Genomic DNA, 103,177 nt, shown 5'->3' with positions numbered 1-103,177 from the left:
GCGTTCCTGGCATGGAGAGCTGGACATGGTTTCTGCAAGCAGAGTGCAATAGGAAGCCATCAGCAATTGCATGTACAAATTGGTTGACTGTGTGAGAAAGTTGGGATGAGTGGGAACGGGGGTGGGTGGGTGGATGGAGGAGAGATACGAGATGGTCCCCACACATCCCATTGTAGGCTTGAGTAAACTTGCGGATAGCTTGATTTGAGCACAAGGTTAAACTGTAAACAAGGGTGTGAGAGGCTGTGTGCTGGAGACGGTGTTTTCCAGCTACTTGCGATAACTGGGACCAGCCGGAACAGATATGCTTAAAATATACATAAGAACGGCCACAGTGGGTCAGACCAAAGGTCCATCTAGCCCAATATCCTGTCTTCCAACAGTGGCCAGTGCCAGGTGCCCCAGAGGGAATGAACAGAACAGGTAATCATCAAGTGATCCATCCCCTGTCGCCCATTCCTGGTAAACAGAGGCCATTGATGGACCTATCATCCATTAACTTATCTAGCTCTCTTTAGAATACAATTATAGTTTTGGCCTTCACAACATCCTCTGGCAAAGAATTCCACAGGTTTACTGTGCGTTGTGTGAAGAAATACTTCCTTTGGTTTGTTTTAAATCTGCTGCCTATTCATTTCATTTGGTGGCCCCTAGTTCTTGTGTTATGAAAAGGAGTAAGTAACACTTCCTTCTTTACTTTCTCCATACCAGTCATGATTTTGTAGACCTCTATCATATCCCCCCTTTAGTCGTCTCTTTTCCAAACTGAAAAGTCCCAGTCTTATTAATCTGTCCTCATATGGCAGCTGTGATAAATGAGGGGGGATGGGGGTAGCTCCCTTTTATGGACACCCAGCCAGCCAGTTAGCTATAAAATTCCTCTTGGTAGCTGTTCTCTACTTGCTTTACCTGTAGAGGGTTAACAAGCCCTGATCAAAATAGTGGGCACCTGACCAAAAGAGCCAATGGGAGGGCTAGAACTTTTTAAAATGGGGGAAAAAAAACCTTCCCTTTGCCTGTGTGTTGTGGTTCTCCAGGAAAGAGGGAAACAGGGAGCAGTTATGCTTTGAGAAGCTTTAAGCCAGCTATGAAAAAGCATCAGATCCTACCTAAACTGAACCCCAGAAATGTAAGTAAATTCAGGGAATGCCTAGGAAGATGTGATTAGGAATTATTTCTTTTAGTTTTCATTGTGGACTCCTCTGTATTAACTCCAGATGCTTTTGTTTTGCTTGTAACCTTTAAGCTGAGCCTCAAGAGAGCGATCTTGATGCTTAATTTTTGTAACTTTCTTTTAAGATCTAGCAAAAAGCCTAAGTTCCAGATGTGTTTTCTTTTTAATAAAATTTACCTTTGTTAAAAACAGAATTGGATTTTTGGTTTCTGAAGAGGTTTGTGTATATCTTGTTTCATTAGCTGATGGCAACAGCGGATTTCCTTTGTTCTTCTTTCTCAGCTCTTCCCCGGAGCAGGGGTGAAAGGGCTTGAGGGTACCCCACAGGAAGGAATTCCCAAGTGCGCCTTTCTGGTTTCAAGGGGGTTTTTTGCATTTGGGTGGTGGCAGCATCTACCCATCCAAGGTCAGAGAGAAACTGTAACCTTGGGAGTTTAATACAAGCCTGGAGTGGCCAGTATTAATTTTTAGAATCCTTGCGGGCCCTCACCTTCTGCACTCGGAGTGCCAGAGTGGGGAATCAGCCTTGACAGCAGCCGTTCCATACCCCTAATAATTTTTGTTGCCCTTTTCCGAACCTTTTCCAAGTCTAATATATCTTTTTTGAGATGGGGCAACCAAACCTGCACATAATATCAAGATGTGGGCGTACCATGGATTTTATGAGGCAATATGATATTTTCTGTCTTAGGTGTCACAAGGTGAGGACACAAGCAGTTGGTCCTTCCACCATCTGCAGAGTGACTGGTCCTTACATGAGCAATATGATGTCCAAACCAACTAGATTCAAGAAGTAGTAACTAGCAAAAACGTCAATAAATTGTGGAGTGTGAGACATGATTTGGAACTATGTTATCACCCTGTACCTAACCCCCGCTGCCTAATAAAGTAGGCTCAGTGACAAGCTGGAGTCGAACTGAGTTTTTGGACCCCAGAGAACTGGACGGAGCATTCTCCTGGAACTGGACGAGGTGTTCTAGATAACCCGAGTAGAAAAAGATCTCAGAGGGAATCCTAGCACCCCCAGCCACTTCTAATTCCAAACATCAAGTCCAGACTCTCACAACATATCCTACACTTAACCAGGGCAGAGGTGTCAAAAATAAATGTGTGTTAACATTGCCGGAGACAGAGTTCAGACTTTGCATTAGAATGCGAGCTAGCAGAATGCAATGTGTGCATTGTCTTCTTTTCCTCTGTTGATCGTTCATGGGAGTTTGTTCTGGCAGCGCACCCAGGCGGCACTAGCTTAACGTGACGTGTGGGTGGTATGGTAAGTTAAGTTAAGTATGTGTCCTTTAACTAGACATTTCCTTTTTTAATCCCTGGAATTGCATGGGGGGGTTTTGCACTTAAGTGACCTTAGCTCCAAACAAGGGTTTCCATGGTAGGATCCCTGATTCAAATAGGAAATAAAATCAGCAGAGAGGATCCTTCCCAAATCCAGTTCCAGGAACAACCCTTAAAAGGAAAGGTAGAAAGGGTGAGCAAGGCTATCTATAGCAGAAGAGGAGAAATAAGTGAGAGAGGACAGCTAAGATATGAGGATACAGGAAAAGACTGGCCAGGTTAACATCAGACAGGAGATGAGGAACCAGGTTCTCCTTTCCATGACCCCAGGTGTAAATCCAGAGTGACTCCACCCATGCCAGTGGAGCAGGGCCAGATTTTGATCTCAGGAACTCCAGTGCAAATCTGGAGTTACCCCATGGAGGTCAATGGGAATAGGAAAGGGAGTGAAGAGAGGACAGAGAACATCCAGTCTGCAGCATACAGGACAGTTAGCTGGCCCAGATGCTGGAGAAATATGCATGGGGAAATGGAGGGAGGAATTTACCCATAAGGCCATAAGTTTGGATGGTGCAGAGGACAAAATACATTAGACATGGAAGGAGACTTTAGTAGACATTCCAATTCACTTTGGTTGGAGGGTGAGTGTTGGGACATAAACAACTGAGGCAGGGGAGGAACATCTAAGTATGGTACCGTCGCCTGACGTCAGTCACCACTGCGGGTACCCTGATGCTTTTACACAGCCAATAAGAGGGGCTAAAATCGGGAGTAGCAGGCTCCATTTTTGAACAGATCATGATTTAGAACAAAGAAAAGCGAATTTCTACTTTGCCGTTCCCCTCTTCGCTCACTGACAGGAGGAAGTTAAACACACAGCTGAAGACGCCTGGCCAGGGTGACTCATAGCTGCAGCCAAACAGGACAAGAAGTATTGGAAGAAATCAACTCTGGCCATGAAAACAAAGAGCCCTTCTGAAAGGACAGTTCAGCTGGGGACCAGAGCAGCTGGGGACAGCACACGGGCATTTCCTGGTGCCGTTGTAAAACGGCTGCAAACGCAGTCAGGAAGGAGCAAAAAGCTTCCCTTTTGGTAGCTGATACAGCAAAGTTCAGTGGCCCCTAAGGAACAAAGTTCATCTATGGGGCAAACCACAGAGCAGACACTCCCTCTCCTTCCCCTTTTCACACACCACTCTAATTGTTTTCTGCTCAGGAACTCAGTTCCTGCTGCTGCTCTGTCAGAGAGACCAGGGACATCCTGTCAAACCAGTTTGAAAGACACATGTTGAATATCACAGAAAAGGATCATAGAACATCAGGGTTGGAAGGGACCTCAGGAGGTCATCTAGTCCAACCCCCTGCTCAAAGCAGGACCAACCCCCAACTAAATCAACGCTCAGCTGCTGATGCTGACCCAGAGTTTGGAGGCCTCTCCTGTGCCCCCACGACCCTGAAGAGGGATTCTCAAACTAGGCATTCCCCTACCTACCTGACTGGCGTGGCCCCGCAGGAGTTCTCTGCACACAGGTAGGACAAAGGACAGCAGGTTGGAACATGGTGTGAATGTCCAAGAGGTTAAGGCACTCCCCTGTGGTATGAGTAGGCTTGGAAGGACAAGACTTCTGTCAGTAAACAGCGATTTCACCATACGCACACAAGCCGACAAAAATATATTTCCATCGATGGTCATTGAAATTTACAGACAAACGTTGCATGAAAGCTTATTAGGGCTTGATTTGAGGCTGGTTACTTTGTACGTTTTGACATGAGATGTTGATAATTTTGTTTGAAGAGTTATAAAGTTTTAACTTTTTGAACCTTAACCTCAACTGTCATTAAATAATTATTGTTCGACCCTCTCCTACCGTCCAACCCCGCCATGAATAAATCATCCCCGGAGCCCTGCCATTGCTTGCCCAGGGCTCCGGCAGCAGAGCTCCAGGGACGGGGCTCCGGCCACCACTACTGCCCCGGGCCCTTTAAATGTCCCCGGAGCCTGCTGGGAGCTGCAGGTCCTTTAAATTGCACCTGCGGAAGCCGATCCACCCCGGTATGGTGCACTGGCTCTTGCCGGTACACCGTACCGGGGCGTACCAGCTTACTTTCACCTCTGGGACTAGACGACCTTCTGAGGTCCCTTCCAACCCTGATATTCAATGAGGCTGTGAAATATTCACTGGGGCTGAGAAGGAGCAAGACTCCGTGGCCCTGCGATTAGCACATTCACCTGGGATATGACAGAACCAGGTTCCCGTCCCTCGGATGTTTAATGATTTGTACAAAGCAGAGCAGCTCCAACAGGAGGGATTGAGCCAGGGCCAATGCGGAGTTGCCAGCAGCGTACTGGTGAGAGCACAGACCAGCAGTGTCGGAGCCCCCCAGTCAAGTCACTGCTCCTATGACTAGTAAATTACCTGTCACTGCAGGAGAGACTGGCTGCGACCCGCCCTGCTCCCATGAACGAGCTGCCCTCATCCTCCTGGGGGACGCCCACAGCACCAGGGCAAACATTCAGATTAAAACTCACTTCAATTTTGTCGGTCCGGGGGGGGGATTAAACATGGTTCCCCTCGCAGTGTGACCGAAGAGCAACAGGCCCAGCCTCAAGAAGCCCAGAGGGCGGGGTTCAGGGCAACCGAACCCTCAGCCGCGTACCTCAGTGGAGCGGTCTGTCTGCAGGAGGGAAGGGGCAAGTCGTTGGCGGGCTGGAGTCTGAGCCGGGGGCCTGTTTCCGGCTGGATCCCCTCCAGAGGGGCAAGGGTAGAGCTGAAATCCTGCAGCTGGTGTTTGGGGGCACAGGCCTGGGAGAGCTGGGGTCTGCGGGGCGCTCTGACGGTTGAGACCACCCGGGACGGAGAGGGATTTAGTTGTTTATTTCCCCAGTGGGGGGAGGGGATGTTAATTTTAAAAGGATCCCCTAGAAAACTGGATGGTTGAACATGGGCCTGTTGCTGCCCCGTGGGGGAGTCTGATCCCTCTGCATGGGGGGAGGGGAGGGGCGATGGAGAGCTGTGAGGCAAGGAACTGCGGACATGCAGGTGGTGGCTGGGGGGCTGCATGGCGGGGGGTCTTGCACAAGGGAGGCAGGCTGCAGCGGTGCTGACTGACACGGGGAGCTGTGGCCAGTGGGGAGCGCAGGGTTGCCCAGGAGGTCGGCCCCGGAGTTCGGTGCTGTCAGGGGCACAGATGTAGGCGTGGCGGGGTGGGGGTGGGAACAATTGCTGTGGGCTAACAGGGGTCCCAGCGATCACAGATAGGATCAGGACTGTTCAATATTTAATTAATGGCCTAGGATTACAGGGTGAAGAGTGAGAGGGGAAATTTACTGACACTACCAAATTATTTTGGTGTGGGAGGATTGTGAAGGGCTCCAGGCTAAAAGATGCAGATAACTGGGTAACGGGGCGGCTGGTGAAATGCAGTGCAGAAAGGGTGAGATTGCACAGGGGAAGGAACCGTTTCAACGGCGCGATAGGACAATATCAGAAAGCCAAACTAACCAAAATCCTGGCTAGAGCACTGAGGAGAGACTCCATCTACGGGACACAAGAGGGAGCCATTGCCCCATCCAGCCATCCCTTCCCTAACCCAAAGCAGAGACAGGCTATAAATAGGTTTGAAAGTACTAGATTATTATCAGTAAATGTGGGTAAACGTCGATTTCACCCTACCCGCACAAACCGGTGGAAACATATTTCCATCCATAATCATCGACATTTACAAAGAGGCAAAGTAAGAAAATTCCTGCCCTAGCATTTACCAGAGTTTGATTTAAGGCTATTGACTTTGCACACTGTGACATGTTTTAATGGTTTATAAAGCTTTAACTTTTTGGTTTCTGTTTTAATGGTTATAAAGCTTTAACTTTTTGCATCTCAACATCTACTGTCTTTATATAATCACTGTCTGACCCCTGCTGTTGTCTGATCCTCTCCCAAAATACCCTCGCAATAGTGAAACCTCAAATTGATAAAAATCACCAAAAATCCATCAAAATTATTTTAAAAAACTCCAATTCTGCCAAGCCTACTTAAAGTTGACTTCCCTTTTCCCCATATAACTTCATTTAATCACAGTAGTTTATTCCATCTAGTTCCCTATTTTTCCCTCTACTCTATCGGGCAAAATAGTATAATATTTTAATATTTGACATCTATACTTCAATTCACTCATTCACAGACAGGGAAAAAGGGAAGTCTCTTCAATTTATACCAGTGGTACATTCTGGTGCAAGGCTGCAAATATTGACTTTCCTCGGCTATTTAGAAAGTCTTAAGAAACCCCGCAATTAGACGTCTGAGGGTTTTTTTGATTCTTTCAGGCCTCTGTCCTGCCTTTTCTAGAAGATCTTGATGGCTGAGCAATTCTTAAACAGTTTGAATTTAAATAACAACAATAACTAAGAAAGATGTCAAATAATTGGCTCAATTGGGATTATTTAATCAGAGATTATTAGTCAAAAATTAACAGCAGAATACACAAAGGAAAAGTATACATAAGAGTGGCCATACTGGGTCAGACCCATGGTCCAGCTAGCCTAGTATCCTGTCTTCTGACTGTGGCCGGTGCCAGACGCTTCAGAGGGAACGAACAGAACAGGGCAATTTCAAGCAATTCATCCCCTGTTGTCCAGTCCCAGTTGCTGGCAGTTGGAGGCTTAGGGACACCCAGAGCACGGGGTTGCATCCCTGACCATCTTGGCTAATAGCCATTGATGGACCTATCCTTCGTGAACTTATCTAATTTGTTTTAACCCAGTTATACTTTGGCCTTCACAACATCCTCTGGCAAGGAGCTCCACCGGTTGACTGTGCGTTGTGTGAAGAAGTACTTCCTTTTGTTTGTTTTAAACCTGCTGCCTATTGATTTGATCGGGTGACCCCTAATACTTGTGTTATGTGAAGGGATAAATAACACTTTGCTATTCACTTTCTCCACACCAGTCATGATTTTATAGACCTCTACCATATTCCCCTAGTCTTCTTTTTTCTAAGATTCTCATCTTTTTAATCTCTCCTCAAATGGAAGCTGTTCCATACCCATAATCATTCTTGTTTTTCTTCTCTGGACCTTTTCCCATTCTAATATATGTTTTGGGATGGGGTGACTAGCACTGCATGAAGTATTCAAGGTGTGGGCGTACCATGGATTTATATAGAGGCAGTACGATCTTTTCAGTTTTATTATCTATCCTTTCCCTAATGGTTCCTAACATTCTGTTAAGCTTTTTTGACTGCCGCTGCACTCTGGATAGATGTTCTCAGAGAACTATACTAAACCAGTCTGGACAACAGTTTAGCAGCATTGGATTCTTCCAGCTAGCTCCTAAAATTATGTCCCCTTATATACTGGTGTAGAACAAAGACAATCCTTTCTCATGATTTGATTTGATTTTGAATCAATAAGCCAATGACAGCTGTAATTACTTAATTACCACTGGGAAAATTTGCAATCACAATTAGCTTTTAAGGCTTAGACATTAATCAGTAGATTACAGGTTAGCTGTTACATTGATTTCAGAACACATCTGCTACACCAGATGTTCCTTGTCCATTTTGTCCATTATGAATCTTACCAATTACACTACATTTATGTATATTCCTTATCAATTACACTATTTTGTCTATTACAATGCACTTCTATAGAAACAGGCATCCCTTTATAGACTATGCGGCTTTCCAGAAAAGAGACAAAGGAAATGACCTATGGATTGTGAACCTCTTTTCATGGTATCTGATTTACATAATGGATTCATACATTTCAAGGCCAGAAGGTACCATTGTGATCATCTAGTCTGATTTCCTGTGTAACACAGGCCGGAGAACTGGCCCCAAATAATTCCTAGAGCAGATCTTTAGAAGAAACATCCAGTCTTGATTTAGAAATTATCAGTGAGGGCGAATCCACCACGACCCTGGGGAAATTGTTCCAATGGTTAATTACTCTCACTGTTAAAAATCTACTCCTGACTTCCGGTCCAAATGTTTCTAGCTTCAACTTCCAGCCATTTGATTGTGTTAGACCTTTCTCTGCTAGATTGAAGAGCCCATTATTAAATATTTTTCCCCTTCAGATAGGTATAGACTGTGATCAGGTCACCCCTTATCCTTCTCTTTGTGAAGCAAAATAAATTGAGCTCTTTGAGTTGCTCACTATAAGGCAGGTTTTCTAATCCTTTGATGATATAATGTATATAAACTGGCCAGCAGGAAGTTTAGACTTGAAATTAGACCATCAGAGGAGTGAAGTTTTGGAATAGCCTTCCAAGGGAAGCAGTGGGGGCAAAAGATCTATCTGGCTTTAAGATTAAACTCGATAAGTTTATGGAGGAGATGGTATGATGGGATAACATGGTTTTGGTAATTAAATATTCATGGTAAATAGGCCCAATGGCCTGTGATGGGATGTTAGATGGGGTGGGATCTGAGTTACCCAGGAAAGAATTTTCTGTAGTATCTGGCTGGTGAATTTTGTCCATATGCTCCAGGTTTAGCTAATCACCATATTTGGGGTCGGGAAAGAATTTTCCTCCAGGGCAGATTGGAAGAGGTCCTGGAGGTTTTTCGCCGTCCTCTGTAGCATGGGGCATGGGTCACTTGCTGGAGGATTCTCTGCTCCTTGAAGTCTTTAAACCATGATTTGAGCACTTCAATAGCTCAGACATAGGTGAGAGGTTTTTCGCAGGAGTGGGTGGGTGAGATTCTGTGGCCTGCGTTATGCAGGAGGTCAGACTAGAGGATCATAATGGTCCCTTCTGACCTTAGTATCTATGAATCTATGATTCTCATGGCTCTTTTCTGACCTGTCTCCAACTTACCAACTGAGAAGCTAACAGCATCTGTTCACCGATCCATTATTTTATCAGCTGCAAAAGATCTCTGTAACCAAGTCATTATGACAGGAAACATTGGTTAGAGCAATTCCTGATCAGCAAAACGCATCTTACAGTAGATGATTTTAATTAACCGCAGGAAACGCCTGCCACATACCAATTACAAGTGACCCTTTTCTTGGTATCTGGACTAGGTCAGCTAAAGTTCAGCTTAGGTTCATCTGAAATACAACAAATTATAAACGCAAGGCATGCTGGGACTTTGGTTCACCTCCGAAGAACAAAAAGGTGGACGGGACTCTGGTTTATTTACTAAGAAGAGTGATCATTCATAATTTGGGGGCTTCGGTCATTACACTAAGAATAAAAGTTGTGTTACATTGCAACCGTCCACCAAGAGTGTTTAATGTTTTTTATCTCACTTCTCCATCTGTCTGCCGGGAACTTGTTACTTAGGACCAGATGCTAAAGATGCCTAAAGTTGCCAAGAGGCTCCTCGAGCAAGATCCTGAAAGCGAACTGTGTTGAAGTGCAAGTGAGGTATACAGGTGCCTAGTTAAGCGTGGCAGCACCCAAATGAGCCAATCTAAAACAGCCCATGTGTGGTGGAGGGAGCAGAAACCAACTGCCCTCTCCCCTCCATCTCATGCAGCTTGTCTTGTCCTGCCAGCCATGCTGTGTGATGAAGGGCAAGCCGGCACTGCAGTGAACGCCATGACCTAAGATCACACCACCTCCATTTCATCTTGGCTCATCCCCAGCCAGACACAAATAGCATCAGGGACTGTGCCAAGCATCACGTGAGAGGAGGAGGATGCAAAGTGTCTCTGGCTTGTGACTTCTCTTGTGCTGATTTCCCACATGCCCAGAGAGAAGCCAGCCATGCCCTTGTCCCCATATCCTGCTCACAACACCTGCTTGACTCAGCTGTTCTGCTACCGAAAGTAGAGCAGATGCCTCCCTGGAAGACAAGATCTAGAGAGCAACTCTGCTTTTCTGCTGTGTGAAACAGAGCCAAGACCACGCTGCAAGACAGGATCTCTGTCCCAGAGTGACTCTGCATTTCTGCCATATAACGCACAGCGGACACCCCGCTGGGAGGTGGGATCTCTCTCGACTCTCGCAGACCCTGGGAGGTAGGTACTGCTTTTCAATAAACCCTCCAGCCTCCTTCCCGGTAAACATTTCTTCGGCCAGATCCTGAGTGCCCGCTGCACTTGTCCTCACGTCTTCCGCAGACTGAGTCTGGCCGAGCAGAAGCAGAGCTAGGATGTGGAGACCGGCTTCTATGATGATCTATTTTTTTGGAGATTCATAGAGTTTAAGGCAGGGGTGGGCAAACTTTTTGGCCTGAGGGCCACATCGGGGTTCCAAAACGGTATGGAGGGCCGGGTAGGGAAGGCTGGGCCTCCCCAGACAGCCTGGCCCCCGTCCCTTATCCGCCCCCTCCCACTTCCCGCCCCCTGACTGCCCCCCTCAGAATCCCTGACCCATCCAACCCCCGCTGCTCCTGGTCCCCTGGCCGCCCCCCTTCCCGGACCCCCCGCCCCCGGGACCCCACCCCCTATCCAACCCCCCGCTCCTTGTCCCCTGACTGCCCCACCCCCTATCCACACCCCTGCCCCCAACAGCCCCCCCAGGACTCCCACCCCCTATCCAACCCCCCTGCTCCTTGTCCCCTGACCACCACGCCCTTCCAGGATCCCACCCTGTATCCAACCCCGGGACTCCCACATCTATCCACACACACCCCCAACTCCTTGTCCCCTGACCACCTCCTCCTGGGACCCCACCCCCCATCCAACCCCCCCGTCCCCTGACTGCCCCCATCCCTATCCACACCCCCACCCCCTAACAGCCCCCCCAGGACCCCACCCCCATCCAACCCCCCCGCTCACGGTCCCCTGACTGCCCCGACCCCTATCCACATCTCCTCCCCCTGACAGGCCCCCCGGGACCCCACCCCCATCCAACTCCCCCGCTCACGGTCCCCTGACTGCCCCGACCCCTATCCACATCCCCTCCCCCTGACAGGCCCCCCGGGACTCCCACACCTATCCAACCCCCCTGCTCCTTGTCCCCTGACCACACCACCCCTGGGATCCCACCCTGTATCCAACCCTGGGACTCCCACACCTATCCACCCCACCCCCGCTCCTTGTCCCCTGACCGCCCCCACCTGGGACACTGCCCCCTATCCAACCCCCCCGTCCCCTGACTGCCCCCATCCCTATCCACACCCCCACCCCCTAACAGCCCCCACAGGACCCCACCCTCTATCCAACCCCCCTGCTCGTTGGCCCCTGACTGCCCTGACTCCTATCCACATCCCCTCCCCCTGACAGGCCCCCTGGGATTCCCATGCCTATCCAACCACTGCCTGTCACCTGACCGCCCCCCCCCGGGACCCCTCACCCCTAACCTCCCCCCCCCGCTCCCCTCCCCCTTACCAGGACTGGCAGGACCCCCCTGGACTTACCAGGACCCCCCTATCAACCCCACCCCCCGCTCCCTGTCTCCTGACTGCCCCCGGGACCCCCTGCCCCTTATCCAACCCCCCCCCCCGCTCCCCGCCCCTTACCAGGACTGGCAGCCATGCTGCCCAGAGCACTGACGGCACGGCGAGCTGAGGCTGCGGGCAACGGGGGACAGTAGGCGGGGAGCCGGGGACTAGCCTCCCAGGCCGGGAGCTCAAGGGCTGGGCAGGATGGTCCCGCGGGCCAGATGTGGCCTGCGGGCCGCAGTTTGCCCACCTCTGGTTTAAGGTCAGAAGGGGTCGTTATGATCATCCAGACTGACATCCTGTCGAGCGCAGGCCGGGGAATTTAACGCAGGCTGTGCCGAGCGATTGTCATGGAAATGCCAAGGTGAAACACGCAAGGATATTTCACTCTGCTCTGAAATGGGACTACGGCTATTCCAGCTCTTGCCCCTAAATCTTACCTCCCCGCTGTCAGAAATAGGAGAGAAGCACCCAGGGACTGACTTAGCTAGCCAAGCTGGTAGCCATCTGGCGAAAGCAAGTAACTTCTCCGTTTCTCCTCTGAGATGACGGCTAGAGAAAGGAGCAGTTCTGAAGGTGTTTTCGGGGGGGTGGCGGGGGAGGGACAATTTTCTCAGCGCCTAACTTGGAAAGATAAAAGGCCCCAGAGCTGCAGTTACATTTTGGCAGCATTATCTGAACTGGCCCTGACCCCTTCCTTGCATGGGCTAAGATGGGGTCGTCCACAGGCAGCCCGTGTGGTCCAAACCCGGACCGCCAGAGACTTTCCAGCGGACCGCGGGGTGTGCCAGGACTCGGGGCTTTAGCCCTTCCTGGAATCGTGCCAGGACTCGGGGCTACAGAGGGAGGTGGGACATGCTTTGTTCCAGCCCTGCCGGTCCCAGTGTAGACTTGGGATTGCAAAGAATTGAGAGGAGCTCTCTCTGCACCAGATAATCTTACAGACATGAGAGTTGCTGGCTGCCTCCCTCCTTATTTTCCCCATCCCTCAGTCAGAAGTTTCAGGGGCAGCACATAGCCTGTAGCTGGCCCTGACAGGAATGGAAAATTACTCTGACTAGCGAGAAGCCCCTCAACCACTGAGGTACACTCATCGTGATCAACAAAGCCCAGCACAGCCGGCAAAGGCTGCCTATGACCCAGCATCCATGAAGACATTGGATCATAGGCTACAAAGGGTTAAGCAAAGCAACAGCTAGGACACAGAGGCCAACAGGTAGGTGAGATTCCTCCCAGTGCAGGATGGAAAGATGAGAGGGGGTGAAGCATTCTTCTCTTGTGGAACCAGAGGCCACCGGACAGGAGGGGCACCTGCCATCACTGCTTGGGGAGGATCTGAGGGGGAAGCACCTGCAGCCATGGGTCCCTAAGGCTATCAAGTGCTGGGGAGCATCCCCCTAGGGTCATCCAGGCCACTGGGTGGGTGGAGCACCCACCAACACTGGGTGGGGCATGGAACTGCAGGGTGGACATGTTAGCATCTGGGTGAGAATCCACTGCAAGTTGGGTGGCCTCCAGGAGGGTGGTGGGTTTGCAAACACAGGTCAGAGAAATCACCAAGCAAGAGAAGGTTTCCAGGTGCTTCTGACTCTGTGGGGAAAGGATGAAGAGTTCATGGGTACAAAGTGTTATTTTCTTTCTGACTCAGATACTTAGGTTAAAGAAACCACAAAAGGCCAAAAAGTTTTTAATATGTTATCTATATACAGCTATGCCTCTAATAACTGTATTTGACAATACTCATTCAAAACTTAAAACCGTTGACTGAAAGTGTTTTAATGCTGATATTTGCATCTATTCGACATTTTATCTAAGTACTTTCTCAAAGTCTCAGCTGCGATTTATTACATCTTTCTTGGAGATTTTTTTTAGGTTATATAGTGGTTTGATTTTATTTTTCATTTAATGCACTAAAAATATAAGCAATAGGCCCTGGGTATATTTCACAGCATTGTACACGTTCCTTGAACATGGGCACTTGCAGTGTGAAAAATGTTTCTCTGGAGTCCAGAGCTTGAGTATATCTCGACCAAGAAATTTGGACCATGACAAAAAATTATTGACTAAGAGCTGAAGTCTTGGCCCAGATACCTGTGAACTGACAAAACTGTGAACCGTTATACCCCCTGTAGGTACTCCAGAGGGCGCTAGGCAGAATTTGTCATATGAAACTTACTCGGGCACAAAACGCAAATTCGGCAACAACAAAACAGTTTATAAATTTTTGTTGATTTCACTGAATTGTTTTGGTCTGGGAAAAAATTAAGGCTAAAAACAAATTCCAAAAATAAATAAAAATAAAAACATTTAAATTTTGACATTTCTGATACCAAATGCTTCAATTTACCAGTTTGAAATGATTTTTTCCAAAAGTCCTTTAATTTTGCGTTTGTTTTTTTTAAAAAAAACAAACAATCAAAAGCATTTAAAAATGCTCAAAATAGAACCAGTGCTTGCTTTTTGCAGGTCAAACAAAACATTTCATTGGATCCAATTTTTTAATTTCTATGTTTTGCATTGCCAATGAACCAAAACAGCTGTTATTTGCCCAGTTCTGATAGCAGAACCATTCTGCTTCCAAGAAGAAATGGAGGAATCTGATTAATTTTACAGATTGTTTAACCTGGGTGAGGCCTCAGCTGGAGTACTGTGTCCAATTTTAGGCACTGCACTTTAAGAAAGGTGTGGCCAAACTGGAGAGAGTCCAAAGGAGAGCAACAAACATGACAAGAGAACATAACCTATGAGGAAAGGTCGGAAGACCTGGGCATGTTTAGTTTAGAGAAGAGAAAGCAGAGGAGGGACCTGATAACAGTCTTCAAATATTTACACGGCTGTTCCAAAGAGCACTGTGATCAGGTTTTCTCCATGTCCGCTGAAGATAGGACAACAAGTAATGGGCTTAATCTGCAGCAAGGGAGATTTAGGTTAAATATTAGGCAACACTTTCTAACTGTAAGAGTAGTGAAGCTCTGGAACAGGCTTCCAAGGGAGGTTGTAGAATTCCCATCGCTGGAAGTTTCTAAGAACAGGCCAGACAAAAACCTGTCACTTATGACCTAGGTTTACTTGGTCCTGCCTCAGCACAAGGGGCTGGACTAGATGACCTCTCAAAGTCCCCTCCAGCCTGACCTTTCTGTGATTCTAACCCTCGCACCTTCTCTAACTCTAGTTCTTGCATCTCATGTCATTTTTTATTAAATCATTCCAGATCCTGTGATTCGGTAGCAATGGCCACTGGCGACAAATACACGGCTATACGCACCAAACGCAAAGAGCTGATAGGAATCATTCAGAGAGACCCCGAGAGCGTCTTGGATGAGTTACTAGCCCAGTCCGTCATCACTGAGGAGGAGTATGACAGCTTGAACCAGCTACAAGACAAAGCGGCCAGAATTAGGAAGTTGCTGATTTACATACAGAAAAGGGGGGAGTCGACCTGCCGAGACTTTCTGGAGTGTTTAGAAATCTTATTCCCAGGCACAAATCAGCTTTTGCAACCTTCAGAATATGGTGAGTTGCGTCTCTTTCCGATTTGGTTTCCTGCCGGAAGAGCCATTACACCAGTGCCCGTATGGCATGTTGCATTCCCTCGGTACATCAGTGCCAACTCTGTGGCTGAGCGATGGAGTACACTAAAGCAGCTGTTCCACACACATGCGCCACCCAGAACGTGCTGGTTGTCCGGAGGCAGATGACTCTGGTTCGTCCTTCTTTCCTACTTTTTTCTACAGGTGTCTAGGCCCATCTTGGCAAAGGAGAGCTTGGAAGTCTGTCAAAGCAGCTGGAAACAAAGGGGTTGGCCCAGCCTTGCTGGATCTACTTGGGGGGGCTGCTACAAGTTGAGGTTGGCCTCAGAGATTGGGGTCACCAATGGGGGTGAAGCCGCCAGCCTCCAGCTGGAGAGGAATGCCCAGAAGCAGGGAACAAGGCCGTTAGGCCATGGAGAAGAGGAGAAGTGGAAAGAAGAATTTGCAGGGAAGTAGGTGAGGAGAGAGAGGAGCAGAGCAGATAAAGAAGGAGATAAAATGAAAGCAAAAGGAAATTAATAAGACACTCTCTATTAAGTCAACACAATGAAAAAATCCTTGCTTCAAAGGACATTCAGACTTATAGTTCCCACGGGATTCATAACCTGGCTTCTTTGCTGTAGAGAAACTTTTGGATACATCTTTACTGTTGCATTGAAAGCAGAGTGATACTCAGATTTTCCATCCTGCAGTAAATTCTGATATTTCCACATTTGTCGGCAACCCAAATCAGGATGAAACATTGAGACTTTTATAGAAATTTTTTTTTTTTCAGTTTTACTGAAATGCTTTGTTTGGAGTCAGTTCAATATTTAACTGTTTTCCCATAGTGGCACATTGCCTGGTGGGAGTTGTAATTCAGAAGCCTGGCAGCCTCACGCTTCCTTATGCACTAGGCTTCCTCACTGTACTACATCTCTCATAATGCACTCAGCCATGTGCCCTTGTGCAGCTTTGTCAGAGGAAATAGCCCCATTGCAATATGGGAGATGTAGTCCTCCAAGGAGCCTAGTACACAGGTGAGACAAACTACAACTCCTATAAGGCAATGTGCTCCCATTACCAGCTTCTGGAAAACAGAGGCTAGGGACACCATCCCAGCCCTTCCTGGCTAATCCTCCATGAATTTATCTAGTTCTTTTTTGAACCCTGTTATAGTCTTGGCCTTCACAACATCCTCTGGCAAGGAGTTCCACAGGTTGACTATGTGTTGTGTGATGCCTTGTGGAGACAGATTAACTCTTAATCATAGAAATGAAGGGTTGGGCCTGGAAAGGACCTCAAGAGGTCACCATGTCCAACTCCTTGCACTGAGGCAGGACCAACTAAACAGTTGCTTGTCCAATGATGGGGATTCCACAACCTTCCTCAGAACCCTATTCCAGAGCATAACTCCCTGTATAGTTCTAAAGTTTTTCCTAATATCCAGCATCCATCAGAGATCCAACTGTTGACTTGCAAACACTGAGCTGATTAGCCACAGATCTGTGATAATCCAGTCTATCCAGCTTCCAGTGGGCAATAGCAACCTGTTTGTGCACTGCTATGGCTTGTGTCCTGGTGCTGAAGGGCTGGAGCAAATTCCTCACACAGCTCCAGGAAGGCGGCCTGTGATGGGGACACACTCTCCTCTTGTGAGTGCCTCCTGTCAGACGGCTGTGATGCTGCAATCTCTTTTGCCCCACCCCTTGCGCCCCCTGTAGGTTGTTGACCTCACTCAGCGGGTTGTCAGTGGCTCAGCCCTCCAGCCAAGGAGGAGGAAATGGAGGAACAAACCCCTTCTGGAGGATTCAAATCCAAAGCAAACACCAAACAAAGTCTTCCAATCCCTGGCTCAGACTGGATTCAGCCCCACTGTGCTGAGGGGGCCTTCTCTCTTCAGCCCCTCTTGGGCTTCCTTAAATCCAGACCCCTGTCTGGGCTTCTAACGGAAACATACCCCCTTCTTGGTGCTTAGTCAAGAGCCCCACCAGGCCGGTCGATCTGCCCCCCCACCTTCAGCCCTGTCTCTGGGCCTCTTTTATATCTAGCCCCTTTTCTTGGGCTTTTAAACTAGCCGTGCCCCCTTTCTGGGGCTTAGGCCCCTCCAGAGCTGGCGGGTGGGCGGACCCGGGCCTCCAGGCTACTCTGGGTCCCAAGCCAGGGACCCTACACACCACAGCCACGTGCCGCTTCCTTTACTTGGCTGCTGCTTCGCTCCGTGGGCCTCTTCCCACTCTGGAAGAGCGAAGCGCAACCCTGTCACGTGGCCTCTCTCCTGCAGAAGTTCTGGGCCCGTTGCTGGTGGTCTCAGGTCTGCCCGATGACGTGGTCCCAGCACTCTGCGCTTGTGAGCCTGGTCTAGGACAGCGCTCAGCATAAGGGAATCATCTAGCAATGGAAACAACATCAGCTGCCTCCCCCCTTTGCCATCTGCACGCAACTTGAGCGCTCTACTAAAGAAATGACGCCCGCCGCTTTCCCCTGGTGCCATGCCACTGCTAAAATGCCCTGTCTCTTCCTCTTCTTGCCACTCTGACGGCTGAATCGGTGCCAACATTCGGTACAGAAGGGCCTCGGTCCGAGATGCGGGCATGCTGTGGAACTGGGCCTTTAAGGGCTGAGCTTCTGGGATACAGAGCGCAAGCAGGGCAACGTGGAGATCTAGTTGTTGTTCGGCTCTGCCACCTGGAGCCGGAGCCAGAGCAAAGCAGATCATCTGCCAGCATCTTCAGCACGGAGTGATCACTGGACACCACACAGGCCTTGCACCGGGCTGGAATGAGGGACAGAATCCTGGAGTATGGCAGAATCTGTTTAATTTACCGACTTGCCAGGTTCATACCATTTCCACTCACTAGGAATTATATTGGGGGAGTTTGCTGGCCTACGGATTATTTTGGGGCAGTTCTCTGGCCCGTGTTGTGTAGGAGGTCAGCCTACGTGATCACGGTGGTCCCTTCTGGCCTACGAGTCTATGACATTCTCTTGCAGTGCATTGTGGGAGCACAGTCTGCCAACGCGCTCCCCACTGTGGCCTGTGCCTCCCGAGACGTTTTTGTGGCGTCCACACGAGAGGAGCACCCCAAAACGGACCGACAGCAACCCCTGCAGAACTCGTCTGCTAGTTGGGCACCTGGCAAACTTTCATAGGCTGTAAGGCCCGACAGGAGGGTTAGAACCTCCAATCTGACTTCCTGCGTAACACAAAGAGAATTTCCCCTAGTTCCTCTTGTATTGAGCCTTATAACTTGTGTTCGGGTACGGCGATTTCCAGAAAGGCGTCCAGTCTTGATCGGAAGACGACAGGAGATGGAGAATCCACCACTTCCCTGGGGAGTTTGTTCCCACGGTTAACGGCCCACGCTGTTTAAAAAAAATGGGTTCTTTATTTCTCCTTGGAGTTTGCCTGGCTTTAACTTCCAACGGCCAACCAGGAATTTCTTTATTGACTCGATTCACTTTTTGCCCTTGTGGCTTTATCATTTACAAATCTATGAAACTGAAACCAAAAGCAGGTAAGCTTTTCTGCACCACGGAAACTGAAAGCACTGACGTGACTTGGAGAAAAGTAAATACCAGCATTGACTCCACTGTAAAGCATAAAAATGATACAGCGGCATACTTGAAGGAGAACGGTCGTATTGTGCCAGATTTATAGAGCCTGAACCAGGAGTGGCGGAAGTGCCCGAAAGATGTGGGTGCCTGAACTGTGGCCCTGCCCCCCCCGAAGCCCCGCCCCAGCCCCGCCCCTTCTTCCTGAGCTCCCGCCCTGACGCCATGCATTCCCAGCAAGGCCCCGCCCTCACACCGCCCCTGCTCCATGAGCCTCCGCCCTTGTGCCATCCCTTCTTGCACCACCTCTTCCCCCCCAAAAACCCTGCCCGCCGCTCGCTCCTCTCCACCCCCTGCCTCCCGTCGCTCGCCCTTCCAGCTGGTAAAAAGTAGAAGGGCATAGTCCTCCCCCTTTTAACAGTGCGGGCGGGCATGGCTCCCTGGCCTCCCCTGTTCTGGTGCCCCTGGCCTGACCTCAAAAAGCAGTTAAAGATGCTGTTTTTTCTCCTTAGGAGGGGGGGGGGGCGGCTGATTAAACAAATCTGATATGCTCAATCAAATGAGTTTAACAGAAAATATTAATTTTAGGTCACAACATAGGTTGACAACTTCAAATTTAGGTTTAAACAAATTTATTTTAACAAAGAAAACCATTGACTTTTTTTTTAAAAAAATGATTTCAATTAAAATAATCTGATTTTTAATTAAAAATATTATCCACCCTGACAGGAAAAAATCCTGCCCAACAAAACCCATGCTGAAGGCCATCTTTCCCCTCTTCTGTGCAATCTTTGTTTTTATTAATGCACGACCACCTCACATAATGCTGCGGTTACATGGATCTACACACGACAGCCCTTACGCAAAAGCAAGGGAGTGAAAAATGAAAACACCAAATGCCACAGACAATGCACGGCAACCGACCCTTTCCAGAATCTTCTTCCCTCTATTCTATAGCTGACCAAACATTTTGCAATGGAATATTTTTCTGGCAGAAAATGCCATTTCATCAAAATCAGACTTTCTGCAAGAATGTGTCAATGTTGACAACATTTTGTTCTGAAAAAGGAAAACTTGAAAGGAAGCGTGTTCTGTTTTTACCTTAGCCGAAGGGAACGTTTTGATTTTTCATTTTGAAATGAATTTTCGTTTCATTTTTTATATTATGGAATCATTGAAATGTGGGGCAGGAAGGGACCTTGAGAGGTCCTCTATTCCAGTCCCCTGTGCTGTGGCAGGACCAAGTAACCTAGACCCTCCCTGACTGGTGTTTGTCCCACCTGTTCTTAAAAATCTCTAGTGATGAGGATTCCACAACCTTGCTTAGAAGCTGTTCCAGAGCTTAACTACCCTTACAGTTCGATCGTTTTTCCTAATATTTATCCGAAATCTCCCTGGCTGCCGATTACTCCATTGCTTCTTGTCCTACCACTGTTATATAATATTAATTATATTATATTTACATTATTTGAAATGAAAAGTTGTGTCAAAACATACAATATACATTTTTAAATAGTCAACGTCAGAATGAAATATTTTGCTATTATCAAAACGCAGCTTTTTGACTGGACTTGGGGTTTTTTTTCAAAAATTTCATTTCATGGGAAATTTGGAAATTTCGGGATCTCATTCTGATTCGGAACCAAAACAAATTTTGAGAGGTGGCATTTCCCGCCGTATGGAAACCCTGAGTTCCATCCAGCCCTGCTAAATTCATCACCGCCACAAGCAGACCAGACTTTCTGACCTATCCCCCAGATCCTTCTCCCCTTCCTGTATGGTCCTGGAAAACCACACCCACGTGTGAACGTGTCTGAGCTAACAGACCCAACTCTCACAAATGCATCAACCTCGGTGTGGCCACATCACCAGAGGGAGCCAAAGCGCCATATCCTGTAGTGTGCGTTGCACACGCCCCCTAGTGGAGGGAGCTCGTCCTAAACTCCAGTCCAAGTTCTTTCGTGCTGCCAACAACCCAGCCAGAGACATCTCATGACAATCACATTTGGGTGTTGTAAATGAAGCCTGAACACTGGGCGGCCTCAGTTTATAACGCGGGTTTGAGGATAATTACATCCTTGTAATGTATTTTATTATTTATTTATATTTAATAGAATCATTATTAGTATTTATTTGTACTTTTGGAGGGCCTAGGCGTTCCAGGCATGGGCCAGCACCCCAGTGCGCCAGGCACTGTACATTCTTACTGTTTATTATTTGTAGTGTGCTCATCTACGAGGATGGCGACCTTGCGTTTCTGTGCCGTGAATGAAGCCCGAGCGTCACCACCTGGCAGGTGGAGAAAAGCGCCAAAGAGGCTGATCAAAGGAATCCCTCCGCCAAACGGTTCTCGGAGTGGGGAACCATACGGGGCTTAACAACATAGAGGACAGACACATGTGGCAGATATCATAGGCCAGGGCAGGCTAAGCCCCCCATGACCCAGGCTGGGGCCCCGCCCGTGTTGCGCCCCGAAGGCCCTCCGTCCCTCTCTACCTGAAGCCAGTGATGCTCCAGCTGGAGAGGCCCCCCGACTTGCTCTGGCCCAGGGCCCTATGAAACCTTAATCCGTCTGTGGCCTTCACAACGTATATCAAGATTATGCATACATCTCTATATACAACCCGCACATCCTGACTCTCACTGGAGTCTCACCAGTTTTTATACGATACTTTACAAGACTCTGGTTGGCTAAATATTTTGACAATATCGGGTTGGATGCACCCTTCGCCAGTTGGCAGAATGGGGCTGTTAGAATCACATCTATGTAAATACTCTCAAACTTAACATAACTTTAGTCTGGGAATTTCCTAGAGCTGTGTACTGCACCATTCATTAAGCAGGTTATATGAGTGTATGGAGATACATGAAGCAAAAGAAGACAATTTGCAATTGAATACCATTCACCTATTCCTCCTCTGTTTTTCTTGGTAGATTTTTTCAATCCGGAGCGAGATTCACGCACTGTGCGAGACCCAGAACCACAGGAGAGAGATTTTTTCAATCCAGAACACCATACAGAGCTGGAGGAAGAAGATGGTTTCAGTCCAAAGCAGGAACTGGAGACTCAGCGAGACCCTGAGCCAGAGAAGAAAGATGGTTTCAATCCAGAGCCCGATCCACAGCTGGAGGAGGAAGACGGTTCAAATCCAGAGAAGGAATCAGACATTGAGCCAGACCTGGAGACAGGTGGTTCAGATTTGGAGCAGGAATCAGAGACTCAGCAAGATCAAGAGCCCGAGGAGGAAGATGGTTCAAATCCAGAGCAAGAATTAGAGACGGAACCAGACCCTGAGCCAGAAGGTTCAAATTCAGAGCAGGAATCGGATACTCAGTGAGACCTAGACCCTGATGGAAAAAAACCATCACTCAAAAGATGTGTCCTCATAGATGATTCATTCTATATCCGTAGAGTCCACTTTTGACTGCCATGGGCTGCCCTTAGAGTTTCAACTGCTTAAAACCATTAATTCGCTCCATGAGCCCACTGATGGAGAAGAGCAATTCCCTTGCTCTTGCCAGGACTGCATTGTGAACTAGAAGGGGGATCACTTTGTAGCGCTGTGTGTGATCAGAGCAGCACCACAATTTCGTCATCCATCGGGACATGGTGCCTGAGAACGTCCCTCGGGAAACTGCAGATGGGCTGGTCGAGATTTCCTGGTATTTCCCTGCTGGGAGGGAGAATTCAAATGCACCCACGTGAACCACGAATCCCACCCAGTGCGAATGGTCAGGAATTTCAGGGCACCGGCAGGACCGGTGGGAGGCCACAACCATTTCTCTAGCTGTGGCTCTTGCAACTGGCATCCAAGCCTTTGTCACCTCGCTATCAGACCCGGTCGGACATGGCACAGAATTCTGCAGCTAAGCAGGATGTCATTTCATGAGCCAAACCTGTGCTCTCTGACCCATAATGGCTGCCAGTTGGTTCCCAGATTGACTTCAAGATCTTGGTTAAACTAAGACCTACCAATTAATAGCTGTTTCTCTCCCTGTGATATCTGCTGCCATATCCACCCTCTGCCTAGGTCCCTTCTCACCCAGAGCTCGGAAGCTCAGATGCATTCTGCAGTGGTTCCCTCACTTGTCCAACGGTGGTGAATCTTTCCTCTCCAGGGCCTCATTCTTATCTCTTCTTCTGGCTTCTTCCTTATATTTTACCATCACTCCCTAGATGCAGCCCCCTTGCACGCTCTTCACTGGATGTCACCAACTGTCATGTGGCCCAAATACCCATTTTATTAGCCCCATCTGAAGCCCTTCACCATCCGACCCACCCAAAAGAATTGGGTGACACTGGCTAATTTCCCCATCTCCCTCTTCCTCCCATTATTCTCAGCCTGTAATAAATATAGTGAATAACTCCAGCCCTATTGACCCCACCCCTCGCACACACTCTGATGGAGGTGAGGTTGCATCTTCAAACCAGTTCAATAATTTGCACTCACTGCTCCTATGAAGGGGTCGAGGACGAGTTCCAGAACTGCTCAATGCACAGTGGCAGTCAAAAAGGTTAACTATGTGTCAGGGACTATTAGGAAAGAGATAGAAAAATAAGACAGAAAAATATTGTCATGCCACTACACGAATCCATGGGTTCAGAAAAGAGCAACCAAGATGATCAAGGGCATGGAACAGCTTCCATACGAGAAGAGACTAAAAAGATCAGAGCTGTTCAGCTTACAAAAAGAGACAACGAAAGGGGGATATGATGGAGGTCGATAAAATAAGGAACAGTGTGAGAAAAGGGAACGGAGAAGTGTTATTTACCCTTTCCCACAACACAAGAACCTGGGGTCACCCGAGGAAATTAACAGGAAGCAGGTTTAATACAAACAAGAGCTAGTACTTTTCCCATGCAACACACAATAAACCAGTGGAACTCATTGCCACAGGATGTTGTGATCGCCAAAAGCATAACTTGAGTTATTTCAAAAAACAACTGGATAAGTTCATGGAGGATAGGTCCATCAATGGCTATTAGCCAAAATGGTCAGGGACACAACCCCATGCTTGGAGCCACCCTAAACCTGTGACTGCAAGAAGCCAGGAGTGGAAGGCAGAGGTGGATCACTCCATAATTGCCTTGTTCTGTACTCTCCATGAAGCTCTGTTACTGGCCATTGTCAGAGACAGGATACTGGGCTAGATGGACCTTTGGTCTGACCCACTAAGACAGCTCTTATGTTTCGTATGTAACCTCCCTCCTCTGATGGGTACAAACCTTCTTCTGATCTCCTGCCTCAGTTTATTCCTGGCCAGTTTATCCCCATTTGTTCTTGGGCCGACATTGTCCTTTAGTTTCATTAGCTCTTTTCCCTCCTTGGTGTTTGGCCCCCTACATATGGGATTTCCAGGGCAGTATGTTGGGAGAAGACAATTTCATCACATATCTCCATTGTCAGAAGAGCTGGGTTGGAAAGCAAATAAGACTGAATGGATCTAACTGAAACAATGGCACAGCCATCAGAGGGGCATTATCTTAGGGCTTGTGTACATGGGGGAAATAATTCAGATTAAGGTAGGGTGTGAATTTAAAAGCAGAATAGCTATTCCTTATAAACTCCATGTGTGGACACACTTAATCTGGAATAAGGTACCCTTGTTCCAGAATAAGCGTACTCCCACATGGAGTGAATCCGGAACAGTTAATCAGGAATAACTCCATGTGTAGACAAGCCGTAAATCTACATGGGGAGCAACTGAGGAATAGCTATTGAGGTTAATGTTCCCATATAGACAAGCACTGAGATGCTTTCCTTATCTGGAGTTAACTGGGAGCAGGCTTCTGGGCTTGCTAAAACAATGTAACTGGGTCTGCTCCTGTAACTGAAAAGTGAAGCTTACCTAACTTAGCTTGTACTGAAGCAGAAGGTGGTTTGCCAGGAGTAGATTTTTATTGGCAGATGTCGATAAACGTTGGTTTCACCGTACACACACGAACCAATGCAAAAATATTTCCATCAGTAATAATCGAAATTTACAGAAAACTAAGAAAGATGCTACCTGAGAATGTGTGAGGGTTCGATTTAAGGCTATTAACTGTGTGCACTTTGACTTATGCAGTGTTGGTGTAGCCATATCGGTCCCAGGATATTTGAGAGACAAGGTGAGTGAGGGAATATCTTTTATTGGACCAACTTCCATTGGGAGTGGGAGAGAAGCTTTTGAGCTACAAAGAGCTCTTCTTCAGGTCTGGGAAAGGTACTCCGAGTGTAACAGCTAAATACAAGATCAAACAGATAACTTAGCATAAGTAGTTAGCACATATTCTAAGGGACCATTCAAGGTGAATTAATACCCAATGATACACCTGAGATATAGTGATGATATTTTCATCTTCTTAACGGACAACTTCAATTCCCTCATCGATTTCCACCACAACTTCAACAACCACCGCCCGTCCATTAAACTCATTCTAGAACAGTCCCACATTAGCATCAACTTCCTGGATGCCACAATCAGCTTCAACAATGGAACCTGACAGACAACCATATATAAGAAACCCACGGATCACCACACCTGCCTTCATAGATCTAGTAACCACCCCAAATGCACCAAGACATCTGTTATCAACAGCCAGGCACTCAGATGCTCTGAGGAGAAAGTCCGTTATGTACACCTTAACACACTCAAAACCGCCTTCACCAAACAAGGATGCTCCACCAGAGAAGTAGATCGCATCATGGAACGGGCCACCCAAATACCCCGAGAGAACCAGCTTCAATGCAGAAATAAAACCCTCTCCGACCACACGCCTCTAGTTGTCACCTACCAACCACGCTGGAATCCATACAGGGTAACCAACAACTATAACCCATTCTCAATGGGGACCCCATCCTGAAATAAATCTTTCCTGAACCCCCTCTTCTTGCCCTCAAACAACCTCTCCAAGCTCATCATCAGAAGCAAGCTCCCCACATATGAGGACACACCAACTCAAAGTGGCACCAGACCCTGCCAGAACAAGAGATGCAACACCTGCAGACATTTCTCCACTGCTAAAATGATCAACACCCTCCACAAGACACCTTTCAAGATCCAGGGGTCCTACCCAGGCCTATCACAACATGTGGTGTACCTCATCCATTTGCACTAAATGCTCCAATGACAACAGTTGGGTGAAACCAGACAGACAATCACTATACTCTCAGAGGAACTCACAAGGGAAAATGGTAAAACACAAGAACACCCTGTCACCTGTGGGTGAACACATGTCACAAAGCGATCGCTCTCTGTCTGACCTATCAGTCCCCATCCTCAAAGGAAACCTGCACCACACTTTCAAAAGAGGAGCCTGGGAGCTTAAATTCATAACTTTGCTCGATACAAAATCATGGACTGAACAGAGACACTGGATTTGTGGCTTATTCCAACAATCTGTAACCTGCTAACCCTGTTGTTCTGTCCTTTGACTAAAGGAGTGTGAACAGGCTGTTCCACCTTGAATGGTCCCTGAGGCTGAGAGTATGAGCTAACTATTGACACTGTACTATCTGTTTGATCTTCTATTTAGCAGTGACTCAGAGTACCTTTCCCACACCTGCAGAAGAGCTCTGTGTAGCCGGAGAGCTTGGCTCCCTCACCACCAGAAATTGGTCCAATAAATACCTCATCCGCCTTGTCTTGCTCCCGTGCTTTGGCTCGGGATGTTGCCAGTTTGTGTTTGAACGGTTGTACAGCTTAAACTTTTGGAATCTCAACCTCCACTGCCATTCAATTATTGTCTGACTCTCCACAATGTTGCACAACTGTGAAAATTTAAATTGATAAAAAAAATTAAAAATGCTTAAAAACAAATATCGGGATGAGCTGTTGAAATTATTAAAAAAATTCATCCAAGCCTCATCATAAGACTGGATGACACCAGACACACCTGTTGGTTGGTTGGTTATTTCGAAACCATTTTTTCCTCAACTGTTTTGTTCCATTGGCTAATAAACCTATTTGTTTCCAGAAGGCTGTTTGATCCCTGGATGGCATTGGCCACAGGCTCCCAAAGGGAAGAGATGCAGGGTCCAGGTGGCTCTGCCCAGTAATAAACAGCTGGCATAGACGGGATGTTGTTCCCATATCATCGATATAAGAGAAGGGAAATGCAAAACTACACCCAGAGCTGCGTGGGGGCAGGAGACCTGACCCGTGACGGTGTGAACTCAGAGAGAGTAGAAAGGGGACGGAAGTATACGCACATAACTGGGTTGGATGGACACACACAAACAGTGTACTTCCAGCTGCTACAAGAAGAGTGGGAGGGAGGCAGAAAAAAACACTCCTGGGGGACCCTCCCCAATAGAATATCTGACGGGCGGGATAGGAACAGCTCCCCCCCTGCACCCCCCGCTGTTTGGATAGTCCAGCAGGAGAGAATAGGCCCCGGCCCCAAAAGATGTCATGTGAACAGAGGAGAACCTCAACTTTCGTTTCTTGTTTAATAGAGAAAGTTTCTTGCCTTCACTGGTGGCAGAGAAAGGGCAAATTTCTCACCGGATCATTTCCTTTCCGTTACACCCTCAAGCAACCAGAAGAGCTCCTTCCCACAGAGAGGCCGAGAGCAGAGCTGCACGGCAGGGTCACTGTGTGTCATCCTGCACTTTTTTCCCCATGCCCCCCCCATCAGCATCCACACTCATATGTTGAACTCCACTGCCATTCCCGCAACGCCCTGTATCCGTGTCCTCCGGCTTTTCACACGTCATGGATTCCAAGGCCAGGAAGGATCTTTGGGATCTCGTCTGATCCCCTCACTCCCCTCCCATAACACAGGCTAGAGAACTGCCCCAAAATAATTCCTAGAGCAGAGCTTTTAGCAAAACATCCAACCTTATCCCGCCCATTTCCCGGAACCCAATATGAGAGACAGACGCAAGGAGCTCCATCTATTTAGCTTAACAAAGAGAAGGGTAAAGGGGGGGGTGACTTGATCCCAGTCTATAAGTACCTACATGGGGAACAAATATTTGATCACGGGCTTTTCAAGCTATCAGACAAACCTAACAATGTCCAATGGCTGGAGGTTGAAGCTAGACAAATTCAGACTGGAAACCCGGGGCAAATTTTTAACATTGAGAGGAATTAACCACTGGAATGACTTCCCAAGGGTCATGGTGGATTCTCCATTACTGGCGATTTTAAAATCAAGCTGGGATGTCTTCCTGAAAGATCTGCTCTACTTCAAACAGGAGTTAATTCGTGGAAGGTGCACAGCTTGTGTCTGACTAGATGATCACAACGATGCAAGGAACCGCAGCTCTGCCCTGCTCCCTCCGGCACAGAGTCACACGGCCTCGCCGCCTTTCAGAATCGGCGCTTTTAATCAGTATCACAGCGAGATACAGGTCCAGGGTCTGGTTCCCCCGGGCCACCCCCGAGGAGGGGAGTCAAACCCACATCCTGCCCCACCCCCACCCCCCTGAAATAAACAAGAAAGCAGGAAAACAAAAACCAGGGCTAGAATTGGCATCCGCCATGTGCCGTGGGTGGGTGGGGAATCCAGCATCCAGGCGCAACCATAAAATTCTTCCCCTGTCCAAAGTGTGAAGGGGTGGGGCTCTTGAGACAGGTGGGGGAGCGATTCTGGGGCCATGCGCAGCAATAAAAGTCTTCCCCCCCACTCCAACGCCGTCCTTCGATTTGGTTTCTTGAGAAGAAGGGAATGAAACAAGGGTGAGAAAACGAGTGTGCAAGGTGCTGGCAGTGTGGAGCTACCAAGGGAGGTACATGCGCCGGGAAGCGTCCGTTGCCTTCAAAACCTGTTTGGGGTTGGTCGACCCAGGCCCCGCCCCACCGAATAAAGAATCCATTAGGGTGCTTCCAGGGGCGGGACTGGAATAACCAGCAGGAGGCGACGTCCCGTCCATAAGCTCAAAGTCGCCCCCCCCCTCGTGGAGATGCAGGGAACCCAGGAGTCCGGGGCCGTGGGATCAGGGCCGTGGGTATCCAAGCACAGAGTGACGGGAAGCAAAGCCAATGTCCATGCGGAGGGGGCCACGGCCCAGGGAGAGGGGGGCGTCTCTAGATGCGGAAACTCTCCTCCTTGCCATCAATGTGTTTCAGACGGAGGTACACGTCGGTGCCGATGCCCTGCAGGGACTGGATGCACAGCGATCCCCCCAGGTACTCGGCATAGGCACGGGAGGTCGGCAGCCCGAAGCCGAACCTGTGGCAGAGACAGACAGATGGGGGGAGGGGGGCAGGGTAATCACATGGGAGTTATAGACTGAGACGGTCAGCTCTTTGGTCTACCATAATACACCTAATAAATAACGTACAGCACCTAGCACAACAGAGTTCTGGGCCATGACTGGGCTCTGAGGTGCTACGATAATATGCCTAATAATGTACAGCACCTAGCACAACGGGGTTCTGGGCTATGTCTGGGTTCCTAGGAGCGACTGTAATACACCTAATAACGTACAGCACCTAGCACAACGGGGTTCTGGGCCATGTCTGGGCTCTTGGGCACTACCATAATATACCTAATAATATACAGCACCTAGGACAACGGGGTTCTGGGCCATGTCTGAGCGGCTAGGTGCGACCGTAATACGCCTAAGAACGTACAGCACCGAGCACAACGGGGTTCTGGGCTATGACTGAGCGCCTAGGCGCTACTGTAAAACACCTAATAACGTACAGCACCGACCACAATGGGGTTCTGGGCCATGTCTGAGCTCCTCGGTGCTACCGTAAAACACCTAATAACGTACAGCACCGAGCACAACGGGGTTCTGGGCTATGACCGAGCTCCTCGGCGCGACCATAACCACAGCTAATAAATAAGAATACACACCACCACAGGTGCCGACCCTGAGTGTGCTCGGGGGCTCAAGAACTCACAGGGAAAAAAACAGGGGGGGTGCTCAGCACCCACCACTCGCAGCTGTTTGGCCGGGGTGCCGCTCAGCTGTTTGGTAGCTGGCTGGAGGCACTTGGGGGAGGGCAGAGAGCAGCGGACGGTCAGGGAACCTCGGGGAAGGGGTGGAGCGGGGGGAAGAAAGGGGTGGAGGGAGGGCGGGGCCTGGGGGCTGAGCACCCACCAGGAAGAATAAAAGTCAGCACCCGTGCATGCGACATATTGTAAATGGCCAACACGGAGATGCTGTGGTGTGGTCCTGGCCTGGGAAGCAGGACGCCTGGGTTGTGAAGGAGCGGAGCGCGGTCTAGTGGGTTAAAATACGGGGGGGCTGGGTCTCAGGACTCCTGGGTTCTAGCCATCCGCTCCAAATCTCCGTCAGACTCTCCGGGGCAGAGTCGCCGGGGAATCGTTCGACGACTCGTCTTTTCATCGAAACACACGGGATGAACAAATTGGAACCGGACAAAACGTTTCATCGTTTTCCCAAACGACAACGTTCCAATTTTCCCGATTGAAACCCCTTCGACCTTTGAGCTCATCAGACCGATCAGCTGGCGAAAACGGGTTGAAATCACAGAACGGTCGGACAGGAAAGGACCTCGAGAGGCCATCAAGTCCGGCCACTGTGCTGAGGCCAGGACTGAGTAAACCTAGACCCGCCCTGACAGGCGTTTGTCCCACCTGTTCTTAAAAACCTCCAATGAACATCCCCAGTGCTCCCAACCGGGGGTGAACTAGCCTTAACGTTAGAAAGTTTTTCCTAAGATCTAAACGAAACGTTCCAATGGACCCAAATCGGGGGTGAGGGGAATCGGCTTTTCAATCCGCGGACGTTGTCAAGATTTTGGTTCGCGGACGGTGAATCTCTTCAAACTCTCGGCAATACTGGCAGGCTGGGGAAAGCCTGTTCCGGCCCAGCTGGGCGGATCCCGGCTGAGGACCCGTCCAGGACGCCCCGTGGGCGGAGGATGCCGGGAATGCTACCATGCAGCTGGCAACGCGGCGGCTCGAAGCGCCGGACTCACCCATGCATCGGGCCCGACTGGCCGCTGTTGACCATGTCCACCATGTTCCCGAAGAGGGTGTTCATGCGGGGGTCTTGGGCGCTGGACTCCGCCGTCGTGAAGTGATAATCCGTCACCTTCTCCAGGTGCTCGTGGGGGATCCCGCCACCCCGGTCCGAAATCCTATCGGGGACGGGGTGCACTCAGTACCAGGCAGCTGACACACCACGGCTCACCCCACTTCCACCCATCTCGCTGGTCCCCGCCCGGGGCAGGATCGTCTATTCCCCAACGGAGACGCCCCATCCGGGCCCACCCGATTCTCAGCCAACATTTCCCCTTTCTTAATTTCAGCCCCTGCCTCAGCCACCCCGGAGGGACCCCCGCTGACGTCACCGGGGGCCGGGGTCGCAGCCGGCACGCGGTACCTGATGATCAGGTCGATGTCGTTGTTGGCGATGGTGATGACAATGTCCGGTACATTGTACGGCGTGTCCAGGTGAGACTCCATGGTGGCCCTGGGGAAGGGGGAGAGTGAAAAATGTTGCCTAAAATCAGGCCCCGCCCTGCCTATCCGCCCAGTGTCCCCTAGCGGAGAAAGGCCCCGTGTCCATTCCCCACCTCCCGAGCCAGCCAGTCCCCTGCCCTGGGGCTAGATCAGAGCTGGCGCCCCCTAAAGAGGAAAGGCCTCATGTCCCATTACCCGCCCCCCTGAGCCAGCCCCTTTGCCATGCACTGGGTGGACGGCGGAGCTCACCTCATGGCGTTCTTGAGCAGCTCCGGCAGGATGTAGTCGAGGGGCATGGGGATGAAGGGGAAGCGAGCAGCCACATGCCCATTGATCCGCACCCGCGGGGCGTTCCCGTACTTGTGCTCACACAGACGCCTACACCCAGGGAAAGGGGGGAGGAACAAACCATTAGCCAGGCTGGGTCGGTCACTCAACCTCCCCACCGCACTGGATCAAACCTGATTCCGACTCCCCCCGATCTAATCCACCATATCCCACGCCCCTGCCAAAACTGGAGAGAGAACCCAGGAGTCCTGGCTCCCAGCCCCCGCTACTCTAACCACTAGACCCCACTCTTGTTTATATGGACAGATGTCCCCTTCCATTCAGGATGAATGAACATCCCCAGTGCCCCAGCCATATCTCAGGGAGTTCCCTAGATACACGCAGCAGCCGATCATCTACCCTTAAAAGATCTATTCATAAAACCGGGGTGATTTTTCCAGACACATCTCAGCCGGTTAGTGGTTGAACAAGAACAGCAGGATCTCTGCAAGCCACCAGCTGAACGGGAGAAGGGAACCACCCCGTACGAATCCACCTGCAGATCCAGCGGAGCAATACTTGGAGGAAGAAGACATTTCCTCCGCTCTCCCGCCACGCTACCCGTAAATCGGAGCAGGGCGAAATGTAAACGGTGTAACTCCAGGCTGCCTCCACCATTTGGTGCCACAGACCATCATTATTCCATACCTTGCAAAATCCACCCACTTCTCAATGATTTTCTTCGGGGAGAGACGGGTGCAGATGATACCCACGAAGTCCGGCTGCCAATCAGACAGAGACCACCAATCAGGCAGGGCTTTAACCCGTGCCCCATGCCCTGCCCCCCGCCCCGAGCCAGCCAGTCCCCCGCCCTGGGACCGGAGAGAAGCCAGCGCCCCCTAGAGGTGAAAGGCTCCATGTCCATTACCTGCCCCCCGAACCAGCCAGTCCCACACCCTGGGACCAGATGAGAGCCAGCGTCTCCCAAAGGGGAAAGGCCCCATGTCCATTTCCCGCCGCTCTGAGCCAGCCAGTCCCACGCCCTGGGACCAGAGCCGTGCCAGCACCCCCTAAGAGGGAAGGCTCCAGACCCAAGCAGGGTGGTTCCATAATATATTATGAATTTCCAGGTGGCCGACTCTAATCCGTTGGGGGCAGCCAGCTATTTCGCGTGTGTTGCCCGTTCTAGGGCGGCAGGGAGCCGAGGGGAATGGGTGAGCAGAGGCCGGGCCGTACCTTTTCCTCGTGCAGCGCCAGGTGATGGATCGCCAGCATCCGGATCCCCAGCCGGGAGGTGAGCATCTTGTCTAGGAAATAGCGGATGACCTTCTCGTCCTGATACGGGAGGAGAACGGCAGCGAAGGGGTTAACAGACAACAGCTCAACAAAGACGCAGAGAGGACTCAGGGGACCTGGCCTGCTGTGTGATGTTGGACAAGTCATGTCCCCGCTTCGTGCCTCAGTGTCCCTATCTATAAAATGGGTATAAAGATACCGGCCTCCTTTGTAAAACGCTTTGAGATCTACGGATGGAGAAAGCGGGTTAAGTACAAGGAATCAGGACTGTGCTGAGACCAAGGCAACACACAGAACCAAAGCCAAATACTTCCGTATGGCTCAGACAGACAGGGTTATTTATGAGTAATAACCAGAGACAATAAATGGATAAAAATTTTAAAAAGCTTCAAAATAAACATCGATATTCTCCATGGAAGCCGCAAACAAACAAAAATGGAATTCCGCCAAGCCTAGACATTGACAAGTGACTTAAAATATTGAATGATTATTCAAAAATAATCATAAATGCAATCAGCATAATGGGATTTAAGGAGCTAATACAATGCAAGAGAAAATCAACAAGAATCAGTAAAAGATTAGTAAAAGATGAATACTGATGATTGGAAATGAGTGTAATGGGGGGGAGGAATACTGAAATAAGGATAATTAATCCAAAATAACAATAAATACAACAAGCATAAGGGGAATTAATAATTGATAATAAAATCTGTATTTACCAGTTAGTAAAATATTAAATTACCAACACAGAACATGATGATTTAGACATAAGTAGGTGGAATATTGACAAAAATCCGGAAACGATGATAATTAGTCATCAATAATAATAACAGACGTAAAAGGTACTAGCAAAAATGATCATTCTAAATAATAATTAATAAGCATTAACTCAGCAGTGACAGTGCGGGTTATAATCATTCCAAGTGCTCACGTAGTACTTTTCATCAGCAAACGTCATTTTACAAAGGATGGTATCTGTCTCATTCACAGATGGGGAAAACGACACACCAATAGGGGACGTGACTTAACCAGGCTCACCCAGCAGAGCGCATAGCAGAGCTGGGAATGGAACCCAGGAGTCCTGGCTCTCCACCCCCGTACCCTAACCTACTAGACCCCACTCCCCCCCCAGAGCCAAGGAGAGAACCCAGGAGTCCTGGCTCCCAGCCTCCCCTGCTCTAACCCACTAGATCCCACTCCCCTCTCAGAGTTTGGGATAGAACCCAGGAGTCCTGGCTCCCAGCCCCCCCCGCTTGAACCCTTCTCACAATCCCAGCCCCCCAATACCTGGATGTGTTTACGACACTCCCGCACCCCCTCGGCCAGCAGCGTCACCACGTCCTTATGATCATCCAGCAGCTGCCGGACCAGCTTGCAGTACTGGGCTTCTGCCTCTTGGTCCTTGATCTGGGAGGGGGACAGGACGGAAGGGACATGAACCTGTGTGGAAGTCAGCGCCCCCTGGAGGGGAAAGGCCCCATGCCCCGGATCGGAGCCGGTGCCCCAGAGAGGGGTAAGGGCCATGTCCCATTTCCACCAAACCATCAGCATATGGTCAATTTATTGTGTCACCTTAGCCATATAGATCAAAGTACAGAACAGAAAGAAAGAAAGAAAGAAAGAAAGAAAGAAAGAAAGAAAGAAAGAAAGAAAGAAAGAAAGAAAGAAAGAAAGAAAGAAAGAAAGAAAGAAAGAAAGAAAGAAAGAAAGAAAGAAAGAAAGAAAGAAAACTTAGATAGATCGATCATTCAGTTGAGATACTGGATGGTGCATTCAGAGATGGATGGAGGGATGGATCCAGTCGAGATAGATGGCTGGTGTGTACTGATGGATGGATGGATCCAGTCAAGACAGACAGATAGCAGGTATGGGGTGGATGGATTCAGCCAAGATACATGGCTCACATCTACAGAGATGGATGGATGGATGGATCCAGTTGAGACCACCGGATGACATGTACAGGGAGGGATGGATGAAGGGTTGACAGATGGATGGATCCAGTTGAGATACATGTACAGGGATGGATGGCGTCTGCAAGGGCGGATGGAGCAGTGTGAGGTTGGGTGGATGGAGATGTGATAACCTAGGTTATCCTGACCCTCCCTGCAGATATTCTACCCTTCGCTCGATTGGCCCAGGCACAGGATCAGTCGGCAATGGGGGAAGGGAACGTATAACCTGTTCCCGTAATTTAACTAGCGCTTTGGGTGCTGGGGGCCACCCGATAATCGACTACTCACCGTGGGGAATTCGCTCAGCATCTGGAAGGCTCGGATGTACAGCTCATGCTGAAGGACGGAGAAACGAATAAGCGTCAAGCGAGGCAGGGAAACACTGACTGGCAGCAGGGTTCACCTGATAGCGCACAGGACTCCTGGGTTCTCTCCCCAGCCCTGGGAGGGGAGTGGGGGCTAGTGGGTTAGAGCAGGGGGCACTGGGAGCCAGGACTCCTGGGTTCTAACCTCAGCCCTGGGAGGGGAGGGGAGGCTAATGGGTTAGAGCAGGGAGGGCTGGGAGCCAGGACTCCTAGGTTCTATCCCCACCCACACTACAACCGCCAGATCCCCCCTGTGTCCCCTTCCCCCTCACGGTGTTCCTCAGCCGTGCCCCCGCTCGGGTACGTACCACGTGGAGGATGGTGGGGTTGCATCCGATGATGAAGGGGAGGCTGCGGAAGCCCTTGATGCGATGGGCGATGCGGACGGGCAGCTCGCGGTGAAGGTAATGGGCACTTTTCTACAGGAGGAAGAACTCAGAGTGTTATTGACCGGGGTCAGGGGACAGTGGCCAGAGCAAAGGGACTGGGAGCCAGGACTCCTGGGTTCTCTCCCCTGCTCTGGGAGGGAAGTGGGGTCTAGTGGTTAAAGCAGAAGGGGCTGGGAGCCAGGACTCCTGGTTTAATCGAACTAAAGAGGTAAGGTGCTGATCCTATGTCTGTACCTAATTCTGTTCTTCCTCCCTTAATCCCGACCCCTGCAATCAACCAGTCCGAATTCTCCTTCACTTTCTGTCTTAAACTGTTTTGAAGAAAAATTTCACGGCTGTTCCTCAGCTGCCCCCACCCCAGAGGTGGCTGCATCTCAGCGCTGGGTGAGCCATTCCTGTGCAGAGACTGGGATGAAGGTTGTTACAATCCCATCAGTTCATTTAATGGGGTAGGACGTAACACGCCGGGCGATCTTCCTGGAAACAGCCAGCACACCCTCAGGCCTGGGCAGACTGGAGAACTGTGCTGAGCAACGAGGCAACGAGTGTGTCAGTTCTCAGCTGCACACACAGTGGGAGAGAACCCAGGAGTCCTGGCTCCCAGCCTCCCTGCTCTAACCCACTAGACCCCACTCCCCTCCCAGAGCTGAGGAGAGAACCCAGGAGTCCTCGCTCCCAGCCCCCCTGCTCTAACCTACTAGACCCCACTCCCCTCCCAGAGCTGAGGAGAGAACCCAGGAGTCCTGGCTCCCAGCCCCCTCTGCTCTAACCCACTAGACCGCACTCCCCTCCCAGAGCTGAGGAGAGAACCCAGGAGTCCTGGCTCCCATCCCCCCCTGCTCTAACCCACTAGACTCCACTCCCCTCCCAGAGCTGGGGAGAGAACCCAGGAGTCCTAAGAGATCCCAGCCCACAGGCTGAATGAGGCACTGGCTGGGTGTGCCCTGGCATCTGTCCTGCTCAGGAGATGCTGGCACCCATCTGTTGGCATCTTTAGGGCTGCTTCCATCCCTCCCTCACAGGACCCAACCTGCAGCCTGCAGCTCCTCCCCACCAATTCTAGCAGAACTAGAGTCAGAGTGGCTGGGAGCCAGGACTCCTGGGTTCTCTCCCTGGCTCTGGGAGGGGAGTAGGGTCTAATAGTTAGAGCAGGGGGCTGGGAGCTGGGACTCCTGGGTTCTATTATTAATTCCCTGCGTGAATGTGTGATCCTTCCCCCCGACCCTTACTCTGTGCCTCAGTTTCCCCTGCATGTATAACAGGGATAGCACTTTTTTCCCCTCTGGTAAAGTGGGGTTCAGTTGGAGCTCTCAGATGGGCCAGGTGGGGGCATGCTGGGGGGCTGTGCCGGTCCACAGCTTACCAGGAGGTGGCTGCCATCCTGCGACCGTCCCGAATACAGCATGGTGGTGGGCGTCAATCTCACAGACGGCTGGGAGAGAACATGAAGGAGGCAGATTAGTGAGGGGTCCAGAGCGCTCCCTGAGGGCAGAGGGGGGATCAGCAGGTGGAGCATGGCAATACATCTGTAAGGCACGGCCACGCCCACGTGGGGCATGGGGGGTGGGTCTGTGAGGTGCCCACAGGAACAGAAGAGAGAGAGGGAGGGAGTGTGAGATGGGGAAAGAATGGGACAGGAACGCCGAGAGAATGAAGGAGGAAGAAACAAAAAAGGAATGAGAGGGAAAGTGGATGAGGAAGAAAGGAAGGAGAAAGAGGAAGAGAAAAGAGTGAATGAGAAAAAAAAGAAAAACAAGAATGCATGAGGAAGAAATAAAAGGAGCACGAGTGAGGGAAAGAATGAATGAGACAGAAAAAAAGGAGAGAAATAGGATTGAATGGGGGAGAAATGACAGGAAACAGAAAGGAGTGAATGAAGGAAAGAAAAAAGAGAAATGGAGAAAGAAGGCTGAATGAGGAAGAAACAAAAAGGAGGGAAAAGATGGTGAAAGAAGCAGAGCAGAGGGAGAGAAAAGAACCAGACAGCAAGAACGGAGGAGGAAGGGGCTTGATTCCATTCCTCAGGAGACGCCCACACGGGGCTGGACCCCCCGCCTCCCGAGGGGACCCCCACACGGGGCTGGACACCCCCCAAGCCAGGGGACCCCCACATAGGGCTGGACACCCCCCAAGCCAGGACATTACACACACACAGAACAGCCAAGTGTCAGGGTTGGGGTTCGGGGAAGGAGGAATTGGAAACCCCGACGCAGGCTCTGACACAGTGGGGGGACAGCAGGCTAGATGGGCCCGTGGGTCTGTTCCGGGGCAGCAGGGAGGGGGCAAGATCCCAGGCTAGATGGGCCCGGGGGTCTGATCCAGGTGGCAGGGAGGGGGCGGGATACCAGGCTAGATGGGCCCTTGGGCGAACCCCGGACTTGGTCGTGCCAAACACCTGCGCTGGCAGTCCTCGCGGCTTTCGCTGCCAGGAGGCACATGGGAGCCCAGACCTGCTGCTGGGACCAACGCCCCAGATTCCCCGGTGATGAGCCAGCACCCGCCGCGGGGGGCAGAGCAGCTACAGCCGTCCGGACGCCTTCAATCTGCAGCGCCTGGAAGGGCCGGGTGGGTAACGGCTCCCGTCCCCCAGTCTGTTCCCTTGTGCGGCTGTTCCCCAGCTGCCCCACCCCAGAGGTGGCTGCATCTCAGCACCAAGCGCGCCGACCTCGTTCCTCAGGAACTGGGTCTCACAATTCAGCCCCGGCTTTCAACGGGCCGGGGCCCAGGATCCGGGCCTCCCCTGGCTGAGGTGTGGGCTCTTGAGAGAGGAAGAGCAGGAGTTGCCATGGATACCTAGGCAACCGAGAGGGTTGCCACGGCAATACTGCTACCTGCCCAGCAACGGGGAAGGGGTTTTCAAAGGATGCTAAATGGAAAAAGCAAACAGGAAATCAAAAGTAGCGAATGCAAGGCGGGGGGGGGGGGGGGGGGGGGGCTTCTGATCGGCCTCTTCAAGTCCGGGTCAGAGCCGGCGCCCCCTAGAGGGAACAGGCCCCGGGCCCCATTCCCCACGCCCCTGAGCCAGCCAGTCCCTGTGTCTGCGGCCAGATTGGAGCTGGTGCCTCCTAGAGGGGAAAGGCCCCTTAATTTCTGTCTCCGGCCTATTTCACTAAACCCAGATTAATACCGCCTGGACTGGCAAAGCATCCCTTCTTCTGTGGCACATGTGTGCGTGTTTTATTTGCCAGTAGCTTCGTACCTGGCGAGCGGCTGAAATTAATATTATTAAACTCCCCTCTAGTACAGGGGACGGGCGGTAATTCTTCAGCACGTGGCCTGGTTTCTCTTGAGTAAATATTTGGCTGCTTAACGCTGGCTCACGCTGCCAAGCTCCCTGCCCGCTCTCCCCTTCCTATTTAACACAATGGGACCGACTTACCCCGCTGCACATCCATTGTAGCAGGGAATGAATCTGGGTGACTAGCTGCTGTGCAGCGTGGGGGAAAGGAGCCAAGAGAGGAACAGATGACTCTCACACAAGAGATGGGTCGCCCAGTGCGGAGATGCAGCCACCTCTGGGGTGGGGCAGTTGGGGCCCAGCCGTGCAGCAAGGCCATAGGGGGTCGGCTCAGCTGGCGCTGAGATGCGGCTGACTCTGGGGCGGGGCATGGCAGCCAGCTAAGACGTGCAGGGCTTTGGGACAGGAAGTGAAAAGGAATCCTGTGTCCAATTGAAAGAGCAGAAGGGAATTTGGGAGAGTAGAGTGGAGTCCCCAGAGCTGGAATTTGGCCAGGATCCCAGGATGAATGAGCCCCACCCGGCTCTCTGCAGCACAGCGCCCCCTAACGCCACACTGAGGCATTGAAGCCAGAGGAGAACACCCTCTCCCACACCCCCTGCAGCACAGCACCCCCTAGTGCCACCCCCTGGGCTTGCCTCAGTTTCCCTCCTGACTGAGCCAACGCCCCTCACCTTCTCCGCTGCGATGTCAATGGCCGACTGGTTGTAGAAGGAGGTGACTGTCTTGGATCGCTCTCGGGCCAGCTCCACATGGTGGTTATCCATGACAGAAGTGGACCGGTACCGGAGGGCCGGGGACAGGAGCCAGTTCATGGAGGGGGCCCGGTTGCCCGTTCCCCCCAGCTCCACCCTCAGGAGAGCTTTCCACAGCATTTTCCTGCCTTCACAGACACCTGGAGATGACAGACAGGAAGGTTCAGAGCAAATCTGGCACTGGGATGCGACTGCCTCTGGGGTGGGGCAATGGACGAACAACCAGAGATAATACCACACAGGGATGGCTCGCCTGGGGCTGAGATGCACCACCTTTGGGGTGAGGCAACTGGGGGGAATTGCTGCGCTCAATGGGGCGGTCTGGGCAGCAACCGTGGGCCCGATCGTGGTTAGGAACTCTTAGCTGCTCTCATAATAGACGGCCTCCGGAAGTCACTTACCTCAGGTGAACTTGGTTATTTTGTGGAGGTTTCCTTCCTTGCCAACAGCGGGGAGCGCCGTTTCCATCTAAAAGAAAAGAGACACACAGTGGGGATTTCACATCGTCATGAAGAGATAATAATTCGCCCCCAGGACTCCTGGGTTCTATTCCCCTGCTCTGCTCCAGCTTCCTGGAGGCACCCCGGGCCAGTCGCTGCACCTCACTTTCCCCATCGGCACAACTTGGAGATTGATCCTGCCTTTGTCGGTCTGAATGGTAAATGCTGCGAGGTCGGGACTGCCTCTCCCAGGGATCTGCGCTGTGCCAGGCATGATGGGGCCCCCATCTCAGGCAGGCGAAGGGTCTATGCAGCATCCGGTGTGACGGGGACCTTGATCTCGGTTGGGGTGGGTTCGGGGGAAGGGGGGGGTCTGTGCAGTGCCCAGCACGACAGGGACCTTGCTCAGGGTAATAACCTCTGGGTGTACTGAGAAATTCCAAAAGAGAGAATGTGTGGATTAAACAGGGTGAGTGACAGACAGAAGGGTGTTTACGGGATGGATGAGAGGGGTGTATGGGGATAGATAGATAGATAGATAGATAGATAGATAGATAGATAGATAGATAGATAGATATTAAAAACTAGAGAGAAAGTGCGCTGTTTGGAGATGGACGGCTAGCTACAGACAGACAGAGGAGAGAACAGATGCAGAGGGAGGACACCGACAGAGAGATCAGAAAGTGACCGAGACACCTGTTGAAGAGCTGGAGGGGGCGGGGGGGAGCTGGACAGATCACTGAGGGCCTGGCTAGAGAGAGAGCAGATTAAAGAGAAACCAGGGTGACGTGTTTTGTCCTTGGCTTGCTGGATCTGCTCCCAGGGAACAGCCTAGGTGGACAGAGCGGGAAGGGGCGGGCACAGGGGGGGAAGAGTAGAAATGCAGACAGAGAGAGAGAGAGAGAGGGAGAAAGAGAGAACGAATCATTCACCGGACAGAAGAAGGCCAAGCACCGACCTGCGCCCGAGTGGAAGGAACCCCGGGAGCCCCGGTGTCCACGGAGTGGGTGTCTCTGCCCGGCCGCTGAGTGGGCAAATCAAACACCCAGCGTGGGGTTACACGCGCCCCACCACCACCAGGTGCATGGCCCATTGGTCCCATCCATCCCCACCCCCCTTAGCCAACACCGGCTGCCACAGCCAACCAAGGAGCACCCTGCCTATCCGCCCAGAGCGGGGCCCGCTGCACGAGCACCTGGACCGTGCCGCCAAGGGGGTGGGGAGGGCGTCAGAGAGCAGATGGATGAGTCAGACAGCCCAAGGACCTAGAGATGGCCAGACATCCTAGGCATGGACAGACACCCTAAGGGCAGGCAGACAGACATCCTACGGACAGGCAGACAGAAGGCCAGACATCCTAGAGATGGACAGACACCATAAGTTCAAGCAGACAGACGGACTGACACCCTAAGAGCAGGCAGACAGACATCCTAGAGACAGGCAGACAGAAGGCCAGACATCCTGGAGTTGGACAGACAGATACCCTATAGACAGACAGATGGATAGGCACCCGATGCATAGGCAGACAGACAGCATCCTAGGGACCTAGGGACAGACAGACAGACATTAAGATGGACGTGCCAGGGAAGGATGACAGACAGACTGACATTCCAGGGATCTAGGGATGGACAGACACATGGACAGAACCAGGATCCCCCAATGCTTCGCGCGAGGTCTTCGTTCCCAGTTCCCCCTCTCTCCAGCAGCCCCCCAACATCAACCCCAGCCGCGCTACCCCCTCTCCCCCACTCTAGGTCAACTCAAGCTGTTGCTGTGATACACACCCACTCCCCACCCAGTCAATCCCAGATCATGAGCAGCTGGGGGTGTCATACGGGGAACCTTTCCTTCCGGGGCCCTGGTTCAAATCCCAGGAGCGGCCAGTGGGGCCCCCGCCAAGCAGACGCTTGGCAAGATGAATACGGTGGGTCCAGGCGTCACCCCAAGGAGGGCCAGGGCTGGAGACCCCACATGTACCAAAGTGAGGAGAGCCTCATTGACACGGGGTTATTGGTGTGGGGACAGAACCCAGGAGCCCTGGCTCTCAGCCCCAACCCCACTCGACCCCACTCCCCTCTCAGAGCCAGGGATAGAACCCAGGAGTCCTGCCTCTCTGCCCCACCCCCCCAAACCTAGAAGACCCCACTCCCCTCTCAGAGCCGGGGAGAGAACGCAGGAGGCCTGGCGCCCCGCCCTCTGCAACAGACTTGGATGGTTGGATTTATCTCAGGCCACTGGCATTTAGCCTGGCGTGAACCTCGCACAGAGGAGAGGAACCAGAGAGAATAAAAACCAGGCCCCACCCCAATCGCTCTGTGCCACCCCGCCACCCACAGAAAAGCCATCTGCCACCAGACATCGAAGAGGAGAGAAAAAATATCCGGACTCCTGGGTTCTCTCCCCAGCTCTGGGAGGGGAATGGGGTCTAGTGGGTTAGAGCAGGGGGGACTGGGAGCCAGGACTCCTGGGTTCTCTCCCCAGCTCTCGGAGGGGAGTGGGGTCTAGTGGTTAGAGCAGGGGGAGCTGGGAGCCAGGACTGCTGGGTTCTCTCCCCAGCTCTGGGAGGGGAGTGGGGTCTAGTGGTTAGAGCAGGGGGAGCTGGGAGCCAGGACTCCTGGGTTCTATCCCAGCTCTGGGAGGGGAGTGGGGTCTAGTGGGTTAGAGCAGGGGGGGCTGGGAGCCAGGACTCCTGGGTTCTCTCCCCAGCTCTGGGAGGGGAGTGGGGTCTAGTGGTTAGAGCAGGGGGAGCTGGGAGCCAGGACTCCTGGGTTCTATCCCAGCTCTGGGAGGGGAGTGGGGTCTAGTGGTTAGAGCAGGGGGGCTGGGAGCCAGGACTCCTGGGTTCTATCCCAGCTCTGGGAGGGGAGTGGGGTCTAGTGGTTAGAGCAGGGGGGCTGGGAGCCAGGACTCCTGGGTTCTATCCCAGCTCTGGGAGGAGAGTGGGGTCTAGTGGTTAGAGCAGGGGGGCTGGGAGCCAGGACTCCTGGGTTCTATCTCAGCTCTGGGAGGAGAGTGGGATCTAGAAGCCAGGACCCCTGGGTCCTGAGGCTATTCACCCACCTTGTTCTGGAGCTGGGGCAGCTGTTACCCTCTGGGAAAGCAGTGACCACGCTAACAGCCGAACAAGGCTCTGTTTGCCTGGCTGGCGCGGTCGGATTGCGAGCGCTCTGCGAATGTGCATAGCAGCCTTGCCTGCCCTCCCCCAGCCCTGTCCTCAATTCACCCCCAGCAGCTGTGCCCGGTGGGGATGGTCTCCAGGACATGGAGGGGAGGGGCCTTGTTCCCACAACGCAGCCCGTTCGGGGAGAATGACTTTAGCCTCCCCCTGCCCCCTAATATGCAGTCCCATGTTGATGGAAGGGGGCACTGTGTCTTGGGACCCCACATGCCTCTACAGCTTGCTGCACTGGGACAGGGCTGATATGGGAATAGTGATCAGGGCCATACGCTGGGTATACTGCCTTGTCCGCGGCTGCTATGGGGCCAGACAGGCTTCCCCAAGCTCCAGGTGAGCTTGGAGGGGATACCAACCTAGACAGACTGCCCAAGCCATGTGGCACTGGGCCAACGAGCCATGGTCCATCTAGGCACTATGCTGCATATAAGGCCCAGTTGGCATACAAATTACCCCCTTGTGTTCACAAGCTGCCGAAAACTCTCCATCCCCAAGATCCAACCCAGCCAGATCTCGGGGCCCTGGGGTCTAGTGGGTTACAGCCGGTGGGGCTGGGAGCCAGGACTCCTGGGTTCTCTTCCCAGCTCTGGGAGGGGAGTGGGGGCTAGTGGGTTAGAGCAGGGGGGGCTGGGAGCCAGGACTCCTGGGTTCTCTTCCCAGCTCTGGGAGGGGAGTGGGGGCTAGTGGGTTAGAGCAGGGGGGGCTGGGAGCCAGGACTCCTGGGTTCTCTTCCCAGCTCTGGGAGGGGAGTGGGGTCCAGTGGTTGGGGGGCGGGGCTGGGAGCCAGAACTCCTGGGTTCTCTCCCCAGCTCTGGGAGGGCAGGGAGTAAAAAACTCTTATCTGAGGTCCAGCGTGGTGCATTTCAGGTCTCGTCCCAAGGTGCCCGATATCAGGGGCAGGTGCATGCCAGGCCCCCAGCGCAGTCCATCGCCCCCTAGCCCGGGCTCTTTGCACCCCAGAAGGCAGGGCTGGGGGCGGCGGAGCCGGGACAGGACAGCAGGAGCCCAGCCCTGGCATCGGGGACGTACAGCCCCGGCGCCTGCCCCCCACCACGGCCAACTCACCGGCATCAAAGCATTGCAGGAGCATCCCTGGCACCCAGCTCCACCCCTCCAGACCCCACTCTGGGGATGGAACCCGGGCGTCCGGGCGCCCAGCCGGCCCCCCTCTCTATGCACTAGACCCTGCTCCCCTCCCAGAGCTGGGGATGGAACCCAGGAGTCCTGATCCCCCAGGTCCCCCCCCGCTCCAGCCAGCCCCCGCTTCTCTAACCACTAGACCCCACTCCTCCCCCTCCCCGGGCCGGGGATGGAACCCAAGTGCCCGAGGCCGGACTCGAACCGGCGGCTCAGAAACCCTAGGGCCCGTTTCCCATCCCCTTGCGCCACATGGGGAAAGCAGGGAATGGTACAGCCCCAACCCCCCCCCCCCCATTCCCACCGCCACGGTGGTACGTTCTAAAGGGGGCCCTTACCGCCAGGTGCGGGGCCTGCAAGGTTCCACTCTGGGGGACCGGAGCGAGCCAGCAGCCTCCGCCGCTGAAAGGGGGGGGGGGGGGGGAGCCTCAGCCACCACGCAGCCCGGGAGCAGGGTGTCTTGGGAAACGTAGTTCCGACCAGCAGCTGTCCTCAGGCAAGTCAACAGTAAAGCGTCTCCTGGAGAACTACAAATCCCAGAAGGCAATGCGATGAGAGAGGGCTCCATGAGCGGCTGGGGGCGCAAAGCCTCATGGGCAACGTAGTCCCATAGGGCATCTCCCTGCTTGTCAATGGGAAAAGCCGGCCGGCCTGCCTGCAGTTCCCAGCATGCTCTACAAAGGGAACAGGATTCCACCCCCCTGCATAAAACACAGCACAGTGCCTCATGGGAGGTGTAGTGTTGGAAAGTTCTGTGCAGAAGTCACTAGGAGCCAGGACTCCTGGGTTCTATCCAGGGCTCTAGGAGGGAAGTGGGCTCGATCTGGGAGCCAGGACTCCTGGGGTCTTTTGTTCATTTTTTCTACTCCAGAAAAACCTAGAGGCCCCAGGCTCAGAGCAGGGCAATATTGTGCAAGGTGCTGTACCAACACCTAGGAAGGCCATCCATTCGGCAAGGAGGAGAGGGGACAAGTAACTGTTGAGGGTGGGGGCAGGAGGGGGCACAATTTAAAAGTTCTGGTGATTTGCAGCAGGGTTCAGGGCAGGTACTCAAGAGACAAGGGAGTTTCCATTTCTAGAGCTGCTTCTGAGGTCATGCTGTACAATACTACGTAATAGCAGATGGAGACTGTTCCAAAATTAAGCTACCCAGGGAAAAAACTGGTTATAGGATTCATACGTGCATTAAAAATCTTAACAAGAAAGTTGTCTTAATATACGGTTAAGAGTTAAGGCCAGTTTGTACAGGGGTAGCTCGGACACTTGAAATTCTTTTTAAAAAACACTCCGAAATCATTATACAGTCTGTCATTTGGCTTCTTTGATGGGCTACCTGGAAATAAAGTGCCGGAACGAATCTAGTGAATGAATATAATCCCCCCACAACTACATACAGCTTTATTATTACAACCAAACCACGCGAGGTTTTGATCAGAAAAAAAAACCCTCTCTTTATTTCAGTGAAGATGTTGTTTGGAGCAAAGTAACAGCGTTTGCAGAATTGCGTTTCTTTCCCAACTAAAAGACAAACAAACGTGTAGAGGTTAGCGTCGATTCCCCTTGGGTTTTAATTACCCAAATCTCTCGGGTATAAATTATTTGATAAACTACTTCAGATAAAATATAGCAGCAATTCTGTTGGTGACACATATTGCTGGCAAGCGTAATTTAGCCATTGTTGAAACAGTTTAAAATTAATATTGGGGCTTATTAATCACAGGGAAACGTAGCCCTTCTTAGTGTAGGAAAAAGTCCAAACTTAATTGTCTTTTCACCATTGCACAAAGCTAACAACAGGTACCCTATTAAATTGGCTTAGTTTAAACGCAGACTGTCCTTGAACCGCTTTTCAGAAAAAGAAGTAAAAAAGCCAAATACAATTCCAAGGCCTAAGGAACACACTTGTGAATGCCACGCTGCCTGAAAAAGTGAAAGTCATGGGAGACTATTCAGTCAACTATTCAGGCGAAGGGTCAAAGGCACCCCCTTGGTTACGTTATTAAGGTTTGAAAGTCTGGAAAGAAACGACTGCCCATCACATATTGTGAACCCACTCCGTGCAAAAAATATAAAAATATAAATCCTGGCAGAAATATGGGGGGGCACATGACCCCTCTCCCCACACGTTGCCTCGGCCAAAGAGCTTAAGAGCCAGCTGCATCCACCTCTTCCGCTGACCTGCTGTGTGACCACGGGCACATCCCTGCCCCTCGCTGTATCTCAGTTTCCCCCCTGTGTGAAACAGCATCTCACCGGGGGCACTGAAGATTAACAAACTTGAATTTGCAAATTGCTTTGAGATGGTAGGTGGAAAGACTCTAGGGAAGGGGAGATAAGACCTTCAAAGAGTCCCTCCTAGTGACACATGCAATTTAGGATTACGGCAAGCAACAGAAGATTTAAGGTCACACTGGCCCAATTGCCCCTTCAGTGAAATTAATGCGCAGGGAAATTTGAACCCTATGCATCTCTGCAGCAAGCAGAGCTGACCTGTGGAACTCACTGCTGCAGAAAAGCAGAGATCAGAGACTGCATCTAGGTGAAACACACATTGAACATGAATGCTACAATCGGTCTGCAGTGAAAGAAGCCCAGTGGGAACTCATGGCTCACCGCAGCAAGGCATCGAAGAGGGGTTGCATCTTCCTATGAACCATCCATTGTCGAGCAGAGATGGAAGCAGGACACCAGATTTACCGAGTCCACGGATCTGAGTTGGGGCACCAGGGCGAGGGCACGACCCCAGGCTAGATCCAACCCTTGTCCTATCGCCATATCCTAATGCTCTGTACCTTTTTAGCCTGACACCACTATCTACGCATTGCCTGGCTCCCAAGTTTCCAAAGGGTTAAATAACGAGACACCAAACACACCCAGCGGCCTATTGCTGAGGGCGCCTTTATTTCAGCCACAAACAGGGAGCTCCAGCTGGTCTCGTCATGGTCATATTGATTTGGTGCACAGTGCCCCCTGCTGGTCAGTTAACAAAAGTACCGCTGTCATTGCAGCAGGGGACTTACAAGCCGGGGCTACATAGGGCTAGATCAGGATCTCAAACTTGAATCACCATGAGGGCCACATGAGGACTAGTCCATTGGCCTGAGGGTCACATCCCTGACCCCCAGCCCCCACGCTGCCCCCAGCCCCAGCCCTGTCCCCACTCCACCCCTTCTATGAGGCCCTGCCCCTGCCCCACCCCCATTCCAACCCCTTCCCCATATCCCCGTCTCGCCTCTTCTCCCTCTCCTCCCCTGAGCGCCTGGCTCCCTGCTCCTCCCCCTCCCTCCTGGAAAGCACTAAGCGCCGCCAAACAGCTGTTTGGCAGCAGGAAGCGCCTACAGGTAGGCAGAGGAGCGGGGACACGGAGCGCTGGGGGAAGGGGAGCCTGGCTGACCCCAGGAAATAATCCCTTGGGCCGCCGCGTGTTTGAGACCCCTGGGCTAGACTGCGTTCTTGTTTAGTCCATTCACACTGAGTTTGTCAAGATCAGAATCCAGCCCTGCCTCCACTGATGTCAGTAGGGTCATATCTCTCTCACTCTCCCTCACACACACACACGCTGGTCCCTGCTGGAAAGAATCGGCATACGTGAGAGCTGCTCTGCCCCCTGCTGGAGGTGATGAAACCTGATCTCCCGTGTGTGTGTCTGTCTCTCTCTCTCACACTCAGTCCCTTGCTGGGTATGTGTGCGTCACGTAACCATTTTAACCCACATGATACCAGCATTTTGGTTAAGCCAGAAATGGCCTCAGTTTGTGTTTAAAGGGTGAAGGACCCAGGGTCTGATCTGGTTTGGCACAGAGGGGGCAGGATACCGTGCTAGATGGGCCCCTGGCTCCTATACAAAGAGGCTTCGCGGTCGCAACTGCAGCTCCAGGAGGGGGCTGGGCCGGGGCTCCCTCAGCCATGCTCACTGCCCCTTGGGCTTGGTGCGGCGTGGCCCGCTCCCACTCAGGCCGACCAGACGCTGGTAGTTGAGGAGGAGCAGGGCGCCGTTGAGCAGGTAGGTGGTGACGCACACCAGGCAGAAGTCGTGGAGCACGAAGAAGAGGATGTAGGCCAGGTAGAGCGAGCCGGCGATGGAGACCAGGGAGGTGCCCAGCAGGGTGACGGCCGCCAGGGTGCTGGGAGTGAAGCCTGGAGACGGTTCGAGAGAGGGCTCGTTAGATCAGGCACCAGCCTGCCCGTGTGGGACGGGGTAGATGCCCCTCCCCACTTACCCAGCAGTGTCTGTAGGATGTAGAAGACGATGCCAAATAAGCTGTTGGGCTGATTAAAGACGCTGTGTTTCCCCAGGAGATCTTCCACCAAGCCAAAGCCACGGCCCCACCTGCAGAGAGAACGGGGACATAGGACCAGGGGCTGCAAGGAGGCTGGCAGTGTACAGACAGCGATCCTCGCCTTCCACAAGGTGGACTCTGCTCTAACCACTAGACCCCACTCCCTTCCCAAGGCCAGGGATAGAACCCAGGAGTCCTGACTCCCAGGCCCCTAACTCCTGCTCCAGCTGGGGCGGGGAGCTCTGATTCCTGCAGCCCCTAGCGCAGGGAGCTCTGCCCCCTTCCTGTTTGCTGCCCCTCCCCCTTGCAATTTTGATGCCAGTAACAAATTCTGATGATAGCTCATTTCACACCCCCTGGCACTGAAGGACCCCAGTGAGCTGAGGCTGGGGGGCCGCAGGGGTGGGCCGGTTCAGCTGACTGGAACAGCCCCCGGGGCCCCAATAGGGTCCAGAACCGGGTTACATTGCAGCTCCCCTGGGCCCTGCAATTGCCAACCGCTAGGTAGGCATGAGCCTCTACACACGTGGCAGAAACAGAACACCCTGGCAATGATTGACAACGGCCCCCACCCATCACAGCCCTGGCGGCAGGCGGGACTGGTGGCCTAGGAAACGCTTTCATTGATAAAAGCTCCCCTCTTCCCCACCCCCTGGCAGGAGATAAGCCAGCTGTTTATCCCGCAGCCAGATGTTTCAGGGTGTTGCCCACTGCGAGGGGAGGGGGGAGCCCAGGCCCGTGCAGTCAGGCCCGCGGATGCTAACACACGCATACAGCCAAACCCGAGTCCTGACGGAATCCGAATCGGTGTTTCGCCCGCGCCCCAGATCCCTGCGGGGGTGTTTCTCACCGAGATCACGGCCCCCGTCACGCTGGGCGGACACCCCCTCCCTCGCCCGCCAAGTGCAATCAGTGCCCGGTACTGCATGGACCCGACTTGCCCTTCCCTGACTGAGATTGGGACCCCTGTCGTGTCAGGCACTGCATGGACCCCCCCCCCCCCAGCCAAAACCAGATCCCCCACTGCTCCAGGTGCTGCACAGGACCCCCCCCCCCCACTCCCCGACCAAGATTCGGGCCCGCCGTTGTTCCAGACGCTGGGCAGACACACGGCGAGAGACGGTCCCTGCCCCGCAGAGCTGACAGTCTAAACAGACAAAGGATCATTGTCCCCGTTTTACAGATGGGGAAACTGAGGCCCAGATGCAGCATCGGAGGTGGAGCTGGGAACAAAATCAAGATCTCCTGGGTCCCAATCCTCACTCCATGGCCCAGTCCTCCCTGGCTCTGTTGACAGGCCAGGGTCATTCCCCTTCCACCTCTCTCTGCCAGTGATAAAGCGTCCATCACCTCTGCCCCGTCCCTGCGTTCGATCTGGCTGTTTGCAGAAGACTAAGTAAACTTAACTCCGGTTCTTTCCCTCCACCCCTCTCCGCCCCCAGGAACATTTTCCCCCTCCACTAAAAAGGACAGCAAATTCACTCCAGACCCTTCAAAAACATTTGTAAAAGAAGTTTCAAGGGCCTCCCAATGAGACGAAAAATAGTTCCAAGTGCCCCCCACCTTCCAATTCACTTGCCAAAAGTTTCTCGTTTTATAACCATGTTTCCCTATATTTTTTAAAAGTGTTTCTCGCCCACCCCCCTCCCCAGTCTTGGTATCCTTACAGTCGCTCCTAGAAGCGCCAAAGAAGGATCACCAGGCACTGTACAAACCCGGGCCCAGATGACAAACCCTGCCTCCGAGAGCTGAGCAAGAGCTCCGAGCTACAGCCAAGCCACTGCTCTAGCCACCTGGCTGGTGGGTCCGGCTCACTGAGGGCCGCCAGATTTGGGAAGAGGAATTCCCCCAGCTCAGACCGGCAGGGACCCTGGGGCAGACTTCACCTCCCTCTGCAGCGTGGCTCCCCTGGGCCCATCTCAGATTATCCACTCCCTGGTATTGCAAGGGCCTCGGGCATTGGGGGTCCTCTGCCTGATCGCGCTCAACACAGAGGTAACTGGGATGATCTCAGGGTCTCTCTGGAGCTAACAAACAAACTGGGGGGGAGCCGGCAACACAGAGCACAAAGGGGCCAGGCTGGAAACAGAGATGCCAGGTCATCAGCAGGGCTGAGGCTGCAGGAAAGGACTAAGCAGAGGGTGCAGAACCACAGGGCTCTCCCATGGAGTGGGAAAGCACATAGGGCCTAGGAGGCTGGGGTATGCCCCGTAGGCTAGGCATGTAGGGCTGCAGCACAGCACGGCATCAGGGTCATCGCACAGGGGTGTGGGCACAGCACAGGGGGCAGCAGGGTGGAACATAGTCCATGGGATTGGAGCAGCAGAGCGATTCCACTGGGGGGGCTGGGGCAGCTGGGGGGGGGCTATTGCACAGGGCGGCTGAGAAAAGGAGGCTATAGCACAGGGGTGTAGCAGTAGGGAGCAGGGGAGTTTCATGCAATGGGGCTGGGACTGCAATGGGAAGCAAGGGGGGGTTGCAATGGGGAAGGGGGAGTCGTGCAATGGGGCCGGGGGGGTGCAGTGGGGGGAGGGGGAGTCGTGCAATGGGGCCGGGGGGTTGCAGTGGGGGGAGGGGGACTCGTGCAATGGGGCCGGGGGGTTGCAGTGGGGGGAGGGGGACTCGTGCAATGGGGCCGGGGGGTTGCAGTGGGGGGAGGGGGACTCGTGCAGTGGGGCCGGGGGGGTGCAGTGGGGGGAGGGGGACTCGTGCAGTGGGGCCGGGGGGTGCAGTGGGGGGAAGGGGACTCGTGCAATGGGGCCGGGGGGTGCAGTGGGGGGAGGGGGACTCGTGCAATGGGGCCGGGGGGGTGCAGTGGGGGGAGGGGGACTCGTGCAATGGGGCCGGGGGGTGCAGTGGGGGGAGGGGGACTCGTGCAATGGGGCCGGGGGTTGCAGTGGGGGGAAGGGGAGTCGTGCAATGGGGCCGGGGGGTTGCAGTGGGGGGAGGGGGACTCGTGCAATGGGGCCGGGGGGTTGCAGTGGGGGGAGGGGGACTCGTGCAATGGGGCCGGGGGGTTGCAGTGGGGGGAGGGGGACTCGTGCAGTGGGGCCGGGGGGGTGCAGTGGGGGGAGGGGGACTCGTGCAGTGGGGCCGGGGGGTGCAGTGGGGGGAAGGGGACTCGTGCAGTGGGGCCGGGGGGTGCAGTGGGGGGAGGGGGACTCGTGCAATGGGGCCGGGGGGTGCAGTGGGGGGAGGGGGACTCGTGCAATGGGGCCGGGGGGGTGCAGTGGGGGGAGGGGGACTCGTGCAATGGGGCCGGGGGGTGCAGTGGGGGGAGGGGGACTCGTGCAATGGGGCCGGGGGTTGCAGTGGGGGGAAGGGGAGTCGTGCAATGGGGCCGGGGGGTTGCAGTGGGGGGAGGGGGACTCGTGCAATGGGGCCGGGGGGTTGCAGTGGGGGGAGGGGGACTCGTGCAATGGGGCCGGGGGGTTGCAGTGGGGGGAGGGGGACTCGTGCAGTGGGGCCGGGGGGGTGCAGTGGGGGGAGGGGGACTCGTGCAGTGGGGCCGGGGGGTGCAGTGGGGGGAAGGGGACTCGTGCAGTGGGGCCGGGGGGTGCAGTGGGGGGAGGGGGACTCGTGCAATGGGGCCGGGGGGGTGCAGTGGGGGGAGGGGGACTCGTGCAATGGGGCCGGGGGGTGCAGTGGGGGGAGGGGGACTCGTGCAATGGGGCCGGGGGGTGCAGTGGGGGGAAGGGGAGTCGTGCAATGGGGCCGGGGGGTGCAGTGGGGGGAGGGGGACTCGTGCAATGGGGCCGGGGGGTTGCAGTGGGGGGAGGGGGACTCGTGCAGTGGGGCCGGGGGGTGCAGTGGGGGGAGGGGGAGTCGTGCAATGGGGCCGGGGGGTGCAGTGGGGGGAGGGGGACTCGTGCAGTGGGGCCGGGGGGTGCAGTGGGGGGAGGGGGAGTCGTGCAGTGGGGCCGGGGGGTGCAGCGGGGGGAGGGGGACTCGTGCAATGGGGCCGGGGGGTGCAGTGGGGGGAGGGGGACTCGTGCACCCCCCCGCGCACCTGGAGGTGAAGACCTTGGAGCAGCTGACAGAGGGGCTCAGGTCGCACATGGCCCGGTAGCCGGGGTCCCGCTCCCGCGAGCTCTCCACGTGCAGCGCGTACACGGAGAGCGCCAACCCCAGCGCGCAGAGCCCGAGCCGCAGCGCCCGCTCCCAGCCCGGCGCCGCCATCGCCCGCCGCCACCGCGCGCTGGGCACGAGCTCGCCCCCCCCCGGCCCGCGCGCCTGCCAATCAGCAACCGGCGCGGGCCCACTGGCTGCCCCTTCAGGAGGCGGGGCTGGGGAAGCAAAGGGTTCTGGGACTTGTAGTTTTCTGGAACCAGTGGGGGAGAAGGCGGAACTATGGGGCTGATGGCAGGGGGGGTGGGGTCTAGGGGTTGGAGGAGGGGCGGGGCCTGAGAGCCAGGACTCCTGGGTTCCATCCCCAGCTCCGGGAGGGGAGTGGGGTCTAGTGGTTAGAGCAGGGGGGGCTGGGAGCCAGGACTCCTGGGTTCCATCCCCAACTCTGGGAGGGGAGTGGGGTCTAGTGGTTAGAGCAGGGGGGGCTGGGAGCCAGGACTCCTGGGTTCCATCCCCAACTCTGGGAGGGGAGTGGGGTCTAGTGGTTAGAGCAGGGGGGCTGGGAGCCAGGACTCCTGGGTTTCATCCCAAACTCTGGGAGGGGAGTGGGGTCTAGTGGTTAGAGCCGGGGGGCTGGGAGCCAGGACTCCTGGGTTTCATCCCCAACTCTGGGAGGGGAGTGGGGTCTAGTAGTGGCTGGGGGGAGGGAGGAGGGCTGGAAGCCAGGACTCCTGGGTTCCTCTCCTTAGCCGTGCCGGGGGACCTAGTCGTGGCAGTTGCACCCCCAGGTTGGGCACACACCCCAGCACATGGTAATACTCCACCCCACTGCCTCGCCTGAGGTTGTGGCAGGTCTCCCAGATGCTGCCTCTGGCCACGAGCTCCAGGCGGCAGGCCCCCAAACAGTCATCGCTCTACACGCCCTGGTGGTCCCACACCTGCTCCTCTAGGACACTGTGCCCCGTCAGCCTCCCCTGCCCCAAATCCAGACCCTAGGCCACCAGGGCGGAGTTGTTACAGTCCTTGATGGAGCGCATCCGCAGTTCCCGGCCTTAGAAGGAGACCTTGATGTGGGGGTCGGTGGCGGACGTGGGGTCCCCTTACAGGCCACTGCCCCACAGCACCCTGCCTGCGTGGGCCGCACATGGAGTTGGTGGGGGGGGGTCCCCTAGCACTAGCATTTGCAGACGTCCCAGGAGATGGCATAGCCCCCCTCCAGGCAGCCACGGGGGCAACTCCTCCTCTTCCTCCGCTCAGCCACATACTCCTTCACCACCCACCTCAGTGCCTCCCACCTGGGGTCTTCCGGCCCCACCAAGGTATAGATGGGCAGTAGGGAGTAGGAGCCCCAGCCGGGCTGGCTTTGAGGCTCTCCATCCAGGCCGAGAAGACCCCGACATCCTACTTCGCTGTCAATGGCCATGAGCCCTCCAGTGCTGCCTGGCTCTCGTAGGGGGTGCCGTATGTGGCGAAGCAGGGCCCTGTACATGTCCAGGCTGCAGGTGGGTGGGAGGCGGCGCAGGGCCCGGGAGAAGTGGAGTATCAGCAGGGAGCTTGGGGGAGTCTCAACTTCCCTAGAGGGGAAAGAGAGAGGAGTTAGGAGCCATCCAGAGACCTCCGGCACCTTCCCACCCACACACAAACTGGGCCCCACCTTCCCCAGTGCCCACTCTGTGGCTTCCCTGGGGTCAGAGGGCTCCGTAGGGGGTGTTCAGCCCTCACAATCCGTGCTGAACCCACTGCCGCAGTGCAGTGCTAGGGGGCGCTGTGATCCAGAGAGAAGGGTAGGGGTCCAGGGGGGGTGCCATGCTGCAGGGAGCAGGGCAGGGGCCCAGCAAGGGATGCTGTGCTCTAGGGAGCAGGCCGGGGATAATGAAGGGGATTCTCACCTGATTGCTCCTGGGGGAATTCTGCACTACTGCGTGTGTGCATAATTAATGAGCCGTGCATATTTTTCATTTTTGCGCAGAAAAAAGCTTCTGCCAATGTGTTCCTGCAGTTCCGCCATTTGCCAGAGGGTGCTGTGGCGCAAGAACAGCAGCAGCTCCCAGCAAAAAATAACATCTGCAGTTCTGCCTTTTGCCCACCAGAGGGCACTATGGTGCTAGAACACAGCAGCAGCTCCTGGCCAGCTAGGAAAGAGAAAGATCCTGCCTTCTTCACAGCGCCTGTCAGGCCAGGTCAGGAGGCAGGGGCTATGGGGAAACAGACAGCGCAGGGTGCTGGGGGGTCAGACAGGGGTTCACAAGGGCTAGTGGGGGAGGACACACTGGGGCAGGGGCTGAATGGGAGTGGAGGCATAGGGCCACAGAAGGGAGGGAGGTGCAGGGCCACAGCGTGATGCGGGAGGGGGTGTAGAGCTACATAGGGACAGAGAGTGGCTGAGTGGGGGCACAGAGACACATGGGGAAGGGGGAGGGGGTACAGAGTCAATTAGGGATGGGGGAATGGGTGTCTGAGCGGGGGTGGAGGGACACATGTGGACAGGGGTAGATGTGTCTGACTGAATAGGAGAGGTTAGGGGTCAGCCAGGGTCTGTATGGGGGAAGCTCCCTAAGAATCCCTCCTCGCCCCTCAGCAAAACCTGTTCCATAGTTTTCCCACCCATATCCAACAACCCTCTAAGCTCACACCCAGGTTCCTTCCCAGCGATTGACTTCCCTCTCCCTCAGCTCCTCCGTTACCCCGACTCCCCCCAGCCTTTGCCCTGCTTCTGAGCGGTGCAGGAAATAGGGTTCTGTATTGTAGTTTAAATGAATTATCACTCAGAGTTCTGTATTAATGTGCCTAGTAAGGAATCTGTTTGTCAAAAAAACATTTCCTGACTCTTTTTTGTTGTCTGTATTGTTACAGACATACTTGCTGACAGGTATTTTGAAATAAATGGCCAAAACTAATTGCAACTAGTGTGATTATATTGTGTTATTTTGACAAATAAAATATGCAGAATTTGAAAACATGGTGTGCAGAATTTTAAATTTTTTGTTGCAGAATTTTAATTTTTTTAGTGCAGAATTCCCCCAAGAGTATCACCTGTAATACACGTAGGACACCTCATGCTGCTCGAACATGTATTTGTCCTGCTTCTCCTTCAGGTGCGCATAGCTAGGATTGGGACCACCCAGGGCTAAGCCATGGGGCTCACCTGGCACCTCCAGCTCCAATTTCCACTCATTTTTCATGTCTGACGCCATTACCCGGACCACAGCCGTGTCTGACTTTTCCACTGAGCTGCTGAGGTCCTGGTTGCCCCAGCTGTGGACCCTCCAATCCGCCACCGCCAGCGGCAATCTCTGCCATTACCTTCCCTGCAGTGGGTTCTGGCATAGGCTGCAGGTGCCGTTTGGGACGCACCCCAGACTGGTGTCCATCAGGTAGGCCCGCGTCCAGCCCAGCATGGTGGTCACATCAATGCTCTCCCCAACCTGGTTGTGCGCGGGCAAGGAGGCCACATGCTGTTCACACACCTCAGCCATGCCCATGTTGAAGTTGTGGGAGACTCCAGGGAGAAAGAAGAGGAGACGGATGAAGGCACTGGATCTGGATGTGGCTGGGAGGGGCCATCAGTCTCTGAGCCTCCCTAGAGAGAGAGAAACAGAGAGAGCCTTCATTAAAGACAATCCAGTGGCAGGCAGTTCCCCAGACACAACACATCCTAGCAGCATCCCAGCAGCCTCCATGCTGCTATGACCCTCCCTGGATCTGAGAGGAAGATGGGATCATAGAATCGTAGGACTGGAAGGGAACTTGAGAGGTCATCTAGTCCAGACCCCTGCACTCACGGCAGTTCTAAGTATTATCTAGTCCAGGCTGGGGAACCTTTTTTCTATAAGGGTCCATTGACCCACAGAAAAAAAATCAATCATGGGCCACACACAACCCCATGGAGGAACAGGGGGCGGGGGCATGGAGGCTCAGGGCTTTCCCTAGGGTTGCCTACTTTCTGATTGCACAAAACCAAACACCCCTGCCCCGCCCCTTCCCTGAGGCCACGCCTCCCACTCACTCCAGCCCCCCTCCCTCAGTGGCTCACTCTCCCCCACCCTCACTCACTTTCACTGGTCCGGGGCAGGGGGGTTGAAGTGTGGGAGGGGGTGAGGGCTCCAGCTGGGTTATGGGCTTTGGGGTGGGGCTGGGGATGAGGGGTTTGGGGTACAGGAGGGGGCTCAGGGCGGGTCAGGGTGTTGGGGTGTGGGAGAAGGTTCGGGGTGCAAGCTCCAGGGGGCAGTTAGTGTGCGGGAGGGGGTCTCAACCTGGGGCAGGGGGTTTGGGGTGTGGGCTCCGGCCCGGCAGCGCTTACCTCAGGCAGCTCCCAGTCGGCGGCTCAGTGGGGCTAAGGCAGGCTCCGTGCCGGCCCTGGCTCTGTGCTGCTCCTGAAAGCATCCGCCACGTCTGGCCCCTCGGGGGAGGTGCGCTGTCCCCGCAGCTCCCATTGGCCACCGTTCCCGGCAAATGGGAGCTGCGGAGCTGGCACTGGGAGCAGGGACAGCACGCAAAGCTTCCCTGATCGCCCCTGCGCCTAGGGCCCACAGGGACATGACCGTCACTTCCGGGAGCTGCGTGGAGCCGACCGGACTTTTAACAGCCTGCAACCCTAGCTTCCCCTGCAGCGGGGCGAGACGGCACTTGTGGCTACAGCCCCGCGGGAGGGCACCAAGGCTCGGAGCTTGCGGCCCGTGGCACGGAGACTTGCTGCAGGCCGGATGAAATGAAGCAGTGGACTGGATCTGGCCTGTGGGCCATAGGTTCCCCATCACTGATCTAGACCATCCCTGACAGGTGTTTGTCCAACCTACTCTTAAAAATCTCCAATGATGGAGATTCCACAGCCTCCCTGGGCAATTTATTCCTGTGGTTGACCACCCTGACAGTTAGGAAATTTTTCCTAATGTCCAAACTAAACCTTCCTTGCTGCAATTTAAGCCCATTGCTTCTTGTCCTATCCTCAGAGGTTGAGAAGAACAATTTTTCTCCCTCCTTCTTGTAACAACCTTTTATGTACTTGAAAACTGTTAACCTGTCCCCTCTCGGTCTTCGCTTTACCTGACGAAACAAACCTAATTTTCTTAATCTTCCTTCATAGGTCATGTTTTTTAGACCTTTAATCATATTTGTTGCTCTTCTCTGGACTTTCTGCCATTTGTCCACGTCCTTCCTGAAATGTGGTGCCCAGAACTGGACACAACACTCCAGTTGAGGCCATATCAGCGCAGAGTGGAGTAAAAGAATTACTTCTTTTGTCCTGCTGACAACACTCCTGCTAATACATCTCAGAGTGCTGTTCGCTTTTTTTTGCCACAGTGTCACACTGTTGATCCCCCAGATCCCTTCCTGCAGGGGAAACAGGGACCCTCAGAGCTGAGCTGAAAGACCCTGACTGTGAAACGAGACAAAGCTGGGGGCTGTATAAGAGAAGGAAAAGGGACACAAGATGAGATCCATCATGGAGGTGATGTTCTGCCCACAGGAGGGTCTCTTGAGAGGTGGGTACCAGCCCTCTGCACTGGTCAGGCACTGCATGGACTGGCCACTGCGGGCGGGATCCCTTATTAGACAGGAAAGGAGCTGGGTAATAAGGGCAGGCTCAGGACTGCAGTTTATGTTTGTCAGTAACCTGGTGTTTCCGACCCTTCTCCTGGCCTCTATTTTGAATCTCTGTCTCCAGCTCTGTAAAATAAACCTCCGTTTGGTTTTACTGTCCCCATGTCTACGTGCCGGATGTGAAGGAGAGTGGAACTGAGGTGATGCCCATAAACTGGGGGGTGCTGCGGGAGGCAGAGGCTTGGTGCACATTGCAGCTGTCCCGATAACAAGAGATGGGGCACCTGAGCACAGCAGAGAGGGGGGTGTAAACTGCTCTCCAGCAGGAGAAAATGCAGGGCTTGAGGATCCCAGAGCAGAGCATCAGTGCTACCAGCATTTGGCAGTTAAGGGCAGATTTCCCCCTTCTGGCCATGGGCACGGCTCTCCCACGCTGTGAGCAGTGATAGTAGTTCACCCCGGACACCTTAGGTAACCCCAAAATGTCACAGGAAGTTCACACCTCTCTGAGCGATGGGCTCAGTCTTTCTGCAGCTCAGGCAGCTCCGCTGTTAGTTACATTAGAGGCTGTTCACACCTCTTTGAGCTACAGATTCAGGCTCTCTGCAGACTCAGGCAGACATCACTGCTTTGATTACTCTAGAAGGAGAAGAAATAGGGGGACACTGGTCCAGCGACTAGCGAATGGGGGTGGGGGTGACAGGATCCCCAGGGTACAACCTGGAACTGTGGGACCACTGTGCCTCCTTAATTCTCCATCCTCGGCTGCATCTCACAAACCTAAGCCAGTGACAAGCAGCAAAACCCTCCAGGTGCTGGGATCACTCAGCCAACAAAACGTGGAGTCACACACCCAGCTAAGTTGCACGAATGCTCCCTGAGCCTCACAGACAGACACACCAGCAAATCACCTCAGGCTGCAGCCTTGCACCCCAGAAATACACCTTCTAACACTGCTCAAGACTCCCTTGGACAGCGCAAGTAATTAATAAGTTTGCCTCTCTGATAAAGGGTAGTGGACGTCCAACAGCCCTTGTGAACCTGAGCTGAGATTCTCTGAGCACTTCAACCAGAAACACACACTGTTTTAGGTAAAACGTAAAACAGATTTGTTAACTACAGAAAGGCAGATTTTAAGTGATTATACATAGCAGGCATAGAAATCAAAGTTGGTTACTGTAGCCAGACAGCCAGCCCCCCCCCCCCCACACACACCTCAGACCAGCATTGCTGGAAACACAGGAGGAAGCCGGAACAGGGCACTTAACATATATTCCAGCACAGCCTTTGAAGCTGTGAAAGCTCAGGTGTGCTGCTACAATGTGCCTCTGGGAACAGATACAAGGATTAAGCTCACAGCAGGCAGAGGCCCTGTGACAGACATGGCTCTTAGCCCCTACTAAACAGCGTGATGCACACACACCAATATCCTAGGTGGGAAAATATTTACCCTGATAAAAGAAATGTCCAGTAGTCGACACTTATTGTTTCTCTCCCTTGCAAGTGTAAACTACTCTTGCGAAAGCTGGCGTCACCCGGACAGACCAGCCTCAATTTGGCATAAGAAAGGAGAAAGAGAATAAAGGAGTACAGAGGTATAAGTAGGGGACCTACAGCACCATGATTTTTGAGTGCTTTTCACTATCTATCTGCGGGTCAGATAAGTGACAGCCTCCCAAGGCTTCTGCAGCTAAGAGGGTCCCTACGCCTTGTCCCTTATTCGTCTTTCCGCGGAATTGAGTGACCGATCCTGGCTTGGCACCGCTGGAATCGAGAGATGCAAGGAGGGTAAGAAGCACCCACACCTGATCTCCTATCTTTAGTGTACACATATTTTGAAATAGAGCTATATACTTCGTTTTCTTTCTTTGGGGTTGTGGCTTCAGTTTTGTAACTTGTTTGTGTGTGTAACATCTCTACATTTAAATAAGTAGGCACTAGCAATTTCGTAACCGCATGATTAGAATCTAGCTTAATAAATTTTGGTAACCATTTGTGCATAAGCCTGACTTGTTTTCTCTGGTTTACTGTAAAGCAGCCAACACAATTAAAGAACCTCAGCCGTTTTGGCTCTAAAGCCTGGCCATTAGGTGAGAGTACTAAGAGCCTAGCGTTGAGTTGTGCCGCCTCCACGGGGCAAACTCTTGGGGCACCTGTCAGTCAATCCTGGCTGCCCGCTGCGAAGGAGCTCTGAGCTCTAGCAGTTAAAGTCACGGGTGTGGAGAGGCTCTTAGTGCTGCCATTGGGGCACCTGTCAGTCAGTATTGACTGCCCGCTGCGAAGGAGCTCTGAGCTCTAGCAGTTAAAGTCACGGGTGGTTAGGACCTTGGGGCATCCGTCAGCCTAGCCCGGGCTGCCCGCCGCGAAGGGACAGTGTGTCCTAGCGGTTAAAGTCACGGATGGTATAAACGGGCATAGCTGGCACCTCACCAAACATCCTTGGCCATCGGCTAACAGTTACTTAAGAAATAAAAATGGAAATGCAGTCTAAATTCTAACTTTAATAGACTAAGCAAGATCTGAATCAAGCAGTGTCTCACCCTAACAGATGTTACAGGCACCTCATAGTTCCTCAATACGCAGACTGGACTCCCTTCCAGCCCGGGACCAATCTCCCTAGCTCAAAGTCTTTGCCTTCCAGACGATCTTCTGGGCGTTGAGATCATAGAATCATGGGACTGAAAGGGACCTCGAGAGGTCATCAAGTCCAGTCCCCTGCACTCATGGCAGGACCAAGCACCATCTAGACCATCCCTGACAGGACAATTTATTCCAGTGTTTAACCACCCTGACAGTTAGGAAGTTTTTCCTAATGTCCAACCTAAACCTCCCTTGCTGCAATTTAAGCCCATTGCGTCTTGCCCTATCATCAGAGGTTAAGGAGAATAATTTTTCTCCCTCCTCCTTGTAACAACCTTTTAGGTACTTGAAAACTGTTATTGTGTCCCCTCTCAGTCTTCTCTTCTCCAGACTAAACAAACCCAGTTCTTTCAATCTTCCCTCATAGCTCATGTTTTCTAGACCTTTAATCATTTTTGTTGCTCTTCTCTGGACTCTCTCCAATTTGTCCACATCTTTCCTGAAATGTGGCGCCCCGAACTGGACACAATACTCCACTTGAGGCCTAATCACAGCGGAGTAGAGTGGAAGAATTACTTCTCGTGTCTTGCTTACAACACTTCTGCTAATACAGCCCAGAAGGCTGTTTGCTTTTTTTGCAACAGTGTTACACTGTTGACTCATATTTAGCTTGTGGTCCACTATGACCCCCAGATCCCTTTCCGCAGTACTCCTTCCTAGGCAGTCATTTCCCATTTTGTATGTGTGCAGCTGATTGTTCCTTCCTAAGTGGAGTACTTCACATTTGTTCTTATTGAATTCCATCCTATTGACTTCAGACCATTTCTCCAGTTTGTCCAGATCATTGGGAATTCTCATCCTATCCGCCAGAGCACTTGCAACCCCTCCCAGCTTGGTATCATCCGCAAACTTTATATGTGAACTCTCTATGCCATGATCTAAATTGTTGATGAAGATATTGGAAAAAACCAGACCCAGAACTGATCCCTGCAGGACCCCACTCGTTATGTCCTTCCAGCTTGACCGTAAACCTCTGATAACTACTCTCTGGGAACAATTTTCCAACCAGTTCTGCACCCACCTTATAGTAGCTCCATCTAGGTTGCATTTCCCTCGTTTGTTAATGAGAAGGTCATGTGACACTGTATCAAAAGTCCTACTAAAGATGTGGGAGTGGGGGAGTGATGATGTCACTGTCCCTCTTCCAGTTGCTAGAAAGATCCTTGCTCTGTCATGGGGGTCAGGCAGTCCCATTGGTCAGGCAGTTCCCCATTGACTACGTGCCCTCTCCAAGGAGTCTCTCAGAGAGTGGATTCTTCCTGATGGGCCATCAATGCCTTTCTGGTCCTCCTATGTTGCAACTGTAAGGTCGACTGTGGATATCTCCCAACCTCACAATATAGTTCAGAAACAAACAGAGCAAAACTTCATAACTCCCTGTCATAAATATAAAGGGAAGGGTAAACATCTTTAAAATCCCTCCAGGACAGAGGAAAAACCCTTTCACCTGTAAAGGGTTAAGAAGCTAGGATAACCTGGCTGGCACCTGACCAAAATGACCAATGAGGAGACAAGATACTTTCAAAGCTGGAGGGGGGGAAAACAAAGGGTCTGGGTCTGTCTGTGTGATGCTTTTGCCGGGGACAGAACAGGAATGGAGTCTTAGAATTTAGTAAGTAATCTAGCTAGATATGCGTTAGATTATGATTTCTTTAAATGGCTGAGAAAATAAGCTGTGCTGAATGGAATGGATATTCCTGTTTTTATGTCTTTTTGTAACTTAAGGTTTTGCCTAGATTCTCTATGTTTTGAATATAATTACCCTGTAAGGTATTTACCATCCTGATTTTACAGGGGTGATTCTTGTTACTTTTTTTTCTTTTAAAATTCTTCTTGTAAGAAACTGAATGCTTTTTTCATTGTTCTTAAGATTCAAGGGTTTGGGTCTGTGGTCACCTATGCAAATTGGTGAGGATTTTTACCAAACCTTCCCCAGGAAGGGGCGTGCAAGGTTTTGGTGAGGATTTTGGAGGGAAAGACGTTTCCAAACGGGCTCTTTCCTAATAATAAACCCAGTTAGACGTTTGGTGGTGGCAGCGAAAGTCCAAGGGCAAAAGGTAAAATAATTGTACGTTGGGGAAGTTTTAACCTAAACTGGTGAAAGTAAGCTTAGGAGGTTTTCATGCAGGTCCCCACATCTGTACCCTAGAGTTCAGAGTGGGGAAGGAACCTTGACACTCCCCATGCAATGAGAGTACATCCAACCCAACAGGATGTTAGCATTCAACAGATCAAGACTTTTTAAATGATGCCTCACAAGGAATGCATAATACAAAACATCTCATAATCCTATCACAGTGGTGAATATGGGGGTTCAAGGGTGCTACTGTGAGGTCCAGTGTCACAGGCTGTCCTACCCAAAGGCAGTAAAGGCCCGAAGAAAGAGATGCTCACAGAGCCCTCTACAGATGTGAGGTTCAGAACAGTCCTTGGTGACAGCAAGGTCCCCACTGAGAAAACATCAGTGTCACTCTGCAGTTTACCCACCTGTCCCATCCCAGCCTCAGCTGCAACTCAGTGCCTTCTGGGTGGCTGTGTCTGCTCTCCAGGCATGCAGCCAGCATGAAATCTGCTAAATCACTTGTTTCCCAGAAAGAGCCGTTCCCTTGTTTCTTTCAGTTTCCACCTGAGTCAGAGAGGAACCGAACCCAGTGCAAAGTGCTGCTTTGTCTGCGGGTCGGTAACACACCTTTTTCCCTAGCAGAGATGAGGCCAGAGGTTAAAGGAGAAGAAACAGGAATCTCCTGGCTATGGTCTGTTGTTAATATTTCCTGGTAGGGACTCCAAGATGCAAAGGCTGCTCATGTCCACAGTCAATCTCTGGGGTTGTTATTCCTACACAAAGGAATTTCTTAACTGAATTAAGTGTCAAATGTCACAGCCAGGAATGGGCAGGTCCTGATCTCTGATTAGCCCAAAGGTGTGAACTGCAAATGGCAACAATTCATAAACAGCTGAGATCCTGTTGGAGCTGTCACATCCTGGAGGGGAAAGGCCTCATGTCCCATTCCCTAGGCCCATCCCCGCAACCTGCCAGTCATTATTCAGGTGACAATCCCAAACTCTCAAGAGTTAAGGATAGAACCCAGGAGTCCTGGCTCCCAGCCCCCCACTGCTCCAAAAGGCATGATCTAGGATGTGGGGGGTGGGGGGTGTATTTTCCCAAGGACAGAAAGTTTCTGAGGTTCAAGAGTAGGTTTGTGGGAACAATGGGAGAAGCAATGGTGAAAAGCAGGAAGACTTGAACAGATCTTGTCATCCAGATGCAGGGCTGGGAGCCAGGACTCCTGGTTCTATCTCTGGTTCTGCCACTGATGCCTCATGTGATTGAACAAGTCACTGCCTCTCTCTGGGCCTCAGTTTCCCCATGTACAAAATGGGGATGATAAAACTTTGGCACAGGGATTGTCTCTCAGGATAGAATCATAGAACCATAGGCCTGGAAGGGACCTCGAGAGGTCATCAAGTCCAGTCCCCTGCACTCACGGCAGGACCAGCACCATGTAGACCATCCCTGATGGCACAATTGTGGTGCTTATCTCCCCTACCACTGAGCCCCCTGCCCCACCCCAGCCCCACTCCCAGTCAACGGCCCTGAAGCAGAGCCCAGCCCAGTGCTGAAGACAGGGGGAGCCCTGGCAATATGTGGGGTGGTCTCTTCACCCCATGGGCTCCCCTCTTGAGTTTCCCAGGCTGACTGACGCACCCCCCCCTTTGCAGAGTCCCTCCAGAGTTGGTCTCTGTTCCCACTTTTTCTCACCCTCTTAACACACTCCGACTCTCCCTCCCAGTCCCCTCTTTCTGCACCCTCCAGCCTGGGCCCACCCTCTGTGGCTCTCTGCGTCCCCCCCAGCCCCACTGCCCTTCCACATCCTGGCAGTGCCAATGCGAGAGCAGGGCTGCCCCGCCCCCCGCCATCCTCACACCCCCTTCCAGCAGCTGAGCTCATGAGAGACACGGGAGTTTCACTTTTGTTTCTCAGATAACATTTTGCCTGCACGGAGAGAAGCGAAGATTTGGCCAGGTAAGAACGGGGGCCAGGAGAGCAGGGTGCAGGTTTAAGGAGTTTGTCCCAATCTAATCCATCAAGGGCTTCATTTGTGCCAGGACTGAGCCAAAGCATCTCCCGACCTGGCAGTTCAGAGCCCAGCACCTCTGGGCCGGGCAGTTCAGAGCCCCGGCTCCTGTGGGTTTGCCATGTCACTTATTAATGTAAAAAAACTGCGTAAGCCCTGGCACCTCTTTTGTTACATATTAATCGCTCCATCTGGTATCAGCTACCCCTGATCTACACCCTCTGGGATGTCTTGAGTGCCCCCGATGTAACGCAGCTGTCCGGGGGGGGAGCCTCAATGCCAGAGCAGACTGGGCAGCTTCTTGCACCAGAAACGCTGTCCCAAAGCAAGTCTAGGGCCTAGACCTGCTTCCCAGTGATTTCAGCTCTGCTGGGCTGCAGCCAAACTCTCAGCCAGCTCTGTTGTTACACAGTGGAAACAAGAAAAGTCAAATAGGACCTAGGGCATAAGCCCCTGCAACAACTGCAAACACACGCTTTCTCTCCCCTTTAGGCTTTGACGCCCATGTCCCCTGCCTAGCGAGTGCAGGTCAGTTGCGGGGGAGTCCCTCATCAGGGCAGGGCAAGCCCAGTTCTGCTGCCCTGGATTCACACAACAAGGATACCAGCCCTTGTACCCCTGCCCCGATAACAAAGTGACTGGTGACCCAACACCAGCCGAAAGGGATCCTTTGGGCAAAGCAGCCCCATTGTGCTGAGCATCTGGGCAGGGTAGCTGTGTCCACGCAAACAAGGTCGGCTGCTAAAGTCCTTTTCCTCCACTCGTCCACCTCTTCCTCCTCCTTTCCCCTAGTTGTCAGGGGGGAGCTCAAGAAATGCCTGGTTTCCGAGAAGAGGCAGCTCTGCTGGGGTGTTATTTCTGTAGGGAGAGGAAGTGGTAACTTCCTGAAACTCGCAAGGTGGCTTTGTCTCCTATGGGGCAAAATGTCTGACCCCATGACAGTCACCACTCCTGGCATTTCCAGTGCCCCTTAAAGCCCTGGAGTACTTGTGGCACCTTAGAGACTAACCAATTTATTTGAGCATAAGCTTTCGTGAGCTACAGCTCACTTCATCGGATGCATTTAGTGGAAAACACAGTGTGGACATATATATACACACAGAACATGAGAAAAAAAACAAAACCAAAAAACCAAACCTGTAAGGAGAATGATCAATTAAGATATTAAGATGAGCTATTACCAGCAGGAGAGCGGGGTGGGGGGAGGGGGGGGCTTTTTGTAGTGATAATCAAGGTGGGCTATTTCCAGCAGTTAACAAGAACGACTGAGGAACAGTGGGGGGAGGGGGGTGAAAAAAAATAAACATGATTTCAACAATTTCCATCCCACCATCAACCTCAGCCTGGACCAGTCCACACAAGAGATCCACTTCCTGGACACTACAGTTCTAATAAGCAATAGTCACATAAACACCACCCTATACCGGAAACCTACTGACCGCTATTCCTACCTACATGCCTCCAGCTTTCACCAAGACCACACCACATGATCCGTTGTCTACAGCCAAGCTCTGCGATACAACCGCATTTGCTCCAACCCCTCAGACAGAGACAAACACCTACAAGATCTCTATCAAGTGTTCTTACAACTACAATACCCACCTGCGGAAGTGAAGAAACAGGATTGACAGAGCCAGAAGAGTACCCAGAAGTCACCTACTACAGGACAGGCCCAACAAAGAAAATAACAGAACGCCACTAGCCGTCACCTTCAGCCCCCAACTAAAACCTCTCCAGCGCATCATCAAGGATCTACAACCTATCCTGAAGGACGACCCATCACTCTCACAGATCTTGGGAGACAGGCCAGTCCTTGCCTACAGACAGCCCCCCAACCTGAAGCAAATACTCACCAGCAACCACATACCACACCACAGAACCACTAACCCAGGAACCTATCCTCGCAACAAAGCCCGTTGCCAACTGTGCCCACATATCTATTCAGGGGACACCATCACAGGGCCTAATCACATCAGCCACACTATCAGAGGCTCGTTCACCTGCACATCCACCAATGTGATATATGCCATCATGTGCCAGCAATGCCCCTCTGCCATGTACATTGGTCAAACTCGACAGTCTCTACGTAAAAGAATAAATGGACACAAATCAGATGTCAAGAATTATAACATTCATAAACCAATCGGAGAACACTTCAGTCTCTCTGGTCACGCAATTACAGAAATGAAAGTTGCGATATTACAACAAAAAGACTTCAAAAACAGTCTCCAGCGAGAGACTGCTGAATTGGAATTAATTTGCAAACTGGATACAATTAACTTAGGCTTGAATAGAGGCTTGGAATGGATGGGTCATTACACAAAGTAAAACTATTTCCCCATGTTTATTTCTTTCCCTCCCCCACCCCCACGCCCACTCTTCCTCAGTCCTTCTTGTTAACTGCTGGAAATGGCTCACCTTGATTATCACTACAAAAAGTCCCCCCCACCCCCCCCCGGCTCTCCTGCTGGTAATAGCTCATCTTAATTGATCACTCTCCTTACAGGTTTGGTTTTTTGGTTTTGGTTTTTTCTCATGTTCTGTGTGTATATATATGTCCTCACTGTGTTTTCCACTAAATGCATCCGATGAAGTGAGCTGTAGCTCACGAAAGCTCATGCTCAAATAAATTGGTTAGTCTCTAAGGTGCCACAAGTCCTCCTTTTCTTTTTGCGAATACAGACTAACACAGCTGCTACTCTGAAACCTTAAAGCCCTGGTGGCCTCAGTTTCCCCATTTTCAAAATGGGGATGATAAAACTTTTCTGTTTACACCTGAGCTCTTTCAACAGAGACTGTCTCATGAGGTGTCTGTGGAGTGCCTGGCACAGTGGGGCCCTGATCTCAGTCAGGGTCTGTGCCATGCCTGACAGAATTGGAGCTCCCAGCTCCCCTACCACTGAGCCACCCGGTCCCTGCAGTCAAATGGTCCTTAGGCAGAGCCCAGCCCACTGCTGAAGATAGGAGGAGCCCTGGCCATCTGTGTAGGGGGTGGTCTCGTCACCTCATGGGGACCTCTCTGAGTTCCCCAGGCTACCTGATGAGCCCCCCTTTGCAGAGCTCCACCACCCCATGGTAGTCTCTCTATTCCATCTTTTTCTAAGCCTCCTTCCACATTCTGACTTTCTCCCCATCTCTCTCTTTCTGCACTCTCTGGTCTCTGTCACTTGCTTTTCCAGCTTGGCCTCACCCCCTGTGCCTCTCTGTGTCCCCACCACCCTCACTGCCCTCCCTCCCCCTAGCAGCACCTGTGAGAGCAGGACCGCCCCACCCACCCTCACACTCTCACCAGAGGAGGAGCACATAAAAGACATGGGGAGTTTTGCTTTTGTTTTTCAGACGAAGTTTTTCTGCAGAGAAGTAAAGATTTGGCCGGGAAAGAGCCGGTGTGTGTGGGGGGTGTGTGTGTGTGGAGGGTGTCTGCCCCAATCTAGCCCATCCCCCCTCTACCCAGGGGGGCAGGATCATCCCCCCCAATTTATTTCCCCCCACAGGGCCAGATCGACCCCCACAATCTATTTCCCCCCGGGGGCAGGATAATTCCCTCCCATTTGTTTCCTGTGTTTCACCGACCCTCCCCAAGCTGGGCTGGGGCATTGCCCAGTCACATGAGAGTGCTCGGCTCTCTGTGGGGTGCAAATTAATGTGGGGTTCCTGCCAGGCAGGGGCAGTTCCGACCTTGCTGTCTGTCCAGCAGAGAGACAGGCAGAGACAGCAGCTAATCTACCCCCAACGCTGGGCCTGGCTCATGGCATGATTTGAAACAGTCAAACTCTGACTCAGTTCAACCAGCTAAAACTTTGGGTCTGTGGAATTCAACAGAACGTGACTTGTCTTTTGTTAGCCACGATCAGGACATTTACAGGGACAAGCTAAGCCAAGCAAGGAGAGCCAGCCCCCCAGATGTTCACACCCTCCCCCCGCAAAAATAGAGGGGTTCTATATATTTTCTTGCCAGTCTTTAGAGCCCCTTTTCCAGTTTCACCTCTGCCTCCCAGGTGCAGGAGCAGGAAACATGAGGGCTGGGTGCGAACTGCTTTGGTTTAACCTACACGGGGAACAAATATTTAATAATGGTCTCCACAGTCTAGCAGAGGAAGGTCCAACGTGATCCCATGGCTGGAAGCTGAACCTAGACACATTCAAGGTGGAAACCAGATGTCCATGTTTACCAGGGAGGGGAATTAACCATGGGAGCAATGTACCAAGCAGCGTGGTGGATTCTCTGTTGAGATGGGATGTGTTTCTAGGAAATCTGCTCTCGTTCAAACAGGAATTAATTGGGGGGAGTTCTCTGGCCTGTGTTATCCAGGAGCTCAGCCTTGGTCCCTCCTGGCCTTGGAATCTACCAATCTCCGCCATGACTTCTTGCAATCTGTCTTCTTGCTCTGGTTCCACCCAGGGGACAGGAATACAAACTGGGCAGGTAAACTGAGTCACACAGCTTATTGACAGAAATATTCCCGTGTTCTCTCTCTCTCCCACCCCCAGCCTCCTGCTGTCAGGAAGGGGCACACCTGGGCTAGAGATCAGCCGTTCTCCATCAGAGCCCATCTGCTCCTGCGTGCCAGGTTCTCACCCAGTAGGTCCCCCTCTCAACGAGTTCCAGAGAGATGGAGCAACTCTGGGATGATGTCACCTGCTCCATCTGCCTGGATGTCTCGAACAAACCCATCTCCTTCTGCTGGGGCTGCCTCGGGGCTCACTGGCGTGTGGTCTTGGCCCAGGGGTCCCAGTGCCCTACGTGCCGGGCTCCCTGCTCCAGGGACAGGATAACCCCAGACACGTGGTTGAGAGCCCTGGTGGAGAAAATCACAGAGTCCTCATGGGAAGAGATGGAGGTGGTGAGACCAGACAGACCAGATCAGAGAAAGGGGCCTTTCCCCTCTAGGGGCACTGGGTCCCAAAGGCCCCAGGGCAGGGGACTGACTGGCTCAGGGGTGGAGTCCCAGGTCTGACCCTGCTCTCTCCCTGCAGCAGGGGCCGGGGGCTCAGCCAGAGCCGGGCCGCCCGGTGCAGCTGGTGCGTCTGGACGAGGAAGGGAACCTGACCCTGGACAAGGAGGCCCTGAGCCGCTGCCTGGAGCAGGGTGGGGTGGGGGACGCCCCCGTCTGCCTGGTGTCCATCATCGGGGAGCAGCGCCGGGGCAAATCCTTCCTGCTGAACTGCCTGCTGCGCCAACTCCAGAGCCCGGTGAGAGAGGACGGGATCCCCAGTTAAGGCCCCGCCCCCTGAACCGCAGACCCCGCCCACCCCAGACAGGGCCCCGCCCCCTCCACCCCAGGCCTTGCCCCCTACAGCAAAGGTCCCCTCTCCCTAGCCAGGGCTCTCCCCCTGTACCAGGCCCAGGGCAGAGCAACTGAGGCCCCACCCTCCAACCATGCCCCCCCACCAAGCAACATAGGCCCCACCCTCCAGCCATGGCCCCTCCCCCTGCAGCACAGGCCCCATGCCCTCCCCATGTATCACCGGACCCACTCTCCAGCCGTACCTTCACTCCCAGACTGCTAGGACTCCACCCCCTCCCCTGCTCCCTCAGGACCCCAGACCCAAACCCCGTTCCCTCCTGACCTTGCCCTGGTCTCCCCCTACAGGAGGCTGTGGATGCGTCATGGATGGACCGAGAAGACGAGATCCTGGGGGGGTTTGAGTGTTGTAATGGGATAGAGACCGTGACGAAGGGGGTATGGATGTGGGACCAGCCCCTCTGGGTCCAGGACCAAGGGAGGAGGGTGAGTGGGGCAGGGAGCAGGCAGGGGGATGGGGAATGGGGCAGTAGGGGCGGGGAATGAGGGTGGTGTGGGGGGAAGATTCTAAGGGAGCAGGGGGGCTGGAATAGTGGGGGAGGGGAGAGGGGAATGGGGATGTCTGGGGTGCAAAGTCCTGTGTGGAGGTAGGGGGACTGGAGGGCTGGAGGAGGCGGGATGGAGCAGTGGGTGGGGGGAGAGAAATGGGCAGATGGGGGCAAGGTCCCAGCCCTGGGATTTCCTACAGACACGCTGGGCTGGAGTTGGGGGTGGGGGATGTTCACAGCTTGAAGCTCCTCCCCCAGGGCCCGCCTCCAGCCAGCGTGCCCAGGCCAGGCCCCAGGGAGCCGGGCAGCGGAGGTGCCGGGGCTGGGCAGGGGCGAGGGTGGTGTTAGCACAGGACGCCCGTCGCTGTGGCCAGTGGATCTGTCTGTGTGTCTGTCCCTGCAGGTGGCCGTGTTCCTGGTGGACACTGAGGGCTGCCTGGACCTGCAGCGCCCCATGGAGACCAGCATCAAGCTCTCCGTGTTCAGCATATTGCTCAGCTCCTACTGGGTGGGGGCACCATGCTGCAGGGGACGGGACTGGGGGCTCCGCAGGTGGTGCCATGCTGCGGGGAGTGGGCGGGGGGGGGGGGGTCGGCAGGGGGGCTGTTCTGCTGTGAGGTGAGCTGAGGTGTGGGGTTGGCGGGAGGGCTCACCTTTTCTTATTATTATTTTCTAGATCTTCAATATTTCCAGCACGTTTACGCGGACGGAGGCAGATTATTTGGAGGTGGGTGGGGCAGGGGATACACACAACTCTACTGACATGGACCTGCCAGCCAGGTCGCTGCCGTGAGGACCCAAGTCCCTGGGCGGTGTGGGGATTGGAGTGGGGCAGTCTAGAGGCTGTTATTGATGTTTAGAAAGACCTAGCGATCTCGCCCCAGGCTGGGGTTTCAGGTGTGGTGAGTCTGAACAGTAATACATGATCAGTCATTAATAAAATATTAGTGACTGTCATATTTCTGGTTATTTATCATTACCTGGCAGCTATTATTCATTAACCAATAGGCTCTGGGCAGTTGGTTCTCACAGCCGAGTGCTGGACCTCCTGAAGGTCCGGTGGAGAAGAAACTTTTGTGTCCCGGTTCACTCCACTAAGTGATCTGAAATGTGTCTGCGGACTCAGATTGCCGGGATGGTGAGGGAGCCTTGTGGCAGCTCACGGTGGGTTTGGTGACCTAGAGCTGGGGTGGGTGGAGCAAGGGGTTAGCCCAGATACAGCTTCCCCCAGAAATCAGCGTTTCTCACAGCGCGGGCCCATCCAGAATGTCACACTTAGCCAAGCCAGGGCCAACAGAGTTAAGGGAAACACCCTCACAACCGTACCTCGGCCTTCTTGGGCTGGCACCTTAGTACGCCCGTGGCACCCAGCCCCACTCTCTGCCTGTGCCCCTGTCAGGGTTCCCTCCCCACTCTGAACTGTGGGACACAGATGTGGGGAACCGCATGAAAGACCCCTAAACTTATTTCTACCAGCTTAAATTAAAAACTTCCCCAAGGCACAAATTCTTGCTTGCCCTTGGACGGTGTGCTGCCACCACCAAGTGAGTTAGACAAAGACTCAAGGAAAAGAACCACTTGGAGTTCCTGTTCCCCAAAATATTCCCCCCAAGCCCCTTCACCCCTTTTCCTGGGGAGGCTTGAGAATAATATCCTCACCAATTGGTACAGGTGAGCACAGACCAAATCCCTGGGTTTTAGGACACTAAAACCAATCAGATTATTTAAAAAACCAGGACTTTATTATAAAGAAAAAAGTAAAAGAAGCACCTCTTTAAAATCAGGATGGAAGGTAATGTTTCAGGGTAATCAGATTCAAAATATAGAGGATTCCCCTCTAGGCAAAACTTCAAAGTTACAAAAACAGGGATAAGCCCCCCTCTTAGCACAGGGAAAATTCACAAGCTAAAACAAAAGATAAACTAACTCATTTCCTTCCTCTTACAATTTTTGTAATCTTAGATGCTTAGTTCAGGTATGGCTTTGGGAGATGTATTTTCCCTGCCCTGGTTCCTTGCTGACCCGGGGAGAACAAAGGAACACCAAACAAAAACCTTCCCCCACAGATTTGAAAGTATCTTCTCCCCTTATTGGTCCTTTTGGTCACATGCCAACCAGGTTATCTGAGCTTCTTAACCCTTTACAGGTAAAGGAGGGATTTTATGCTACCCTTAGCTGTATGTTCATGACAGCCCCATATGGGGCAGGAGCAACTTGCCCTTGCGCGACACCCAGACACTGAGCCTGGATGGGCAGGAGCCAGCCCTGGGCAACCCGCGTCGCTCTGCATTAGTGAAGGGTTTGTGATGGGAAAAATGTTCCATTGGAGTATTTCCAACCAGCCCTAACCCTGACCCTATGTCCCATCCCCCAGTCCTACCTCTGTGTGCCCCACTCCCTTTCCCCCCATGCCAGGGGCTTTGTGTGCCCCATTCCCCCTGCCCCCATGCCAGGGGCTCTGTGTGCCCCCCATTCTCCCTGCTCAGCACCCAGAAGTTCCTGCTACCCCTCTTCCCCAGAGTGGTTTTCCCATTGGCTGCTGATGCTACTCACCAGATCTAAATGGAAATTGGGCTTATGGGGTTTTCCAATTTACCCCTCTCCCCCCACCCCAAATCAGTGGGGTTCTTCCCACTGATGCCTAGGATATCCCCTGAAATATGGGAATTGATCAGATGTGGTCTCAAAAAGTTATCACGATACAGAAAGACAAAGAGAAATGCCATCCGGTTCTGTGTTAGGCCTTTTACTTCGTTTAGCCAATTAACTAACTTGTATAATTAGTTATTTTATATTCATTAAGAGCTGCCAGTTATTGATTATTTGTGAGTCACTACTGGCTGTCAGCTGTTCGTTGTTTTGTACCCACCATTAGTTGGGTCAGTTGATTTCAGAACGATCATTTCGGGAGATGGAAAATAAAAGTCTTGTTGAAAAATGGAAAGCTGATTGTCATAAATATAAAGGGAAGGGTAACCACCTTTCTGTATACAGTGCTATAAAATCCCTCCTGGCCAGAGGCAAAACCCTTTCACCTGTAAAGGGTTAAGAAGCTAAGATAACCTTGCTGGCACCTGACCAAAATGACCAATGAGGGGACTCTTCGGTCCACTGAACGGCATTTGGCTGTTTCTTTTTGGTTAGGTCTGTCAGTGGGGCGGCGATTTGGCACTGACAAAATCAGAATGTTTTCATGCAAACTTCCACTTTCAAAGAACAGCCAAATGTTAGCGTTTGTTGGGTTTCTCTCTCCACATTTTTGGGTTCCACTGTTTCTCAGGTTTCGATCTTTGATTTTCAGTCTTCGGTTTTCAGTTCTTGTTCATTGTGTTTTGGTCCATGGTTGTCAGTTTTGCGGCTTTAGTTATCACTTGGCACATTTCATTTATTGGTTTTTGTTCTTTGATCGTCAGATTTTGATTCTTCTCATTGATTGGGGGGGGGGGTTTGTTATCAATTTTCTGCTTTTTGTTTATTGATTGCAAGATTTCAATGTTTGTTTACTGGGCTTCATTTATCAGTGTCTTTCTACTGATTATTGGCTTTTAATTTTTCGTTATATATTTGGGGTGTTTAAACATTTTTTTCATTTCTGCTGTTCACTTATTGCTTCTTTTCACTGTTGGTTTTCTGTCTTTGACTATTCATTTTCTAACTCTGACTTGGTTTTGTGACCTTGATAACTGGTCTTCGTACTTCAGTTACTGGTTTTCTGTTTTGGCTATTGGTTTTCTGGCTTCAATTACTACTTTTGTGGCTTTGATTACTGGACTTCTGCTTTCATTTATTGGTTTTCTGATATTGATTACTGGTTTTCTGTCTTTCACTTTGGGGTATTTTGACTTTGATATCTGTTTTTCTGACTTGCACTGCTGGTTTTGACTCTCTGACTATTGGTTTTCTTATTTCAAATACTTATTTTTTATTGTTGGCTTTCAGACGTTAATACCCGATAACTTGCTTCGATTACTGGTTTTCTGACTTTGATGAATACTGGTTTTCTATTTTTGACCATTGGTTTTCTGGCATTAATTATTAGCTTGTTGATTTTGCTAAGTGATTGTGTGATTTCTTTCACTGCTTTTCGGGTTTCAGTAACTGGTTTTCTGATTCCAGTGACTAGTTTTCTTCTTTTCATTATTTCTTTTTGGTCTCCAATTATTGGCTCAATGAGTTTGATTTTTGGCTTTCTGTGTCTTCTGTGACTGCTTTTCTAGAACCAGCTATTGGGTTTTCTGAATTCAGTTATTGCTTTTAGATGTGTGATTACTGGTGTTGAGTTATTGTTGTTTGAAATTATGTTTTCTCTCTTCATTTTGTCAATTTTTCTCTCTTCAGTTATCAGTTTCCACTTAATGTTGTCTGGGATCCCTTTAGTTTCAGTGGCATTTATTTCACTCGTTTATTTTGCGTCGCCAATCTTGCTTGGTCACCTTTGGGGGGATGGTTTCTTCAAGATGGAAAAAATTGCCTTGTCTCTCTCTCTGCATCTCAGATGTTCATTCAGGTTGCGAAGGAGGTTGGAGAGACCTGCAATCTGGCCCCAATCCAGGTGGGTCCTTGTTTCCCATCACCCCCCGACATGGGGGTACAATGCTAGTTCCACCCCACCCCCCTGCTCCAGTCACCCCACCTGATTCTTACTATTCCTATCTATCATCTCTATTATCAGAGCACCTCAGAGCCCCCATCCTAGGCTCGGACCCCGTCATGCCAGGCGCTGGACAAACCCAGAACAGCCAGTCCCTGCCCCCATTGTTCTTCCACCCCCACGTCATGCCCAGGGTCTCAGTGTCGGTGGCTGGGTTGGACAGCAGCCTCCAGCTCTGGTCTCCTCTCTGTGCCCCCCCCAGCCCCAGAGTGACCCTTCCCCTGTGCTCTCCGTTGCAGCACCTGGACCTGTTGGTGCGAGATTGGCAGCACTCCAGAGCCTACGGCGCAGGCGGGGGGCAGGAGTATCTCACAGACATCACACAGGTAATGATCAGAGCCGGGCGCCACGTGTGTTCATGGAAACAGCAAACTCTGACTTTGGGGTGGAGTTGAAGGGTTCCACAGCGGGTCTGATGGCCGCAAATGTTACTTTGATTCCTGTAGAAACTGGAGGCCTCTGCTCAGCAGCCCCTGGTGGTTGGAGCCCTGAGGGAAAGCGGCTCCCGGTGCTACCTACTGCCCCACCCTGGCACAGAGTTCATCAGGAGCGAGGCAGGGATGCCAGGCAGTAAGAGACCCCATCTTCTCCCCTCTTACCCCCTGCACTGCTCCCCCAGCCCCCACCCCCTCCTGCACTGACCTCACTCCTGTCCCTGCACCCATTCCCATCCCCTCTTGCACTTCCCCCATCCTCATCCATGCCCCCATCCCCACCCTCTCTCCTCTGCTGCCCCTTTCTTGCCCCTTTCTCTCCCTTCTGTGCTGCCCCCACCCCAAAATCCCAGTGCCCAGCTCACCCCCCCCCTTGACTTAGAATGTACTGTCCTGCCCATGGCACAGGTGAACTCACTAGGTCACAGCATCTATGCAGGAGGGGAGGGGGACATGCAGGGTCACTGCTGGGGTCCTGGGATCCTAGGGGGACAAAGCAGGTTTCCCCCTTTTAGGTCTTCATGGGTCCCCTGGCACCACGCAGTGGAGACTGCTGACCCCTCCACTGCAGCCTCTCCCTGCTCCCGCTGCTCCTCCCCCATTTCCCCCCGGGCAGTGGGGTGTGTGTGGGGAGGTGCTAAGCAGCCATTGCCCAGAGATGGAATCTCATTTCCTGTGGCACAAACTAGCCCCCCACATACCCCATTTAACTTGTGTCCTACCCCAGACACCTGGGTCCCTCCTGGATGCCTATGTCCTTTTTCCCCCCCCTGCAGACATGGACAAATATTTCCGACAGTATCTGCGGGACTATGTCAGCACCGTAGAGAGCTCAGCAGGGATACACGCCCGGACGGACCAAGCCAGGAAGGGGCTGACTGGGGCTCAGCTGGCTGCCAGGATCAAGGTGGGAGAGTGGGGTCTGCTAAAGGGGAGGGGGGCCTGGATGGGAGACAGCAAAAGGGCTGCAAAGCAGGGACAGGGGTTCAATATGGGCTGCCATGCTGCAGGGAGCAGGTGGGGGTCAGCAGGGGGCACCGTGCTGCAGGGAGCAGGTGGGGGCTCAGCAGGGGGCGCCGTGCTGCAGGGAACGGGTGGGGGTCAGCAGGGGGCGCTGTGCTGCAGGGAACAGGTGGCGGTCAGCAGGGGGCTCTGTGCTGCAGGGAACGGGTGGGGGTCAGCAGGGGGCGCTGTGCTGCAGGGAATGGGTGGCGGTCAGCAGGGGGCGCTGTGCTGCGGGGAATGGGTGGGGTTCAGCAGGGGGCGCTGTGCTGCGGGGAACGGGTGGGGGTCAGCAGGGGGCGCTGTGCTGCGGGGAATGGGTGGGGGTCAGCAGGGGGCGCTGTGCTGCGGGGAATGGGTGGGGGTCAGCAGGGGGAGCTGTGCAGCAGGGAGCGGGCAGGAGGCTCAGCGGGGGGCAGGGGGCTGAGCTGTCCCTGATCCCAGTTCCCCCGGGTGTTACTCCCCACAGGACGTCTCCCAGTACTTGAAGACCAAACGCTACAACTTTTCCTCCCCTGTGAAGGTACCGGGTCACCCCTCTCCCCGCCTCTCTCTTTCCAGCCTGGATATGGGAGGTGGGTGGGGGCTGGTTCTCTTGACCCTGACCCCAGGTTCTCCTGCCATTGGCCAGTCACACTAGGCCAGGAGGGGGCACCATAACAGATCCCCCAAATGTGCTTATCGGGGACTCCCAGCACGCAAGAGATAAGGGCACGTGCAGGAAGCCCTGCCAGAGAACCAGTCCCCTCCACTGCGGTGGCAGCAATGTGGCTATTACCATGGGGTCAAGGGGCTGCCCCCTGGCTCTGGGGGAATGTGGGGAGTCGGGGGCCAGTGTGGAGGTGATAGCAAGGAGCAGGGTCCTGTAGGAATGGGGGGAAGGTGGTGACTGGGGGGGGGGCTCCCAGTTCAGAGATGGGCCTATCCCATCCCCACCCCCACCCTTTCCCCTCTCCCTTCACAGATGGCCGAGGTGTTTGCAGCCATGAGAGAGGAGATAAACGGCAGAGCAGTAGAAGCCGCCAGGCAGGAATATGAACAATTTGTGCAGCAGCTGGTGAGCTCGGAGGGGCTGTGGGTCGGGGATCAGGGGCACCGGCAGAGCTGGGGGGAGCAGGACTGGGCTAGCAGGGGGCTGTGGGTCGGGGTTGAGGGGGCTGCGGGTGTGTGAGGCGGCGGCGCCCCCTGTGGCTGGGTAACGCTCGTGTCCGTCCCGAATGGCCAATCTCTCCCGGCAGGACCGTGACCACCAGAGCACGAGCAGCTGCCTGAGTGTGAAGCCTGCAGAAATGCAGCATCGCCTGGAGGAGAAACGCCAGGAGCTGCTGGAGCGCTGCCGGGGGAAGCTGCGGGGCAAAGACCCCGAGAAACAGGCGGCCCTGGAGGAGCTGAAGCAGGGGCTGGACAGGCTGATGGCCCAGTTCCTGCCAGGATATGAACAGCGCTTTAAAGTGAAGAAGGCCATGGGGTTGGGCCTGTACACTGGGGGGGAGGAGGTCCTGGAAGTGGTGGGTGTGGGTATCGGAGTAGGCATCGGGGCGGGTGTAGCTATGACTGTGGTGGGGCTGGAGGAAGCAGTGTCTCTTGGGGTCAGGGCGGGGGGCTTTGGCCTGATTGGGGGCGGGTGCAGCTGGGTGGACAGAAGGTGGTCTGGATCCAGACAGACACCACCACCCAAGGGCAGGAGGACAAGGAGGAGGGTGGGGCAGAGTATTTGGGTCAGGAGCCCCGACTGCGGGGTGACAGATAGTGGGGAGGAACATCACCCCCCAACCTGGGCAAGTCTCTGTCCCAGCCCTGAGTAATGAGAACCTCTGTATGCAAGGGGATAGATAGATAGATAGATAGATAGATAAGAACAACTTACAACGGGTAGCTTGATTGCAAAAGGACACAAAGGTTGATTGATTTACAGCGGGGTCCCAATCCGACAGTTTTCAGTTCATTCTCAGCCCAGGTCCACGTGCCATTAGCCAGTCGCACTAGGGAGGGACACCACAACAGCTTCCCCAAATGCCCTGATTGGGGCTCCCTGACCCCAGCCCCCAAGAGATAAGGGGACCCCCAGGGACCCAACTGGAGAACCAACCCCCTGCACTGGGGTGGTGCTCATGTGACCATGGCTGTGGGGTCATTGTGGGGCTGCCCCTGGCTTTGCAGGAATGGGGGGTTTGGGGGGTGAGTGGGGAGGTGGGAGCAGTGCGCAGGGCCCTGGAGGAATGGAGGGAGAATGTGGTGAGTGGGGGTCTCCCAGTTCATCGATCGTCCCACCCCCATCCCCTCCCTGTCCCCTCTCCCCCCACAGATGGCTGAGATGGCAGAGATGAGAGAGAAGGCAAACAGAAAAGCAGTAGAAGGCATCAGGAGGGAATATGAACAATTTCGAGAGAAGCAGGTGAGTGCAGCGGGGCTGTGGGTCGGGGATAAGGGGCACCGGCAGAGCTGGGGGGAGCAGGGCTGGGATAGCAGGGGGCTGTGGGTCGGGGTTGAGGGGTCTGCAGGCGTGTGAGGTGGCGGCGCCCCCTGTGGCTGGGTAACGCTAGTGCCCGTCCCGAATGGCCGATCTCTCCCCGCTCCCGGTAGGACCGTGACCACCAGAGCACGAGCAGCTGCCTGAGTGTGGAGCCTGCAGAGATGCAGCATCGCCTGGAGGAGAAACGCCAGGAGCTGCTGGAGCGCTGCCGGGGGAAGCTGCAGGGCGAGGATCCCCAGAAACAGGCGGCCCTGGAGGAGCTGAAGCAGGGGCTGGACAGGCTGATGGCCCAGTTCCTGTCGGACTACAAACTGCGCTTTAAAGTAAAGAAGGCCATGGGGTTCAGCCTGTACACTGGGGGGAGGGAACCAGGCCTTGGTGGGTGTGGGTTTCAGGGCAGGCATCGGGGCGGGTATAGCTGTGGCTGTGGTGGGGCTGGAGAAAGAGTGGCCATTGGGGTTGAGGCTGGGGACTTTGGCTTGATTGCGGGGGGAGTTGGGGGGAGAGCGTTGGGCAACTGGGTGGGCCCCGGTTTGGGTGGAAGTTGGTCCGGAACAAGACAGGCACCAACACCCCAGGACAGGGGAGACAAGCGGGAGGGCAAGGCAGGGTGTTCAGATCAGGATACCTGCTGTGGGGTGGCAGATAGTGGGAAGGAAACATCATGTCTCACCATGGGCAAGGGTCTGTCCCAGCCCTCAGCACTGGGAACCTCTGTATGCAAGGGAATCAATACAGGGGGAAATGGGGATAGATAGATAGATAGATAGATAGATAGATAGATAGATAGATAGATAGATAGATAGGATTATGGGGATAGACAGATAGATAGATAGATTAGATAAGAACAACTTATAACAGGTAGCTAGATTGCAAAAGGACACAGAGGTTGACTGATTTACAGTGGGGTCACCGAGATCAGGATCCAGCCCTGACCCCATTGACATCAGTCGATAAATAACTCGGCCCCAGATCCTGTGCTCCAAGCCGGCCCCTGCATCCCTCAGTCTCAAGTTTCGTTAGTTTTCATTCCCAACCAGTGGGAGGAAAACCTATTTTCACATTTTGTGTTTGTTTTAAAGATTTTCTCCTCCCCTGATACAGTGCATGTGTCGCGGGGACAATTTTGGGGCGTTTCCCCTCATTTCCCCACTGATGTGAAAACAATCCAAAGGGTTTTGGGAGGTTAGAAACCCCCAAATCCCAATCCGACAGTTTTCAGTTCATTCTCAGCCCAGGTCCACCTGCCAGTAGCCAGTTACACTAGGGAGGGGCACCACAACAGCTCCCCCAGATGTCCTGATTGGGGCTCCCTGACCCCAGCCCCCAAGAGATAAGGGGACCCCCAGGGACACAACCAGAGACAGGTGGACATGGCCGTGGGGTCCTTGGGGGACTGCTCCAGGCTCTGGGGGAATGTGGGGGTATGGGGTTGAGTTGGAAGGTGACAGCAGCGAGAAGGGTCCTGGAGGCTTGGGGTGAAGTGGTGAGTGGGGGGAGAGGGAGGCTCCCAGTTCAGAGATTGTCCTGTCCCAAACCCACTCTGTCCCCTTTTCCCCACAGATGGCCGAAATGTCAGCGATAATAGAGGAGGTAAACAAGAGAGCAGTAGAAGCCACCAGGACGGAATTTCAACAATTTGTGAAGCAGCTGGTGAGCACGGAGGGGCTGTGGCCGGGAGTGAGGGGCACCGGCAGAGCTGGGGGGAGCCGAGGGCTGGGCTACCAGCGGGCTGTGGCTCAGAGTTGAGGGGGCTGCGGGTATGCGCGGCGGCAGCGCCCCCTGTGGCTGGGTAATGCTCGTGCCCGTCCCGAATGGCCGATCTCTCCCCGCTCCCGGCAGGACCGTGACCACCAGAGCATGCGCAGCTGCCTGAGGGTGAAGCCCCTGGAGATGCGGCATCGCCTGGAGGGGAAACGCCAGAAGCTGCTGGAGCGCTGCCGGGGGGAGCTGCTGGGCGAGGATCCCCAGAAACAGGCTGCCCTGGAGGAGCTGAAGCAGGGGCTGGACGAGCAGACGACCCCGTTTCTGTCAAACTACGGGGAGCGCTTTAAAGTGAAGAAGGCCGAGTGGTTGGGCCTGGCCGTGGGGTGGGGCAGGGGACGTCCTGGCCGTGGGGAGCGCGGGGATCAGGGCGGGCGAGGGTGCGGGTGTAGCTGTGGCTGTGATGGCGATGGAGGAAGCAGTGGCCATTGGGGTTGGGGTGGGGGCTTTGGCTGGATCGGGGGGGCTGTGGGCAGGTGGCTGGGGGCTGGGTTTGGACAGAAGACAGCCCAGAATATGACAGGCACCAGCCTCCCAGGGCAGGGGGACGAGTGGGAGAGCGGGGCAGGATGTTCTGATCAGCAGACCCTGCTGCGGGGGTGGAGGGGGGGGACATAGTGGGAAGGAACCATCACACCCCACCCTGAGACTGTCCCAGCACTCAGCACTGGGAACCTCTGTATGCAAGGGGATGGATGGATAGATAGATAGATAGATAGATAGATAGATAGATAGATAGATAGATAGATAGATAGATAGATAGGGGTGGATGAGGATAGATAGATAGATAGGTAGGTTTGTTTATGGGAATAGATGAAAACATCTTACAATGGTAGCTAGATTTCAAGAGGACGCAGCTTGACTGATTTACAGCGGGGTCACGGAGATCAGAATCCAGCCCTAATCCCATCAACGTCAGTCGATAAAAAACCCTGCCCTGAATCCTGTGCTCCGAGACGGCTCTTGCATCCCTCAGTCACAAGTTTAATTGTTTTTCATTTTCAACAAGTGGGAGAAAAATTGATTCTCATATTTTGCGGGTTTTTTAAAATATTTTCTCTTCCCCTGATACGGTGTGTGTGTAGAGGGGACAATTTCGGGGTGATTTCCCTTCATTTCCCCACTGAGTTGAAAACAATAGAAAGGGGTAAGGGAGGTTAGAAACCCCCAAATCCCAATCCACCTGTTTTCTGTTCATTCTCACCCCAGGTCCACCTGCCATTGGCCAATCACACTAGGCCAGGAGGGGTCACCGCAACAGCTCCCCCAAAGTCCTGATCGGGGCTCCCTGCCCCCAACCCCTGGGACATAAGGGGACCCCCAAGGGATCCAGCTGGAGAACCACCCCTATCCACTGGGGCAGTGACAATGTGGCCATGGCTGTTCCCTGGCTCTGAGGAAATGTGGGGAGTTGGGGGGCAAGTCGGAAGGCGACCACAGCGAGCAGGGTCCTGTAGGAATGGGGAGAAGGTGGTGAGTGTGGGGGAGGGGGGCTCTGAGTTCAGAGATGGTCCCATCCCAACCACCACCCTGTCCCCTCTCCCCCCGTAGAGGGCTGAGATGGAGGCAAACAGAAAAACAGTAAAAGCCACCAGGACGGAATATGAACAATTTGTGCAGAAGCAGGTAAGTGCAGAGGGGCTGTGGGTCGGGGATAAGAGGCACCGTCAGAGCTGGGGGGAGTAGGGCTGGGCTAGCAGGGGGCTGCGGGTGGGGGCTGAAGGGGCTGCAGATGTGTGAGGTGGGGGCGTCCCCCTGTGGCTGGGTAACACTCGTGCCCGTCCCGAATGGCTGATCTCTCCCCGCTCCCGGCAGGACTGTGACCACCAGAGCACGAGCAGCTGCCTGAGTGTGAAGCCCCTGGAGATGCGGCATCGCCTGGAGGGGAAACGCCAGGAGCTGCAGGAGCGCTGCCGGGGGGAGCTGCTGGGCGAGGATCCCCAGAAACAGGCTGCCCTGGAGGAGCTGAAGCAGGGGCTGGACGAGCAGACAACCCAGTTCCTGTCAACCTACGAGCAGCGCTTTCAAGTGAAGAAGGCCGAGTGGTTGGGCCTGGCCGTGGGATGGGGCAGGGGGACGTCCTGGCCGTGGGGAGCGCGGGGATCAGGGCGGGCGAGGGTGCGGGTGTAGCTGTGGCTGTGATGGCGATGGAGGAAGCAGTGGCCATTGGGGTTGGGGTGGGGGGCTGTGGCCGGATCAGGGGGGCTGTGGGCAGGTGTCTGGGGGCTGGGTTTGGACGGAAGACAGCCCAGAATATGACAGGCACCAGCCCCTCAGGGCAGGGGGACGAGTGGGAGAGCGGGGCAGGATGTTCTGATCAGCAGACCCTGCTGCGGGAGGGGGACGGGGACATAGTGGGAAGGAACCATCACACCCCACCCTGAGACTGTCCCGGCCCTCAGCACTGGGAACCTCTGTATGCAAGGGAACAGATACATTGGTCGATAGGTAGATAGATAGGTTTGTTTATGGGAATAGATGAAAACATCTTACAACTGGTAGCTAGATTTCAAGAGGACACAGGTTGTCTGATTTACAGCGGGGTCATGGAGATCAGAATCCAGCCCTGACCCCATCGACGTGAGTCGATAAATAACCCTGCCCTGAATCCTGTGCTCCGAGCCGGCTCTTGCATCCCTCAGTCACAAGTTTCATTGTTTTTCATTTTCAACAAGTGGGAGAAAAATTGATTCTCATATTTTGTGGGTTTTTTAAAATATTTTCTCTTCCCCTGATACAGTGTGTGTGTAGAGGGGACAATTTCGGGGTGATTTCCCTTCATTTCCCCACTGAGTTGAAAACAATAGAAAGGGGTGAGGGAGGTTAGAAACCCCCCAAATCCCAATCCAACTGTTTTCTGTTCATTCTCAGCCCAGGTCCACCTGCCATTGGCCAATCGCACTAGGCCAGGAGGGGTCACCGCAACAGCTCCCCCAAAGTCCTGATCGGGGCTTCCTGCCCCCAACCCCTGGGAGATAAGGGGACCCCCCGGGACCCAGCCGGAGAACCAGCCCTATCCACTTGTGCAGTGACAATGTGGCCATGGCTGTCCCCTGGCTCTGGGGAAATGTGGGGAGTTGGGGGGCCAGTGGGAAGGCGACCACAGCGAGCAGGGTCCTGTAGGAATGGGGAGAAGGTGGTGAGTGTGGGGGAGGGGGGCTCTGAGTTCAGAGATGGTCCCATCCCAACCACCACCCTGTCCCCTCTCCCCCCGCAGATGGCTGTGATGGAGGAAAACAGAAAAGCAGTAAAAACCGTCAGGGAGGAATATGAACAATTTGTGCAGAAGCAGGTAAGTGCAGAGGGGCTGTGGGTCGGGGATAAGAGGCACCGTCAGAGCTGGGGGGAGCAGGGCTGGGCTAGCAGGGGGCTGCGGGTGGGGGCTGAAGGGGCTGCAGATGTGTGAGGTGGGGGCGCCCCCCTGTGGCTGGGTAACGCTCGTGCCCGTCCCGAATGGCCGATCTCTCCCCGCTGCCGGCAGGACTGTGACCACCAGAGCAGGAGCAGCTGCCTGAGTGTGAAGCCTGCAGAGATGCAGCATCGCCTGGAGGGGAAACGCCAGGAGCTGCTGGAGCGCTGCCGGGGGGAGCTGTGGGGCGAGGATCCCCAGAAACAGGCTGCCCTGGAGGAGCTGAAGCAGGGGCTGGACGAGCAGACGACCCCATTCCTGTCAACCTACAGGGAGCGCTTTAAAGTGAAGAAGGCCGAGTGGTTGGGCCTGGCGTTGGGGTCGGGGAGGGGGACGTCCTGGCCGTGGGGAGCGCGGGGATCAGGGCGGGCGAGGGTGCGGGTGTAGCTGTGGCTGTGATGGTGATGGAGGAAGCAGTGGCCATTGGGGTTGGGGTGGGGGGCTGTGGCCGGATCAGGGGGGCTGTGGGCAGGTGTCTGGGGGCTGGGTTTGGACGGAAGACAGCCCAGAATATGACAGGCACCAGCCCCCCAGGGCAGGGGGACGAGTGGGAGAGTGGGGCAGGATGTTCTGATCAGCAGACCCTGCTGCGGGAGGGGGACGGGGACATAGTGGGAAGGAACCATCACACCCCACCCTGAGACTGTCCCGGCCCTCAGCACTGGGAACCTCTGTATGCAAGGGAACAGATACATTGGTCGATAGGTAGATAGATAGGTTTGTTTATGGGAATAGATGAAAACATCTTACAACTGGTAGCTAGATTTCAAGAGGACACAGCTTGACTGATTTACAGCGGGGTCACGGAGATCAGAATCCAGCCCTGATCCCATTGACGTCAGTCGATAAAAAACCCTGCCCTGAATCCTGTGCTCCGAGCCAGCTCTTCCATCCCTCAGTCACAAGTTTCATTGTTTTTCATTTTCAACAAGTGGGAGAAAAATTGATTCTCATATTTTGCGGGTTTTTTAAAATATTTTCTCCTCCCCCGATACAGTGTGTGTGTAGAGGGGACTATTTCAGGGTGATTTCCCCTCATTTCCCCACTGATTTGAAAACAATACAAAGGTTGTGAGGGAGGTTAGAAACCCCCCAAATCCCAATCCACCTGTTTTCTGTTCCTTCTCACCCCAGGTCCACCTGCCATTGGCCAATTGCATTAGGCCAGGAGGGGTCACCGCAACAGGTCCCCCAAATGTCCTGATCGGGGCTCCCTGCCCCCAACCCCTGGGACATAAGGGGACCCCCAAGGGATCCAGCCGGAGAACCAGCTCTATCCACTGGGGTAGTGACAATGTGGCCATGGCTGTCCCCTGGCTCTGGGAAAATGTGGGGAGTTGGGGGGCCAGTGGGAAGGTGACCACAGCGAGCAGAGTCCTGTAGGAATGGGGAGAAGGTGGTGAGTGTCGGGGAGGGGGGCTCTGAGTTCAGATATGGTCCCATCCCAACCACCGCCCTGTCCCCTCTGCCCCCACAGGGGGCTGTGATGGAGGCAAACAGCAGAGCAGTAGAAGCCGCCAGGCAGGAATATGAACAATTTGTGCAGAAACAGGTGAGCGCAGAGGGGCTGTGGGTCGGGGATAAGAGGCACCGTCAGAGCTGGGGGGAGCAGGGCTGGGCTAGCAGGGGGCTGCGGGTGGGGGCTGAAGGGGCTGCAGATGTGTGAGGGGGCGGCGCCCCCTGTGGCTGGGTAATGCTCGTGCCCGTCCCGAATGGCCGATCTCTCCCCGCTGCCGGCAGGACCGTGACCACCAGAGCAGGAGCAGCTGCCTGCGTGTGGAGCCCCTGGAGATGTGGCATCGCCTGTTGGGGAAATGCTGGGAGCTGCTGGAGCGCTGCCGGGGCGAGGATCCCCAGAAACAGGCTGCCCTGGAGGAGCTGAGGCAGGGGCTGGACGAGCAGACGACCCAGTTCCTGTCAACCTACAGGGAGCGCTTTCAAGTGAAGAAGGCCGAGTGGTTGGGCCTGGCCGTGGGGTGGGGCAGGGGGACGTCCTGGCCGTGGGGAGCGCGGGGATCAGGGCAGGCGAGGGTGCGGGTGTAGCTGTGGCTGTGATGGCGATGGAGGAAGCAGTGGCCATTGGGGTTGGGGTTTGGGGCTTTGGCCAAATCGGGGGGGCTGTGGGCAGGTGTCTGGGGGCTGGGTTTTGACGGAAGACAGCCCAGAATATGACAGGCACCAGCCCCCCAGGGCAGGGGGACGAGTGGGAGAGCGGGGCAGGATGTTCTGATCAGCAGACCCTGTGCGGGGGGGGGGGGGGGGACATAGTGGGAAGGAGCCATCACACCCCACCCTGAGACTGTCCCAGCACTCAGCACTGGGAACCTCTGTATGCAAGGGAACAGATACATTGGTCGATAGATAGATAGATGGGGTGGATGATGATAGATAGATAGATAGATAGATAGATAGATAGATAGATAGGTGTGTTTATGGGAATAGATGAAAACATTTTACAACTAGTAGCTAGATTTGAAGAGGACACAGCTTGACTGATTTACAGCGGGGTCACGGAGATCAGAATCCAGCCCTGACCCCATCGACGTGAGTCGATAAATAACCCGGCCCCGGATCCTGTGCTCCAAGCCGGCCCCTGCATCCCTCAGTCTCAAGTTTCGTTAGTTTTCATTCCCAACCAGATGGAGGAAATCCTATTTTCACATTTTGTGTTTGTTTTAAAGATTTCCTCCTCCCCTGATACAGTGCATGTGTCGCGGGGACAATTTTGGGGAGTTTCCCCTCATTTCCCCACTGATTTGAAAACAATCCAAAGGTTGTGAGGGAGGTTAGAAACCCCCAAATCCCAATCCAACTGTTTTCTGTTCCTTCTCACCCCAGGTCCACCTGCCATTGGCCAATCGCACTAGGCCAGGAGGGGTCACCGCAACAGGTCCCCCAAATGTCCTGATCGGGGCTCCCTGCCCCCAACCCCTGGGACTTAAGGGGACCCCGAAGGGATCCAGCCAGAGAACCAGCCCTATCCACTGGGGCAGTGACAATGTGGCCATGGCTGTCCCCTGGCTCTGGGGAAATGTGGGGAGTTGGGGGGCCAGTGGGAAGGCGACCACAGCGAGCAGGGTCCTGTAGGAATGGGGAGAAGGTGGTGAGTGTGGGGGAGGGGGGCTCTGAGTTCAGAGATGGTCCCATCCCAACCACCACCCTGTCCCCTTTCCCCCCACAGGGGGCTGTGATGGAGGCAAACAGCAGAGCAGTACAAGCCGCCAGGCAGGAATATGAACAATTTGTGCAGGAGCAGGTGAGCGCAGAGGGGCTGTGGGTCGGGGATAAGGGGCACCGGCAGAGCTTGGGGGAGCAGGGGGCTGCGGGTCGGGGTGGAGGGGGCTGTGGGTGTGTGAGGCAGCGGCACCCAATGCGGCTGGGTAACGCCAGTGTCCGTCCCTAATCTCTGATCTCTCCCCGCTCCCGGCAGGACCGTGACCACCAGAGCAGGAGCAGCTGCCTGAGTGTGAAGCCCCTGGAGATGCGGCATCGCCTGGAGGGGAAACGCCGGGAGCTGCAGGAGCGCTGCCGGGGGGAGCTGTGGGGCGAGGATCCCCAGAAACAGGCTGCCCTGGAGGAGCTGAAGCAGGGGCTGGACGAGCAGACGACCCAGTTCCTGTCAACCTACGGGCAGCGCTTTAAAAAGAAGTCCATATTGAAGGCCGTGTGCATCGTGGGGGGCGGCCTGGCTGTTGCGGGCGCAGCTGCCGGGGTGGCTGCCGGTGCGCTGGCTGTGGGGGAAGTAGTGGCCATCGCGGTCGGGGCGGGGGGCGGTGGCCTGATTGCGGGAGGTGTGGGGGCCTGGTTCGAACAGAAGTTCGGCCGGAACAAGAGAGGCAGCAACACTGCAGGGCAGCAGGACGAGGGCGGGGCAGGGAGCTCAGATCAGGAAGCCCTGCTGCCGCGGGGGGGGACCTAGTGGGAAGGAGCCATCACACCCCACCCTGAGCAAGACTCTGTCCCAGCCATCAGCACTGGGAACCTCTGTATGCAAGGAGATAGATAGATATATAGATAGATAGATAGAGGGAGTGTATGGGGATAGATAGATAGATTTATGGAATCAGACAGAAAGAACTTACACCAGGTAGCCAGATATCAAAAGGACACAGAGATCGATTGATTTACAGAGGGGTCACGGAGATCAGAATCCTGCCCTGACCCCATCGATGTCAGTCGATAAATAACCCTGCCCTGAATCCCGTGCTCTGAGCTGGCCCCTCCATCCCTCAGTCACAAGTTTCATTGGTTTTTATTTTCAACATGTGTGAGTAAAATTGATTCTCATATTTTGCATTTGGTGGTTGCTGGTTTTTTTTAACGTTTTCTCCTCCCCTGAAGAACTGTGTGTCGAGGGGACAATTTTGGAGGGGGTTTCCCTCATTTCCCCACTTATTTGAAAAATGATACAAAGGGAGGAGGGAAGTTAGAAAACCCCCAAGTCCCATTCTAACATTTTTCAGTTTATTCTCCCAATGAAAGCTACATTTTCCCACCAAAAAGGCACATCCAAAACAACAGTTTTCCCACAAACAAAAACGTGTTTTGTGATGAAAACTCATTTTTTGATGACGAAAAGACTCAGGTGAAATATTTCCATCAGCTGGGAGGAGGGAGGATCGCAGCATCTGTGTGTTCATGTGGAGAAGAAAGGGGGAGTTTGAATTCATGTGAACTGACCCATGTTATCGTCCAAGTGAGGACAGGACAATTGTACGTGTAACTCACATAGCTGGGGTCTGAACGTCTGCACACGGCTTGTCAAACGGGTCACTCACACACCTTTTCCCCGAGCAGAGATCAGGCCGGAGGGTTAAAGGAAGAGAAACAGGAATCTCCTAGCAATGGTGAGCCCCATTCCCTGCCTGCCCCCCTGAGCCAGCCAGTCCCCTGGCCTGTAGCTGGCACCCCCTAGAGGGGAAAGGCCCCATGTCCCTGTCAAACTGTCCTACAGTGGCTCAAAGAGTACCAACCTCAGGGCAGACTGGTGAGTATCAGGGCACAAACCCCCAAATGGTGACGAGTCCTAGACTTAGATTTCACCGACCCAGTATCAAGTGTGAACTCGTCAGGCTCTTTAACAGCCTTAACATGGAGTCCCAGACAGTCCCTCGGGCACCCCGATCTATCTGGTCACCCAGGTGAGCTTGCCTTTGTGACAGATGGGCCCTTACACCAAAGATCACAGCAAAATTCAGGTTACTCCCGTCCTAAAGGACCCATCACCTACCCCAGGTCAATTGCACCGTACATCTCACACCACAGACAACACTTTTAGCCAATCCTATAATAAACTGTCTCAAGATTTATTAAATAAGAGAGTTAGCTACAAAGTTAAAGCAGGTAACCATAGATACATACAAATGAGTTACAAAGTTTCAGGAAGATGTGGGCAGGAAGGTAGGGGCCTGGTTTGGACGGAAGGCGGTCCAGAATGCAAAAGGTACCAATGCCCCAGGGCAGGGTGTTCGGATCAGGAGCCCCGGCTGCAGGGGACACATAATGGGGAGGAAGCATCACACACGCACACCCTGAGCAAGGGTCTGCCCCAGCCCTGAACACTGGGAACTTCTGTATGCAAAGGGGTAGATTAGAGAGGGGTGGTGGTGTATGGGGATAGATAGATAGATAGATAGATGGGATTTATGGGATCAGATAGAAAGAACTTACAACATGTAGCTAGATTTCAAAAGGACAAAAAGAGCCTGACTGATTTACAGTGGGGTCACCAAGATCAGAATCCAGCCCTGACCCCATCGATGTCAGTCGATAAATAACCCTGCCCTTGATCCTGTGCCCCAAGCCGCCCCCTCCATCACACCTTTTATTGGTTTTCATTTTCAAAAACTGGGGTGGGTGGAAACAGATGTTCCTATTTTGGGGTTTTATTACATGAGCTTTCTCAGGAAGTGCCAAGGCAAATCTCCCCAGGCCTAAGAAGTCCAGTCCTCCAGGCTATGTGGGCTGATTTCCAGGAGATCCCTCAGCCTGAGCTTCCTGTTTCTGAAGTTCCCAATTCTCAGCTTGGGGAGGATGGTCTTCATGTCTCCTCTTCTCCCTGCAGACAGACATGAAGGCATCACCACCTGGGATGGCATCACAGCTCAGGGCCAGCTGCACCTGGGCCTCCTCTCAGTCTCTGTTTCCAAGATTTAGGCCTCCAGCCTTCAACTCCCTGGGGTGCGATGTCCCCACGCTCCCACTCACAGACCAGGGAAATAGCTACAGACCCCAGCTGTGATTTCTCTGGGTCTTGAACTGGGCCTGAGCTTTGCGAGACTCAGCTCCGGGTGCTAAGGCCAGTATGTGACCAACACCAGCCTTTTCCAAACGCCGGCTCGATTAATCTCAATGGAGGGGCCCATAGCCTAAGAAGTAAAGGGATCTAACCCACCCAACCATTCACACCCCTCTGTCTCAGCTAATGCTTCCCTTATCCAGACCCCACTCCCCACTTCTGGGGCTGGGTGTCCCACACCGAGGTGTAGGTGGTGCAACCTCGTGATCAGAGCAGGAGTCCGGACTTGCGGTCGAAGCAGAGCCAGAGAGCAGAAGAGGAGGAGTAGTGGGGAGGCCAGCCAGGGGTCAGAGCCAGGAGTTCAGAGCCAGGAGTTCACACGCAGGGCGTAGGGCTGGAGTGGAGCAGCCAAGGGGTGGAGCAGGGCTGGCCAGGAAGCAGGTCTGGGGCAGCTAATACTTAAAGTGTTCGTAAAACAGTCCTGTCATCTTCCACGTGCTTCACGGGTGGACAGTACAGAGCGGACTGGCAGGAGCTCGGGCGTGGCAGGTGTACGGAGATGGAGGCGCTGGATGGAAGAACCAGGGGAATGTGGAAGGCCCTGGCTGACTTCCTCATCAGCCAAGTCAGCCTGTGGCCAAGGATGGAATGGGCCATGGAGACCCAGCTCCTGTTTCCCCACCGGGGCAGGGGGCCTGAGTTAGGAGAGGGGCCATTGGGGATGTTGTCTGGATTCTGCCTGCATGAACTTTGTTGGGAGAGGTCTCTGGAGCTTCTGGTCCACTCCCCTCCACCAAGGCGGCAGCTCCTGGTGTCTCGGCTCTGCTCTCCGGGGTGGAGACATCAGAGTCTGGAGTCGCTCCATCTAAGGATCCAAAAGAGAAGCCTCCTCAGAAGCCCTAGTCCTTCCCAGTGTCCCTGTGTCCTCAGTGTCTATCTCCCAGAGTCCCACGTTAGGAGGGGTGAGGGTGCAGGACTGACAGATGGAGCATGAACAAAGGCAGAGCCATGGAATGGGGGTTGTGTCTGCAGCCCAGACACCAGGGTGATGGGAGACCAGGACATGCACAACAGATTCCATTCCATTCACTACAGATCAAACCTCTAACCCTGTGCAGAACCAAACCAAACTAGGCCCAAATCCTTCCCAGAGAATCCCTCTGATCTTGGCTCCCAAGCTTGTTCTTTTGAAAACCCATCTGCCAACCAGAGACAGGAGTAGAACCCAGAAGCCAAGATTCTCAGTCCCCCCCACCCTCCACTCCTCTAACTAACATACAAGACCCCACTCCCCTTCCAGAGCTAGGGAGAGAACCCAGGAGTCCTGGCTCTCAGCTGTCCCCTCCTCCCCTGCCCTGCTCTATCTCACTCGAGCATATTCCTTCCCTTCCATCCTCATTGATAAAGAGAATAGCTACCCAAGTTGTCCATGAGATGTCAGTGGGCTCTGAGGATAGACCTTACCTCAACTTTCTCTTTTACTGCAGCCATCTGTCTTTCTCCATGCCTGGGGATATTTCCAGACCCTAGAAAGGAATACAAGTGAAAGTCTCTTAGGCTCATATCAATGGAAGATAGTAGCCTACCAATCTAGACCATAGACTTTGTCTCATGAACCCCGTCGAGAACTCCAGACTACCTGGAGTCCTACCTTAGCTCCTGCTGAAATGATAGAGGAGGAACCGAGCTTGTAGCTGGAGCTGCTGAAATTGAGCTCAAGGTGTGAAGTGGGGTTTGTGGTTGAGTTGACCTGGCTCCATGGAGCTACATGGATTAGCAGGAGCACTTCCCCCGCTCCAAACATTCAGAGCAATCATTTCCATTTCGGTCCATGCAGCCACAAGCGTGTTCTGTTCTTGCAAGGGGTCCAAATACACAGGAACTAGACCCTTCCTGCATCTGAAATCAAGCACAATTTTCTCTCTGTCCCTCTCCATCCAGCCCCGAGGAGAACCTGCCTCAGATCCTGTGCTCACTGCAGGACAACCATAAATACTGTACTTCTTAAGCATTGCCCCGCAGGGCAAGTCTAGAGACCCATCCTGTACTTTTGAAATCTGCTTTCTCTGAGGACACCGCAGCTGCATCTTTCTCTAAGGATCTGGCACCTCCTGGAATCTCTGGATCATTCTTTGCAGGTAAAGCCATTCCTGGATTTTCTGGTCCATTCTTCAGTGGCGATGTGGCAGAATTTTGTATCACTGTTCCCTTCCTTGAGGACAACATGGCTTATGGCTTCTCACGTTCTTCTGGCTTCTCTGGATCATTCTTCTCTGAGGACGTGGCATCTTCTGAGTTCCGTGAATCAATATCTCCTGAGGATGGGTGACTGTCTCTGGATTCCCTAGGTCATTCTCCTCATGCGGTAGAGCGGTTTCATAATTCTCTAGATCATTCTTCTCTAGGGATGTGGCACCTCCTGGATTCTCTAGCGCATTCTTCCCTGAGGTTACAGCAAATTGTGGATTTTCTGCTCCTATCTTCTCAGCGAACATGCCACCTTCTGGATTCTCTGCATCATTCCTCTGAGTTACGTACCCTGCAAAAGGAGAACAAATAGACCCCCTCCTCATCACCTGACAGAATTTGTTGCAATTCCAGACACTTCCTTGGGTGAGAGAGAACGAGGATGTGGCTCTGTTCAGCCCTCAGCCACTTTCCTGAGGCTGCGGGCTGCTGCCCTGCATTTTAGTTAGCTCAGTAGTGACGGAAAACACTAAAAATAGACAAAGAAATCCTGTGGTGTAAGGATTGTGAAGGTGTTACTTTGCGGGGTGTGGGGGAGGCGGAGGCATGGGACTGTGACAAAAAAATTTGGGGGGGGTGGGATTTGGTGCTAAATCCTCAGGTTTCAAGGAATGTTACAGACATGCTGTTTAAAAAGCGAGAGAAGTCACTGTGATTATCCTGGTGACATGGTCTCCTCAAGACCTCACAGAGACAAAAGAAAAGGCCAAATTAGAACCCAGAAGTCCTGACGCCCAGCCCCCTCTGCTCTAGCCATTGGTCCAACCCGTCACCAATACCCAGCCACATGGCAATATCTCCTGGCTACAGGTTATGTCTCTTTTACGCAATCCTGCGGTGATGTTATGAGTGCGATATCATATCTCCTTGAAAGGTGAGACAGGGCCAGAAAGAGTTAATTAACTCACAGACTGACATGACTCATGGCCGAACTTTAAAGACTTGTTAGGAGGATGTGTAAATGAATAGAGCTTGGAAATGCAAGCCTGCATTGTTAGAGAGAGAAGGGGAGCTGTTTGCTCAGGGCTTGTGATGTAAGCAAACAAGTCTTGTCTATTACTATGGGTTTGATTCAAAGAGTGAAACAGTGTTATTGTCTATGTCTCTTTGAAGGTTGGGGTAACCTCTATCTGAACTGTTTAATGGATAAATTACCCTGTGCTAATTGCCATGATGTTTTGCAGAAGAAAAGTTAAGCCTATTGTTTTCTCAGGCCGAAAGTCTGCTGGAAATGTATTAAGACCCTGGGACACGATCCTTCTTCATCTCAGATCTGCTTTGGGTTTCAAGAAGGGGAAACCCTAAGCCACAAGAATTGAGTCACTGACTGGAATCACCCTGAATATGGACATTGGACTATAACCTATGGACTATTTCTAAAAGAACTTTTGGACACTACAAACTCACCATCTCTGCTCTGTATCTGGACCTCAAGAAATAGACCTCAAGTCTGTACGTATATTGATCTTTTAACCAACTCTCTCTTTTTTTATAAATTTTAGTTCAGTTAATAAGAATTGGCTAGAAGTGTGCATTTTGGGTAAGATCTAAGTTATCATTTGACCTGAGTCTGGGGCTTGGTCCTTTGGGATCGGGAACACCGTTTCTCTTTTACTGGGGCACTGGTGTCCATAACCAGTCATCCCCATAAAGAGGGACACTGGTGGGGATACTGGGAAACTGGAGTGTCTAAGGAAATGGCTTGTATGACTTATGGTTAGCCAGTGGGGTGAAACCAAAGCCTCTCTGTTTGGATGGCTTGGTGTGCCTTAATAATAAATGACACCTAGCCTTGGGCTGTGACTGCCCTCCTCTAAGCAATTTGTCCTGAATTGATACTCTCAGTTGTGTCCCGCCAAAGGCAGCATCGTTACACCTGCTAAAACTAAAATGACTCAGAAAGCCCCAACTCACGGCGTGCCGGGGACTGTAAATCTGATGGAAACTCTGGGAAGAGGCTCTGCAGACACTCCAGGAACTGCTCACAGCCGCGCTCCCCCTTCCTCTGGATCTTTATCAGCCGCCTTCGGATCCTCTCCCTGGACTCTAAAAGCGTCTCCAAGGCCTCCTCCTCCTCCTCGGTGACTATCCCCAGCGAGGCCACTTCATCCAAGACGGGGTCGGGGGTTGTTAGAAGGAGGGCGATGAGTCGCTCCTGTCTCTGGAGGACCATTTCAAAGGCCAATGGGCCTTGGTCCCCGGGGCTGAGCAAGGGATTTGCAGAGAAACAACTTCAGATTGTTTGTAACTCCCCAAAAACCACACTCAACTCATCCACTGCAACACAGCGCCCCTTAGCCCCGCACGGGGGCAATGGGGCCAGCCCTGACTGCCAGGGGAGAGCGTCCCCTACTGAGCCCCACACACACACACACTCCCTGCAGCACAGCGCCCCCTAGGGCATCAGGGCGAGCCCTGACTGCCAGGGGAGAGCACCCTTTACTGAGCACCTACACCGCTCCCTGATTTTAACACTGAGAAGGCGGAAAATCACGTAAGAAAGGCTGCAGCCGTGGAGAAAGGAACAGCAGAAGGAAGGAGAGAATGGACATGAAGAGGAAAGATAGCAACGGCATGACCGTCACGTAAGTGATACTGGCAGTAGAATGACTGGACCCAGTTACGATGTCTGTACACCAGTGCAGGGAGCCTGGGTTACAAACTGGAGGAGCAAAAACTACTGGTGCAGGAAGTGAAACCAGATATTGTAGGGATAAGAGAACCACGATAGACTCGTAAACATGACCAGCGTGCGGGTATTGAAGGGCACGTGCTGTTCAGGAAAGACAGAAATAAAGGCCAAGGTGGTGGAGTAACATTGTAGATTAACGATATAGACTGTAAAGAAATGAGAAGTCAGAGAATGGATAAAACAGAGTCTGTGTGGGTCCAAATCACTTTGAGGAACAAAGCTACCAGAGTCTCCCCTGGGTTAGTGCTGGGGTCTGCTACAGACCCCCAGGATCTGATTTGAATATGGATAGAGACCTCTTTGATGTTTTCCATAAAATAAACACTCCTGGGAGTTGTGTGATTTTGGGAGACTTTAACTTCCCAGATATAGATTGGAGGACAAGTGCTACTAATAACAGTAGGGCCCAGGCAATCCTGGATGTGATAGATGATAGATTTCTTCACCAAATAGTCGCTGAGCTAACAAGAGGGGATGCCATTTGAGATTTGGTTTTGGTGAGGAGTGAGGAAACTCAGAGAAGATGTTCCCTCAACCCTCCCACTTCTCTGGTTCTTGTCACGCAGACAGCAAGCAGCAAAAGACCAGAAGTCCGAAGCACAGACAATGCGATGTTTAGTGGGGTTAGTTTCCAAGCAAACATATTCTGAAGCCCTTACACCAGTCGGGCTTATCTCTATACACCGATAGAGTCTGTTCCCCTGTGATCCCTTCCCATCTCTGACGCCGCAGAGCCTTGCCTGTGTCCCTGTTCCCTATTCCCTGTTCCTGTTCCCCACCCCCTTAGCAAACATGATTCTAATTTCCCTTTCCCCCACTTCCTGTTTGACCCCAGTTTATATAGTAATATCCTCAGCGATACCTTATCCAATCATTTTACAGAAATTTAACTAACCAATCCTAACATATTGTAACATAATTCTCTAGCTAATTATATCCACTACCCTAATTAACTCTCCCCTAGCGAAATTAATTATACATCAGACAGAAACAATTAGAGAACCAGACAGATTAACAATAGAAAAGTGGGGGCCATAAAGATAAAACAATACAGAAATGAGGGTTTCACAGCCACAACCATTGATAAGTGATTTCTTGTCTGACAGGATACTATCAAACTAAGTTTTCTTTAAAAAGAAAAGGAGGACTTGTGGCACCTTAGAGACTAACAAATTTATTTGAGCATAAGCCTTCGTGAGCTCCAGCTCACGTCATCGGATGCATTCAGTGGAAAATACAGTGGGGAGATTTATATACACAGAGAACATGAAACAATGGGTGTTACCATACACACTGTAAGGAGAGTGACCAGGTAAGGTGAGCTATTACCAGCAGGAGAGTGGGGGTGGGGACCTTTTGTAGTGATAATCAAGGTGGACCATTTCCAGCAGTTGACAAGAATGTCTGAGGAACAGTGGGGCGGGGCGGGGGGGAATAAACACGGGGAAATAGTTTTACTTTGTGCAATGACCCATCCACTCCCAGCTTTTATTCAAGTCTAAGTTAATTGTATCCAGTTTGCAAATTAATTCCAACTCAGCAGTCTCTTGGAGTCTGTTTTTGAAGTTTTTTTGTTGAAGAATTGCCACTTTTAGGTCTGTAATCGAGTGACCAGAGAGATTGAAGTGTTCTCCGACTGGTTTTTGAATGCTTTAATTCTTGATGTCTGATTTGTGTCCATTTATTCTTTTACGTAGAGACTGTCCGGTTTGACCAATGTACATGGCAGAAGGGCATTGCTGGCACATGATGGCATATATCACATTGGTGGATGTGCAGGTGAACGAGCCTCTGATAGTGTGGCTGATGTGATTAGGCCCTTTGATGGTGTCCCCTGAATAGATATGTGGGCACAGTTGGTAACGGGCTTTGTTGCAAGGATAGGTTCCTGGGTTAGTGGTTCTGTTGTGTGGTGTGTGGTTGCTGGTGAGTATTCGCTTCAGGTTGGGGGGCTGCCTGTAAGCAAGGACTGGCCTGTCTCCCAAGGTCTGTGAGAGTGATGGGTCATCCTTCAGGATAGGTTGTAGATCCTTGATGATGCGTTGGAGAGGTTTTAGTTGGGGGCTGAAGGTGACGGCGAGTGGCGTTCTGTTATTTTCTTTGTTGGGCCTGTCCTGTAGTAGGTGACTTCTGGATACTCTTCTGGCTCTGTCAATCCTGTTTCTTCACTTCAGCAGGTGGGTACTGTAGTTGTAAGAGCACTTGATAGAGATCTTGAAGGTGTTTGTCTCTGTCTGAGGGGTTGGAGCAAATGCGGTTGTATCGCAGAGCTTGGCTGTAGACGATGGATCGTGTGGTGTGGTCAGGGTGAAGGCTAGAGGCATGTAGGTAGGAATAGCGGTCAGTAGGTTTCCGGTATAGGGTGGTGTTTATGTGACCTTCGTTTATTAGCACCATAGTGTCCAGGAAGTGGATCTCTTGTGCGGACTGGTCCAGGCTGAGGCTGATGGTGGGATGGAAATTGTTGAAATCATGGTGGAATTCCTCAAGGGCTTCTTTTCCATGGGTCCAGATGATGAAGATGTCATCAATGTAGCGCAAGTAGAGTAGGGGCATTAGGGGACGAGAGCTGAGGAAGCGTTGTTCTAAGTCAGCCATAAAAATGTTGGCGTACTGTGGGGCCATGCGGGTACCCATAGCAGTGCTGCTGATCTGAAGGTATACATTGTCCCAAATGTGAAATAGTTATGGGTGAGGACAAAGTCACAAAGTTCAGCCACCAGGTTTGCTGTGACATTATCAGGGATACTGTTCCTGAAGATCTGATTGTAGGGGACAACCTTGGTTTGAGTGATCATGAGCTAATTCAGTGTAGCCTAAATAGAAGGATAAAATACATCTACAACTTGATTTCCAAAGGGCAAACATTAACAAAATAAAGGGAATTAGTTAGGGAAATGGACTGGACCAAAGAACTCAAGGATCTGAATGTGGAGGAGGCTTGGAATTTAAATCGAAGTTGCAGAAGCTCTCTGAAACCTGCATCCCAAGCAATGGGAAAAATTCCTAGGGAAGGGTTGCAGACCAAACTGGATGAGACAGCTTCTCAAACAGGTTATTACAAGAAAGCAGAAAGTCTACAAGGAATGGAAGAGGGGATGGTTCAGCAAGGAAATAGTTTAATGGGACTAAATCGGGGCCCCCCAGATAATCTGAAGCCAAGAATATTAAAGGAACTGGCACATGAAATTGCAAGTCAATAGCAAGGATTTTCAATGAATCTGTAAACTGAGAGGTTGTCCCCTATGACTGGGGGATTGCTAATGTATTAGTACCGATTTTTAACAAAGGGAAAAAAAGTGATCCAGGAAATTAGAGGCCCATTAGTTTGACCTCAATTGCATGCAAGGTCATGGAACAAATTTTGAAAGAGAGTAATTAATGAGATAAATGTAAATGGTAATTGGGATAAAATACAACATGGTTTTACAAAAGGCAGGTGATGCCAGACCCACCTTATCTCTTTCTTTGAGATGATAACTGATATCTTAGACAAAGGAAATGTGGTAGACCTAACCTACCTGGCTGTCAGTAAGGCATTTCTTATAGTTCCACATGGGAAATTATTAGTTAAATTGGAGAAGATGGGGATTAATTTGAGAATTGAATGGTAGACAAGGAGCTGGTTAAAGGGGAGACTACAACAGGTCATACTGAATTCTTTCCCAGGTGTGTGGCTGGTGGGTCTTGCCCACATGCTCAGGGTTAAACTGATCATCATATTTGGGGTCAGGAAGGAATTTTCCCCCAGGTCAGATTGGCAGAGACCGGGGGTGGGGGGGTTGCCTTCCCCTGCAGCTTGGGGTCCAGGTCATTTGCAGGTTTTAACTAGTTTAAATGGTGGGTTCTCTGTAACTTGAAGTCTTTAAATCATGATCTGAGGATTCCAGTAACTCAGCCAGAGGTTCGGGGTCTGTTACAGGCGTGGGTGGGTCTGTGCCCCGCAATGTGCAGGAGGTCAGACTAGATGATCATGATGGTCCCTTCAGGCCTTAACGTCTATGAGCACAGAACCCCGTAGCTCCACCCCGGGACCAGCACTGATGTCCAGGGGAGAGCACCCCGTACTGAGCCACCCGCCTGCTCGCCGCAGCACAGCGCCCCCTAGTGCTGCCCTGGGGCATTGGGATCAGCACTGACTGGAAACAGACAGCGCCCCCTACTGAGCCCCCTGCAGCACAGCTCACCCCCCAAGAGGGTAACCCAGGGGGAGGGGGAAGGGAGTCCAATGCTAGGAGCAGGCTTGGTTGGCTCCTTTGTCTTGCCCCTCCCTGTCCTCCCTTCACCTCCCTTCCCTCCTCTGGCCACTGTCGGCCTGCTCCCCCATGGGCTGAACCCTCCCCTCTCCCTCCAGGCAGGGTGGGGTCCCCTGGATGGCCCCTCCAGTGTGGCTGTCTTGGTGGAGCAGCCAAACACCCATTCCTGGTCCCAGAGTTGGGGGAGCCGGGGGAATTCTCTGCCCCGGGCTATACAGGGGGGCAGAGCAAGTGAGCTCGTGCCCTGATCTCTGGGGTCTGTTCAGGCCCGGCACGATGGGCCCCCAATCTCAGCTGGGGGTCTGTGAAAGGCCTGGCACAAAGCGGGTCCTGATCTCAGTCGGGGTCTGTGCAGTGCCCGGCACAATGGGGTCCCAATCTTAGCAGTACCCTAATACAAATAGCTAATAACAATATCGAATTCAAGCATCCTCATTGGGCTGCAGAGTTAACGCCAGTTTAACTGTAGGGGCGAATCCTCCCACTGCCTCTCCCACAGCAGCTCCATTCACACCCCCTCTGACATGACTAGCCAAAGAACAGTGATAATTAAGTCTACGATTTAGTCACGGGTATTTTTCACAAAAGTCATGGACAGGTCACAGGCAAGAAACAAAAATTCACAACCCGTGACCTGTCCATGACTTATACTAAAAATACCTGTGATTAAATCTTGGGAGGGGGGCCCACTGGCGGGGCACGGGGCGGGGTGCAGTGCTGGGGGGGTGCCCAGGGTCAGCAGCACCAGCTGTTGGGGGCTGCAAACCCCTCCCACTTCCCTGGTCCTTCTCACATGAACAGAGAGCAACAATACCCGAAGTCCAAAGGTGCAAACAGTTCGACGTTTATTGGGGTGAACTTCCAGCAAGCTTAAATTCAAGTTCCTTTTTCCTTATTTTCAAATCCCAACTTACTTCCTGTTTGCCCCTAATTTATATAATAATATTCTCAGCTATACCTTAACCAATCATTTTATTGAAATCTATCTAACCAATCCTAACATATTGTAACATAATTCTCTAATCAGTTATATCCCACTACCCTAATTAACTTACGCCTAGCAAAATTAATTATACAGCAGACAGAAACAATTAGAGAACCAGACAGATTAACAATAGAAAAGTAGGGGCCATAAAGATAAAACATACAGAAATGAGGACAGGTTTCAGAGGGGTAGCCATGTTCGTCTGTATCAGCAAAAAGAACAAGGAATCCTTGTGGCATCTTAGAGACTAACGAATGTATTTGGGCATATGTATTCGTGGGCTAAACCGACTTCATCAGATGCATGCAGTGGAAAATACAGTAGGAAGATATATATAGATATATATATATATATATATCTACAGAGAACATGAAAAAATGGGGGTTGCCATACCAATTCTAACAAGAGTAATCAATTAAGGTGGGCTATTATCAGCAGGAGAAAAAAAACTTTTGTAGTGATAATCAGGGTGGCCCATTTCCAACAGTTGACAAGAAGGTGTGAGTAACAGTAGGGGAAAATTAGCACAGGGAAATAGTTTTCAGTTTGTGTAATGACCCAGCCACTCCCAGTCTTTATTCAAGCCTCATTTAGTGGTGTCCAGTTTGCAAATTAATTCCAGTTCTGCAGTTTCTCGTTGGAGTCTATTTCAGGCCTAAAAGTTGCAAATCTTCAACAAAAAAAACTTAAAAAATAGAAAAACATTAGCTTAAGAACAGGGCCTCAGATTGTCACAGTGAGAGAAGGCCCTTACACCAGCAGACAGTGATTTTGGTTCTTTGTTTTATACCTCTTAAAGCATAGCTAAATGATAAACATATACCTAAATTCTTAATGTATAGGCCTTTACAGACAGGCCTGAATATCTACATCCTAACAGCTGTAAGGGCTAGAGAATTAATTTGTGAAAGGAAGTCTGAGAACCTGTGGAATCCAATTATTCCACACTGGCCTCAAAGACACATCAGCCAGGCTGAGTGTTGGACAGCAAGGGAGTGCTGTTGTGTTTAAGGCTTGGGGAGGGATTCCAGGACTCCTGGGTTCACCTCCCAGCTCCCTGTGTGACCGTGGGCAAGTCACTGAATCACTCTGTGCCTCAGTTTCCTCTCCCCACTCTGGGTCTGTCTTATCTATTTAGACTGTGAGCTATGAGGGCTGGGAGCTGGCTCCTACAGAGATCAGGGCCCACATTGTGTGTGTTTCCCCGGGGCAAATCTGGAGTGACCCCACTGATGTCGGCTGATCTCAGCGACCCCAACAAACGGTTCTGTTCTTGGCCTCGGCGGTTGTGGAATTTGCCCCTCAGCGCTCCACGTGCAATCCCCAAGCTGTTAGTCAGAAATCCTGCATTCTCGGGCCTCGCCGTGCCCCCTCCCCACATCATGGGTGGGTGCACTTTCCAGGGAAACCGAGGCGCGACTCGGAAATGCGTCGCTCTCCCCTCACCCGCTGGCCCTCACTCATGCTGAGCTGGCTCATTACAGTGTCTTGGCAGGTAAATGATTGGCTGGTTCAGCTCTATTGACAGCTTTCCATGCCCCCCAGCTGCGCATGTATACGCACACACACGCACACAGACCCAGGTGAAATGAAAGAAATATACAGCCCATGAACAAGTTTTGCCTTGAACTGCCTTCTTCAGTCCTTACTCATTGGTTAACAATGTGCATGGGGCCTCTGCCAATCTGTAGGGCTCACACACGATGCAGAATGAAAGCCTGAATATCTCTCTATAGCCATTCAACTCTGCTTCTTTAACCTTAAACACATGCCTGTGGTCTTCACTGGTTTGGGGGACCTTTTTTTATTTGTTGGCTTTATTATGGTAGTGCCTGGGCACCCCAAACACAGGCCGGCACCCCATTGTGCTAGATACTGTATAAACCCCGAACAGCAAAACGATTCCTGCCCCAGAGAGACTGAGGAATGTGGAACCTTTCACAAGGACATCTCTTCTCCCCGATGTGTAGTAAGTGTTTGAGTTAAATGGAGATTGGAGACATACAAAGCAAACAACAAATCCATGCTTAGACTATGAGCTTCCTGGGGCAAAGACTATGTACAGCTCTGCATCTGTACAGCCCCAGGGACAACGAGAATCCCAATCTCAGTAAGGTTTGGGCAGCACCCAGCAGAATGGGGTTCCCAATCTCACTTGATGCAGTGCCTGGCAAAATGGGATCCCCTCTCTTGGTCTATGCAGCGCCTGGCACAATGGGGGAACCCCTATCTTGGTAGGTTCCTAAACTCTACCCTACAACTATATAATAATAGTAATGGGCAGGGGGTTGGACTAGATGACCTCCAGAGCTCCCTTCCAACTCTGATATTCTATGATTCTAATCAACATCGTGATTTCATTATTAATAATGAA

General features: G+C 52.7%; 4 protein-coding genes and 2 pseudogenes across 5 annotated transcripts; 2 read left to right on the top strand and 4 right to left on the bottom strand.

Moving 5' to 3' along the window:
* The first annotated feature begins 10,143 nt into the window (after positions 1-10,143).
* Positions 10,144-26,669, top strand: LOC125638106 (uncharacterized). Its single transcript, XM_048853398.2, has 3 exons — positions 10,144-10,435; positions 15,014-15,315; positions 21,801-26,669. Exons 2-3 carry the CDS (start codon positions 15,033-15,035, stop codon positions 22,202-22,204), a joined length of 687 nt encoding a protein of 228 aa, XP_048709355.2. The 5' UTR covers positions 10,144-10,435; positions 15,014-15,032; the 3' UTR covers positions 22,205-26,669.
* Positions 26,670-27,287: 618 nt separating this feature from the next.
* Positions 27,288-44,667, bottom strand: BCKDK (branched chain keto acid dehydrogenase kinase). 2 transcript variants are annotated; one of them, XM_048853391.2, is made up of 13 exons: positions 44,592-44,667; positions 39,903-39,969; positions 39,421-39,641; positions 36,872-36,940; positions 35,428-35,538; positions 35,043-35,090; positions 34,090-34,209; positions 32,743-32,841; positions 32,215-32,288; positions 31,489-31,617; positions 31,160-31,249; positions 30,753-30,914; positions 27,288-29,028 (listed from the first exon to the last, which is right to left on the bottom strand). In XM_048853391.2, the coding sequence occupies exons 3-13, from the start codon at positions 39,619-39,621 to the stop codon at positions 28,884-28,886; spliced, it is 1,248 nt and encodes a 415-aa protein (XP_048709348.1). In that variant the 5' UTR covers positions 39,622-39,641; positions 39,903-39,969; positions 44,592-44,667; the 3' UTR covers positions 27,288-28,883. The 2 variants fall into 2 exon arrangements, with proteins under 2 accessions (XP_048709348.1, XP_048709350.1); XM_048853393.2 differs by lacking the exon at positions 44,592-44,667 and adding an exon at positions 43,002-43,093.
* Positions 44,668-47,930: 3,263 nt separating this feature from the next.
* On the bottom strand, positions 47,931-52,749 carry LOC125638107 (vitamin K epoxide reductase complex subunit 1-like protein 1). Its single transcript, XM_048853399.2, has 3 exons — positions 52,543-52,749; positions 48,474-48,583; positions 47,931-48,390 (listed from the first exon to the last, which is right to left on the bottom strand). The coding sequence occupies exons 1-3, from the start codon at positions 52,710-52,712 to the stop codon at positions 48,164-48,166; spliced, it is 507 nt and encodes a 168-aa protein (XP_048709356.2). The 5' UTR covers positions 52,713-52,749; the 3' UTR covers positions 47,931-48,163.
* Positions 52,750-53,364: 615 nt separating this feature from the next.
* LOC142072393 (perforin-1-like) lies at positions 53,365-55,209 on the bottom strand (annotated as a pseudogene).
* Positions 55,210-55,630: 421 nt separating this feature from the next.
* On the bottom strand, positions 55,631-64,294 carry LOC142072392 (perforin-1-like; annotated as a pseudogene).
* A 477-nt stretch (positions 64,295-64,771) lies between these two features.
* LOC125637858 (uncharacterized) lies at positions 64,772-88,681 on the top strand. Its single transcript, XM_075129177.1, has 25 exons — positions 64,772-64,806; positions 69,132-69,284; positions 69,836-70,051; positions 70,453-70,590; positions 71,056-71,160; positions 71,329-71,379; positions 75,148-75,204; positions 75,543-75,629; positions 75,750-75,873; positions 76,514-76,644; positions 77,209-77,262; positions 77,704-77,796; positions 77,978-78,190; positions 79,045-79,134; positions 79,323-79,535; positions 80,776-80,865; positions 81,055-81,267; positions 82,528-82,602; positions 82,792-83,004; positions 84,194-84,268; positions 84,458-84,670; positions 85,863-85,937; positions 86,126-86,326; positions 87,567-87,641; positions 87,816-88,681. Exons 2-25 carry the CDS (start codon positions 69,219-69,221, stop codon positions 88,302-88,304), a joined length of 3,357 nt encoding a protein of 1,118 aa, XP_074985278.1. The 5' UTR covers positions 64,772-64,806; positions 69,132-69,218; the 3' UTR covers positions 88,305-88,681.
* Positions 88,682-103,177: the final 14,496 nt, after the last annotated feature.

The sequence above is a fragment of the Caretta caretta genome, chromosome 6, assembly GCF_965140235.1.
Source record: "Caretta caretta isolate rCarCar2 chromosome 6, rCarCar1.hap1, whole genome shotgun sequence".
In the NCBI taxonomy this organism is placed as follows: domain Eukaryota; kingdom Metazoa; phylum Chordata; order Testudines; family Cheloniidae; genus Caretta; species Caretta caretta.
This window is presented reverse-complemented; position numbering and strand designations above follow the sequence as displayed.

What these genes read in the sequence shown, in the direction of transcription:
- LOC125638107 (XM_048853399.2), bottom strand. Translation starts at nt 52,712, where the DNA reads ATGGCGGCGCCGGGCTGGGAGCGGGCGCTGCGGCTCGGGCTCTGCGCG. An exon ending in TCCAAGGTCTTCACCTCCAG is followed by an intron (nt 48,584 to 52,542) that starts GTGCGCGGGGGG and finishes TTCTCTCTGCAG; the next exon opens with GTGGGGCCGTGGCTTTGGCT. An exon ending in CATCCTACAGACACTGCTGG is followed by an intron (nt 48,391 to 48,473) that starts GTAAGTGGGGAG and finishes AACCGTCTCCAG; the next exon opens with GCTTCACTCCCAGCACCCTG.
- LOC125637858 (XM_075129177.1), top strand. Translation starts at nt 69,219, where the DNA reads ATGACTTCTTGCAATCTGTCTTCTTGCTCTGGTTCCACCCAGGGGACA. An exon ending in ACTTTTCCTCCCCTGTGAAG is followed by an intron (nt 77,263 to 77,703) that starts GTACCGGGTCAC and finishes CTCCCTTCACAG; the next exon opens with ATGGCCGAGGTGTTTGCAGC. An exon ending in ACTACGGGGAGCGCTTTAAA is followed by an intron (nt 81,268 to 82,527) that starts GTGAAGAAGGCC and finishes CTCCCCCCGTAG; the next exon opens with AGGGCTGAGATGGAGGCAAA.
- BCKDK (XM_048853391.2), bottom strand. Translation starts at nt 39,621, where the DNA reads ATGCTGTGGAAAGCTCTCCTGAGGGTGGAGCTGGGGGGAACGGGCAAC. An exon ending in CTGCTCAAGAACGCCATGAG is followed by an intron (nt 31,250 to 31,488) that starts GTGAGCTCCGCC and finishes CCCCTTCCCCAG; the next exon opens with GGCCACCATGGAGTCTCACC. An exon ending in GACATCGACCTGATCATCAG is followed by an intron (nt 30,915 to 31,159) that starts GTACCGCGTGCC and finishes CGTCCCCGATAG; the next exon opens with GATTTCGGACCGGGGTGGCG.
- LOC125638106 (XM_048853398.2), top strand. Translation starts at nt 15,033, where the DNA reads ATGGCCACTGGCGACAAATACACGGCTATACGCACCAAACGCAAAGAG. An exon ending in TTTGCAACCTTCAGAATATG is followed by an intron (nt 15,316 to 21,800) that starts GTGAGTTGCGTC and finishes TTTTCTTGGTAG; the next exon opens with ATTTTTTCAATCCGGAGCGA.